This window comes from Hylobates moloch, unplaced genomic scaffold (genome assembly GCF_009828535.3).
Source record: "Hylobates moloch isolate HMO894 unplaced genomic scaffold, HMol_V3 SCAFFOLD_3, whole genome shotgun sequence".
NCBI classification, from domain to species: Eukaryota; Metazoa; Chordata; class Mammalia; order Primates; family Hylobatidae; genus Hylobates; species Hylobates moloch.
Window position 1 is genome coordinate 131,673,365 of NW_026652278.1, and position 144,179 is coordinate 131,817,543.

The 144,179-nt window shown below is 37.6% G+C and overlaps 3 protein-coding genes and 2 pseudogenes across 6 annotated transcripts in view; 1 reads left to right on the forward strand and 4 right to left on the reverse strand.

Moving 5' to 3' along the window:
• Positions 1-4,112: 4,112 nt before the first annotated feature.
• Positions 4,113-4,514, reverse strand: LOC116481170 (NADH dehydrogenase [ubiquinone] 1 beta subcomplex subunit 4-like; annotated as a pseudogene).
• A 46,976-nt stretch (positions 4,515-51,490) lies between these two features.
• LOC116481175 (large ribosomal subunit protein eL14-like) lies at positions 51,491-53,150 on the reverse strand (annotated as a pseudogene).
• An 18,673-nt stretch (positions 53,151-71,823) lies between these two features.
• On the forward strand, positions 71,824-80,824 carry SCOC (short coiled-coil protein). Of its 3 annotated transcripts, XM_058436772.1 has the most exons (5): positions 71,932-72,004; positions 72,224-72,602; positions 77,410-77,481; positions 77,859-77,942; positions 79,216-80,824. In XM_058436772.1, the coding sequence occupies exons 3-5, from the start codon at positions 77,460-77,462 to the stop codon at positions 79,356-79,358; spliced, it is 249 nt and encodes an 82-aa protein (XP_058292755.1). In that variant the 5' UTR covers positions 71,932-72,004; positions 72,224-72,602; positions 77,410-77,459; the 3' UTR covers positions 79,359-80,824. The 3 variants fall into 3 exon arrangements, with proteins under 3 accessions (XP_032003457.1, XP_058292754.1, XP_058292755.1); XM_032147566.2 differs by lacking the exon at positions 72,224-72,602 and having other exon boundaries at positions 71,824-72,004; XM_058436771.1 differs by lacking the exon at positions 72,224-72,602 and having other exon boundaries at positions 71,888-72,063.
• Positions 80,825-88,127: 7,303 nt separating this feature from the next.
• Positions 88,128-120,504, reverse strand: CLGN (calmegin). Of its 2 annotated transcripts, XM_058436770.1 has the most exons (16): positions 120,373-120,484; positions 119,545-119,628; positions 111,815-111,967; positions 109,460-109,533; positions 108,742-108,800; positions 104,878-105,019; positions 101,265-101,346; positions 99,639-99,831; positions 98,135-98,324; positions 95,468-95,581; positions 95,195-95,345; positions 93,201-93,416; positions 91,950-92,075; positions 91,579-91,738; positions 89,997-90,097; positions 88,128-88,675 (listed from the first exon to the last, which is right to left on the reverse strand). In XM_058436770.1, exons 3-16 carry the CDS (start codon positions 111,956-111,958, stop codon positions 88,595-88,597), a joined length of 1,833 nt encoding a protein of 610 aa, XP_058292753.1. In that variant the 5' UTR covers positions 111,959-111,967; positions 119,545-119,628; positions 120,373-120,484; the 3' UTR covers positions 88,128-88,594. The 2 variants fall into 2 exon arrangements, with proteins under 2 accessions (XP_058292753.1, XP_032003455.1); XM_032147564.2 differs by lacking the exon at positions 119,545-119,628 and having other exon boundaries at positions 120,373-120,504.
• Positions 120,505-130,558: 10,054 nt separating this feature from the next.
• Positions 130,559-144,179, reverse strand: part of MGAT4D (MGAT4 family member D) — a 34,542-nt gene continuing 20,921 nt past the window's right edge. Inside the window, 2 exon segments of the mRNA XM_058437037.1 lie at positions 130,559-130,605; positions 142,727-142,815. Coding sequence (XP_058293020.1) covers positions 130,559-130,605; positions 142,727-142,815 — 136 coding nt within the window.

Consider the following 144,179-nt stretch of genomic DNA (forward strand, 5'->3'; position numbering starts at 1 on the left):
CTTTCTCCCCATACTTTATCTTTTCTACCCATTTCTCTGACCAGCACACCAAAGGCATCCAAAGGCATAGGAACTGAGCCACTGAAACAATAATCTTCCCTAAAATATGGTGAAGGGGATGATTGTAAATTCTTATGCTTTATATTTAAAAAAAAATCTTTGTCACATGAAAATCCAAATCTGATTGATCTTCAACCAGTTGTACTTGGTTGGGTTGCTCCATTATTGAATTCCTACAGTGCTGGAAGTGATACAATATTAATTAAAGGCTCTTTAAAGATGATGCTTCCTTATTTCAAATAGGCTTCTGCTGCCTCTCAGCCAGGGGAAGTCACCAGCTTCTCCCCTGGATAGCACTCTTCTTAGGATGTTATGGGTGCATTACCAGCTGCCTGTTGCCAGTGAGACTGCTATATCTTTTTTACAAGGTTCCGGTCAAATCTTAAATAAATTCCGAAGAACAATAAACCCTTCAGGAACTTTCACTCTATGTGCAATGTGTATGTAAAGCAGCAACCAGTAGGCATAGAGCATTTGACATAATTTCTTGCATTGTAGGGAACCTTCCTTCTCCCTCATGCGTTCCTGCTTTGGACCATATGATAGGAGTTTTCATTATTTTGAAAGCACTGGGAAAAGTAGCTTCAGCCCCTCTCAGCCCTGTTCACTTTTCCCTGAGGGACTAGTCATGATTTAGCTGTCTGGTGAAGTGGGGAGTTTCTCCAGGCTCATGGGAAACTCTGCTCTTCCTGTCCCTTCTTCTTCGGATCTCCCCCCAAGGGTGGGTGTGTTTTGCCCACCTCCTGTCTTGTGGGTGGCAGTCATGATGGGGTTAGGACCCAGCTCTCCTTCCAGGGCCAGGTCTCAAATCCTAGCTCTCACTTTGTTCCAGTGTAGGGACATAGCAGATGCAGATGATGCAGCTGTTTTGCTCTGTGTGTGTGCTCTGAGGAGCCAAGCCTTCCTTGAGTGAGATGTACCAAGTGTTAGACCTAGGGAAAAACATTAGAGAGTCTGCCTGTGCCACAGTTAACTCCTACTCCTCAATCCAACTTATCCTTAATAAAACAGGTTTTTAGCCAGGCATGGTAGTGCACACCTATAGTCCTAACTACTAACTACTTGGGAGGCTGAAGTGAGAGGACCACTTGATCCCAGGAGCTCAAGGCTGCAGTGAGCTATGATTGTGCCACTGCACTCTAGCCTGGGCAACAGACCCCTATCTCTTAAAAAAAACAAAAAAAGGTTTTTTTAACCTTCACTTGTCTGATTTCTACAATTGTTTCTCAGTAGCACTTGTGAAACTGTAATATCTTCATTCAATCAACATAAACTAATATTCAACTACCAATGCTGTAAATACCCCTAGGGAGGGAGTACATTAACTCATAACCCCTTATGATGAGTGAATCTATGTCATGCAATTAGCATTATCCAGTCATCTACCATGAATGAGTTTAAAGCCAAGAAAAACAGAATTCATCCTAGATGAATTCTTAGGATGTTATCAAGGGTGGAGATGAGGACCCCACACCCCATGATCCAACTTACAGTGTATTTTTATCTCAGTGCTTGGCAGACCAGGAACATGCCCTCTTCCTCCTGGTGAGCCTGGATGTGTGTTGATATCAGCACAGTGGTGTGGGGAAGGCGGGTGCCTTGGGGTCAGACTGCTTGAGTTCATCTTTTCTTTACCCCAACCATAAGACTTTGGGCTACTTACTTAAACTCTTTTGGTCTTACATTTCTTACCTGGGAAATTGAGATAATACCTAGTAGGATCATTGTGAGGAATAAAATGAAAGAATTGTGTAAAGATCTTTGAACAATGCCTGGCAAGTAGTCAGCGCTCAGTAAATGTCAGTGATTATTATGAATAGTAAGAAAATATTTTTCTGCCACCTAAAAATTTTCCTTGAGGATGCATCTTTAGAATGTGTCAATGGGAAAGTATGCTGTACTTTAAAAATAATTTTGTTTTGCAAACATTTTAGAACAAACACTTTTAGTGAGAAATAGCTATATTGCTTTCTGGCAAATATGAATTGGGATTTACTTGTTAAAGAATAGAAATACGACTTCTATTGCTTTCTCCACTCATACCATCTCCAGAAACATTTCTTAGCTGCTTTTACCCAAAGACACATGTCAGACCTAAGATCTAGTGACAACTGCTTCTGGAAGGTCTTGACATGGGCCCCTCAGTGGAGGCATTTCTAATTTTGAAATGAGCTGTGTGGTTCAAAAGCTCTATGATTTCCAACAAGTAGATGATTGATAAGACTTTCTCGTTCACTGATCAAGCTTGGTAAAAAGGAAAAACAGGAACTAAAAATACCCTTTGAATTTGAACTGGGGGCACTGAAAGTACAAGGAGGCCAAGATTTACATATGTGATTACATAATTATATATTTATTTTATTTATTTATTTTTGAGACAGGTCTAGCTCTGCTGCCAAGACTGGAGTGCAGTGGTGCCACCATAGCTCATTGTAACCTCGAACTCCTGGGCTCAAGCGATTCTCCTACCTCAGTCGTGAGTAGATGGGACTATAGGTGTGCACCGCCATGCCTGGCTAATTAAAAAAATATATTTTTGTAGAGCTGGGGTCTTGGCATGTTGCACAAGCTGGTCTCAAACTCCTGACCTCAAGTGATCCTTCTGCCTCACTTGGCTGCTAAAGTCCTGGGATTACAGGCATGAGCCACAGTGCCTCGTCCACATAATTATATATTTAATTGGTAGTTTGAAGTAAAATTATCCTTAAATCAAGGTATTTTTGTTGTCATGTGTCACAAACTTGTAACTGTTGCTATAACAAGAATAGAATGCCTTTTTGCTGAATTTTTTTAAAAAACTCAACATTCTGGCCTTTATAACATCTAGGAATTTTACAACCTATAGACCTATCAAGACAGAAATTAATTTGAAGGTCACATCAGCCTTCAAATGAATTTTCTGTAAAATTGAGATGACATTTTACATGTCAACTAAGTAAAAGTGACATAATAAATGATGGTCATTTAGGTTCTGGAAAGCCCATGTGAGAGGTACTTTAGGGAAACTCTGGCTGAGTCAGTCCTCCACCTTTTCATGCCAGGGAATCCTGATGTTACTCAATGCATTTGTCATACATTGTACTTCCACCGAACAAATAAACTAAAAGTCACTAACCTGAAGTTTATCCTGTAAGCAAAAAGTTATCAGACTGGAAATACAGATTTTTTTTTTTTGAAACGGAGTTTTGCTCTTGTTGCCCAGGCTAGAGTGCAATGGCACGATCTCAGCTCACTGCAACCTCTGCTTCCCAGGTTCTAGCGATTCTCGATTCTCCTGTCCCAGCCTCCTGAGCAGCTGAGATCACAGGCCTGTGTCACCACATCCAGCTAATTTTTGTATTTTTAGTAGAGATAGGGTTTCATCATATTGGTCAGGCTGGTCTCGAACTCCTGACCTCAGGTGATATGCCCGCCTTAGCCTCCCAAAGTGCTGGGATTACAGGCATGAACCACTGTGTCCAGTGGACATATAGATTTTAAACTTAGCATATGAACAAGTGTGGAGAGTAATAATGGTAGAAAATTGATATCTTTTATTGCAAATCTTCCATCTGCACCTAAGAGATAGAGGTCTCAGACCTAAGAGCCTAAGCTAGTATCCTGGAGGAGGCAGCCACTAAATTCAAGACCCTCTTGCTAATACACAAAGTAAAGCCAAGAGTAAAAGCAACAAAGTCATCATTTCATGAAAGAATCCAGTCGTGTTTTTTTTTTAAATGATTAAGAGAATATTTATTTAAGCAAGAATACATACGGTCGGCTAGGCGCGGTGGCTCATGCCTGTAATCCCAGCACTTTGGGAGGCTGAGGCGGGTGGATCACTTGAGGTCAGGAGTTCCAGACCAGCCTGGCCAACATGGCAAAACCCTGTCTTTACTAAAAATACAAAAAATTAGCCGGGTGTGGTGGCACTCGCCTGTAGTCCTGGCTACCTTGGAGGCTGAGATGGGAGAATTTCTTGAACCAGGAGGCGCAGAGATTGCGCCACTGTACTCCAGCCTGGGTGACAGAGACCCTGTTTAAAAAAAAAAAAAAAAAAAGAATGCATATGGTCATCCTTGCCATTGCCATGCGTTGTTAAATGTTCAACCCAATTTTCCTTCCTGGATAAGTTTTTCTTTTCTATCCCTGTCAGTTTTGAAAACATAATACTAGAAGAAGAGGGGCCCAATTCCACAGAAAGCTCCCAAGAGAGGGTTTTTGGGAGTGGGTCTGAAATTGGGATAGACACTTGCTGATCTTGCATAGGTCCAACAAATCAAGGCAATATCTTGGATGAGCCCTTGGCGGTTAGGGTTGTTGTACTGAAGTAGGTATTCCTGTTTAGGCCAGGCCCTTATGGCCAATCGCTAAGCTTGTGCCCACTGGGTCTCCAGAGATATGTCGTATTCAGCCGGGTTGAGCGTTGAGGGCAGAGTGGCCAGGCGCGATGGAGTATACTTTGGGAGCTACATCTTGGCGACCCAGCCCAGATCTCATTCTTTGTGTTCTTTTGGGATTCCAGTGCTTTCATGAGTAAGAATTCTCATGAATTCTTATGGAAAATAGCAAAATATCCCAGGCAGACTCTCTCTTTTGCATATAAATCTTAAGGGGAGAGGGAAGCAAGAGTGGTAGATGTGGAAGTTGGCAGAGCAGCTAGCGAGGTGCTCAGTGGAGACACTAGTGTGGGGAGCAATGAGAAGCTGGCCTCAGAAGGCAATGAGATGTCCAGGGCCAGGGGGGCCACTGGGATCTGAGAGCCCGAACAGCTGTGAACGCCACCCCCCCCACCAAGTTCTCCACAAGGTGTGGCTGTGTGGCTGCTGAATGTTCCTTTCCATTTTCTCACTTTCCTGTTCATTCTTACGATAACCCCCAACCACCAAATTTGGGTCTGTGTCCCTTGAACCCAAAAGAATCTAACATTAGGTCACAGTTTCTATCAAGGATCTGAGGACTAGGGGCAATTTAGTGCCCCTATATGTTAGGACTCCTACTTAAAGAACTTGGTTTTTTGATCCCAACAAGTTCCCTGTAAAGAACTCTATATTCTCTCTCTTCAGTGAGTGAAATAATAAAAATGCAAATCTCCACTCTTCCCCTGTGTCAAAGACATTCCTTTTCAAGGAGGTTCATTCTGAAGTGACCTCTGAGTAACAGTACAAAGTAGTAGACAGTAGCTTAGGTATTTTCAAAGGAACGGTATGCCTAACGGTATCTAACATTTATTGTGTGGTTCTTTAGGCTCTGCACTGAATATACATTACCTAATCTAATTCTCACCACAACCCTTTCAGATGGGTATAATCCTATTCCCTGTTTATATTTTAGTAAGTGACTGGAGATCACCCAATTTAGTTAAGTGGTAGAATTGGGGTTCAAATTTTGTTTTAACTGTAGAGCTTGAATTCTTAACCAGTGTGCTATACTAAAAGCAAACTCTGAAAAACACATCTCATCCAATTTCTTGACAGGATATTTCTGTTCCCAGTGATTTATTCTATTAGCAGGTCCAAGTAGCTGAGCTTTTGGGCAACTCCCAGGACTTTCTGCAGTGGCCTCCTGTGACCCCTGCACTGTCTGGTGGAACCAGGGTATGTATTCTGTGTTCCACTGAAAAATCACAAGGGATAACCTGCCTCTCTCAGCTTGCTCTTTGAATGCTTTAACCCAGATTTTTCGAAGTCTCTACTTTTACCTGTTTCTTGCTTTTTACTGCAATTTCCAAGGGATCCCTGCCTTCAGGCCTTTTTTCCACCCAGGGGAGAGAAGATGTGCTATCATATGATTTTATTAGACAAGAGAAATAGGCCCAACGTGTACTGTAGCGTTAAGATAGCAGGTTGCAGTGGCTTTTTCGATGGTGAAACATTTCTAGAAATAAGAAAATAAGTCCCATCACCAGGTCTCTAGCCGTGTTTCTTCACACTGGCACCAGACAGAAGCTCTGGAAAATGGAACATATAATGTGTCATCCCCCAGTGAGGCCTCATTGGCAGAAATACCAACAAAAACCACACAACTCTGTTATGATAATGTCAAGCATCTCTCATCAGTATGCCAGCTCCAGGGCCTCAGTCAACAGATGTGAATGGGAGGATAGTGGTAATTCTTTCAATTGTTCACTCTGGGGACATTTTCATTCAGATGCTTATGTGTGTTTCACTTGATCCTTCTTACAACCTCAGTGGGAGGCTGGGTCAGATCGGGGACAGTTTCCCAAGTCAATAACGACTTCCTAGAAGGAAATCTAGGGATTTTTCTCTCTTAGCCACAGATTCACAAACATACCTATTCTTTAGTTGCCTGTAATGCCATTAACAGCAATTATTTCAATCTATGTATATAGCATTACATGTTTGCACATAGATATATTTGCTTTACGTGCACCTCTGTAAGAACACACCTCTTGCTTACAAGAGTCAAACTGTGTCTTTGTTTTAGCGTCCTAATTGAAAAACATGCACATAGACCAAAAGAGGTGAACACAGATTCTCAGAGAAGGGGTGGAAAAAGGGAGTGAGTGTGTGGAGGGAGTCCTTTTCAGAATCACCTGGGGATTTATTTAAAGTGCCTTTCCCTTGCTGCCCTGACCACCCCACTGCACCCCAGAAGGAATCATTGCAATTGAGGGCATGCTGAATCCCTCAGATGCATTGGAGTGGAAAAATTCTTCGGTTACTACAATATAAAATATTTTCAGTGAAACTATGATAACTAGGTGCCTGGGAATGGATTACTTTTGTAGCAGGTATGATTCTCAGTCTACAAATTAAGGTATGCAAGCAATACCAAATCTCTTTATTTTCTAGAAATCAATTAAATTTGACTAATTTCTCCAGGCTCATGAGAAAATATAATCTGAGTCATTCTCAGAGCCTCCCCTCCCTTCTCAAGGTCATGTCAGTGCCCAGCATATTCTGCAGTGTGAAGGTGTCTATGGAGACTTGGTGTTTTCATCTGTTCCACAGGTTGCCACTAAGACTTCCGTTGCCCATGATCTTAAGGGCTTTTCAGGACTGCTGACATTTTGATTCTTCCAAGCCACACCTAAGACAGGGGACTGTCTTGTAAGATGGCTTAGGGGTGTTGTTTGCCTAGATATTGCATGCAGCTCTTTCTCCATGGGTTCTTGTTAGGGAGGAGACCACTCCTCATATTGTCTTATGCCCAATTTCTGCCTCTAAAGAAAGAAGAAGTAAAAACTAAAAGGCAGAAATGGAATCCACAGGCAGATAGCACAGCACCGCATCCTGGGCCTGGTAGTTAAAAATCAACCCCTGACCTAACTGCTTGTGTTATCTATAGATTTCAGACATTGTATGGAAAAGCATTGTGAAAATCCCTGTCCTGTCCTGTTCCGTTCTGATTACTGGTGCATGCAGCCCCCAGTCACTTACCCTACTGCTTGCTCAATCGACCATGACCCTCTCATGCGGACCCCCTTAAAGCTGTAAACCCTTAAGAGAGACAGGAACTGCTCACTGGGGGAGCTCCGTTTTTGAGACGTGAGTCTTGCCTACGCTCCCGGCCGAATAAAGCCCTTCCTTCTTTAACTCGGTGTCTGAGGGGTTTTGTCTGCAGCTCGTCCTGCTACACTTGTGGCATCTTTTCTTGTCTATTCCAAGGCCTCCCTTCATTTCCACTTCTGGTGCAGGAACCTTTTTTCTACTCTAGGAAGCCTTCTATTCCTCCAGTTATCCTTTTTGTTTCTTCTAAAAAGTCTCCCATTTTTTTCTTCTTTATCGTAAACTCTGTAAGTTCTACTGTGAGCTCAGGCTTCTGGAAACAAAACCCAGAACTTCTCTTTTTTTGAGATGGAGTTTCACTCTTGTTGCCCAGGCTGGAGTGCAACAGCACAACCTTGGCTCACCGCAACCTCCACCTCCCAGGTTCAAGCGATTATCCTGCCTCAGCCTCTTGAGTAGCTGGGATTACAGCCATGTGCCACCAAGCCTGGCTAATTTTATATTTTTAGTAGAGATGGGGTTTCTCCATGTTGGTCAGGCTGGTCTCACACTCCCGACATCAGGTGATCCACCAACCTTGGCCTCTCAAAGTGCTGGGATTACAGGCATGAGCCACTGTGCCTGGCCCAAAACCCAAAACTTCGTGGAGATATGTCTGCTTTCTGTGCTACCACATAATTTCCTTGACCCCATATGAAATCCAAGTTTGAGTGAGAGAAACATACAGAAAAGAAAAAAAAACTTACAATTTAGTGACCCCAAATTTCATTTTTTTTCTCATTTTTATACCATCTTTACTAGTGATTCCCAGTTCTAATTTCCAAATATACACAGAAAGATAGTTTGGGGCTGTTGCAAAAATTCTCTAAAACTTTCAAAATCAAGTTAATGCTAGAGAAATTTAAAATTCCAAAATAAATAATGGTTCTTGTTAAAGCTCGGAGATTTAAGAGGTTAGAAAAGTACTTCTCCCATTCTAACAATGAGAAAAAAAAACTAGATAAACTACAAAATTAACAACTTTTATGAACCTATGAGAGAACTTATGTTATAGGCAAATAACTTTCTTAAAACCAAGAGAAACACAAGGGCCTGCAGGGAGAAACAGTATTCAAGCATACACTTACCTAGAACAGATGCTGCCAAATGCCATAAAAAACTGGTAATAAGATTATGCTAGAAATGTTTAAAGAATTGCTAAAGGCCAAGTGTGAGCTAGTATCAGAGGCATTTGAACCAGAGCAACTCCAAGGGGCTGGGCAAAATAAGGCTGAGACCTACTGGGCTGCGTTCCCAGATGGTTAGACATTCTAAGTCACAGGATGAGATAGAAGGTCTGCACAAGATACAGATCATAAAGACTTTGCTGATAAAACAGATTGCAGTAAAGAAGCAGGCTAAAACCCACCAAAACCAAGATGGCCACAAGAGTAACCTCTGGTCGTCCTCACTGACACACCTTCTCCAGCGCCATGACAGTTTACAAATGCCATGGCAACCTCAGAAAGTTACCCTGTATGGTCTAAAAAGGGGAGGCATGAATAACCCATCTCTTGTTTAGCATATCATCAAGAACCATAAAAATGGCCAACCAGTGGCCCTTGGGGCTGCTCTGTCTATGGGGTAGCCATTCTTTTATCCCTCTACTTTCTTAATAAACTGCTTTCACTTTACTGTATGGACTCACCCTAAATTCTTTCTTGCACAAGATCCAAGAACCCTTTCTTAGGGTGTGGATCAGGACCGGTTTCCGGTAACACTAGCATGACAGTGTGAAGTCCCAGGGGCTGCAGACACGGAGGGTTCACACTCTCTTACAGTTTTTCCCTCCAAGAACAACAGGAGCTCACAGGGGAGATCAAGGAGAAGCCTCAGAAAATGTCCTCCAAGATGCTGGCAGAGAAGGGGAACAGCAGCCACTGCCCAAACACCACCCTGATACATTCCCTTCATCTTCCCTACCCAACAAAGCTTTAATCTGCAAAGGCAAGTCGGTCAAAACTGTACCGCTAGAAACTGACTGCAGCTAGGAGAGGAGAACATGAGGGAAAAGAAGCTTCACTTTGGGGGTGGGGCAGGAATATTTGCTAGGCCAGCACTACAGCTGGAAAAGTTGCAGGAGCCACTGAGACCCAGGTTTTCAGTTTCTGCTAAGACTGATGCTTCAGAAGAACATAAGAGGTCACCCCCTCTCTCTCTTGGCCACCATACTAACAAGAGTTGCAGAAGAATATAGTTTGGAGAACTACATACAGACTCTTTCTGGAGGATAGCACAAAGGGGAGACTCAAAACCAAGAGAAGAGACAGAAACAATATATCACTAGGAGAGTTTAAAGCTTCTGGAGCCCTGAGAGTAACCATAGCAATAACAAACTTCCAGTCCAACTCTGGACTAAATTAACACTAATTCCCACATTAAAAGTCCAGCAGAAGGAAAGGCATGCTCAGTTCCAAGCATAAAAATATTTAAGTAGTATCTACTGCCCTATATAACATATTTACCTTTCATCAAAAAATCACATGGTACACAAAAAGGCAAGAAAAAACACAGTTTGGAAAGGCAAAGTAATCATCAGAACCAGCCTCATACACATGTTGGATTTATCAGACAGGGAATTTTAAATAACTATGACAAATATGTTAAAGACTAATGGAAAAGGTGGACAACATGAAAGATCAGATAGATAAGTTCAACAGAGAGATAGAAACAACAAGAAAGAACCAACTAAAAATGCTAGACATCAAAAACACAGTAGTAGATATGAAGACTATCTTTCATGGGCTTACCAGTAGACTTGATATAGTCAAGGAAATAATTAATGAAGTGCAATATAGGTCAATAAAATTTACTCAAACTGAAACACAAGGAGAACAGAGTAGAAAAAAATAGAACAAAGTCTCTAAGAGCTATGGGACAATATTAGACAGTCTAACATATACATAATTTGAAATCCCAGAATGAGAAGAAAGAATGGGTAGAAGAAATGTTTAAGAAATAATTGTTGACAATTTTCCAATTACTGACAGACATTCTTATGTTCTGAATGTATCCCCCTCAGATTCATGTGTTAAAAACTCAATCCCTAATGCAACAATGTTGGGAGATGGGTCTTAATGGGAGGTGTTTAGGTTATGAGGACTCTGCCCTTGTGAAAGGATAAATGCTGCTATAAAAAGGGCTTGCAGGAGTAGGTTTGCTCCCTTCCACCTCCTGCCATGTGAGGATGCAGCAAGGAGCTCTAGCTAGCATCTAGCTCACCAGATGCTAGCACCTTGATCTTGGACTTGCCAGCCTCTAGAACTGTAAGAAATAAATGTCTGTTTCTTTAAGATAAATTGTCTAGTCTGTGGTATTTTGTTATAGTAGTCTAAAACAGACTATGACAGAAATTGGTACAAGAGGAGTGAGGTGTTGCTGTAATAAATACCTGCAAATGTGGAAGCAACTTTGTAACTGGGTAATGGGTAGAGGCTGAAACAGTTTTGGAGCAAATGCTGGAAAAAGCCTATATTGCTGTGACAATACATTAAGAGCACTGAGGGCGATTCTGGTGAGGGCTCAGAAGAAGAGAGGTGTAGGAAAAGCCCCAGTCTTCTTAGAGATTACTCAAGTGGTCATGAACAGAATGCTGGTAGAAGTATGGACAGTAAAGGACATTCTGATGAGGTTGTAGATGAAAATGAGGAATAAATATTGGAAACTGGAGGAAAGGCCACCCATGTTACAAAGTGGCAAAGAACTTAGCTGAATTATGTTCATGTCCTAGGATTTTATGGAAAAGGCAGAACTTAAATGTGATGAACTAGGATATTTGGCAGAAGAAATCTCAAAGCTGAGAAGTGTTTTAGGATGCTAAGTGGCTTCTCTTAATTGCTTATAGTAAAATGTGAGAAGAGAGAAACAATTTAAAGATGGAATTTACAATTAAAGGAAAAGCAGAACATAAACATTCGGAAAGTCTCAGTCTGCCATGTAAAGAATAAGAAAGCATGTTTAGGAAAGAAAATCATGGGGGTGGCCAAGTGACCATTTGATAAGGAAATTAGTAGGGATAGAAGGAATCCAGGTGCTATTCATCAAGACAACAGGAGAATGGCCCTGAAGGCATTTTGGAGATCTTTAGAGGTTGCCATGCCCACCACAGGCCCAGAGTGCTAGGCCTAGGAATATCATCAGAGTGACCAGATGAAAGGAAATAATATAGAACATAAATAAATGAAATTGAAAATGGGAAAACAATACATAAAATCAATGAAACCAAAAGCTGATTGATACAGTTTGGATTTTTGTCCCCTCTAAATCTCATGTTAAAATGTGGTTCCCAGTGTTGGAGGTGGGGCTTGGTGGGAGGTGGTTGGGTCATAGGGGCAGATCCCTCATGAATAGCTTCGTGCTCTCCCCACAGTAATGAGTTCGCACGAGATCTGGTTGTTTAGAAAGGAGCCTGGCACTTCCTCCTCTCTCTCTTTTGCTCCTGCTCTAAGTGACATGCGTACTCCACCTTCACCTTCCACCATGAGTAAAATCTTCCTCACAGAAGCCAAGCAGATGCTGGTGCCATGCTTGTACAGCCTGCAGAATAGTGAGCCAAATAATCTCTTTTCTTTATAAATTACCCAGTCTCATGTATTCCTTTATAGCAATTCAAATGGACTAATACATTGATTCTTTGATAAAGTCATAAAATTGGTAAGTCACTGGTCAAGCTGGCCAAGAAAAAGAGAGTGAAGACACAATTTCTCAACATCAGGAATGCAACAAAGGACATCACTACTGATCTCACAGACATTAAAAATAATAATAAGAGGACAGTACAGACAACACTATGTCCATAAGTTCAACAATTTAGATAAAATGAACCAATTATTTTTAAAAAGCCAAACCATCACAACTCACTTAAGAAAGATACCTAACCTGAATACTCCAGTATTTATTAAAGAAATTGAAATTATAGTTTTGAAACTTCTAAAATGTAAACTCCTAGCCTAGATGGTTTCACTGATAAAATCTACAAAATACTTAAGCAAGAAATAATCCCAATTCTATATAATATCTTCCAGAATATAGAACATTTATGAATTCATCTGGTGAGGTCAGCATTACCCTAAGACTCAAACCAGCTTGCACATTGCAAGAAAAGAAAACTATAGCCCAAGATACCTCATGAAAATAAATGCAAAAAATGCTCAACAAAATATTAGCAAATCAAATATTGCAATATATTAAAAGAATAGTATAAAACCAGTTGGGGTTTATCTCAGATCCCAGGAAAGAAAATCTGGCTTACATTTAAAAAATCAATCAATGTAATTCATTATATTATATGCATTCATCTCAATAGAAACAAAAACAAAATCAATGAAATTCAACATCCATTCATGACAAAAGTCTCAGAAAACTAGGAATAGAAGAGAACTTCCTTAACTTTATATAAGAAATCTATGAAAAACCTACAACTAACATCATACTGAAGAGTAAAATACTGAATGTTTTACCCTCCAAAACTGGGAATAAAGCAAGGATGTCCTCTCTGACTATCCCTAATCAACATCAGACTGCAAGTCATAGCCAGTGAAATAAGCCAAGAAAAACAAACAGCATACAGCTTTGAAAGGAAAAAGATAAGACTGTCTTTAATCGAAGACGACATGGTTATCAATGTAGACAATTCCAAAAATATACAAAACACTCCGAGAACTCATAAGTACATTTAAAAAGGTCAATATACAAAAACCAATCATATTCCTATATTCCAGACATGAATAGTTGTCATTTGATATTAAGAAACAAGATCATTTACAATTGCACTGAAAAATTTAAGTACTTAGGTATAAGTCTATTAAAACATGTGCATGGTCTATATGTTGAAAATGACACTGATGAAAGGTATTAAAGAAAAATCTAAACACATTGACAGATACACTGTGTTCATGATTTGGAAGCATTAATATTATTAAGAGGCCAGTTCTCCCCAGTTTGATCTGTAGATTCCATGAAATCCCAATCAAAATCCAGTAAGCTTTTTATAGATGATGACAAGCTAATGTTTAAACTTATATAGAAAGGCAAAGGACCTAGAATAGCCAAAGCAATGCTGAAAAAGAAAAAAATAGTTGGAGGATTCATGCTCTAGGATTTCAAGACTTATTCAAAAGCTATACTAATCAAGACAGTATTGAATTAGCTAAAGGACAGACACATGGAGCAATGGAACAGAAAAGAGAATTCATAAATAGAGCCACAGAAATATTGTCAGCTGATTTTTAACAAAGGTGCCAAGACAATGCAATGGACGTAGGATAGTTTTTTAAAAAATGATGCCAGAATAGTCCATTTGCAAAAAATGAATCTCTCTGTACCTTAAACAAAAATTAACTAAAAAGGGATAATAGACCTAAACGCAAAACATAAAACTATAAAATGTCTAAAAGAAAACATAGAAAATTTGTGTGATCTTGGGTTTGGCAATGGGTTGTTAGATACAACAATAAAAGCACAATCCATAAAAGAAAAAACTGATAAATTTGACTTTATCAAAATTTAAATATTGGCTCTGCCAAAGATGCAGTTGAGAAAATAAAAAGACTGGCACAGTGACAAGGCACAGACTGGGAAAAAAATTGCAAATCACATATCTGACAAAGATTTGTTTCCAGAGTGTATATATAATATGTCTCTCTCTATATAATGACATCTTAAAACTCAGCAATAAGAAAAGAAACAACCCAATCTTACAAACGGGCAAAATATCTGAACAGATATTTCTTTAAGAAGATATCAATGGCAAATAAATATAAAAGAGGTGTTCAGCATCATTTATCAGAAAAATGTAAATGAAAACTATAATGTGATAGCACTACATACTTATCAGAATTGCTAGAATAGAGAAAAACCTGCAGTATGGTGAGATGCAAAGCAACAGGAACTCTCATTCATTGCTGTTGAGCATACTAAATAGCACAACCAGGTTGGAAGACAATTTGGAAATTTCTTTTTTTTTTTTTTTTTTTTTGAGAAGGAGTCTCGCTCTGTCGCCCAGGCTGGAGTGCAGTGGCGCAATCTCGGCTCACTGCAAGCTCCGCCTCCCGGGTTCACGCCATTCCCCCGCCTCAGCCTCCGAGTAGCTGGGACTACAGGCGCCCGCCACCACGACCGGCTAATTTTTTGTATTTTTAGTAGAGACGGGGTTTCACCGTGGTCTCAATCTCCTGACCTCGTGATCCGCCTGCCTCGGCCTCCCAAAGTGCTGGGATTACAAGCGTGAGCCAGGAAATTTCTTATAAAGTTAAACATATACTTCCCACATGATCCAGAAATCTCAATCCAAGGCATTTATCCAAATGAGTTGAAAACTTATGTTCATACAAAAACTCATATAAAAATATGTATAACAACTTTATTCACAGTCATTCCAAACCAGAAACAGCTGTGATGTCCTTTAGTAAGTAATGGAATAATGAACTGTGATATATCCATGCAGTGGGCTATTACTCAACAGTAAAAATGAACGCATTATTAATTTACACAACAACACGGATCTTAAATGCATTCTGTAAGTGAAACAAGCCAGACTCAAAAGGCTACATATTATATGATTACATTTTTATGACATCATGTAAAAGGCACAACTATAGGGATAGAAAACAGGTCAGTGGTTCAGTGGTTAGCAGGGTTGAGGGAAATGGGAGAGGTTTTCTACAAAGGGACTGGATGAAGAGTAATTTTTAGCGTGATGAAACTGTTCTATACATTACTTGGGCAGGTGGATACATGGCTCTATGCATTTTCAAACCCCACAGAACAGTAGTCTACAAAGAGTGAACTTTACTGTATGCAAATTAAAAAAGAAAAATCAATGAGGATGTTTAGGGGGAGAACCCAAAAGGGAACACAGAAAAAAAGTTATTTGCTGAGCAGCAACTTTTAAAGAGTGCCAGAGAGTTAAAACAAAACAAAACAAAAAAACAAAACAGCAATAAATATAGTGTCATGACTTCAAAAAAGGTCATGTATAATTTCTTCACTTGTGTCCACTGTGGTGAATTCTGTCAATGTGAGCTCCTGAAAAGCAAGGCCTGTGTTTGTCTCCCTCTGTAGGCCCACGCTTTACAGTACAGCATTTCTCAAATGAGTTATGTGCAGACCCCCCTACACTGTTAAGGAGAAAACAAACTTCCCGTGGACTTCTAATGCTAAAGTGTTTTTATTATCTTGCTTTAAGCATATGTTTAAACATACAAATATATAAATGCTTGTGTTTACAATTCTTATACACCTAGGAGACCATAACAAAATTATGAATTAGACACAAAGAACTGTAGCCCCAATAAAGCTCAATCCGATAACATTACATTGGTGAAACTCAATCACTGCTCACAATGTGACTCTGCTCCTGAGGCCTGTGGTCCAGTCTTGAAAGTGGGCAGCCGTGATAAATGTTGGAACTCAAATGTTTCCACCTTTATTCTCTCTTCTAATAATTACACAAACATCATTTTCACAGCATACCCTGCTGTTGTATAGAACGGCTTGAAGAAGTTGAAAATCACTTCCCACATCAGCACCATCAAAACTACTACTAGACCTAGTTATGATTTTCCTGTTCCCACCTGCATCTAACCTGTGATAAACAAAATTTAGTTTATGTTAAATTTGGCCCTTGTCCTCTAAGGAGTGTTAAGTGTGAAGCCATCACAGTGTTGCTGATGAACAGAATTTACCTCTGTTCAAAGAGCAAAGACTCTGTGATTATGTGGGAAGGCTCTGCTGTCTTTGTCCTCAGTCTTTGCCTGCTTTAGCAAATTCCGATAGGAGGAAGATGCAAACACCACTCTCAGGTGGGATTTCAAAATCCTGCACCATCACACTGATCTGTTTTGAACTATTTGGAGCTCTCTAAGGTTACAATAATTCTTTCTACTATGCTTTCAATCCTGAAAAAAAAATCACTTATTAGTGGACAATTCAACCAGCAATTTAAATAGAAATTATTTTTAAAAACATGCTTGACACATAGCCAGACATAGTGGCACACGCCTGTAGTCCTAGCTACTTGGGAGGCAGGGGCTTGATCCCAGGAGGTAAAGGGCAGCTTGGATAACATAGCAAGACCCTGTTTCAAACAAAACAAATGTTTTGTTTGAAATGCTTGACAACAAATTATGTTGATTACCTATGATTTGGAGAAATTCATGCTATAACAATGAATAGTCAAGTGTTCACTCTGGAGTAATCCAACACTTTGCTGTATTCCATATGAAAATAAAACATGCCTTTGAATTTTTACAAGGATGCAGCCAGCTTTTGTTTGAATCTGTGAAATGGCAGGTTTGGGGCTGGACTAGGGCTGTATCAGGGAAAGAAGCTGTTTGGCATGTTTTTTTTTCTGTAGTGCTGAGCATTGCTGCTTGTTGGGCAGCTCAAAGGGCAAGATATTCAAAGATCTCCTGCTGGCAGGTGCCTCCAACGCCACACTTGAGAAGTGGATATGCGTGAGCCAAGTCCTGGCAGCCACACTCACCAGCCACATAGTCCTTGGGGACATCACCAGACTCCTCGTGCTTCCACTTCCTCACCGGTAATGGAAGAGCAGCGGTGATGAGTTTTAAATGGGAAGACGCAGGGAACATGCTGAGAAGAAAGCTTAGCACACAGGACATGCTCTATCATGTTAGCTCTTCTTACTGACACTTAACACATTGGATTAGAGTCACCCATCTCCTACTTTTGCTTTAAACCTAACTGGTCTATTAGTTCTTGAGGAGCAGGGACCACAGCTTATTCCTCTCTCAATCCACAGTCCTGAGCATACAACACTCAACTGTTGTGTTTTGAACTGAAGAAAGGGAGTAGAATTGGAAAATTGTTCAAAAAAGAGCAAATTGATGAACACAACCAAGCAAGGGACAAAAATGAGTAATTTTCACTTCAGATTGTAGGATAGTAATATCTGTGTGCCGTCTTCGAGTCAACCTCTGTGCCCGACATTTTTTCACCTCAATGCATTTAACAAATTATTCCTCACAGTTCCTTTGGGCACGCTACTGGCAGCAATTCTGTAATTACAAGTTGTTTTTTCTGCTTCAAAATTGACCTGAATGCTAATAAGCAAAACCAACTAAAAAAATTCTTACCCTGAAGTTCTGGAAATGGTTTTGATCTGGGTGTTGGATACATATTATGTATCTGTACTCTTATAATTTGCACACTTTATTGTGTGTATGTTACACCTCAATTAAACATTTTTAAAAGCCCTTTGCCTGTGAAGAGTGGTTCCATCTGACACATGTCTAAGAGATTGTCACTGCCACCCTGGCTATCCCTTCCTTGGCACCTCCCAATCTACTGCTCCCAAAAATGTCCTGTATCTACTTAGCTTATAATCACAAGAAATCTCCTGTATGCACTTTGAACAGCAAAGCCCTCAAGGCTTCAAAAAGTTAAAGCTTTTATAGAACTAGAAAAAACAATCCTAAAATTCATATGGAACCAAAAAGAGCCCACATAGCCAAAGCAAGACTAAGCAAAAAGAACAAATCTGAAGGCATCACATTACCCAACTTCAAACTATATTATAAGGCCACAGTCACCAAAACAGCATGGTATTGGTATAAAGATACGCACATAGACCAGTGGAACAGAATAGAAAACCCAGAAATAAACCCAAATACTTACAGCCAACAGATCTTTGACAAAGCAAACAAAAACATAAATTGGGAAAAGGACACCCTATTCAACAAATCGTGCTGAGATAATTGGCAGGCCACATGTCAGAGAATGAAACTGGATCCTCCTCTCTCACCTTATACATGGCTCAAAGACTTAAATCTAACACCTGAAACCATAAAGATTCTAGAAGATAACATTGGAAAAACACTTTTAGACATTTGCTTAGGCAAAGACTTCATGACCGAGAACCCAAAAGCAAATACAACAAAAACAAAAACAAATAGATGGGACTTAATTAAACTAAAAAGCTTCTGCATAGCTAAAGAAGTAAGCAGAAGAGTTAACAGACAATCCATAGAGTCGGAGAAAATATTCGCAAAATATACATCTGACAAAAGACTAATATCCAGAATTGACAAAAACTCAAACAAATCAGCAAGAAAAAAACAAACAATCCCATCAAAAAGTGGGCTAACGACATGAATAGACTATTCTCAAAAGAAGATATACGAATGGCCAACAAGCATGTGGAAAAATGCTCAATATCACTAATTATCAGGGAAATGCAAATCAAAACCACAATGCGATACCACCTCACTCCTGCAAGTATGGCTGTAATCAAAAAATAAAAAAAAAAAAGATGTTGGGATGGATGTGGTGAAAAGGAAAACTTACACTGCTGGTGGGAATGTAAACTAGTACAGCCACTGTGGAAAACAGTGTGCAGTTTCCTTAAAGAGCTAAAAGTAGATCTACTATTTGATCCAGCAATCCCGCTACTACGTATCTACCCAGAGGAAAAGAAGTCATTATACAAAAACAATACTTGCACACGCATGTTTATAGCAGCACAATTTGCAATTGCAAAAATATGAAACCAGCCCAAATGTCCATCAATCAATGAGTGCATAAAGAAAGTGATATATATATATATATATAAAATTTACTCAGCCACAAAAAGAAATAATGGCATTTGCAGCAACCTGTATGGAATTGGAGAATATTATTCTAAGTGAAGTAACTCAGGAATGGAAAACCAAACATCCTATGCTCTCACTCATATGTGGGAGCTAAGCTATGAAGATACAAAGGCATAAGAATGATATGTTGGACTTTGCGGACTTGGGAGAAAGACTACACATCAGGTACAGTGTACACTGTGGGGTGCTGGGTGCACTAAAATCTCAGAAATCACCATTAAAGAACTTATTCATGTAACCAAACACCACTTGTTCCCCCAAAGACCTACTGAAATAACAAATTTAAAAATTAAAAAACAAAAACAAAATGCTGAAGCTTTTTGTTAAAGAGCACTTAAAATTAATGTTCCCATAATTTATCCACCAGAGGGAGCCAACAAAGCCACAATAATAGGAACATACTGACCTTAGTGAGCTACAAATCAAGATTTTCAGACAAGGGCTGCAGAGTTTAGACATAAGCAAGTATCAGTTGCTTGGTTCAAGGAAGGCATGTGAAATTTTATTGAAGTCAGATTTAATTCATGGCTTTGTTTTCTCAATAGTAGACATGTTTTAATAGTAAGAGTCAAATGACTTTGAAAGTTTTAACACTAATAAATGCCTTGTAAGGATATGGACCTGAAAGTAAGAATAGCTCACCTTTAATAAACACTTTACAGATTCTGAATAATTTTCAGTTAGAGAGTTGAGTGCTGGCAGTTCTCATTAATACAAGAATTTAATTGATAAATACAGTTCGTGCCCACTGGGATGAAAAAAACAGTTTTTATTGCATCAATGCAGCATATGGCTGGTATATATGCAAATTAGGAAAAGGCATACCTGGGAGGTTTAGGGCATGGTTTGGTGAGCAGAGCATGGGATGTATTTCAGACCCCACTTTCCCTTATTAGGCAGCTCTGTGCAAGGCTAACATCATTATGTGGCAGCCCTCAAGTCTGGGCAATGGTGGCTCCAAGGGGAGGCTTGGGAGAGTTTTTAATCTTTCCTCTCTCCAATTCTTTGATAAGGACAATAGCATTTTCTTAATCTAATATAAAATGCATTTCCAAGACTAGTTGCCCACCTGTCTTCTGCCAATCCGAATGTTGACCCAGGTTCTTCCTGCAGAAAAATTCTGAATTCACCACTGAACTATGAAAATAAACATTTTCCATCCTGTTCTCCTCTGCTTCCAATCCACCCTGCTGGAAAAGAGTTGCTCATAGTTCCCAAGTGGACTTTTTCTTTATAGTTTTCATTTCCTGATCACTCCCCACTTCCTTATTTTTGTAGCCACTATCTTCATCAGATCTTCTCGCTGGTTAGAAACTGAAACAAGACATCCATTTAAACATCTTACATGGGATCATCCCTCAGTGCCTACCTTATTTGATCTGACCACTTAACACTGTTGATCACTCTGTCCTTTGGAGATAATTTCCTCATTTGGCTTCCAGAACATGAGTCTTTTGCTTCTTCCCCTTCCATATTGGCTGCTGCTTCTCAGTCTCCTGATTTGATTCCTCCTCATCTTCCTGATTTCTAAGTGTGGACAGCTACAAGGCATCTGTCCTGTGGCTTTACACACCTTCACAGCTCTCAAGTTTATATCTCCCCTAGCTTCTATCCTAAACTCCAGACTCATCTTCACCTGCTCACTGAACATTTCCACTTGGATGTTTTATTACCTGTTCTCACGCTGCTTAAAGAAACATCTGAGACTGGGTAATTTCTAAAGAACAGAGGTTTAATTGGCTCACAGTTTCGCAGGCTGTACAGGAAGCATGGCAGCATCTACTCCTGGGGCGGCCTCAGGGAGCTTTTACTTATGGTGGAAGGCAAAGCTGGAGCAGGCATCTTACATGGCAGGAGCAGGAGGAAGAGAGAGATAGGGGAGGTGCCACACACTTTAAAATGACTAGATCTCATGAAAACTCTTATCATGTGAACAGTACTAGTGGGATGGTGCTAAACCATTAGAAACCACCCCTGTGATCCAACCGCCTCCTACCAGGCCCCATCTCCAGCACTGGGGATTACATTTCAACATGAGATTTGGGTGGTGACACAGATCCAAACCATATCAGATGTTTAAAGGCATCTCATACTAGACATGCCCAAAATCAAACTCTTAAGTTTCTCCTTCTATGTGTTTCTCTCATAGTCTTTCTCACCTGAGCTAATGATACCTCAGTTTTTAGTTGCTCATGCCAAAAACTCTGGAGTCATCTTTTTTTTTTTTTTTTTTGAGACGGAGTATTGCTCTGTCACCCAGGCTGGAGTGCAGAGTGCAATGGCATGATCTCAGCTCACTGCAACCTCTGCCTCCTAGGTTCAAGCTATTCTCCTGCCTCAGCCTCCCTAGTAGCTGAGACTACAGGCATGTGCCACCACGTCCAGCTAATTTTTGTATTTTTAGTAGAGATGGGTTTTCACCATGTTGGCCAGGATGCTCTCAATCTCTTGACCTCTTGAACTGCCTGCCTCAGCTTCCCAAAGTGCTGGGATTACAGGTGTAAGCCACCGCGCCTGGCCTGGAGTCATCTTTGACTGATCTTTCTCTTACTCTCCATATTGGCAAATGCCTTTGGATCCAGATTTGAAATCTGTCCAGAATTTGACTACTTTATACCACCTCAACAGTGACCACTCAAGTCCAGATCACGGCACCATCTCTTGCCTGGATTACTGCAATAGTCTTCTAAACTCACTTGCCTGACTCTGCCTTCCCCTACCCCTCACCCTTTAACCAGTGTCTGTTTTCTTCACTACAGTCAGAGTCATCCTGCTATAACCAGAAGCCAGATCATGCCTCTCCTCTGCATAACGTATCCCATCTCACAGAGTGAAACCCAAGGAACTTAAAAGTGCCTGTGAGGCTGTACATGGTCAGTCCCTGATATATTTCCAAACAGCACTCAAACCTCCCTGTTCTAACACCTTCTTTGGGCATGCCAAACCTGTTCATGCCACCTCAAGGTCTTTGCACTTGCCGATCTTTCTGCCAGTGTTCTTCCTTCAGATGCCCTCGGGCTGGCTCCTTCAACTCCTTTAGTCTCTGCTCCAATGTCATTGCATCAGCTAGGCCTTCCTGACCCTGTATATAAAATAACACCCACACTCCTATCACTCTCTGTGTGCCTTACCCTGCAATTTTTTCTTCATAGCACTTCTGTCCTCTCCACTGGATGTGTGTGTGTTTAGGTATACATACATGTGGTATATATATTTGTATATACATATAGCGTATATATTTGAATACACATGTAGTATATATATTTGTGTATGTATATGTCTATCTGTTTAATCATTGTCTGCCTTCTCCACCAAAATATAAACTCTGTGATTAAAAGTATTTTGTTTCATTTATGTTATAACCTCAGTGCCTGGAACAATGCCTAGCACATGGCAGGTATTTGATAAATATTTGTTGAATGAATGTTGACTGAATCTAGGTAACTTATATACTGACTAAAAGTTACATACAATGTGTAAAATATAATGTGTTAAACTTTGCCTTAAATTTTTCTGTGTTGCCCATGCAGAACTGGGCATCTTGGAAGGCATTTAAAGAAATAACAGTGTTTACCCTGGAAGAACAGTGGATGCCACATGAATATTTGATGAATGGTGGAATGAAATCTGACATCTTGTTGCTGGAGTAGATGGCTTAAAGATAATTGGACAAAACAGGAAGCTACAAATCCATATCATTTAACCCCTTCTTGTTATGTTGAATTACAAAACATTATATATACTGCATTTTGTTTTTACCAATTGCTGCCAAATTCTCTTACTATTATTATTAATATTTTTAAGAGAAAGCATTTTGCTCTGTCACTGATACTGTAGTGCAGTGGTGTGATCATAGCTCACTGCAGCCTTGAACTCCTGGGTTCAAGTGATCCTCCTACCTCAGCCTCCTGAGTAGCTGGGACTACAGGCATGCCACCACGCCCAGCTAATTAAAAAAATCTTTTTTGTAGAGATAGTGTCTCACTATGTTTCCCAGACTGGTCTCAAACTCCTAGGCTCAAGCAATCATCTTGCCTTGGTGTGTGCTACCATGCCCAGCCAAATTCTATTATTAAACAGAATTTGTATGCATTATCTGCCTACCTAAATAAGCATATTATGAATGTCTTGCTTCATTATTGCTGATGCTGAAGAATCCAGACTGATGTCTTATAAGAGAATATCCATCAATAAAGTCAAGAATTGTGTTTCTATTTATCACTCTATTGCCAGAGCTAATTGCTTATGTAAAGATTCCTGTCTTGATGTGAGCTGTTAGCATATTAAAGTATATTTACTGAAATTGAATCCATAATTTAAATGACATATAATTTAAATACACTTGTGAAAACAAAAAGATAAATTCATTTAAAACAGAATATAATTAATGGAAAATTTTAATTAAAAAACACTAATAGCGAAACTGTTTTTTTTTCCTAATTTTTATTTCATTGTGGTAAGAGTGCTTAATGTGAGATCTACCGTCTGAACAAATTTGTAAGTGTACAGTACCATATTGTTAACTACAGGCACAATTTTATGCAGCCGTTCTCTAGAACTTATTCATCTTGCATAACTATAACTTTATACCTATGGAATAGCAGTTCCCCACCATTTCTCTTCCCCTCAGCCCCAGTACCATTCTACTCTCTGATTCCATGAGTTTGACTATTTTAGACACCCATGGGCCAGACATGATGGCTCACACCTGTAATCCCAGCACTTTGTGAGGCCGAGGTGGGTGGATTGCTTGAGCCCAGTTCAAGACCAGCCTGGGCAACATGACAAAACCCTGTCTCAAAAATAAAACAAATAAAATAAAAAACAGGAAATCTTGCAATATGCAACAATATGGATGAATCTTGAAGACATTATACAAAGTGATTATTTCACTTGGTGTGTGTATGTTTAGGTATATATACATGTAAGAAATCTAGAATTTCCTAATATTTCCTTTTTACATCTTGATTACATCTTTGATTTTCATCTTTAAAATGAACATGTAGAGGTAAAAACACAATATGCATATTAATCAGATTGTGTATTTTAATGCCTATGTATTATAGAAGCCGCCACTGTGGTGAGAGTGTGGGCTTGGGACCTGGACTGCCTGGGCCTGGATCCCAGCTCTGCCACTTCCTGGCTGTGGGTCATGAGCAAGCCATTTTGTCCTCATGTTTCTGTTTCCTTATAGAGTTATTGTGAGGATAATGAGATGACAGAGGTAAAACACTGAGAATAGTCCTGAACGAAGAGTAGTCACTCAATAAATACTAGCTATTGCTATTAGTTATATGTAATGAAAATAAAGTTTTACCATCACATTCTCCTTTTGTAGCTAATGGGTTGAATTAATCCAATTTGCACTAATTTGTCAAAAATATCCAAATAGTTTCACATGAAATTACTCCTAAAGAAAGAGAACCTTTTATACCAAAGAGGAATGCTTGCACCTTCTTTAGAGATGCCAGTTTCTCTCCGGGAATCTCCTGATTGCATACACTCCAGATGTCATAATTGGTACTGAGAGCTCTTAGAGATATTTCCCTGGTTATTGTTCATAAAAAGCTCTGAGAAAGCCCATAGCAAACACTGGCTTCCAATGTTCTTCATTATTGATATTGATATTTTGAGATCATGACAAAGGGAGTGTGAGAATGATGATTAATTTAGTAATTTTCCTCATGTTATGCTTTCTTCAGCTCTGTAATCCCAATACCGATTAGCATGCACACACACAAACATACACACACATTTATATCTCACTGCCCACTTAAAAAATGAGATTTATTATATATTCATATTGACCTCAGTGTTTATGCTTTTGAGTCCTGTTTCAGGGAAGATTGTTTTAATAATAAAGATGTGCATTCTTACTTTGACCTCCTTTGATGCAGGTATATTCTGGCCCTCTTGATTCTGTGATACATGGTACACTAGTCTTCCGTTGAATTTGAATTGTAAAGTAGTTACAATTTAAGATACTTATAAATAATGTATTTATTCATACTATGTAGAGACAGGGACACCATGGATAATTTTTTTCTCTGAATTGTATTTTTTAATCTTATTTTAAAGTTGGTATAAAATTCACATAATATAAACTTAGCCATTATAAGGTACACAATTCAGGGGCATTTAGTAATATTCCCAAAGTGATGCAACCACCACCTTTCACTAATTTCAAAACTTTTTCATCACCCCAGAAACCCACCCCATAGCCATTAAGTAATCACTGCCCATTCTCCTCTTCTCTCATCCCCTGACAACCATCGACCTGCTTTCTGTCTCTACGGACTTGCCTTTTCTGGATATATCATGTTAAAGGGATCATACAATATGTGGCATTTTGTGCCTGGCTTCCTTTATTTAGCATACTGTTTTTGAGGTTTATCTAAGTTTTAGCATGTATCAGTACTTTGTTCTTATTTACGGCTGAATGACATTCCATTGAATGTATGTATCACAATCTATTTATCCATTTCTCCATTGATGGACATTTGGGTTTTTTCTACCTTTTGGCTACTGTAAATAATGCTGTTATAAATATTCATGCACAAGTTTCTGTGTGGACATATGTTCTCATTTCTCTTGGGCATATATGTATGAGTGCAATTGCTAGGTCATATGATACCTCCATGTTTAACTTTTTGAGGAACTGCCAAATTATTTTCCACAGTGGCCACATCATTTTACATTCCCACCAGCAATATACAAATGTTCCTATCTCTCCATATCTTCACCAATGCTTGTTTCCCATTTTGTTTTGTTTTTGTTGAAATTAAAGCCATCCTAGTGGGTATAAAGTGGTATCTTATTGTGGTTTTGATTTGCATTTTCTTCATTACCAAAGATGTTGAATATCCTTTCATGTGCTTATTGACCATTTGTATATCTTCTTTGGGGAAATGTCTATTTAAATTCCTTGTGCATTTTTAAAAATTGTGTTGTTTGTCTTTTTGTTATTGAGTTGTGAGAGTTGTTTATATATGCTGAATATTAAACCCTTAGCAGATATGTGATTTGCAAATATTTTTTCCCATTCTGTACATTGCCTTTTCACATTCTTGATAATGTCTTTTGATGCACAAAAGTTTTTAATTTTTATGAAGTCCAATTTATCTATTTTTTCTTTTGTTGCTTGTGCTTTTAGTGTCAATCTAAGAATCCTGTGGCAAATCCAAGTTGATCCTCAAATTCATAAGAACTGCAAGGGACTCTAAATACACTGAGCAATATTGAAAAAGAAAAATAAAGTTGGAGTACTCACACTTCCCTAAATTCAAAATTTACCACAAAGCTACAGTAATCAAAACAGTGTGGTACTGGCATAAAAGGAGATATATAGCCCAATCGACTAGAAATGAGATTCCAGAAATAAACCCAAACATCTATGGCCAATTGACTTACAAAAAGAATACTAAGACAATTAAATGTGGTGAAAATATAAATTTTCTTCAACAAATAGATTTGGGGCAACTGGATATCCAAATGTAAAAGAATGAAGCTGCATCCCTACCTCTCACTCCATATATAAAAATTAATGCAAAAGAAATCAATAGACTAAGTATAGGAGCTAAAACTATACAACTAGTAGAAGAAAACAAAAGGGAAAATATTCACCATGGATAATTTAAATCCACAGAGAATTCTCTACCTCAGTTAAGAGTAAGCCTCTTTTCCCTTATAACTTTTGCTCAGTGAATATGGGGATGATAGCAATGCTGACTAACTTTTTTTTTTTTTAGATGGATAGTCTCACTCTGTCGCCCAGGCTGGAGTGCAGTGGCTAGATCTCAGCTCACTGCAACCTCCGCCTCCTAGGTTCAAGTAATTCTCCTGCCTCAGCCTCCTGAGTAGCTGGGATTACAGGCGTGTGCTACTATGCCTGGCTAATTTTTTGTATTTTTTTTTTTTTTTTAGTAGAGACAGGGTTTCACCATGCTGGCTAGGCTGGTCTCGAACTCCTGACCTTGTGATCCACCCGCCTTGGCCTCCCAAAGTAATGGGATTACAGGCGTGAGCCCAGCCGAGATTTCTTTCTTTTCATTCCCCCATCCATTAGGATAGACATTTCATAAGAAATATCCTTGAAGAATATCAGAAAGAAGGCAAAGAATCAAGTGCTTAGTCAATCCTAACAAAACATAAAGTTGGTCATAAATAATAAAAATAAAACCAAGTATATGCATTAAACCAAATACACGCTTTGGTTTATAATTCTTTTATTAAGTCAATTAACTTTTCTCTTGCATCCCTTCCCTCACGTGATAATTTTATTATGAGTAGATAATACAATGGTTAAAAGCACAGACCCTATAGCCAGAGGGCATGAAGTCCAATCTTAGCTCCACCACTTGCTTAGCTGCATGACATTTCATTGCTTTTTAAACTCTTTACATGCCTCAGCTCCCTCATCTTTAAAATGGGAATAATATTAGTGCCTACCCATAGGACTGTTGCCTAGCACATAGTAGGCATTTAAAAAGTGTGTGCCATTATTTCTAGGACTGACAGGAAATGGATCAGCCAAGAGAGGAATTTTTATGCTTCCTAAAATACTGGTCCATGATTATATATAGAGTTGCTAGAAAAAGCAGCTCATGTGGTTGCCATGAGCCTGTGCCCTGTAGACCTCCAACTACAGGGAGTGTAACTGATCAAGGACCTCAGCTACTGTGCTCTGAAATCCATAACTACATTTGCACAGAAGTCCCACTTTCCGCCAGCTGCTCCCAGCCAGTAACTAAGTGCTGCATGAAAACTAAGAGAGGCCATTTCTGGGAGACATGAGACTCCTCTTATGGTCAAATTTGGCTCAAGTATTCTTTGACATCCTTGTCAAAATTTCTTTATTCTGAAGATCAAGCTGGACCTTCCATTCCACTTTGTCTTCACTTCACTTCACTTTGACAGACTTGCATCATTATAATGTCCCTCTGATATTTCTGCCTCCCTCCCTATTTTATCTCATCCTTTTAATCCCATCTTGGTTGGCCGGGCGCGGTGGCTCACGCCTGTAATCCCAGCACTTTGGGAGGCCGAGGCGGGCGGATCACGAGGTCAGGAGATCGAGACCATCCTGGCTAACACGGTGAAACCCCGTCTCTACTAAAAATACAAAAAATTAGCCGGGCGAGGTGGCGGGTGCCTGTAGTCCCAGCTACGTGGGAGGCTGAGGCAGGAGAATGGCGTGAACCCCGGGAGGCAGAGCCTGCAGTGAGCGGAGATTGCACCACTGCACTCCAGCCTGGGTGAAAGAGCGAGACTCCTTCTCAAAAAAAAAAAAAAAAAAATCCCATCTTGGTGTCTGATTCTTAGAGGACTTGAACTAACACAATCTAGCATTCAAACCTCTCTTAGATATGACATCCTATTTTCCACCATATCTCCCACCTATTATTTACCTGTATCTCATACTCCTGGTTTCTAGATGTGCCCAATGCCTTCCTGTGCCCATACTCCTTCACTGAGAAAGCACTCACTACCTGGCCAATTTTGCCTGTTGAATCCCACTTTTCATTGATCATGTATCTCAAATGTCCCCTTCTCTAAGCCTTTCAGGGTCCTTTCAGCTGCATATTTTTTTTTCCTTCTGTAAACCTCCAGGATTCAAATAAATAAACCTTTTATTTTGAACCTCCAAAGTGCTCAGCTTGTATAGAATAGGCACTCAATATTTGCAGAATATAATTAAAAAATTGGGGGAATTCTATTCTAGTGAATTTAATTTTTAACATTCAGGATTTCCAACAGCTCACATCCATTCTGCTTGATATAGTAACAATGAACTCACCTGAATAAAAAAAATTATATGTATCAAAGCACTTAGTGCAGAATGTAGCATGTAGTAACAATTTTAATATCTGCTTAAAATGCTTCATCAAATTTGGCTATTTTTTTCCCCAAAGGAGTGATTATTTGAAATTCGAAAATAGTTTTGCTTTGTGTCTGTATACAAATGTGAACTAGGGCACCTGGATAAACAGTTGTAAAGAAATACTTCCTCCTCAAACAAAGGGTCCCTGCCTAAGGGCTAGCCTACATCTCTCCTCTTGGGCTCAACTCCAGAAACAGAAAAGGGAGACCCTGTTGTTTCAATGAACTTTTACAGGATGAGGTGTCTGGACAGTAATATGAGAGAGTATTGATGAGCTCAATATATAGAGAATCCTATTTATTCATATATGCCATATAGAGAATCTTATTTCTTCATACATGTACCAGGCAGTTTCCATTTAATCCTCACAACAGACTTATCCCCATACTACAGATAGAACATTGAGGCTCTGAGGGGTTGTGACGTACCCCCAGGTCATGCTCTGGTCATTGATAAATCCTTGAGAAGTTTACCGTGGGTATCCAAAAGATATGTTAATCATATAAAGTCAATTTCTTCCCCCAACCTTATCCTTACGCTTTTTGGGCAATTTCCTTGCACAATTCAGCCTAAGGAAACTTGAAGGCACGGTTTGGCATCTAGCCAGGGTACAGCAGCCGTGCCAGCACAGCAGCCTCCGGTCAAGGGTTGTAAGTCTTTAACTTGGGTCTCCTGCCACTTCCGGTTAAGAATGCAACACTCAGATAAGAACTTCTCAGGTGGAAAGCAGGAAGAGGGTGGCTAGTGCAAGGATCAGATAGCACCTGCTTGGACGTTCACTGATTAATGATTTAACAAGGGCGGTCACATGGGACAACTGCTGCTTTTCTCTGCCTTCATTTTTCTTACTAACAGGTCTGAAAATTGAACAAGATGGACGGGTCCAGGAAACAGGAGGAGGAAGACAGCACATTCACCAACATTTCTCTTGCAGATGACATAGGTAAGGAAGAAATGGATAAATTCTCAAACACACAATTCAACAACAGCTCGGTTTTTTAAAAATATAACTTTTACTATTTTCAGTATAATGATAAAGCATACTCATTGTAGAAAACTTGAAAAAATATAGTTACAAAAACAGGTTTTAATTAAGAGCTGTTTTTCTTTTTCCTTTTAAATTAAGTGATAATTTTAAAGTTCCTGTCATTATATAACATGTACTTTTAAAAGTAAATAAAAACATAAAATATTTATTTCCTAAAAGTTCAGGAAACATCACCTCAAAGTTGCTACGAAAACAACCTATAATATCGCCATATTTTGTTCAATTATAGTCAGTTTCTTTTCTATCTTGTAAAATAATTGTATCATTACTGAAAAATGAAGTAGACTATGCTACAATTAGCTTTAAGGATTATTGCAGAAAATGTCTGATTTTTAAGGCTAAAGTTTGCTGAATTCAACATGAGAGAAGGAACCAAGTGGGAGAGCAGTTCTAAAATGCTGATGGAAAGGATAACCATGGTTCATTCAACATCTTGGAAAAAATAGACAGTGCTGAATTGCACAATGTTAACTGGAAACACTTCAAACCTATAAGCACCCAAGTCCTTGGGTGTGTGTGGTGTGTGTGTTTGTGTGTGTGTGTGGTGGTTGTTGTTTTCTATCCAAGTTCCTTTAGCACAATCATAGTATGAAGCCAGCAAGACTGCAGCTAAGCAATGGGGGTTACTAATTTTGATTAACAGAGAGCAAGAGCATGAATATTTAACATCAACTGCTCTTTCATACAGCCACGCTTCTCCACTTTCTCCCTAAATGCTTAGATTCAAAAAGTGTCTTTCTAAAGTGCAGCCAGACAATTAACAGAAACCACCGCCAGACCTAAGCTTCTCTCCTGGCACTGCATAAACATGCTGGGGTCTTTGGAAATCAAAGAGGAGTATTTTCAGTCTTTATAAGGGGAGGAAAGGTACGAGGTACTGGGCTGTTGAAGAAATGGGATACCGCTGTCCTTAACATGCTCCCACCAGGGTGTTTTAGAAAGCAGACAGAGCTGCAGAAGGCAGTGAAGGAAACAAAGACAGGGGAAACCCATGTTTCTTAGCTTCGGGAGGCGAGATGAGCATGCGCATGGGGAGCCCTATATGCTGTGGGAGGATGCAGTTCGTATAGAAAGCTTCCTTGCTTAGAATGTGACTCAGCCCAGAATTTTTTCTGCATGGGCTGAGCCTGAAAGTGGGGACTGTTGGTGGTGCCAGGCCTTTCTACAGCGACTCTCTGACGCACCTCATCACACCCCTTCAACTCTCCCCTCCATGTCTCATCTTCTGCCACTTTCACACTTCCAGTGGAGGAAAGAGCAAGGGGGCAGGGAATTTAAGTTCAGGTGTCCAGTCCACTGTTGGCACTGGTTTTGAGAAGGGCTGCATAGGAGCTGCTTGCTAATGGAGCCTGGGCGTGTGGGCATGGGCGCTGAAGAACTAGGAAAGAGTGAGCAACGCTCTCTGGTTGGTAGTGAGAGTGTCGGCAACCACACGAGAGGACCAACGTCTCCTTGCTCCCAGTTGCTGCCTCCTTCTCCTTTGTTAGACTGAGTCACAAAATCTCAGTGCACAAAAGGCCTTTGGAGCTGGTCCAGCATAATAACCAGTGGTGGACTCAGGAACTAGTATGTATTTCTGCTGTTTCCATATTTCAAAATGGTAAATGGAAATTGTCCATATATTTGTGATGAAAATGTGCCAGTTAACAAAAACACCATGTTTCTTTGGCTTTTGGAGACAATTTTATTCATTTGACATGGTAACACTGGTTCGTCCTTGTTAATAAAACGTTCTTGGGCTTTGATAACTAAAAATAGGAAAACAAATTATTATGAAAAAATGGAGCTTGTTTAGCAGACATCATTCACTCAAATTGTGGAATCCTTGCAAAAGTAAAGCTTTAAAAAGATATGCTTATATTAAAAGAAAGTTTAGTTCGATTTCTTACTTTTCTTTTTATAATATACATATGTGCATACATATGTGTACACATACATGTGTACATATATGTATATATATGTAAGGGAGGCCCAGAGAGTCTAAGTGCCTTGCCCGAGAGAACAGAGCCAATTAGAGGCAGAGCCAGACTACCTAGAAAGGAAGCATTTCTCAAACTCCTATGTTCAATACATTCAGAGTCAATATTAAATGCAATAGTTTCAATACATTTACTGGATTCCAGATACAATGTTACATCCTTTTAACATCTTATTTAATCTTTACAACATCATCATGATATTATGGTCCTATTTTATAGATGATAAAACTGTAGCTCATATTTTTTTAGTAACTTGCTTAAGGCCTCTCCAGGAAGTGATAGAGCCAAAGTCCCAATCCAAGTCTCCTATGGTTGCGGGCATTCCATCTGAGCACCCTTCTCATCTTACAGTTTCTGCATGGATATTGAGTGGTGGTGGCGGTGTTTGTTTATGCTGGGCTTTTTGGTGGATTGTTGGAGCTGGATACCAGAGAAAGCCTTGTACCTTTTAGTGAACTCTAAAAACTGTAAGGATTATAGGCCCTAATGGGTGGACTTTGGTGATTGTCCAGAAAGATATCGGCTACTGGATGCCAGCCGAGTGCGATATTGGAAGCTGCTGGATACGGAGGGTCTCACACAAGGACCGCTCGTTTCTAATTCTGAATGGAAAGGCCTCGAGTCCCCGGCACTGATCCCTGTATGACTGGTCAGATCCATCACTGTCTCCTTTTACCCCCATCGCCTCCCCCTTATACTGCTTCTTTTCTTATTCAGAGGAAGGTGAGAGAAAGGAGAAGGAAGTTTTTACTAACTCTTGAGAAGGTTTGTTTGAGGAAAGGATTGAAGGCATTAGTCAAACTTTCATTTACTTTGAATTTTATTTATTTAAGTAATTCTACTTCCTGGTAGTATGAAGCAGTGAGAACGGGCAATGCCAGTAGTTACTCAAGTCACAAACCAGTTGTGCTTCATAAATTTACTTGCACGTGAGTTGTATGGATTTCAGAACAAATGTCCCCAAAGAAACATTACAAATGATAGGATTCCAGACCTGTCCATGCTATCTAACCACATGGTTCCCAAACTGTGTGCCAAGATGCTCCAGGGCACCACAGCAAACTCACAGAGGTTCCATGAGGGCATCTCAACCTCTCTCAGACACTGAAAAGACTACTGGCTGGTGGTCATTAACTGTTTCACATTAGATTGAACTATGTATCTTTCAATGACATCATCTCTTTCAATTCTGGGTTTTCTGCAATTGCTGTGATAAAAAGCAAGTTCTGTACGAAAGTCAATTGTAGAACAGATAATGAGGGTGACAGTTTGAGAAGGCTGGAGAAGTTATGCAGTGCCCAACAGGTGCACACATCCCATAAGTAAGTGTGTTCCTTTAAGAATGAAATAAAAATATATCTTCTTTTAATTTAGGTACAGTAATTTTTTTAATGGCTACTAGGTTTTTTGGACATAACAATGTTAATAAGATGTTTGGATCTAAAGACTTAATATATGGAACTGTTTGGTGTTTCTTTTGGCTTTGGAGCACTGTGAAAAAATTACTGAGACACTAAGGGCACCATAAACCAAGATAGTTTAGGAATCTCTGGTCTCAACTGTACTGTAGCTGAACTGGCCCCACTTCCGGGACCTTAGAGGTGGGAGCCATACAGTGCAGGACAAAAGACATTAGACGGCATTGATCTCTCCTTCCTTCCTATGCTTCCGCTCCCCTGGCTTTGATGCCACCGCACGGCTCAGGTTCCTCTTCAGCCGCTTTCATCTTTCATCTCAGGCTCTTTTGGGAATGCGTGTCCTCCAGCGTTTCCCCAAGACTCTGTCCTTGGCTACTGTTCTCTCTCTGGACACACTCTCTGGATGATCCTATCTACTCCTAGTTCCATTCTCACTGCCCGTTGCTATATCCCAGCGACTCTAAAACAGAAATCGCAAATTCAAACACCTTCAGGGCCAGGCAATGTGTATGTGGGAAAGAGGCAATAGTATATCATAATTTTTTTCATTACTTTTCTAAAACAAGCTATTGACATTTCAATTCTGTTTTTCGTTTATCAGGTTTTTCATCATGCATCTTTTACATATACCAGACATTGCTCTTACTATGGTTTATTTCACAACGGCATCTCAAGGTTAATTCTTTCAAGGACATGCTTTGTTTGCATGTTAAATTTATGGGAAGATTCTTCATTTCTCACCATTTTCCTTAGGAGACACAGTCCTCTTGGACTAGATTTCATTTTCTACTTTTTAAATTATTTACTAAATACAAATAAAAATTGTATATGTTTATGATTTATGGTGTACATTATATATATAATGTAGTGGAATGGCTACATATACATATACATACATACATACATACATGTAGTGGAATGGCTAAATCAAGCTAATGAACATATAATTTACCTCACATAGTTATTTTTTTAGTGGTGAGAACACTTAAAATCTACTCTCTTTGAAATATTTAAGTATACAATATATTGTTTTTAACTATAGTTGCCGTGATGTACAAAAGATCTTTTAAATTTATTCATCTTGTCGAATTGAAATTTTGTATCCTTTGGCCAACATTTCCGCAATATCCTCACCCTCCAACCTCTGATAATCATCATTGTACTCTCTGCTTCCATGAGTTCCACTTTTTTAGATTCCACATAGAAGTGAGATCACATAGTATTTGTCTTTCTGTGCCTGGCTAACATAATATCTTCCAGGTTCATCCATGTTGTTACGAATGGCAAGATTTCCTTCCTTTTTTAAGGCTAAATACTTCCACTATATGTATGTGTGTGTATATATATATCACATCACATTTTCTTTATTCATCTGTCGACAGGCATTTAGGTTGTTTCCATATCTTGGCTATTGTGAATTATGATGCAATAAATACGAGCATGCAGATATATTTTCAATATTCTGATTTCAAGTCCTTTGGATATATACCAGTAGTGGGAGTGCTGGATCATATGGTAGTTCTACTGTTTTGAGGAACCTCCACACTTTTCTATAGTAGCTGTACTAATGTACATTCCCACTAACAGTGTGCAAAGATTCCCTTTTCTCCACATCCTGGCCAACTCTTGTTATCTTTCATCTTTTTGATAATAGCCATCCTAACAGTTGGGAGATGTTATCTCATGGTGGTTTTAATTTGCATTTCTCTGATGATTAGTGGTATTGAGCTCATTTTCATATACCCATTGGCCATTTGTATGTCTTCTTTTGAGAAACATCTATTTAGGCTCATTACCCATTTTTAAATTGGGATATTTGTTTTCTTGCATTTTCCACTTTTGACTGAAGTAAGGGAACACTATAGTTTACTTTCCTCTTAACTCTGCAGTAAGAAAACAACAGAGCAATTGTGATGATAGAATGACAACCAACACTGAGCCTTGGGTCCAGCCAGGAGGGTTGAGGGTTGAGGCTCCCTGGAAAGCATGCACCCAGCTCAAAAGGCAGAGCTACTTTCTGCTTCTGGTTCACTATTGTCTTGGAGGGACAGAAATGCAAATAAGTGGAAACTTTAAGAGACACTGGATATTTCAATTTTTTGTACAATTTCCTGGTTTTTCCATGTTTTTCACCTAATCCTAATTTTAAAAACAATAGCACAGAGATCCAAACAAAGCACATCTGCAGGACAGATGTGACTGCAGAGGAAACTATTTTCAGACTTCTGTTCTCGAATCTTATCACTTGTCTTCATCTCTCTTCTGAGTTTCTGATTCATAATCCAATTGCTTGCCTAGCTATCACCCAGGTGTCAAATAAACTTATCTTCTCCCCCCAGTCTATTCCCACTCCTATATTCATAATTTTAATTAATGGCCCCACCATCCACCCAGTTACAAAAGCTAGAAATCCATATGTCATTCCTTCTTTCTCACAATCTGATCAATCACCGATTCTTATTGAATTGACCTTGGAAATGTTTCTCAAATAAATCTGGTCTTCTCCATCCCTGCCACCACCTCTCTCACCAGGTCCTTATTATCCCCAACACAAACCACAGCACCCGCCTCCCAATGGTTTATCTTATTTCAAATTTTATCCCTCAAATCTACTCTCCACAGTGGCCACATCACTACCTCTGCCTGTAGAGAACAATCAATGCCTCGCAGCCCCTGAAGGGTGAAGTCCGATTCACTTAGCATAGCATTGAAGGTCTCCTTTTTCCTGGCTCTCCCTATCTTTTCAGTGTCATTTCCTGCCACACCATTTGAGCTCAGTAGGGGACGCTTAATGTTCCCTCCACACAGTGCCTAGTTCATGCCTCTGGATGCTGTGCTGCTTCTCACTTTGTCTGGAATAACACTACCCACCTTTCTTTTTGTCTGGTCAATTCTACTCACCCTTTCAGGCCCCATTCAGGCAATGCCACCTCCAGGAAGCTTTCCCTGATCTTCCCAGGCTGTGTTAGATTTCCTTTCTCCTTTCTCAGAAAGTTTCTCCCCTAACTTATCTCTATCTGAATTTTTTTCATAGTATATGAACAGACTATTCAACAGACTGCGAGCTTCTAAAACACAGCCTGGGTTTTCAAATATCTGTATTCCCAGCACCCAGCACAAGTCGAATGGCTTAACATCTTTTGATTAAAGAATTCTGATGGAATTTGTGTGTGTTGGGATAAGTGCCAGTTTAGGCAGGCCAGCCCCTAGCTAAGAGTTGACTCCTAGGGTTGGCTTTCCTAAATTGTCTCTACTTTTTAGACACTTCTTTTCTATTGTCTCTTCTTTCTATCCACACTTCTGGGTAAGTTTAGTTCTGTTTTCAGAACACATTTATTGAGCACCTACTGTCATATGCCAGGTAGTAGGCAGGACCTGGTTATTTGAAGAATTGGCACAGGGGAGTGTGGCAGGAAGGGCTTGAACTTTGAAGTCAGAAATGCCTGGATTTGAATCTGTTAGACTTTGTGCAAGCTATCTGCCATCCCTGAGCCTCCATTCCCTCAGCTGCAAAATGATCATAAGAATAAGTCTCAGAATTGTTTTGAAGATTAAATGAAACAATAAAGGTGGTGTCTTGAACTAGCCTGGCATAAAGTGAGGACTCGGTACACTTTCCTTTCTCTGCTGCCCACTTCAAGGAGCTCACATAAAAGTTTCTTAAAAGGCTCTGAGATCTGGGCCAGGCACAGTGGCTCACACCTGTAATCCCAGCACTTTGGGAGGCTGAGGCTGGCAGATCACCTGAGGTCAGGAGTTCGAGACCAGCCTGGCCAACATGGAGAAACCCCATCTCTACTTAAAAAAAAAAAAAAAAAAAAATTAGCTGAGCATGGTGCCAGGTGCCTGTAATCCTAGCTACTCGGGAGGCTGAGGCAGGGGAATCGCTTAAACCCGAGAGGTGGAGGTTGCAGTGAGCCGAGATCACGCCATTGCACTCCGGCCTGGGCGACAAGAGAGAGACTTTGTCTAAAAAGAAAAAAAAAAAAAAAGAAGAAGGCTCTGAGATTTGGCCACATCAGTTCCCATGGTAACAACAGTGTCCTGTGGACATGGCGCTGTAAGCTGGGATTGCCTGTTGACGTCCTCCTGATAAGGAAGGGGAGATGGATATGAAGGAACTCTTTATACAAGAGCACGATTTTTTTCTGATGAATATAATGAAGCCACTCTTTTCCCTCTTCATGCCGGCCCTCGCCGCCTCCCCGTCGATGTCCTTCCCGTCGCTCCTCTCCTTTATGCCTCAGCCTCCATCCTGACTCTGCTCTCTAAAACCTCTCCTGAATAATATTCAAAGCTGTGTCTGCGTCTGCTTTTGGTGTCAGCCAATTAGCCCTCATTGTAAGGTTGTAATATGCTTCCCAGAGAAGTGGCACAATTGTTGTGTGCTTTTATTCAGTGATGCTTCCTACCACTATATGGAAAATGTAACAATACCCCCTCACGCCCTGCTGAAAGCAGCCCGGGTTTGAAAAGCTTTCAGAAGGCCATCTGCCATCCCCTCAGCCAAGCAGAAGATCAGACACGAGGCCCTGCATTAGTTAGCACTCTAAGTAAAAGGTATCAAGGGTCTGTATTCCTTTTCATCTCATCCTCCATTATAATATGGGCTAAAGAAGGAAATAGACTTGTGGCTCCCCAGCTGAGAGAACACTGAGCCATAGCAGGAGTCTTGTCGGTGAAAAGGGAGCAGGCCTTTCTTTTCTGATATGAATGGGCCAGTGTTTGCAGCCAGCGCCACGCTCCCAAGTGTCTGCCAAGCAGCCATTGCCAGCTTTGCTGGGTTACACTGGACATCTTGGGAGACAACTGTGCATATGAGAGTCCCAGAGTGGGGGCATGGTTAAATAAGTACACAAGGATGTGGCGAGTGCTGGCTGAGCATGTTCTGGTCAGGACTAGAGAACCCCTTGCCACCAGTGTCATTTCTCTTTACACCCTCCAGTGAATTTGGCTATGAATACTAATTTAAAAGATTATTCCCATATCCTTAAGGTTATCGAAAAAGATAATCTCTAGTATGTTGGAAATGTTGTTTTTAGTGAAATCAAACAAGTATGTCAATTGCACCAGCAATGGCAAAAAGTTTCAGCAAATCTTAATTGGCATTTGGGATCCATATAAGTATGGATAATGCCATGGGCAGAGTAAAATATCTGTTCCTGTAAGCTAAAGAAAATATGGACAGTGGCATTAGGAATACCTCCCTGGCCCAGCAAAATGCCTTAGAGACTTAGCATAAGAGATTCAATAAGAAAAAGGAGATTAACTCTGCTTCTCAGCAGCTTCTGGGAGTGATATGGCTCTAGGGTCACTAATGTATTGCTAGAAATTGTAAGTGCTCTTTCTGCAGAGAAATCTTCAATCAGAAGAAATCCACTTAACTGAAACAAATGATCTAGCATAAAGCAAAAACTAGTTTCAGTAAACAAGCTTAAGAAATGACATGTTAGCGCAGTATTTAATGTTTTCAGTAATCGAGAGTGTTCTCTAATTTTCTCAGCAAAGGATAAGTAGTAATATTTTGACTCTTCCTTTCAAAGACAAAAAACATCCATTGGTTGCCTATATGTTTTTTCTACGTCATTAGAATAACCACAAAAGAGGGAGGGGGGCATTAGAATTTTCTCATGTTAAATTTGTACAAAATCCTTCATAGTTATGGTGAGTTTTTTTCCAGGGAGAAATCCAGAGGAGATCCTGAAAATCAGGGGTGAATTTTATTTACCTGAGCTCATGAGCTAATAAGATGCTGACCTGTCTCAAGTCTGAATTCCTGAAGAGGGGGCTGACACAGGGCCCTTCATTTCACAAAGGCCCCAGTTGGATGGGATCAGCTTTGGACACACTTTCCCTCACAGGCTTCCTGCCTGCTTGACTTGTTCAGAATTTCAGGGTCAAAGCCTGGTTTCCTTAGAGAATTTAAAGGTTGCTTTGGCCTTCAAAGATAGTCTGGGTGCAGAGAGAAGGAGGACACGGGCCCCAAAAGAACAGGACAAACCAGATGAATCAGCTTCTATTGGGCTCCACGAGCCTAGAAATAAACATTTGAAATGATCCAAAAGCTTTATAAGTGACACTGCTGAAACAATATATCCACCAATCACAGAATCAAAGTTATTGTAAAAGCTGTTCCAGAAAGAGGTGTTTTGCTTTCTTAGATAGGCGTTAGTATTCATTTTCTGTTTTTCTTTTTCTTTCTTTTTTTTTTTTTTTGATACGGAGTCTCGCTCTGTCGCCAGGCTGGAGTGCAGTGGCATGATCTTGATTCACTGCAACCTCTGCCTTCCACGTTCAGGCGATTCTCCTGCCTCATCCTCCTGAGCAGCTGAGATTATGGGCGCCTGCCACCACGCCTGGCTAATTTTTTTGTATTTTTAGTAGAGACAGGGTTTCACCATGTTGGCTAGGATGGTCTCGATCTCTTGACCTCATGATCCGCCCGCCTCGGCCTCCCAAAGTGCTGGGATTACAGGCGTGAGCCACCGTGCCGGCCTAGTATTCATTTTCAGTCCTCAACATTGGGAACATAAAAGACTCAGTGGTAGCTCACATGAATGGTCTGGAAGAACAGTGAGCCTCTCTTGCCGCCTTTCTGTTGCAGTGACCTGGGTCTTCCCTCCACCAGCCTTCTTGGGATGCACACAGTCAACAGCAGGCTCTTTTCAGCCCTTACTCACTTTCTTCCCCATTTAATCATTGTTCCCTTCTTTCTCCATACACGTTTCATTGTCAGCTTAATGACTTTGGCTCAGAGCACTTGACTGCGCACATGCGTGGTTTTCATTGCTGGTAGTGTGACGTTAGTAAAAGTTGTTTGAAAAGCTTGTATTTTAAAACACATTCTTCTTTTCTTATTCCTCTTGAAAATCTATACTACCTTTTCTTAGCAGACAAAGGCTCTACTATTGTTTGTTCCTCCATGTGAATATTTTGCTTTCATCTTCATTTGTGGTTAGGAGGTTAGCTTCCTTTATAAAAATGTTTAGAAGATTTTTTTTTAACAATGTTTCTTATCATTCTTTTTTACTTTGGAATTTTAAATGACTTGAGCTTTGTGCTGTTACAGTGTTTCTCATCTGACACAGTGGATTCCTGTCCCTTCTGCTTTGAGCCCTCTGCCATACTGTAAAAATGGAATTTCTGTAATAAAATGTTATAATTTGAGAGACTCTTCAGTTTACAGTGACTGTTGACCCCTAACCACTACATTTCTCAGCCAGTGTCTCTCTGTGAAATATTTAGTGATCATCAAGCATACAATTGCCCTGGGAGAGCCTGTATTTCAAGGAATTTCTCAAATAACTTTTTTTTTTTTTTGCAGGATATTTTTTACCAACACAAACAGTAACCCCTCTATTTGTCCATTTTGTAGGTTGGGATATTTATGCTTTTTCTGTAACATGTAATCATTTGACTGTGAAAGGAATTAGACAAATTCATAACTAATTGATTATTTTTAAAAAGCAAACTGCATGTTCTAATGATTACATCCTCAAGGTTTTTTTTTTTTTTAAACCTTTTTGAGGGAGGAAGATTAATGCAGGAGTTGGAAAAAATGATTAATCAAATGTCATTTTAGTTTTCCTGTAGATTCTCAATTCTGGTGACAATTAGAAAATCAGTTGTTTCTTTGGAAATCCTAGTTAACTATTTGGATACTTATTTCTATCTAAAAAGCAACCTGTCATCACTCATCACAAATAAAACTAAGAGTCTCAAATGTTTGGAGTAACCCCACACTTTACTAACTAGTCATGTGTCTCTGTGATGGTTAATACTGAGCGTCAAGTTGGTTGGATTGAAGGATGCTAAATATTGATCCTGGGTGTGTCTGTGAAGATGTTGCCAAAGGAGATTAACATTTGAGTCAGTGGGCTGGGAAAGCAGATCCACCCTTAATCTGGTGGTCACAATCTAATCAGCTGCCAGCGAATATAAAGCAGGCAGAAAAATGTAAGAAGGTGAGACTGGCCCAGCTTCTCAGCCTATACATCATATATATATATATATATATATATATGTATACATATGTATAACAATGTTATAGAGCAATGATACCCTGACTAATACAGTCTCTTAGGTGAATAATGATAATAAGCATTCATTAAAAACTTATTATATGCCAGGCACCGTGCTAAGAAATTTATATGCATTATCTCAATCCACACAAATATCAAGCTATTGATATTATCCCTGTTTTTCAGATTGAAAACTGGGCTCAGAAAGGTTTAGTACCTTGAACAATGCAGAGCTGGGATTCAAGCCCAGGTCTAGGTGACTTCAAAGCCTCTATCAAATGACAATGCATCAGAATTGAAATTACTAGATAGATAGCATTTCTGCATTGTACTGACTAGGTAGAAGCAATAAGGTGCCTGCATTGCAGGTATTGAATAATGAAATATGGTCCTCCAGTTACGTTATGAGGTCATTGTTTCAAAAATGTAATCATAGAATCAGAGGGCAAGAAGAGCCCAGAGGCTCTCTACCAATATTGGAATATGCTCAGACATGAAAGATAGAATATAAAATTGTATCTATGTTGCAATTACAACCATGCAAAAGTAATTTATATATATGGACTAGAATGGGGAGGGAACTTGGAAAAATGTATATATTAGTGTGAAGGGATTATAGGTTATTAATTTTCATGTTATATTTATGCAATTTTTTTCATAAAAATGAGATTAATACTAGAGTTTTTCTAATATATAGAACTAAGGTATTAATCCTAACATGGGTGATAATTTTCAGAAGCATGTGAAAATATCAGTGGTTGGATTATGGACATCTATCACAACACCACTATGGTGATGCATGCGAAAAGTTGTTTGGGAAAAATAAAATGTAGAAAGTGGCAAATTTAGCTACAGGATATTCAAGGCATGGAGGGTGGAGAGTAAAGGAGAGATCGCACAAATTGTAAATGCCACCCTTCAGCACAGTCATGTCTTTTGCATTTTATCCCTTATTTTGAAATAATCTCAAACTATAGAAAATTTTCAAGTAACCTAAAGAAGATTCTGTTTTGTTCCTAAGTTATTTGAAAGTTGCCTATGCTCTATCACTCCTGGATACATTAGTGTGTATTTCTTACAAACAAAGACTTTCTCCTTCGTAACCACAATACAACCAATAACATCAGGAAAATGGCATCCCTACATCACTCTCACCTAATCTTCAAAGCCCACTGAAGCTTCACCAGTTGTCTTGATAATATCCTTTCCAAAAAGTATCATTTTAAAATCATATGTTGCATGTAGCTGTCATGTCACTTTCATCTCCTTCAATCTGGAACACTTCCTCCATCTTTACTTGACTTTCATAACTTTAAAAGATTATAGAGCAGTCATTGTGTAAAATGGTTCTCAGTTTGTGTTTTCTGATGTTTCCTCATGATCAATAAGTTTGGCAAGAATATAGCAGAATGATACTGTGTTCTTCTCATTGCATACTGTCAGGTGGTGTATAATTTCTATTTTCCCTTTACCAGTGAGGTTAACTTTGAGCTCTTGATTACGGGTGGTGTCTGACTCATTTTTCCTTCAGTAATTAGCAAGTATTTTAGAGGGAGATATTTTGAGACTATATAAATATTTAATTTCATTTCAAACTATTTATTTATTTATATCAGAATAGATTTGCTTTTTCCCAATTTATTAAGTGAGTTATAATCCTCAGTATACCCTTAGAGAAGGATAAAAGGAAGAGATACATAGTGCCTTAAAATCTTTTATTTATTTATTTATTTATTTATTTATTTAGAGACAGGGTCTCGCTCTGTTGCCCAAGCTGGAGTGCAGTGGTGCAATCTCGGCTCACTGCAACCTTCATTTCCCAGGTTCAAGTGATTTTCCTGCCTCAGCCTCCAGAGTAGCTGAGACTACAGGAGCCTGCCTCCAAACCTGGCTAATTTTTGTATTTTTTTTAGTAGAGACAGGGTTTCACCATGTTGGCCAGACTGGTCTCGAACTCCTGACCTCAAGTGGTCTGCCTACCTCAGCCTCCCAAAGTGCTGGGATTACGGGTGTGAGCCACTGCATCCAGCCTTAAAATCTTTTATATATAGTAATCAGTTGTACAGAGATTCTATTCCTACTGCCTTGAATTATTCAAATTTACACTTATATTCACTTCATTTCTTCTCCAGTAAATTTGTCTTCAAATTTTTCACCAGTAGAGATAGGGAAGAGCAGTCAACGAGGAAAAGTGGAATATTCCTTTATCCATTCACCCATTACATATCCAGCTGTCAGTTCAGTGTATCTGATTTGACTTTCAGCCTGGCACCTCCTGCAGTGAATGCCACTGAATGGAAGTGGGTGTAGACAATGCATGTTCCTATTGCCATGTGGCTGGGCTCCTGAAGTTGTTAACCTTAATTTCCCTAAGGAGATAAGGTGTTTATAAACCAAACATTGGTATTTTCACTTGGATCTCAAAGCCAGGACTCACATTAGGATTATGACCTTAAATTCTACATATCAGATATGCCACTTTGACAAAATAGTGAGACAGATCAGAGCTGCCTTTGCCATCTCACTACACTACTTCTCCTAACCCATTGTAGTTGGTATTATTTTCATTATTCTAATAAAGAATGACGAATAGTAGCATCTTTAATTCATTATACTCCACACCTTCTCTTTTTCTCCCCTTTTCCTCTTTCCCTCAACAAATGTTTTATCCACTGTGTCCTTTGTTGTAATCTTGCCTCTGATCCTCTCTTGAGTGCTTTCTGTGGTGTGTGTCTTCTTTCCATTGCTGTGTTCTGTCTTCCTTCCCTTCCTTTCTCTCTCTCTCACGCCTATGCACTCCTAATCCCTTTGCTTTCTCGCCCTGGTCTCAGGGCCTGACCTTTGCACTCTGCTCCTCTGTCCTTCCCCTGATTCACACTCCCTATTGTATTGACGGCTTACGGGTTTGGAGATAAAGCAACACCTGAGTTGAATACTTTTTAAAAAAGTTTTACCTTTATTACTTTAAGTAAAAGGAAAAAGTTTTTGGCTCAGATAACTTTGAGTTTACGCACTTGTAATTTGCATTACAAGACAGTTACAATCATTGCTGCTAAGTCCATTACCTGTTCACATACAAACATTGCTGCTAAGAGCTAACATTTCCCTTGTTTATTACCCATTTATGGAGTATTTTTCTTAGGAACACTGAGTAATGACTAAGTTTCCAAGCTCTAGAGTTGAAGTCCCTGCAATCAAACCCTCGCTCAGCTAGCTGTGGTAACATTGGGCAAATTATTTAACCTCTCTAAACTTCAGTTTCCAGTTGACAACGCTACTGCATGGTTGAGTTAGCCTATAGTGCCTCCCAACCTTCTCAGCCTGGGTTCTGAAAGGGAACTAAGCCTTCCTAAGGTGTTCATTGTATGCAATGAATTAAATTCTTTCCTTGCATCTAGAAAGGTACTAGTTATAAAACACTCTTGGGAGAATTCAGAAAGTAGTCACTCAAATCCTTTTTTGTGTTCTGTGGTTCATTTGGGGAAACCTGGTTGAGAAAGGCTAGGATTCTGAAATAGAAAATTCCCTTTGGAAAACTGCATACAGTTTACTTAGCCTTCTTAAAATAGAATCACCATTCCATTTTAATCACCATTCTATTAAATGGAATCACCATTTCATTAAATGGAATCACCATTTCAAGAAAGAGGAAGAACTTATATTTCTGTCACCTAGAATACCTATTCATTTGGACCAAGAACTCTTTGATTTATGAAAGTTGAAGAGATTAACTGCAATTCCACCAGGATTTAACATGTGTATGTTATTTTGCATTTTCATTCAGTGTTTGTTACAGAATGAAATGTCTTTAAGAAACTATTTGTTCCGTATATTATTGCTGTGTAACAATTTACCCACAAGTTAGTGTTGTAGAGCGACAGCATTTCATTTTGCTCACTATTTTGTGGCTGAGTGATTCAGGAAGGGCTTAGCCGAGCGGTTCTCCCTTAGGGGTCTCTCCTGCAGCTGCAGTCAGATGCGGGTGGGGGCTGCCGTCATCTGAAGTTAGACAGGCTGTGTATCCAAGGTGGCTCACTCACACAGCCACGGTGGAAGCTGGCTGCTAGTTGGGAGCTGAGCTGGAGCTGTCATTTCGAGCACCTACATATGGTCTCTTTAGTACAGTGGTTTGGGGGAATTGTATTTCTTCTTGGTGGCTAGTTTTCCCTAGAGTAAGTGTTCTAAGACCAACAAGGAAGGTTGTGTGTCCTTTTTATGACTGATCCTTAGAAGTCACACAGCGTCACTTCCATTACACTCTCTGGGTGGAAGCAGTCCCAAGCCTGTTCAGCTTCAAGGGGAAGGAACGTAGGAGAGCTTGTTTGTGAGGGCATGTCAAGGGATTTGTGACCATTTAAAAAATCACCACAGCTGGTCCTCTGGACATATATTATTTATATCCTTCTAAATTTACATCCTTCCAAATGCAAAATACATTTACTCTCTCAAGACGTCCCAGAAGTCTCATCCAATATGATGTCAGACTCAGGCTGGAGACATGGGATCTAAAGATGCCCATGCAGATATGGGTGAGGCTCTTCAGGGATGGTCCTTCAGATGCTTTGTACTCTCTCTGAAGACCTGTGAATTAAAGGCTCCTTACACACCCAGGATACAATAGTGAGGGATAGGACAGCGTCCTTGCTCTTCCTCCGCATGGAACTCTAAACAAGATCCCATTTGCTCTTTAGTCGCTCGGGTTCTACTATCCGGCAGGCAGTGTGCTAGAGTCAGAAGACTTTTTGTCGCCCCCCTGTGGTGAGGCTTCGGGCAAGCCGCTTGACTCCCCTGGGTCTCATTTTCCACGTATAATGAAATAAGACTGATAGATCCCTTGAGAACACTTTCAGCTCAAAAGTTCTGTGATTTTGTGAAATGCCACAATTGTACTACTTGGATATGAACAGACACAAATCATTGTGCATAATTAAGAATATTCCACAAGTAGAGAATGTTACTAAATAAAGGATAAAATTAAAGTATGAATTAATAAAGAAGTAAATTTTGTGGGAAATAGAAGGTGATTTTGAACCAATTTTGCCACTAGAGGTCACCAGCATACCATCTCAAAGAGAATAAATAGGTTTTTGTCACTAATAGTTCCCCGTGTAGAACCCCTAAGGGGCATTCACGGTGTCTTTTAGTTTACTTGGAATATCTCCTGACAGTTGTCAGAGACGTATGTTATGATGAGGTGACGTCAGTGTCCCTCTAGGTGATGTTCCAGGTGTGCCTAATGTTCTGTAAGCGTGAAGAGCCACCACCGGAACAGTAAGGAAAATGACTTTCTAGGATTTTCTGCTTTCTCACTAGGATGTGATGAGGGGCAGGGAGATAACTTGATAGAAAGTAATATAAGCTCTGAGGCGAAAAGGCACTGTGGAAATCCAGTGTCATCCTCAAATGCAGCACAGACATGTCAGCTTTTTTATGACACAGAGAAAGTACGGACTGGGAACAAAGCACTCGTTTATTCAGCCAATGTCTGTGGACCTGCCTTCAGGCACTGTGCTTGGCAAGGGCTACATCAATGGAGAAGATGCAGTTACTACCCTCAAGGGATTTAAGAAATGAAGTACAGGAGGTTTCTATTCAGATTCAATATTTTAATAAAAAATGGTCTTATTAATGGCCATTGACTGCTACTGATGCTTCTTGAATCTCCAGCTTGTGTGGTTCTCTTCCTTTTTGAACTTTAGATACCCAACCAGCACCTTCTGCAACATTTTGTAATATTTCCCTTAAGATACTGTATAAAGAAGGAGGAAGAAAATAGGAATTTGGCACAGAACTAAAGATTATTCCATTTAGAGGTTTTTGGGAGAAGCAGGCTGGGATGGGTCCTGAGTTTCGATACATATTTTTGCTGATATGCCAAGAGTACTGACACCATGCCAGGCAACTTCTCTCAAATTTTCTTATTTTATCTTGCTGGCAGACCTGTAGGATAAGCACTGTAATCATCATTTCTGTCAATGATCCCTTGCAGCACTGCAGTGGGTTTTTTTTTTTCTGGAAAGTGATGCTAAGAGTACACTTTAGGACTTTTACATCAAAGCTAGAACTGACCGTCACATGAAAATGTTAAAATACTGACATCAGTTGTGGCCAATGATGCTTGTTAGGAAAAACTCTATTAAAATGTATTTTAGGCCAGCACAGTGGCTTACCCTTGTGATCTCAACATTTTGGAAGGCTAGGGTGGGAGGATCACTTGAGCTCAGGAGTTTGAGACCAGCCTGGGCAATATAGTGAGACCTCATCTCTGCAAGAAATAAGATTAGCCAGGCATGGTTCTGTGCCTGTAGTCCCAGCTACTTGAGAGGCTGAGGCAAGAGAATCACTTGAGCCCAGGAGGTTGAGGCTGCAGTGAGCCATGATTGTGCCACTGCACTCCAGCCTTGGTGACAAAGCGAGATCCTGTCTCTAAAGAAATAAATAAAATAATGTATTTTAACATAAAACTCTTTGGGTGGGAGAAACAATGCTCCAAGTGAAATTAATACCTTGAAACATAAAGAGTCATGGAGATCTCCTGTGAAGAAACTTCTGTGAGTGACAAATGGATTCAGAATACCTCTGAGGACTATATCTATTTTCTCCCAAAATGAAAGCTACAGGATACTTTCTTGTAATGTGCTTCATGTAGTACAAAAAGAAAATCTACCAACTCCAGAACTCATAATTCTATAATAAAGAATGAGTTGCAAGGAATTCTGGGCTCTTTCAATAACCAAAGGAGCTATTTCTTCTAAGGCTGAAGGGGACTTGAACTTGATTTAAATTGGTTGTCATCAGCCTTTAGAGCAGACACTGAGAGTGATTCTGAGCAGGACACAGACACAGCCCTTATCCCTTAGTAGCAAGGCTTTCTTTAGTTTTCTGCCTTCACTGAAGAAGGAAAAAGAGAGCCTGGCCATATCTTTGCTTCACACTGGGCATGATTTGCTTCATTGTGATGAGTGTTACTAACTATCCTGGCAATTACTAATTTTAAGCAATTGTTTTAAAACAAACTAAAGACAGTCTAAAGACAGGCATGTCCTTACTTCTTCTTCTTCTTTTTTTTTTTGTGACAGAGTCTCACTCTGTTGCCCAGGCTGGAGTGCAGTAGTGTGATTGTGGCTCAATGTAACCTCCACCTCCTGGGTTCAAGCGATTCTCCTGCCTCAGCCTCCCAAGTAACTGGGACTACAGGCCAAGCCACCATGCCCCGCTAATTTTTGTATTTTTAGTAGAGACAGGGTTTTGCTATATTGGCCAAGTTGGTCTGGAACTCCTGACCTCAGGTGATCTGCTCACCTCAGCCACCGAAAGTGCTGGGATTACAGGCGTGAGCCACTGTGCCTGGCTGTTACTTCTTACTGTTGTAGGGTTTGGTCAAATAGTGAGAAAGAAAGGTTAGGGAGGGAGCTACAAAAATACTACTCCATTTATTTTAAAAATATTTCTATTAATGGCCACTGAGTTCTACTGATGCTTCTTTAATCTCCAGCTGTTGTGATTCTCTTCCTTTTTAAACTTTAGATATCCAACCAACACTTTCTGAGACATTTTGTAGTATTTCCCTTAGGATACTGTATAAGGAAGGAGGAAGAAAAACAGGAGTTTGACACAGAACTAAACATCATTCAATTTAGAGGTTTTTGGGAGAAGCAAACTGGGATGGGCCCTGAGTGTCACTGCATATTCTTCCTGGTATGCCAAGAATACAGGCCCCAACCCAGGCTTTACTCAGGTATGTTTGCAGAGAGCAACTTTAAGGGATGAGGTAATGCCTCTCTGGTTAAAGAGCAAGCTTGCTTCCACTTGCCATAAAAGCCAAAGATCCCCCAAACTCAATGTTCCTCTCCTATATCATAACCCACTGCATGTATAGGCATCTACAGGGGCCCTCTGCCTCATCCCTGTGGGACTTGGGGGGACATAGGTAACAGCAACAAATCAGCACGAAGCTCATGATGAGCTGGGAGTAAGAGAGCCTTAGACTCTGATCCAGACATCTCATGTCTTCCGCCAGTATTCATGAAACAGGCAATCGTTAGCTTGTAAGTGCAGCTGACCTTTGAATACCACGGGTTTGAAATACATGAGTCCACTTGTATGCATTTTTTTCAGTAAATATAATGGAAAATTTTTTGGAGATTTTGACAATTTGGAAAAATTCACAAACTTCATAGCCTAGAAATATATTAAAAAATTAGGTGTGTCACAAATGCATAAACATATGTAGATACTAGTCTGTGTTATTATTTATTACCATAAAATATCACAAATCTATTATAAAAAGTTACAATTTATCAAAACTTACACACATGCTTACAGACCACACATGGCACCATTTGCAGTTGAGAGAAGTGTAAACAAATATACAGATGCTGTATTAAATCATAAGTGCATAAAATTAACTATAGTACATACTGTACTACTGTAATAGTTTCACAGCCACTTCCTGTTGCTATTGCTGTGAGATTAAGTGCTGTGAGTATCCACTTAAAATGCCATGGGACGCTAATCATCTCTGTGTGAGCAGTTCATCTCTCAGTAAATTGCCTATTGCAGTAAAAAGTAATCTCTTGTGGTTCTCTAGTGTTTTTCATTGTGTTTAGTGCAATACTGTAAACCTTGAATAACACCATGGCACCCATACAAAGTGCCACTAGTGATGCTGGAAGTGCTCCCAAGAAGCAGAGAAAATTCATGACATTACAAGAAAAAGTTGAATTGCTTGATATGTATTGTAGATTGAAGTCTGCAGCTGTGGTTGCCCATCGTTTCAAGATAAATCAATTCAGCTTAAGAACAATTGTGAAAAAAGAAAAGGAAATTCATGAAGCTATCACTGCAGCTACATCAGCAAGCATGAAAAACTTACGCTTTTTGCAAAATACCTTTTTATCTAGTATTGAAAATGCAGTTTTTCTGTGGGAATGCAGGATTGCCATAAGAAAAGCATACCTACTGTGATGTGATTTGAGAAAAAGCAAAGTCATTATATGACAACTTGGAGCAAAAGGAAGGCAAAGGATGTAAACCTGAAGAATTTAATGCTGACAAAGGATGGTCTAATAATTTTAGGAAGAGATTTGGCTTTAAAAATGTCAAGATAATTAAAGAAGAAGCTTCTGCCAACCAAGAGACAGCAGACAAGTTCCCAGATGCCATTAAGAAAATCATTGAGGAGACAGAGTATCTGCCTTAACAAGTTTCTAATGCAGATCAAAGTGCCCTATTCTGGAAAAAAAAAAAAAAAAGCCGCAAAGGACATTTATTAATAAGGAAGAGAAGTGAGCACCAGGATTTAAGGCAGGAAGGGATAGGCTACCTATACTGTTTTGTGCAAATGCAGGGGGGGTTATGATCAGGGCTGCCCTTATCTATAAAGCTGCTCATCCCTGAGCCTTGAAGGGAAAAGAAAAACATCAGCTGCCAGTCTTTTAGTTGTACAACAAGAAGGCCCAGGCAATGAGAACCCTTTTTCTGGATTGTTTCCATCAATGCTTTGTCTCTGAAGTCAGGAATTACCTTGCCCATAGGGACCACCTTTAAATTTTTTCTGATATTGGACAGTGCCTCTGGCCACCCAGAACCCCATGAGTTCAACACTGAAGCTGTCAGTGTGGTCTACTTGCCCCGAAACACAAGGTCTTTAATTCAGCTTCTAGATCCTTGGCTCCTAAGAACCCTTAAGCCTTATTACACAGGGTACTCAATGGAAAGGATTGTCAATGCCATGGAAGAGAACTCTGATAGAGACAGCATCATGACAGTCTGGAAGGATTACACCATTGAAGATGTCATCGTTGTTATAAAAAAAAAGTTGTGAAGGTCATCAAGATTGAAATAATAAATTCCTGCTGGAGAAAACTATCCAGATATTGTGCATGACTTCACAGGATTTACCACAGAGCCAATCAAAGAAATCATGAAAGATATTATGGATATGGCCAAAAAAAAAAAAAAAAGTGAAAAGTGAAGGGTTTCAAGATCTGGATCTTGGAGAAATGTAAGAGCTAACAGATACCACACCAGAGGAATTAACAGAAGAAGACGTGGTGGAGATTGGTGCTTCCAAACCAGTGCCACATGATGAGAAAGAAGACATAGAAGAGGCAGTGCCAGAAAACGAATTGACATTAGACAATCTGGCAGAAGGGTTCCAATTATTCAAGACTGCTTTTGACTTCTTGGACAAAAAGAATGACATGGATCCTTCTATGATACAGGCACTGAAACTTCTTTGATACAGGCACTGAAACCAAAGCAGTGGAAGAAAGGTGTACCATATAGAAACATTCTAAGAGAAATGAAAAGAAGCAAAAAGTCAAACAGAAATTACAATGTATTTTCATAAAGTTTCACTGAGTGTCCTGACTCTCCTTCCTCCCTTTCCCTCCTCCATCTCTTCTGCCTCTGTTGCCCCTGGGACAGGAAGACCAACCCCTTCTCTTCCTCTTTCTTCTCAGCCTGTTCAATGTGAAGATGAAGAAGATGAAGACTTTCATGATGACCCACTTCCATGTAATGAAAAGTAAATATATTTTCTCTTCCTTATTACTTTCTTAATAACATTTTCTTTTCTCTAGCTTACTTTATTGTAAGAATACAACATATATACAAAATATGTGTTAATTGACTGTTTATGTTATTGGTAATGCTTCCAGCCAACGTAGGTTATTAGCAATTATACTTTGGGGGAGTCAAAAGTTATACATAGATTTTCCATTGCACAGGGTATTGGCGCCTCCTAAGCCCCATATTATTCAAGGGTCAACTGTAGGGTAACATTCCAGATCCTGACAAAAGCTGACAGAGGAAATCAAATAAGTTGATTATTTTTATCATAAATGGTTACCAGGGAAACGGAAAACTGTAAAGATCATGTTTGTATAATGCAATTTTAAAAATCCATGAGCAGCCTAGCATTTTAGAGCCTTGCTTTCAACTTGAGTGCCTCCTTTTCTTTCTTTCTTTTTTTTTTTTTCCAAATAGAACTTTTATTACTTTTCTAATCGCCTCTTTCTTGCCAAATGCTTTTGGAGCAGGTGCTTTCTGGGCTGGAGCTTTTTGACCCTTCTGAGTATTGGAGGAGGAGCTGCCTTCTGGCCTGTGGCTTTCTGGGCAGGAAGCTTCTGAGCTGGAGACTTCTTGCCCACAGCGGTCATTTTTTGCTAGAACTTTAGCAGCAGCTGCAGCAGCAGTAGCACCCTTCGCAGAAGGTGCTTTTTTGGGAGAAGCTTTCGGAGAGCTGCCTTTTGAAGCTTCTTAACTTCATTCTTGATTATTCTGCTCCTCATTGCCTTCATAACTTTAAAATGATCAAAATCTGTCATCTTGGCTTTCCTTTCTCTGGCTTCAATCTTCTTGGCCCATCGTGTGGCTGCCCATTTTGTATTGATGTTTGCCTTCTGCCAGGCTTGTCAGACATACTTCTGGTGGGCACTGTGTGGAAACTTGAGGTTGAAATCAGTGAGCTGCATTCACTTGAAAGGCATGGTCTGTCTCCTCACTTGAGTGCAAGGTCCATTAACCAAAGCCCTGTTTTGATCAATAACATCTACAGTTGCAACCAGTTTTCTGGCACGAGGTCCAGAGGAGATGTAGCCCACACGGGCAACCTCCACGAAGCGCCTGAACACCATGTTGGTGGCGTTTGGCAAGAAGAAGGTCAGGTGCGTATTAGTTATCGACCAGGCGTGGTGGCTCACGCATGTAATCCCAGCACTTTGGGAGGCCCAGGTGGGTGGATTGCTTGAGGTAAGGAGTTTGAGACCAGCCTGACCAACATAGTGAAACCTCATCTCTACTAAAAATACAAAAATTAGCCGGGTGTCGTGGCAGACACCTGTAATTCCAGTTGCTCGGGCGGCTGAGGAGGAGAATCACTTGAACCTGGGAGGTGCAGGTTGCAGTGAGCCAAGATCGCACCACTGCACTCCAGCCTGGGCGACAGAGCAAGAACCTGCACACCAGCCTGGGTGACAGAGTAAGACCATTTCTCATAAATAAATAAAAATACTAGTTATTACTGTAACCCTGACTTCTATGCTCTTCAGAGAATTACTTTATGCTTGTTAAAAACAGAATCTCCCTTATGGTCCCAGACACATATGATTAATCTTGATTTTAAAGCCAGATTATTTTTTTTGAGACGGACTCTTGCTATGTTGCCCAGGCTGGATGGAGTGCAGTGGCGTGATCTCGGCTAACTGCAGCCTCCACCTCCCAGGTTCAAGCAGTTCTCCTGCCTCAGCCTCCCGAGTAGCTGGGACTACAGGTGTGTGCTGCCATGCCTGGCTAATTTTTGTATTTTTAGTAGAGATGGGGTTTCACCATGTTGGCCAGAATGGTCTTGGTCTCCTGACCTTGTGATCCACCTGCCTCAGCCTCCCAAAGTGCTGGGATTACAGACGTGAGCCACCGCACCCAGTCTAAAGCCAGATTATTTTTATAAAATTTTAGTGAGCATATACCCAGCTGACATGATTGAAAATGTAGATTCATGTTTAGAGAATCACAGAATCACAAAATCACAAAAGCTGGAATGAGGTGGCTCAATGACGACTTACTCGGGAAATATGCTTTGAGAACCTGTGGCAGGCAGGGTGCCAAAAGCTGGATGGTCAGACACAATCTTACCAGCAAAGATTGACTTTTAAATATGGGGAACGACTCACTTATCTCACTGGTAGTGTTGTTTGATAAAGTTCTTAACGTTATTTTATACCATGTTAAGAAGCTAAATGAACTCTCTTCCAAGCCCTCACTTGAGGAAACAGGGGTGGACAGGAAAGTGACTAACTCCCTGCAGTCTTATGGTTAATTTCAAATATTTGAATGCTGCACAATATCTAGCTCATGATATAGTCACAAAACTAAACTTTTAAATCAGTAAAGAATGGAATGAATTGAATCTAGGCTGAGCCAGAACAAGAACCCAGGTTTCTTCTTCTTCAAACCAATGCTTGTCACGTTGTTGGTAGATCAGTTTTCTGAACCAGTCATATACCAACATCATAAATTTTGCCACATTAAATTAACCACTTAATTAAAATCAGTTTTGAACCTAGCTTTATTCTAAGCAACATGTTAACATCTGTGAATTGAGAATTAGTTGTATTATTCATATTTATTATAATAAAATAAACATGTAACTATTTTTAAAAATTCATCTTGTACAACAAGAGGTATAAATACCAATTCTGGGGGAAATGCTAATTTGAAAATATTATCTAGAGAAAAATAAGGACTGTAAACCAAAAAGTATCTGAGACAGGTCTCAATCAATTTAGAAGTTGATTTTGCCAAGGTTAAGGACATACCTGGAAGAAAAGAACACAGAATCACAGAAACAGTCTGTGATCTGTTCCTTTATCCAAGGATGACTTTGAGAGCTTCAGTATTTAAAGGGGAAAAGTGGGCTGGAGAGGGAAGAGCGAGGGTATAGTAATCTACATGTTGCAGGAGAAAAGGCGCAGGTAGGGGAATGGTGAATGATGTATTCATCTTGCGCGCAGCAAATTGGCACTTTACGTGAAATAGGATGAACATAGAGTAGCTACCTATGGAGATATTTAACCTTTTATCTGTAGCTATCTGCTTAGGAACAGAAGGAAAGGCAGCTTCTTGCATGACTCAGCTTTCGGCTTATTTTTTTCCTTCTGGCAGAGTGAATTGGAGTCTCGAGTTTTTATTCTCCTTTCACAGCACCGAAACTGCACAGAATCATTCATAATTATTTCCATTTTTATGATAAAGTCAAAGCTTGATTCCATAAAGACCTTGAAATACTTTGGAATTCTTGCTTGAGAAACTCTAAAAGTACATTGGTAATTTCTTACATTTCCCCTACCTATTGAACAAATAAATGAAAATGACTGATCAAATTTATTTACTCTTGGTTATTATCAGAAATTAGAATCTTGAGAAAAGTATACATGAACACCTTAATTTACCAAATAGCTATATGGTATACTGTTGAGTATAGTATACTAGTCTGTAGTATACAATTACGTCTAGTTTTGAAATCAAGTTTTAACAAATAGGTTATATTCTTTACTCACCAAATTCAGAACAGCATTCATTCTCCAATGAATTCAATAACCTTTCAAGTGAAAAAAACGAGTAAAAAGGAAAATGTGAGTTCTTATTTAGGAATGAGATGAAACATGTTTTGCAAGTTAATGAGCTTAAAGCATCAGACAACACACCTGGTTATACTTGAAAGTTATCAAAAATGCTTCCATTTAGCATATTTCACCTTAAAATATCCACAGTATGTTTAGAACCCTCTAATTAAGACAAAATAGCAGCTTGTATGTGCACAATGAGAGTGTGCCAGATTGGAACATCAAAAAGATCTTGGAAGTTCTCTATTTCATTATTTATCATTTCTTCCCCCACATAATACATTGCCTTGTACAATTTTCAATTAGGACTTCCCCCATTCTCTATGAAAAAAAATTTAATTTTGTGCCTTTATTTAGATGAACTATATTATAAATATTCACATAGTCCAGATTGCATGAATGTTCACCTTATAATCAAATATTTCTATGCAATCTCAGTGGTTTCTATTTGTACTTATAGCCATTCCTTATTCAGAAGGGGGATTTTTTTTTTTTTTTTTTTTTTTTTTTTTGAGACAGAGTTTCGCTCTTGTTGCCCAGGCTGGAGTGCAATGGCACCATCTCGGCTCACTGCAACCTCCACCTCCTGGGTTCAAGCAGTTCTCCTGCTTCAACCTCCCAAGTCTGAAAGCTGAAAATAAGCTGAAAGCTGAGTCTTGCAAGAGCTGCCTTTCTTTCTGTTCCTAAGCAGATAGCTACAGATTAAAGGTTAAATATGTCCATAGGTAACTACTCTATGTTCACCCTATCTTATGTAAAGTGCTGATTTGCTGAGCACAAGATGAATACATAATTCACTGTTCCCCTACCTGTGCCTTTTCTCCTGTGATCCCTCCCAAGGGATTACAGGCATGTGCCACCACACCCAGATAATTTTGTATTTTTAGTAGAGATTGAGTTTCACCATGTTGGTCAGGCTGGTCTTGAACTCCTGACCTCAGGAGATCTGCCCACCTCGGCCTCCCAAAGTTCTGGGATTAAAGGCGTGAGCCACCACGCCCGGCCCAGAAGAGGGAAATTTTTTATGGCCAAGTAATTTTTAAAACCATGTTTACTGAAAAATATAATACAAATATAGAACCTCTATAAAATAAATATGTAGTTTAATAAAATAAATATGTAGTTTAATGAATGTTTATTTCATGATCAGTTTGTCAAAATTTCAACTCTCCTTTTTATACTCACTTAGATGTACTATTCTTTTAGGCATCTTTTGGTCATTTCAAGGTGGGTTTTTTTCTCCCTAATCATTTAGGGTACATCTTAATGATCAGCAACACTGTTTTATCAAATTTGAACATCTTGTGAAAGATATATTACTCTCTAATCTTATAGTTATCTTTTTGTATGTTATCTTTTTTAGAGTTTCTAAAGACTTATTTTAAAGTTTAAATTTTCTAGCAAACATAATTTGGTTCTGGAATTTGAAAAAGGTAAACCCTCTAAAATAACTATATCCTATCTTATGGCAATCATTTTCTTGCATTTTAAAAATAACTTTATTATCCAAAGGTGCATCCAAAATAAACCATAGGTTTTTCTGTCTATTTTTAAAACATGTATATGTGAACCCAAAACTATCTGAGACAGGTCTCAATCAATTTAGAAAGTTTATTTCACCAAGGTTAAGGATGTGCCCATAACACAGCCTTAGGAGGTCCTGACAATATGTTCCCAAGGTGACTGGGATACAGCTTGCTTCTACACTTTTGAAGGAGACATAATATGTCAATCAATGCACGTTAGATGTACATTGGTTCGATCTGGAAAGGAAGGACAATGTGAAATGGGGACTGCCAGCTTATAAGTAGATTTAAAAATTTTCTGATTGGCTATTGGTTGAAAGAGTTGTTATTATCTAAAGACCCGGAATCAATAGAAAGGAATGTATTGGCTAAAATGATAAGGGATTATGAAGACCAAACTTTTTTTTTTTTTGGAGAAAGTGTAATACAGATTTGATTTTATTTTCTTTTTATTTTTATTATTATATTTTAAGTTCTAGGGTACATGTGCACAACGTGCAGGTTTGTTACATATGTATATATGTGCCATGTTGGTGTGCTGCACCCTTTAACTCGTCATTTAACATTAGTTATATCTCCTAATGCTATCCCTCCCCCATCCCCCGACCCACGACAGGGTCTGGTGTGTGATGTTCCCCATCCTGTGTCCATGTGTTCTCAGTGTTCAATTTCCACCTGTGAGTGAGAACATGTGGTGTTTGGTTTTCTGTCCTTGTGATAGTTTGCTCAGAATGATGGTTTCCAGCTTCATCCATTTCCCTACAAAGGACATGAACTCATCCTTTTTTAGGGCTGCATAGTATTGCATGGTGTATATGTGCCACTTTTTTTTTTTTTTTTTTTTGAGACGGAGTCTCGCTGTTGCCCAGGCTGGAGTACAGTGGCACGATCTCTGCTCACTGCAGGCTCCGCCCCCCGGGTTCACACCATTCTCCTGCCTCAGCCTCCCGAGCAGCTGGGACTACAGGCGCCCGCCACCTCGCCTGGCTAATTTTTTGTATTTTTAGTAGAGACGGGGTTTCACTGTGTTAGCTAGGATGGTCTCGATCTCCTGACCTCGTGATCCACCTGCCTCGGCCTCCCAAAGTGCTGGGATTATAGGCGTGAGCCACCATGTCCAGCCTATGTGCCACATTTTCTTAATCTAGTCTATCATTGATGGGCATTTGGGTTGGTTCCAAGTCTTTTTTTGTGAATAGTGCCACAATAAACATATGTGTGCATGTGTCTTTATAGCAGCATGATTTATAATCCTTTGGGTATATACCCAGTAATGGGATGGCTGGGTCAAATGGTATTTCTAGTTCTAGGTCCTTGAGGAATCGCCACATTGTCTTCCACAATGGTCAAACTAGTTTACAGTCCCACCAATGGCGTAAAAGTGTTCCCATTTCTCCACATCCTCTCCAGCACCTGTTGTTTCCTGACTTTTTAATGATCACCATTCTAACTGGTGTGAGATGGTATTTCATTATGGTTTTGATTTGCATTTCTCTGACGGCCAGTGATGATGAGCATTTTTTCATGTGTCTTTTGGCTGCATAAATATCTTCTTTTGAGAAGTGTCTGTTCATATCCTTCGCCCACATTTTGATGGGGTTGTTTGATTTTTTCTTGTAAATTTGTTGAAGTTCTTTGTAGATTCTGGATATCAGCCCTTTGTCAGATGGGTAGATTGTAAAAATTTTCTCCCATTCTGTAGGTTGCCTGTTCACTCTGATGGTAGTTTCTTTTGCTGTGCAGAAGCTCTTTAGTTTAATTAGATCCCATTTGTCAATTTTGGCTTTTGTTGCCATTGCTTTTGGTGTTTTAGTCATGAAGTCCTTGCCCATGCCTATGTCCTGAGTGGTAGTTTTCTTCTAGGGTTTTTATGGTTTTAGGTCTAACATTTAAGTCTTTAATCCATCTTGAATTAATTTTTGTATAAGGTGTAAGGAAGGGATCCAGTTTTGGCTTTCTACACATGGCTAGCCAGTTTTCCCTGCACCATTTATTAAATAGGGAATCCTTTCCCCATTTCTTGTTTTTGTCAGGTTTGTCAAAGATCAGATGGTTGTAGATGTGTGGTATTATTTCCAAGGGCTCTATTGTGTTCCATTGGTCTATATCTCTGTTTTGGTACCAGTACCAAGCTGTTTTGGTTACTGTAGCCTTGTAGTATAGTTTGAAGTCAGGTAGCGTGATGCCTCCAGCTTTGTTCTTTTGGCTTAGGATTGTCTTGGCAATGCGGGCTCTTTTTTGGTTCCATATGAATTTTAAAGTAGTTTTTTCCCAATTCTGTGAAGAATGTCATTGGTAGCTTGATGGGGATGGCATTGAATCTATAAATTACCTTGGGCAGCATTGCCATTTTCATGATATTGATTCTTCCTATCCATGAGCATGGAATGTTCTTCCATTTGTTTGTGTCCTCTTTTATTTCGTTGAGCAGTGGTTTGTAGTTCTCCTTGTAGAGGTCCTTCTCATCCCTCGTAAGTTGGATTCCTAGGTATTTTATTCGCTTTGAAGCAATTGTGAATGGTAGTTCACTCATGATTTGGCTCTCTGTCTGTTATTGGTGTATAGGAATGCTTGTGATTTTTGCACATTGATTTTGTATCCTGAGACTTTGCTGAAGTTGCTTATCAGCTTAAGGAGATTTTGGGCTGAGACGATGGGGTTTTCTAAATATACAATCACGTCATCTGCAAACAGGGACAATTTGATTTCCTCTTTTGCTAATTGAATACCCTTTATTTCTTTCTCTTACCTGATTGCCCTGGCCAGTACTTCCAACACTATGTTGAATAGGAGTGGTGAGAGAGAGCATCTCTGTCTTGTGCCAGTTTTCAAAGGGAATGCTTTCAGTTTTTGCCCATTCAGTATGATATCGGCTGTGGGTTTGTCATAAATAGCTCTTGTTATTTTGAGATACGTCCCATCAATACCTAATTTATTGAGAGTTTTTAGCATGAAGGGCTGTTGAATTTTGTCAAAGGCCTTTTCTGCATTTATTGAGATAATCATGTCGTTTTTGTCTTTGGTTCTATTTATATGCTGGATTACGTTTATTGATTTGCGTATGTTGAACCAGCCTTGCATCCCAGGGATGAAGCCCACTTGATCATGGTGGATAAGCTTTTTGATGTGCTGCTGGATTCGGTTTGCCAGTATTTTATTGAGGATTTTCACATCGACGTTCATCAGGGATATTAGTCTAAAATTCTCTTTTTTTGTTGTGTCTCTGCCAGGCTTTCGTATCAGGATGATGTTGTCCTCATAAAATGAATTAGGGAGGATTCCCTCTTTTTCTATTGATTAGAAGAGTTTCAGAAGGAGTGGTACCAGCTCCTCTTTGTACCTCTGTTAGAATTCGGTTGTGAATCCATCTGGTCATGGACTTTTTTTGGTTGGTAGGCTGTTAATTATTGCCTCAATTTCAGAGCCTGTTGTTCTATTCAGGGATTCAACTTCTTCCTGGTTTAGTCTTGGGAGGGTGTATGTGTCCAGGAATTTATCCATTTCTTCTAGATTTTCTAGTTCATTTGTGTAGAGGTGTTTATAGTATTCTCTGATGGTAGTTTGTATTTCTGTGGAATCGGTGGTGATATCCCCTTTATTATTTTTTTATTGTGTCTATTTGATTCTTCTCTGTTTTCTTCTTTATTAGTCTTGCTAGCAGTCTATCAATTTTGTTGATCTTTTCAAAAAACCAGCTCCTGGATTCATTGATTTTTTGAAGGGTTTTTTGTGTCTCTATCTCCTTCAGTTCTGCTCTGATCTTTGTTATTTTTTGCCTTCTGCTAGCTTTTGAATGTGTTTGCTTCTGCTTCTCTAGTTCTTTTAATTGTGATGTTAGGGTGTCAATTTTAGATCTTTCCCGCTTTCTCTTGTGGGCATTTAGTGCTATAAATTTCCCTCTACACACTGCTTTAAATGTGTCCCAAAGATTCTGGTATGTTGTGTCTTTGTTCTCGTTGGTTTCAAAGAACATCTTTATTTCTGCCTTCATTTTGTTACGTACCCAGTAGTCGTTCAGGAGCAAGTTGTTCAGTTTCCATGTAGTTGAGCAGTTTTGAGTGAGTTTCTTAATCCTGAGTTCTAGTTTGATTGCACTGTGGTCTGAGAGACAGTTTGTTATAATTTCTGTTCTTTTACATTTGCTGAGGAGTGCTTTACTTCCAATTATGTGGCCAATTTTTTGAATAAGTGCGATGTGGTGCTGAAAAGAATGTATATTCTGTTGATTTGGGGCGGAGAGTTCTGTAGATGTCTGTTAGGTCTGCTTGGTGCAGAGCTGAGTTCAATTCCTGGATATCCTTGTTAGCTTTCTGTCTCCTTGATGTGTCTAATGTCGACAGTGGGGTGTTAAAGTCTCCCATTATTATTGTGTGGGAGTCGAAGTCTCTTTGTAGGTCTCTAAGGACTTGCTTTATGAATCTGGGTGCTCCTGCATTGGGTGCATATATATTTAGGATAGTTAGCTCTTCTTGTTGAATTGATCCTTTTACCATTATGTAATGGTCTTCTTTGTCTCTTTTGATCTTTGTTGGTTTAAAGTCTGTTTTACCAGAGACTAGGATTGCAACCCCAGCTTTTTGTTTTGTTTTGTTTTCCATTTGCTTGTTAGAGCTTCCTCCATCCCTTTATTTTGAGTGTATGTGTGTCTCTGCACATGAGATGGGTCTCCTGAATACAGCACACTGATGGGTCTAGACTTTTTATCCAGTTTGCCAGTCTATGTCTTTCAATTGGAGCATTTAGCCCATTTACATTTAAAGTTAATATTGTTATGTGTGAATTTGATCCTGTCATTATGATGTTAGCTGGTTATTTTGCTCGTTAGTTGATGCAGTTTCTTCCTAGCATTGATGGTCTTTACAATTTGGCACGTTTTTGCAGTGGCTGGTACCAGTTGTTCCTTTCCATGTTTAGTGCTTCCTTCGGGAGCCGTGTAAGGCAGGCCTGATGGTGACAAAATCTCTCAGCATTTGTTTGTCTGTACAGGATTTTATTTCTCCTTCACTTGTGAAGCTTAGTTTGGCTGGATATGAAATTCTGGGTTGAAAATTCTTTTCCTTAAGAATGTTGAATATTGGCCCCCACTCTCTTCCGGCTTGTAGAGTTTCTGCCAACAGATCCGCTGTTAGTCTGATGGGCTTCACTTTGTGGATAACCTGATCTTTCTCTCTGGCTGCCCTTAACATTTTTTCCTTCATTTCAACTTTGGCGAATCTGACAATTATGTGTCTTGGGGTTGCTCTCCTTGAGGGGTATCTTTGTGGGGTTCTCTGTATTTTCTGAATCTGAATGCTGGCCTGCCTCACTAGGTTGGGGAAGTTCTCCTGGATAATACCCTGAAGAGTGTTTTCCAACTTGATTCCATTCTCCCCGTCACTTTCAGGTACACCAATCAGAGGTAGATTTGGTCTTTTCACATAGTCCCATATTTCTTGGAGGCTTTGTTCATTTCTTTTTACTCTTTTTTCTCTAAACTTCTCTTCTCACTTCATTTCATTCATTTGATCTTCAATCACTGATACCCTTTCTTCCACTTGATCAAATCAGCTACTGAAGCTTGTGAATGCATCACGTAGTTCTTGTGCCATGGTTTTGAGCTCCATCAGGTCATTTAAGGACTTCTCTACACTGTTTATTCTAGTTAGCCATTTGTCTAATCTTTTTTGAAGGTTTTTAGCTTCTTTGCGATGGGTTTGAACATTCTTCTTTAGTTTGGAGAAGCTTGTTATTACTGATTGTCTGAAGCCTTCTTCTCTCAACTAGTCAAAGTCATTCTGCGTCCAGCTTTGTTCCATTGCTGGCGAGGAGCTGCGTTCCTTTGGAGGAGAAGAGGTGTTCTGATTTTTAGAATTTTCAGCTTTTCTGCTCTGGTTTCTCCCCATCTTTCTGGTTTTATCTACCTTTGGTCTTTGATGACGGTGACGTATATATGGGGTTTTGTTGTGGTTGTCCTTTCTGTTTCTTAGTTTTCCTTCTAATAGTCAGGACCCTCAGCTGCAGGTCTGTTGGAGTTTGCTGGAGGTCCACTCCCGACCCTGTTTGCCTGGGTATCACCAGTGGAGGCTGCAGAACAGCAAATATTGCAGAACGGCAGATGTTGCTGCCTGATCCTTCCTCTGGAAGCTTCATTTCAGAGGGGCACCTGGCTGTATGAGGTGTGAGTTGGCCCCTACTGGGAGGTGTCTCCCAGGTAGGCTACTTGGGGGTCAGGGACCCACTTGAGGAGGCAGTCTGTCCATTCTCAGATCTCAAACTCCATTCTGGGAGAACCACTACTCTCTTCAAAGCTGTCAGACAGGGACATTTCAGTCTGCAGAAGTTTCTACTGCCTTTTGTCCAGCTATGCCCTGCCCCCAGAGGTAGAGTCCACAGAGGCAGGCAGGCCTCCTTTAGCTGCTGTGGCCTCCACTGAGTTTGAGCTTCCAGGCTGCTTTGTTTACCTACTCAAGCCTCAGCAATGGTGGATGCCCCTCCCCCAGGCTCGCTTCTGCCTAGCAGTTCGATCTCAGACTGCTGTGCTAGCAGTAAGCGAGGCTCTGTGGGCGTGGGACCCTCTGAGCCAGGCGCAGGATATAAACTTCTGGTGTGCTATTTGCTAAGGCTGTTGGAAAAGCGCAGATTTAGGGTAGGAGTGACCCGATTTCCCAGGTACTGTCTGTCACGGCTTCCCTTTGCTAGGAAAGGGAATTCCCCAACCCCTTGCACTTCCTGGGTGAGGCGATGCCCCACCCTGCTCCATGGGCTGCACCCACTGTCTGACAAGCCCCAGTGAGATGAACCTGGTACCTCAGTTGGAAATGTAGAAATCACCCATCTTGTGCATTGCTCACACTGGGAGCTGCAGACTGGAGCTATTCCTATTTGGCCATCTTGGAACCTCCCTCCGAAGACCAAAGTTTTATTATGCAGATGAAGTCTCCAGGTAGTAGGCTTCAGAGAGAATAGATTGTAAATGCTTTTTCTTTTTTTTTTTTTTTGCTCTGTCACCCAAGCTGGTCTTGGCTCACTGGAAGCTCCACCTCCAGGGTTCATGCCATTCTCGTGCCTCAGCCTCCAGAGTAGCTGGGACTACAGGCACCAGCCACCACGCCCAGATAATTTTTTGTATTTTTAGTAGAGACACGGTTTCACCATGTTAGCCGGGATGGTCTCGATCTCCTGACATCGTGATCTGCCTGCCTTGGCCTCCCACAGTGCTGAGATTACAGGCTTGAGCCACCGCACCTGGCTGATTGCAAATGTTTCTTATCAGGCTTCAGTTCTCTGTTGATGTTAATGCTGGTCGGCTTTTCCTGAATTCTAAAAGGGAGGAGGGTATAATGAGGCATGTCTGAACCCCTTCACATCATGGCCTTAACTAGTTTTTGAGGTTAACTTTGGAATGCCCTTGGCTGAGAGGAGGAGTCCATTCAGATATTTGGGGGGGCCTTATAATTTTATTTTTGGTTTACATATTTTAAATGTCTTTAATCTACAAGTTTTCTTTCCACTCCTTTTCCCCCAGTGCAATTTATTTTATTTTTCATTTTTAAAAAAATTTGTGTGGGTACATAGTAGGTATAGTATATGTTTATAGGGAAGTGCAATTTATTTGGTAAAGAAAAGGGCTTTGTTTGTTTTGTTTTTAAAATCTGTGTCCTGTAGTGTTTTTCATAGCTGGATTTTTTTTTTTTTTTTTTTTTTTTTTTTTTTTTTAGATGGAGTCTCGCTCTGTCACTAGGCTGGAGTGCAGTGGCATGATTTTGGCTCACTACACCCTCCACCTCCTGGGTTCAAGTGATTCTCCTGCATCAGCCTCCCAAGTAGCTGGGATTACAGGTGCCCACCACAACACCCAGCTAATTTTTGTAATTTTAGAAGAGATGGGTTTTTGCCATGTTGGCCAGGCTGGTCACCTGACGTGAGGTGATCCACCTGCCTTGGCCTCTCAAAGTGTTGAGATTACAAGCATGAGCCACTGCACCCAGCCTCACAGCTGGATTTTCATAATTTTATGCAGGTAGTAGATTTGACATATTTCTCAGTTCGCTGTATTTCCTGTTAAATTGATAATTTATGGGCTTGATCAAATCAGGCTTCAATTTTTTTTTAATCAGGCTTTCACAGGTGATGGTATATTCATTTTCCATTAGAAAGTAAATGACATCTGTCTCTCTTTGTGATGTTAGTAACATTGATGCTCAGTGTCTAGTTAACTATTTCTCAGTAATCTTTTTAACTATACCCCTCCCCCAGGACCTTTTAATACATTTTCTTAATGAAACTCTTCCTCTGTGAGATTGTCTTTTGCCATACTTGGAAAACATTTATTTCTTCAAACATTTTTCAGTACAGTACTATTTTTCCTTTCCTTCTGGGACTCTGATGACTCATATGTTAGATCTTTTTTGGCCCGCAGGTTCCTGAGGTTTTGTTCATTTTTTGGTTCAATAATTTTTCTCTCTGTTGTTCAGACTGGATAATTTCTACTGAAATTATCAAATTCACTAACTCCTCTTTCATCTCCATCCTGCCACTGATTCTTTGTAGTGAGTTTTAAATTTCATTAAAATTTAAAAATGTAATTAAATAATTTTATTATTTTCAGTTCTAAAAATTTCCATTTGGTTTTTATTTATATCTTATATTTATGTTATTCATACTTCCAATTATCATTTCTATCTTGGGATTTTTCATGATTACTTAGACAGGTATTTTTGTAATAGCTGCTTAAAATCATTTTCAGAAAATTTCAACATTTGTGTCATCTCACTGTTGGTATTTGTGGTTACTCTCATGGGAATTGAGATTTGCATGGTTTTTCATAAGCAGAATAATTGTGAATTAGATCCTGAATATTTTGACTATTATGTTATAAGCCCCTGGGTCCTGTTTAAATCCTATGGAGAATGTCAATATTTTTAATTTAGTAGAAACATGAGTTGGTTAGTTTGAGGCTCCAAGTTCCAACCCACCTTCTTTGGGTGGTGGTTCTAAAGTAATTTCAATTTGGAGTCTTTACAGTTATTTATATTTTTATTTAATTCTAGCAATCCTAATAACAGTTCAGTAAAGCAGGTATTATGATACTCATTTTACAAATAAAAAGATAGGTTTGAATTCAGACTATATCACTAGCTTTATGATATTGGACAAGACAGCCTTTGATCCTTTATTTCTGACCTGTAAAATGGAACTGATAATACATAGCTGACTGGATGGTTTGAGGACTAAGTAAAACAACACATGTAGCATACCTAGGACATTGTAGACTCTAAAAAAATCATGGCTAGTTGTTGATGGTTAATACCGAGTGTCAACTTGATTAGATTGAAGAATGCAAAGTATTGATCCTGGGTGTGTCTGTGAGGGTGTTGCCAAAGGAGATTAACATTTGAGTCAGTGGACTGGGAAATGCAGATCCACTCTTAATTTTGGTGGGCACCATCAAATCAGCTGCCAGTGTGGCCAGGATATAAAGCAGGCAGAAAAACGTGAAAAGGCTAGATTGGCTTAGCCTCCAAGGCTATATCTTTCTCCCATGTCAGATGCTTCCTGTCCTAGAACATTGGACTCCAAGTTCTTCAGCTTTGGGACTTGGACTGGCTGCCTTTTGCCTCAGCTTGCAGACAGCCTATTGTGGGACTTGTGATCGTGTGAGTTAAAACTACTTAATAAATTCCCCTTTACATATGTATATATAAAATATATTATATATATGACTAATAGGATATATATATCCTACATATATATCCTAATATATATTATTATATTATATATAATAATATATTATAATTATATATTGTAATCATATATATATTATTAGGACATATATATATCCTATTAGTTCTGTCTCTCTAGAGAACCCTAATACACTAGTCTTCTCATTTTTTTAAAAAATCAATTTTATTGAGGAAAAATTACTATCAAATGCACACATTTTAAGTTACAGAAGATGACTTTTGACATTCACATACACTGTGTAACCACCACACCAATCAGTCAAGTTATTATAGGACATTTCCATTACCCCAAACAGTCCCATCATGTTCCTTTGAGTAAGCCCTCCTCTCAGCTTCCACTCCAGGCAATCACTGATCTGATTTCTGTCACAATTGATAAGTTTTATCTGCTCTAGAACTTTACATTAAGAAAACAATAAAGTCTGTACTTTTTGTATCTGGCTATTTTCATTCCACATATTTTAGATTCATCTATTACCAACAGTTTGTTCTTATGTATATCTCAGAAATTTATTCCTTTCTAATTGCTGGCTAGTATTTCAGTATTTTTGGAATGTTTTTCCATTATTGACTGAAATAGCTCTTAGATATTCTGAATTCAAGTCATTTGTTAATATATTGTGACTATTGTCTTTTTCAAGCCTGTGAATTATCTTTTCATTTTCATTATGATGTCTTATAGAGAGCAGAAAACCTCAACTTTTATGAAGTTCAATTATTTAAAATTTTTTATATTGTTTTTTGTGACCCATCTCAAAAAATTTTGCCAACACCAAGGGGATGAAGGTTTTCTTCTCTGTCTTCTTCCAGAAGATTTATAATTTTGGCTTTTATGTTTTGGACTGTGGTCCATTTTGAATTAACATTTCTATGTATGCTGTGAGGTAGAGCTTGAGATTCATTTTTCCTGCATATTGATATCAACTTGTTCCAGCAACATTTGTTGAAAATAATAATCTATCCATTCCCATGGAATTACTTTGGTACCACTGTGAAAACATAAATTATCAAATTTATTGCCATAAGATTTTTCATAATATTCCTTCAGTATCTATAGTCTGCGCCTGCTTTCATTCTTGATATTGGTAATTTGTGGTGTCTTCTCTCTTTTTTTTTTTCCTGGATAAGTCTGCCTACAGTTGTAAAATGTATTATTCCTTTAAAAGAGCCGCCTTTTTGTTTTACTATTTTTTCTATTGCTTTATGATTTTTCAATAGGATTGATTTTTTTGCTCTATATTATTTCCTCCCATGTGCTTACTTTGAGTTTAATTTATTCTTCTTTTCCTAATATCTTAAAATGAATGCTTACATTCTGGATTTGAAACCTTCCTTGTTTTTCCACATAAGCATTTAACGGTTAAAAAAAAAAAAAAAAAAATCCCTCTAAGCGCTACTTTAGCTGCATCCCACAACTTTTGATATGTTTACATTTTAGTTTAAAATTACTTTCTAATTTTTTTGTGTGTGACTTCCCCTGTGACCCATGGTTTGTTTGGAAGTACATAGTTTGATTTCCAACTATTTGGAGATTTACAAATATCTTTCTGCTACTGATTTCTAGTTTAATTCCTTTGTGGGTAGAGACAATAATTTTTATTTCAATTATTTTAAATTTGCTGAGATTTGTTTGATGATACACAGTGGAATCTATTTTGATGAATGTTCCAAGTGCATTGGAAAAGAAAGTGTGCTCTTCAGTTATTGGGTGCAATGTTTTACGAATGTCCATTAGGTCAAGTTGCCTGATAGGATTGTTCAGGTCTTCTGTATCAATAGTTCAGAAATTTGCCAGCCTTTTTTCAAAATCACCTTCATAGCTTTCAAAAATACTAATGCCTGTATCTCACTCCTGAAGATTGTAATTTATTCTGAGGTGTGGTCTGTTCACCAGAATAATTAAAAGATTCCCAGGTGATTCTAATATACCCAAAAGTTTGGGAGCTGAGTTCTGCATACTTAAATTATCTCTATACTTGTATTACAAATTGCAGAGTAGGGAGTAATGAACTGTTTGAATTCAATTAATTTTTTATTCATTGCTATTTTGTAGCACTGTGGTTAGGATTTTGCGTCTTTTTGATGAATATGCCCCTTTATCTAATTGTTTAAATGTTATTTTACCTAATTATTAGTGAAGATAAACATTTTTAAAAAACCTTTCTGGCCGTTCAGTTTTCCTCTTCCGTAAGTGGCCTACTTTTGTTATTTGCATATATTTATCTTGAGTTGTCTTTTTCTTACTGATTTGTCTGAATTGATTTGTCTGAATGCTTTTTTTTTTTTTTGAGACGAAGTCTCGCCTTGTCACCCAGGCTGGAGTGCAGTGGCGCGATCTCGGCTCACTGCAAGCTCTGTCTCCTAGGTTCACGCCACTCTCCTGCCTCAGCCTCCCGAGTAGCTGGGACTACAGGTGCCCGCCACCACGCCCGGCTGATTTTTTGTATTTTTAGTAGAGATGGGGTTTCACCGTATTAGTCAGGATGGTCTCCATCTCCTGACCTCCTGATCCACCCGCCTCGGCCTCTCAAAGTGCTGGGATTACAGGCGTAAGTGACCGCGCCTGGCCTGAATTCTTTATATTTTCAGAGTTTTACCATATTCTGCCAACCCGTGGCTTGTTTTTAACTTGATTAGAGATGGCTTCTCTTCTGTTTGTAAAACTTCCAAATTTTAAAATAATCAATATTTTACATCTTTCCTTAACGTATCATGCTGTTTCTTCCCTATGGTGATATCATAAAGACATATGCTTTTCTTCTAAAAGTTTAGAGTTTTGTTTCTCACATTTTGGGTCATTATTTCATCTGGAATTTAGTTTTATTTCTCTTGTGGTATCGGGATTAAATTTCTTATTTTTATATAAATAGCCAATTTAACTAGAACCACCATAATTTGTGTTTTCTATATCCCACAAACAGTTACTGTACTAACTTACACTCCCAACAGTAATGAATAATAGTTTTTTTCCCCGCGACCTTAGAAACAGTTATTCCTCACCAGATATCTTTATTGTATACCAACTTCCAGGTACCCTTTTTTTTTCTAATTTTCTTTTTGTCTATTCCTTTGTCAATACTACTTTTTAAAAAGTTGCTTTAAAATAGAATTACCATATGATTCAGCACAAATTAATACACACTTCTGGGTGTATATCCAAAAGAACTGAAAAGAGGGTCTCAAAGAGACATTTGCACACCCATGTCCATAGCAGTATTATTCACAATAGCCAAAAGGAGGAAGCAACCTAAGTGTCCACTGATAGATGAATAAACAAAATGTGGTATAATACACATAGTAAACGATATATAGAACTATTTAGCCTTAAAAAGGAAGTTCTGCAATACGCTATAACATGGATGAACGCTGAGGCATTATGCTAAATGAAATAAGCTGGTCACAAAAGGGCAAATTCTGTATCATTCCACTTACGTGAGGTACCTAGAGTAGTCAAACTGATAAACAGAAAGTAAGATGATTACTGCCAGGGGATGAGGGGAGTAGGAAATGGAGAGCTGCTGTTTAATAGGTATAGAGTTTTAGTTTGGCAAGACGAAAAGAGAGATTCGTTCTGGAGATTGGTTGAACAACAATGTGGAATGTATCTGATACTATTGAAGTTAAAAATGGTTAAGATGGTAAATTTTATTCTATGTATATTTCACTACAATTAAAAATATTTTAAAATACTGCTCTAGCAAAAACAAAAAGTTGCTTTTAATAGTTTCTCTTGATCTTTGGTGTCCTGCAATTGCACCATTGCATAGAATTCTTTATATTAATCCTGCTCAAGAATAAGTACTTCTTGAATCTGAAAATTCAAATATTCCACAATCTTGGAAAATTCTTAGTTATTACTCTTTGAATACTGCCTGCATCCATTCTCTCTAGTCTCTTTTTTTTTTTTTTTTGGCACTCCTATTAGATTTATGTTGGATATTTTTCATTTATTTAGCTCCTACATTGTATTCTAGTAAATTTCCTCAAACTGAATATTGTAGTCTCAGCCAAATGCACAGTTCTCAAAATACTGAATGGAAGATCTTTTTATATAGCTCTTAAAATGATTAAGGCGATGTGTCAGCAAACTGTGCCAGAAGTAAAAAGTCAAGAAACAGGGAGACATAAGGCATGCCTCTACAGCTCAGGAGGCTGTGCCAAAGCCAAAATAATAATGTATTGCTGTGGATGTCTACCTTGTACTCAACGAATATTAAAGCAGGATGCCGCTTTGTGTCAAGTGCTAGATTACGATGAGCGGTGTCACGAAGAACACTCTACACTTGATACCGTATGTGTGACCTTGAGCAAGAAATGTATTCACGCTCAGGCTTCAGTTCCTTTCTGTGGATTGCTGTGAGGCTCCACCAGGGTAAGGTGAGCACAAGTGCTATGCCTCAGTACCACTAGGGTATTTTCTCAACTCTAAAATATTAAATGGCCACGCACTACAGATTTAATAATAGTTTGGGAGGAGGGGCGTGAGGAGAGGGACATTCCACTAGCTCAACTATAAGCTTTCCGATTTCGGAAATAAGAAAAATATGAAAAAGTCTGCTTTTAGAATTGAGGAACCACGGTGTCGCGTTGACTTTCTCTGCTCGGTTCGCAAACGCTCTTTTCTTGAACTTGAATGACTTCTCTGTCGCTCATATCAACCTCTTTCCTGAATGACTTCTCTGTCGCTCATACTAACCTCTTTCCTGATTTTCCACACTGGGATTCTCACTCCAATCTTCAGGTTTCCTAAAAAACCTGATGAGCCGCTTCAGCAGGGCCGCATAGCTTCGCTTCGCTTCTTTACTGTAATTGGCTGTCGCTCTTCCAGGTCCCGCCCACAGCAACCTCAATCCTGATTGGATGTCAGTGTCCTTTTGTTACGGCAAAGGTGGATTCCGGTGCTTTGAGATTGGACGACTAGGGGGCGGCGGGCAGCTAATGCGCAGGCGTGTATTCTCGAGTCAGGATTGGCGGGCGAGGAGCCGGGACGGGGCGGGATTCTTTTCACGGCGCACGTTCTGTGGGCGGAGTGGGCGGAGCTGCCGGCGTCAGTTGGTCCAGGTGTCCCAGGCTGAGGTGTCGGCTGGATCCCTCCCTCTCCTGGCGCCTCAAGCGGAAGGTGAGGGCCGTCCTGGGCAGCAGAGGGCCTGTCCACAGGCGACTAGAGCTGCAGTCTAGGTACCTCCGAGGGCCTGGAGGGCGGAGCGGGCTGGACGCGGCCCTGCGCACCGGGGGCCCGGGAGGAGCGGTCTCGGGCCTGGGCATTCGGTGGGCGGCGGAGGCCTGGCTACCTGCAGAACCCTTGCGCAACCTCTTTTTCTCCTGTTTTCGTTGTCAGGCCCAGGCGTTCTTTGGGAGAGGGGCCTCTCGCGGTCGCTGACGCAGACATCGTGCAGCTTTCTCCCCGCAGCTCCTGGGTCGGGAGCCGCTTTGCAGCCCCCGGCTCTGGAATTGGACTGCGGGAGGGGCGTTTGGGTGGATTGGGACCTGGCACGCCTGCACCTTCCCGTGGCTGCTCTGCGAGAGCCTGAGAGATGGGAGGGGAGGCCGAGGTGTGGAGGGAGACTAGTGAGCCGCAGAATAAGGATTGGAACATCTTTCCAGGCGGCGAAAGCGGCACCTGGGTTTGTTTCGGAATCGTCTTCTCCCCAGAGTCCTGCTGAACAAGTTTTGGGAAGTAAGGTTTGGAAAGGAGAAAGAGGATACATTCTTGAAAGGCAAGGCTTCTGTTATACAGTGTGTCAACCTCAGACTATTACGCAACAATAAGGACAGATGCCATTCCCGGTGTTCCCAACACGCTGTTCATGCCCGAGGACCCAAAGCTATGCCCATGTATTCTGGTACCTGTATCCCTGATTAAAATCAGTGTAGCTAGCCATTCTCTGAGAGTATAGCTTCCGTTTAAATCCTCCTTTGGCCAAAACAATTCCTTGATCTTGTGGAATTTGAAACTGGATTTATTTAACCAGAACAAGTCAAAGCAGAACTTGAACAGATCTGAACAGACAAATTACATTGAAGTTGACGTAGCCTGAAGGGAATGGAGTTTATTTTCAGTTGCTTAGTAAAGATTCCAGAGGAGTTTGACATCAGTGGTAGCAAAATGTTTGGCAAACTTAAGATTAGGGCCATATTAAAGTTTCTTCCACTGCATAATGGAAAAAGCATGGACTGTGAAGTTAGACCTGGGTTCAAATTCTTGGTAGAGACATTGGCTGTGAAACCTCTGAAACAGCTTTTCTGAAGGATATATAGACTTTCTGAAATTTAGTGTCCATATCTGTAAATTGCAGTTTCTTTCTGTTGATTTGATGAAATAACATATGCAAAGCATTTAGCACATTAATGCACGAAGACATTATTTTAGCAGTCTTACTAGTCCTCTAGTATGACAGATGGTGAAATCAATTTTAGATGCAGAAAAGTTGAGTGGCTGAAGATGGACGGATATTAGGAAAAAGTCTCAAAATCTGCAGGCTTAGATGTGACAATAATTGTCTTGGAATGGTGGAAAAAACACTGGGCATTTGTTGTAGTCTTGGCCCTGTTGTTAACTACTTCTGTGGTCTTCAGTAAGCCATTGTCATCTTTGGCCTTGATTTATTTGTAAAATGAAGCAGCTGGACCCGATGGTTTTCTTTAAATTCTTTTTGTTGCCCAAATTAGAGCTAAAAGGTAGAGAAGACAATAGCAGACATTTATTGAATACCTACTGTGTACTAGGTACTGTTGCAAACACATTGTATTTGTCCACTCATTCTCACAACAAACCCATGAGATATGTACGGTTATTATCCACATTTTGCAAATGAGGAAACTAAGGCCGAGGTGTTAACCTTGCCCAGGGTTCCAGAGCTTATAAATTGCAGAGCTAAGATTTGAATCCTTGTAATCTGAGTCCATGTTGTTAATCATTGTGCCAGGCTGCCTCTTGAGGAGAGTAATATTGTGGATATTGTACACTATTAGAGATACTGTAAAAGAAGATGGGGCATATTTGGTAAGATGATCGTCTTTGGTCACAGGTGTGTGTGCATGGCAAAAATTATTTAATTAAATGGATCTTGTCCTAATGTTTGCCACATTTCCTGGTTTGTATTCTCTCTATGCGTTCTGCCTCCTGGACTTAAATAATCAAAAAATAATTCTAGATTCCCTTCCACTAACCAAGGCTAGATACCCAAATTTACTGTGTTTTTTGAGAAACCTTTAAAAGGTCTGACCTAGCTATACATCAGAGCTGAAGAATCTGAGCGAACCATGTCCATTTCTGGGGTAAGGTGGTTTAGGATAGGCACAGCAGCCTCAGCACCCCAAATTCATTTCAGTGTTCCTACGCTTGAGCAGACTTGGTCTTAATTTTCTCGTGTTTCATCAGATTTGCTTTTATATGTGGGAGCAGAAGAAGTTGAAAGTGAACTCTTAAGAGCATATTTGACATGGAATTAGATTGATGTTATAGCAACTATAGGTAAAAAAAGGATTTTATAGTTGAAAAAGCTGAAAAGCTCAGTATTAAGTACCTATTATGATGTAGTACTGTGTTAATGTAGACTTTGGGCAGTTTGAGGATCAATACTATTTTGAAAGAAAAAATCCATGGCTAAAATACTTTGACGTAAAGAACTCAGCAAGTCTTTTGATCCCTTTTGTCAAAAAAATCAGTTTATTGCCCTAAATCTACTGAAAGACTTTGAATATATATTAATACAATAGTAGCATTTTGAGGTGGGTCTGTTTGATCACATCACAATAAAATACAATTGCTTCTTGTTCTTTTTTTGTGGAGAGGCAGCAGGTATTGCTGTGGTCCACTGTACTAAGGAGTAATGCCCTCATGTGTAGGGCTGCCAGATACAGTGGGTGGGTTTTGCACTGTACAACACTTGGGGTGCAATCTTACATAGACTGTGGTGTGAATTATACTCTCTCGCGTTGTATATCCAATAGCACTGTTCTTGTGGCACTACTTTTGTGCTCCTGCCTCCACCTGAATCTTGAGTGTAAGAGTAATTTTTCCTTTAATAAGCCCTCTCCGTTTTTTTGCTTTTTATTTTCTTTCACTTTTTCAGACGAAGTCACACTGTTGCTAAACCATGCATAGGTTTTCTATTGTTTGGATTATATGTGGTCAGAATTTCAGAAACTGGCTTCTTTTTCTTTACCTCTTATATTGGTGAGTTTGGAATACTTGTGTTTTTGCAGACTTTATGGTTTAATTTAAATATTAGTCTGAAACATAAGCAAAAGAAGACTACCCTATCACTGTATTATATCTGACTTCAAAATCAGCTGTGTCGATTTTCTGATTGTTGCTTTGGCTTGTATATCTTGTAACTCTTATTAGCTATCATGAAAATTCTTTCTAGCTGTAGCCTTAAAATCATTGGATATGAGAAATTTGAAGCACTTTTATTACTTAGCAAAGACAGTTGCCAAATTGCAGCTTACTCTTGCTGAGCACTCCCACGATCACTTTTGCTTTTGGCTGTTGCCTCTCTCATCTCACTCAGACCTCTTTTAGCCAGATCAGTGGTTGAAATGGTATGAAAACAGTGACTTAGCACCTGATTACAGGTGTGCTTCTCTGTCAGGGAAATGTCAAATCAAGTTTTCACTAACACTCTTCCTCTTCAATTATAGTTAAAGAGACATGTTGATTCAATGGAGAGGAATAGTTTTTGGAGTGTGGTCATTAAATACTACAGTAGGCCGAATAACTTTTAAAAAAAGAATTGTTGGAAAAATTTTGGTAATCTGAAATGCAGAGAACCTGAGAATTAAATCATGTGAAAAAGAGGTCAGGCAGAGCAACTTTAAGTGCCGTTTAGATAAGGGGAAAGATGCTAGAAGACTTGGAGTAGGTTTATTCAGCATTATAAGTTAATTGTATACCATTCGTAGTTAATTATTTAATAATGTTATACAAGGGATATTTCATACTTCTTTCTAGACTAGTGAGTGCTATCTTACTTGAACTATAAACTTGAAGTTTATATATATGTACACTGGGCATTTTAATTTGAAGTTCATGTAAGTATCTAAAGTGTAACAGGATTTATGTAGATGTACACTGGACATTTTCAAATTTCATGTGAGTATCTGAAGTACAACAAGATTTGTATTAACAGAAGCTGTGAGAGAATGTGTAATATACTGATATCTGTTTATTGTGATTATAGTTCTAGTATGTAGATATCCTTATTTAATAGGTCTGCTTTTTACTGTTTAAGATACAGAGGCATAACAATGCCTTGGGCATAGAAGATATTCAATAAATACTTGTTGAAAGAATAACACTGACAAGTCTAGGTTGCTTCAATGTAGTAGATTAGATTGGTTAACAAATCTGTTTTCAGTAATAATCTGGTAGCATTATTTAATATATTTTGAACACATTGAAATGATAGTTAGCAATGGAGCAGAACATGTTTTATAGAAATTTTTTGTTCTAATATTTAGAAGTCTTTATTGTAATAATAAAATGTTAGTATTTATTTACTTATTTACATCCTGATTAGTCTGCTTTGATGTAACCCTGACTAGGAGCTGATGAATGGACATTTTTTCATTTATTCCATATTAATATTTTAGATGGTCTAGTATTTTTCTATTGAATTTTATTTGTAAAAAATTAAACAGTATATGTAAAGCAGTACTTTAATGAAGAAGAATATTTGAAAAAATTTTATCTTCATCCATACTGTCATCCTTAATATCAGAGCATTTTTTCATTTTCATGTTTTTTATGCATATTTATGTATATTTCACATAATTTACATCAGTGAATATACAATTTTATACACATTCTTTCATGTATTATAATCATAATTATTTTCAGTAGCCACTCCATTAGAAATTATAACTGTACTCAGGAGGCTAAGGAGAGAGGATTGCTTGGGTCCAGGAGTTTAATACAGACTGGTCAACATAGCGAGACCCTCATTTCTAAATAAATAAATAAAAATATATCTTCTTAAAAAGAAAATCACAACTGTAATTTACCAGACTCTTTGAGTGGGCAGTTATGTTGTTTCTGATTGACTTGGTTGTAAATAATATTGAAGTGATTTTTATGTATATAACTTTCTTTGCATTATTGTCCTTAGCCTAAGTTTCCAAGAGTAAAATACTCAGTTAAAAAAGATTTAAATGTTTTTATGAATCTTATTATCATACTGCTTTCCAAAAAGATTACATATTTAAAAGTTGTGTCCAGTGTTTGTGTATTTGTTTTTCCATAACTCTTTGCTAGTATTAATCATTATCTCCTTTAAAAATAATAATCGTACAGTGGTATTTATGTATTTTTTGATTATCAAGAAGCTCAACATTTTCTCTCACTCAAACTATTTATATCCTTTGTTTATTTACCCATTAGGCATTTATTTTATTCTTAGAAATAGTAAAGCATATGAAAAGTCCTTCTATGTCATAGTTAACAAAATCATCCTCCTTTGAAAAGCAGGCTTATATTTTATTGCTGTATGTGTCTATATTTCTGAATTTTTCTTATTGTAGACCATTCATCAAGGATTTTGTATCCAAGGCCCAAAAGTTTGTTACCCAAGATGATGAATGCTGACATGGATGGTATGTTCTTCATTTTCTTTTTTGTATACTCCTGGTTTTGTGGATGCTTTTGCTTTATTAAGCAATGGAAAGGGCAGAGAAACAATGTTTAGAAGACTTTGATCTTGGCTAATTACTTATTTATATCTCATCTAGTGTTAGAAAGGACCAACCAAAGCAGCTTGCATTCCTTAGCTGTGAGAGGTTGGCAAGTTATTTTTATCTTCTTTACCTTGGTGTCGTTATCTGCAATTTGGGGATACAAAATTTTATTTCACAGGGCTCTTGTGTAAGTCAAGTAAGAATGAATATAAAACATTTTGCAGATTTTTAAGTGCTACCCTACACAAATAGTACCTAATGCTAATTAATAGTAAATTTGAACCTTTATATTACAGCAGTTGATGCTGAAAATCAGGTGGAACTGGAGGAAAAAACGAGACTTATTAATCAAGTGTTGGAACTCCAACACACACTTGAAGGTTAGCTTGCATTTTGTAGTTTATTTGAATGACAGCCAATTAATTGAACTTGTAAACATTTATATTGCTAAATTTTGTTTGTTAGGATGTATAATTTTTAAAAGAATGAACTTCAAAGTACACACATATATATATATCTTCCTGCTTTGGTAGTTTAAAGAACAGATACACTTCAGTCAAGTCAAATGTTGTTATTGTGCTTCCCTCTTTAAAGCTTAACATAATGCTGGCTAGTATGAGACTCCCTTTTAAGTCCCCATAATGTGTTACTAAGTCCGCTTTAATAAAGCTTATTTTAAAGTAAAAACAATGTATTAGCCTTGGAGATTAAAAAGGAATTCATCTAAATTTTTTCATTTTCTAAGTCTTGCATAAAATTAATACACTGAAACATCTTTTGAGTTTTAATGAAATTAAGAGGTTGTGTTTTTGGTGCCACAGTGAGCAGCTCATGTCACTCAGAATCTCCCACTGACTTACATTTTACAGAGTTAATAAAAGTCATCTATGACTTCCCTATTAGCTTTCTTTTTTTTTTGTTTTGAGATGGAGTTCACTCTTGTTGCCCAGGTTGGAGTGCAATGGCGCAATCTCGGCTCCCTGCAACCTCCGCCTCCCGGGTTCAAGCAATTCTCCTGTCTCAGCCTCCCGAGTAGCTGGGATTACAGGCACCTGCTACCATGCCTGGCTAATTTTTTGTATTTTTAGTAGAGACAGGGTTTCACTATGTTGGCCAGGCTGGTCTCAAACTCCTGACCTCATGATCCACCCACCTCGGCCTCCCAGAGTGCTGGGATTACAGGCGTGAGCCACCAGCTGGAATTAACTTCTTATATGATCATCAGGAACTGCATGTATTGAATGTCTTGATAATGTTACAATACAAGATGATCAGTTGCTTGGAAACTGACTGCCTGTATTCAGTATATGAATTCAGTTGTGTTAAACTGATGTATATTTTAAACGTTTCTAGTAAAGATGTTATGGTTTTATGTTGATAAGACATGAACCAAAATTCACATTTTAAAAACAAAGTCTTTTTAAAAAATTACTCAACATTAATGCTATTTATGAAGAATAAGAGTCTAATGTGAAATATCTTTTTAGGAATTTGTCTACTAATTTGCACTCAGTTTACCTTGCTGTCTCTAAAATCCGTATTCTTAAAATTTAAGGATGTGTTATCTCTTTTAAGAATGAATCCTAAGAATTTTGTAATATGGAATCATTGTCATTGTTTTATTGATAATGGGCATTTTTATTTTTTATATAGATCTCTCTGCAAGAGTAGATGCAGTTAAGGAAGAAAATCTGAAGCTAAAATCAGAAAACCAAGTTCTTGGACAATATATAGAAAATCTCATGTCAGCTTCTAGTGTTTTTCAAACAACTGACACAAAAAGCAAAAGAAAGTGAGGGATTGACACCCTTCTGTTTTATGGAATTGCTGCTGATCATTTTTTCTTTAAAACTTGGATAGATTCCAAAAGTTACAGTACCTTTGTTTGTGGCTTTATTGAATATTTATGAAGATAATGTCAGATGTAGACAAAAATAACACAATAACAGGAGACTTCCATAAGTCTGTGTATTATGTTAGTCTATGAAAACGTGCAAATGTATTGTAGAGACTTTATAATTAGAATTGCACATATTTATGAAACTTAAAGATGAATGTTTTATCGAATTTGTAGGTTTAGCACTGTCTTTTATTATAGGATTAGTAAGATATACAAGAAAATAACCACCATGTTGTGAAAAAGTGACCAAAATCATGTACTAAATGCACAGCTTTATGTACCCTGTCCACCATCTTGTGCCTCTTCTCCATTTGCCTCTTCCTTCCTATTTCCCTTCCCCTAAGGAAAAAAATTGGTGTCACATTTGTAAACGTAATTTTAATAGTTAATCATCTCTGAGAGTAACCTGTATTTTAATTGTTGAAACTTAACCAAAATAAGATACTGTCTCAGCTAGGGCTTGTCATTTGTGTATTTAGTGTTAAGATAGCAATGCTAGTGTCTCTTTAATTAATTGGAAATAGATGGAGACTAAAAATGAAGGTTTTTCTTTGAAACTGAATTAACTTGGGAATATTTGTTGTTAAAAACTTCTTTTTGCACAAAATAACTCATTTTGTATTATCTGAAAATATATAATTTCTGGTCATGTGTATGTTTAAAATAGAAAATTTTGAGGAAAAATGGAAACAGGGTGGAAAAGTACTTGATAAACAGTAGTAACCAACTCCAAATATTTTCACTCCAGATTTGTGTTTTCTCTGGCACAGAGTAGATCTTTTGGGAAATATATGTGAAAGTGGATTAAGTTTGACTACCCTTATGTAAGCCACATCTGGATGAGAACAGTTACAAAGAGTTTGGTCTCTAAGGTGATTCGTACCCAGTGGGTCAACTTCTGCAAAATTCCATAACAGTGTGTTAGTATTAGAATAGTGAATAAAATGGGAAAGTTTTACATATATAATTATTATCTTGCTCAGTATTTTATCTCACTTGTTCTAGAATTTTCTGTAAACCCTGCTACTGGGTTTGAAGAGTTTTAGTCATTCTTTAACAATTTTTAAAAATTTAGCTTGTAGATTCCATTTGGTAAGGAAATCAATATTGGAAGTAATGCTAAAATCTTATAATATGAAAAGAGATCCACTAATATAGCTTATGGTTATTAGATTTGGGCTACTTTTAATCATGGAATAATCTTATGTATTGGTGTAAGAGTTGATGAATGACTTTAGCTGTATGAATATATAATAGTCAAACTGCAAACATTTTGCATCCCTTTTGTGACCTAATTTACAGACATTTAAATTGTGTTGCAGTTCTGCTTTGCCGTTTAATAAAAAGCTATTTCAGAGGTTGTGTGTGTTTTTGTTATAGTTGCCTAAGTAAATGGGGTATTTAGGTATACTGGTGTATCCAGGGTTATTCAATGCCACAGAATAGTGTATCTTATTTAAGTACCCAGTTACTGATTATTTAGGGGAATAATATTTTTATTAAGACAACTATAACTGGTTATCAATGTAAATATCATAGGCTATTATACATTAATTTAGAAAACAAAAGCAAAGCACTCAAAGGATCCAGTATCTCCAGGGAAAAAGGAAGTTACATTTTTTAGGGTAGGCTAAGCTACTTTAGCAAGAGACCCAGTGATAAGGAATATAAATACAGAAGTTTCTCTCCCAACCAGTGGTTCCAAGGTCAGCATTGCAGGCTAGCAGCCCTTGTTCACATAGTTATTCAGGGACTTTGGCTGAGGATGGTGCTGCCATTTTAAATCATGGCTTTCAAGTCACTCTGGTTACTCTTCTAATTTGCAGAAAAAGAACATGGAAGTGTACATATGCAAGGTTTTATGGGCTGTGCCTGGAAATGGCTCATATATCTTCTCATATTCCCGTGGTGTGGAGACTTAGTTACATCTAGATACAAGAGGGGCTGAGAAATGTAGTCCCTGGCTGGGAAGCCATATTCCAGCTATAAATACAAGATTTTGGTGGCCGCTAGCAGCCTCAGCCACAGCTCTTCTTGTGCTACCAAGTATCTTCCCTTACATAGAAACTAATCCCTCTTCATCCAGCTAGTGATTCAGCTCACAATCTAGGATTTCTATTAAAGGTCCATCCCTTTAGATGTGGCTTCTAATAGTCTGACAATCTCTAAACTGATAGGCAAATTATTTGCTTTCACCCTTGCTGCTGCCCATTTATAATGTAGTTGGGACAGGATGGCCAAATAAAAAGTGTCAATTTGGAAAATGGAATAGAGGGAAACATGTAAAAATTGTGGAATGCTCCTGGGAGATGTATGAAGATTTTGTCCCTAGTAGTGGAGAAGTTCCTTGATTCGACTATGATTCTGATCTCTGGCAGGGGACCCCCTTGTTCATTGATCTCCATGGTTTCCCCTCTGGAAAGTTACCCTTATCCATTTTCTTCCATGGCTACCTCGGAAGTAGAGGTTTGACTGTTCACTCCATGGGAATTGTGAAGACAGTCCACTTCCTGCTGGTGTGAACTTGGTGCCCATCATTTTAAGGCCAAGCTCATATTTCTTTGGAATACGATTCTCTTAAAAACTCAAGCCTTTTTATCAATATGCTTCTGATTGCATATGCCGAGGAACCACAACCAAGCTTTTGACCAAATTCTCAAAGTATGTATTACCTTTGCCTTTCTTTAATGGAGGCTATCTTGAGATCAACTAAAAATAAGATTACATTGGGAATGTTACATGCAGATCATCACTGCAAAGCTGGGTTCCTTTGGCTTAACAATTGGTAGAGAAGTCTTCATGGGCTTCCCCCCAATCTCCCCCACCTCAAAAATAATTTTGAACCTTTGCTGCTATTCAGACTTCAGAAACAATTGGCTTAATTTCGTGACGTTCCTTGTATCAGAACTTTGTGTATTCCCTTCCATCTCTGCTGGAAAATGTCAATTTTTTTTGATACCTTGCTGAAAACAAGGAATAGCCAATTCATTTAACATTCTGGCTTTTTCCAACTAGACTTATCAGATTAGTAGGTGTCAAAATATATCCCCACTGCTTGTCATGTTAATGGTAAGCTAATGCTATATACTTAGTTTTTGCTATGCAATACTTAAGGATAATTTCTTCATTAGAAATATAGATGGTACACAGTGTGCACAGGGACTGTGTCCAGCTTCTGGGAAAGACTCGACCAAATTTTAGACAGGCACCTCTGAGCCCTCTTTTTGACTAGTCCAGTTTTAGCAAAAATCCTGCTAAATCGGTTTAGAGATAATCCCATCCTCAATAACTGATGATCATCAACCTGGCCTGTCTTTGGCAAGAATCACCCTACTCTTGATGTCTCCACTTAGTAATTTTCCATCCACTGACCTCATCACTGCTCACTGACTGTAAATTCTCAGCTGTATTTGCTGTGTTAGTTGAGCCCAGTTTCTTTCCCTTGTTGGGTGATGGTCTTAACATATACAGTCCTGAGTAAAGTCTTCTTTACTGCTTTAACAAGTGTCAGAATGGTTTTTTCTTTAATACTTCCTAGTTTACATGCTGGTAGAATAATGTTTGGTAGGGAAAAATCAGCATACTCCTTGTTATGGACTGAATGTGTCCTCCCAAAATTCTTAGGTTGAAATCCTAACCCCAATGTGATGCTTTTAGGAGGTGGGCCGTTTGGGAGATAATTAGGTAATGAGGGTGAAGCCCTCATGAATGGGATTGTGTCCTTATTAAAAGAAACCCCAGAGAGCTCTCTTTGCCACACAGAAGACAGCAGTCTGCATCCTGGAAGAGGGCCCTCAACACTGATCTCAGACTTCCAGCCTCCAAAACTGAGAAATAAATTTGTTGTTTATAAGCCACCCAGTCTATATTTTGTTATAGCATCCCAAATAGTTCAAGGCACCCATTTTCCCCACTGTTTTCCCAATAGGAATTTCCCCAATATTGACACTGCCATCATATGCAAAATGTGTCCTCTTTATATTCCTTTTGGACTCACAGCAGGTTACTACACATCACAGATCCTCCTCTGAAACTTGTAGGGCCAGATGTCTTAGAATTTAGAGTTTTTCAGATTTTATAAAATATTATGACTCAGATACCAATATGGTTTGGGGCAACACCTATAATCAAGCATATTAACATTTCTGCAGCAAAATGAGTATTAAAAGTAGGATAAAGAAAGACTATATATATATATATAAAACCTTGCCAGGGAGGTCAGGCTCAGCTACCCAGGTGAGTTTTGTTGCCAAAATGCTAGGAAAATCTTTAACTTTTCAGAGATTTTTGGTTATGGAATTGTAGCAGCAAAACCTTTTGTGGAAAAGTAACCAAAATCATGTATGCATTTAGTTCCAACCAGTTAATGTCACATCTCTATTCCTGTCACTCTTCCCTGTGATCTAGTCCCTTTTGTAAGAGAAAAATGATAGTTGAATTATAAAATCTAAAATTAATTTTGTGGTCCAAAGAAAAGCAAAATTGATCTTAACTTTAGAATGTAAAGCCATTCTTTACTTCGCCCAATAAAAATTTTGCTTTTCCCTGAACACGTTGTGGTGATTGTCATCAGATTCTTCTTCAATGTGCATGTATCCAAAATTATTGCCAGTGGACAACAGAGATGAGTTGTTAAGACCATTTGTAAATCATGAAAGAACAGATAATGTGAAGACACGAAAGGTTAAGAATTGGAAGAAACTTAATTCCCTCTTACTCTTATCAGAAAACTAGCTGTAGTTTATTTCACTGAAATCAGAGATGAATGGTATTTAAAAGACAAATTTACAAGGCTAGGTGTGGTGGCTCACACCTGTATTCCCAGCTCTTTGGGACACCAAAGCAAGAGCATTCCTTGAGCCTAGGATCTTGAGACCAGCCTGAACAACATAGTGAGACCAAGTCTCTACAAAAAAAATTTTTTTAATTAGCCAGGCATGGTGGTACTTGCCTGTAGTCCCAGCTACTTGGGAGACTGAGGTGAGAAGTTTGAGCCCAGGGTTCAAAGCTGCATGGTGCCACTGCACTCTAGCCTGAGCAACAGAGTGAGACTCTGTCTCCTCAAAAAACAAAAACCAAACCAAACAAAAAAGGCACATTTAATATAACAGGGACTTTATGTTGGCCATTGGCCTTTGGACCTATGAAAGGGTGGGTTGAGAGACAACAGAAGTTGAAGTTGTACATTAATTGTAATCAATTTTATAATGTATTTATCTTGTTTTAAAATGTATATATTATAGATGGCTTATCAAGTGCTATTAAAACTCAGAAATATCCCCAAATTTTACCAAAAAAGTATTCATTTAACAAACATAAAATATGTGATAACTATGTTAGGTGGTAAAAGCCCATTTTTCCAGTTATCCTGTTACCCATCTTCTCTAAAACTACCTACTTTTTCTATGCATTCTCTCTCCCATCAACTTGCCCCGTATCTGACCTTTCAGATTAGGGATAATTTTATTTCCCAAACTCAGCTCTCACACTATGGAAATACATGGGAGTTATATACTTTTGGGGGAAGAAATTGTTGAAATTTATGCAGAAATTCTTTTATGTTTTAATAAATCGCATATAAAATGTTTAGTTATCTTACTTTAGCCATCTTATAGTTAATCTTTAAATCCTGCTAAAGTTAAAACATATAGCCACAATTAAGAGAACAAAAAACTGTTCACAGATCCCTAGAGTGTAATGTATTTATATTTTAACTATTCTGAATAGTTTCTACTGAATACAGAACCATTTTTGGACTAGAATTCTGAAATTTTAAGATACATTAAATTCATTTCTAGTGGTTCATTTTAACATGTAAGCAGTTCCATCATATTTCTCCTCCAAATGTGGACTGATACCTCAAAAAGACTAATTCTAGAAACATGAAGTTTTCCTGGAGAAATGATTAATGGAAGCAAGACTATCAGTAAAAAAATATTCAAGAAAAGGGACGTTACTTTACACCGATCAAGTTTAAAAGCCTCTGAAAAGGCAAACTAAAGTAAAGAAAAGCAAAATACACTATTTCTCTCCTTTATGGATAAAATATAGGTCATTTTGAACAATAAAGTCAGATTAGGGAGTAAAAGGAAATAGCCATTTGATTATTAAGAAAGACTGTCTACTGCATGGATATAGTACAGGTTATACATTAGAGTTTTAGTTTTGGTTAAACCCGTCAGTTATGGTACATCCACAAAGGAGTACGTGCACAGGAATTAGCAGTGACTTGGCAAATTTAGTTGCTCAAATTTTACCACTGCGAGCTCATGAAGTTTAACCAAACAATGAATCTGCAACCAAGAAAGTAAAAAAACATAGGCATGGGCAAGGACTTCATGTCTACAACACCAAAAGCAATGGCAACAAAAGCCAAAATTGACAAATGGAATCTAATTAAACTAAAGCGCTTCTGCACAGCAAAAGAAACTACCATCAGAGTGAACAGACAACCTACAGAATGGGAGAAAATTTTTGCAATCTACTCATCTGACAAAGGGCTAATATCCAGAATCTACAAAGAACTCAAACAAATTTACAAGAAAAAAAAACCCCATCAAAAAATGGGTGAAGGCTATGAACAGACACTTCTCAAAAGAAGACATTTATGCAGCCAACAGACACATGAAAAAATGCTCATTATCATTGGCCATCAGAGAAATGCAAATCAAAACCACAATGAGATACCATCTCACACCAGTTAGAATGGTGATCATTAAAAAGTCAGGAAACAACAGGTGCTGGGGAGGATGTGGAGAAATAGGAACACTTTTACACTGTTGGTGGGAGTGTAAACTAGTTCAACTGTTGTGGAAGACAATGTGGCGATTCCTCAGGGATCTAGAACTAGAAATACCATTTGACCCAGCCATCCCATTACTGGGTATATACCCAGAGGATTATAAATCATGCTGCTATAAAGACACATGCACACGTATGTTTATTGCGGCACTATTCACAATAGCAAAGACTTGGAACCAACCCAAATGCCCATCAATGATAGACTGGATTAAGAAAATGTGGCACATATACACCATGGAATACTATGCAGTATTCCATAAAAAATGATGAGTTCATGTCCTTTGTAGGGGCATGGATGAGGCTGGAAACCATCATTCTCAGCAAACTATCGCAAGGACAAAAAACCAAGCACCACAAGTTCTCACTCGTAGGTAGGAATTGAACAATGAGAACACTTGGACACAGGAGGGGGAACATCACACACCAGGGCCTGTTGTGGGGTCGGGGGAGTGGGGAGAGATAGCATTAGGAGATATACCTAATGTAAATGATGAGTTAATGGGTGCAGCACACCAACATGGCACATGTATACATATGTAACAAACCTGCACGTTGTGCACATGTACCCTAGAACTTAAAGTATAATTATATATATATATATATATATAAACAAGCTTTAAACAATCTTTAGAAAAAATGTTCACATGCAAGAGACTTCCCAGGCAAGAAGGTTTTGAGTAAAAAAAATTTATCTCCCGAAGTAGTGGTTTACCTTCAGAAATATTCTCATCTAGGATTATTACACTGCAAATGCAAAGTGAGCTAGAGAGAGAGAATGCTTGCAAGATGTGTTCAGTTCATATTAAATAAATACAAAGTACGGCTAAATACTATGTATTAAGATTTTCTACCACCAATTTATAGAAGTTCAGAGTACAGCAATGGAGTAAATAACTTACTTTCTTTTTCAATTCACCCTTTGAAATAAGGAGTGAATAGTATTAGTGGCTGTGTTTGACTTCCTTCAGTAAAAGCAGAAGCTAGAGACTTATTTTCCTTATTCATAAGTTCTAAATTTACCTACTGGGGAAGGAGTTGTATGGGAACCTGTAATAGTTTAGGGCTTGCCCAAAGATGGGGTATGTGTACATCTATGAAGGAATCCAAAATCTTACCTAACATGCAGAAAGTTCTCTAGGTAGTTAGTATTCAAGTAGTTCTGTGGTCTCAAAGATTTAGATCCTCTTCCAAAGAGTCTAAACCTGTTTCCCAGACATAAGAATTTCATAAATAAAATATTTTAAATGGAACAACACAGTTCCAATTTAATGTAGTCTAGTGACATGGTAACTGCTTTAAAAAGAAGAGCAATAATAATAGTTGCTCCTATTCATCTCAGTGGCAGCTTTGAAGCTATTCATAGATGAGATGACAGACTTAAAATAGATTGAAACTTGTCAGGAAAAAAAAAAAAGATACAAATACAAAAGCATTCCAACCCCACTGGAAACAAGAAAAAAATATATACATATAAAAGCATGATGAATTGAAATCAGCCATTAGAATCTCTTAGTAATAAGGAAAATAATATAAAGCTTCCCCAATAATAACCTGTTAAATAGGGTATTCAGGATGAAAAGATATTTAAATTTTATTTTCAATAGCAATGTATGCATAAGAAATTTTGTGAATGGGGTAAACCACTCTGGCATAAAGCAACTACAAAAACTTGAAAAAAAATCTGTACATCATTTTGTTTTGATAAAACCCATTATCTTTGTATTCAAATGTAAAATATGCTGCAATAGAATCCAGCAATGAACAAAGCACGTCTTTAAAGGAATCTATAATTTAAGCGAACAACTCACTGTAACTATAATTTGACACAAACTAGGTAAATGTGGGTCATATACAACACTTTCAATTGTTGATGGAATCAAACAACCATACAGAAACTTTATTGCATTTAGCTCTGTACAACACAACACATGCTCATTTTTATTATAGAACTACCAGTTATATTGTTGTATAGCCATTTAAGTGGAAATTCCAATAACTGATTTTTCCAATAGCAATGAAGCTGCTACATATTATTTTGTTCTGTACAAACCAAAACTATCTCCAAACAACTAAAACTGTGTAACTCTAATGATATTAATCTCTTAGATCCGATATGTAATGTGCCACTTTTATTCTAAATTCAAAGACAAGGTAACTTCAAAGTTGCTTTTTTTTCCCTCTGAAATGAAGGACTAAAATAAATGTCTGAAAGAATATAATATTGCTAGATATAGAAACAGGATGTGCAGACTGATTAAAGTTCAGGTCTGGCATGCTGATTTTTACAATGCCAAACATCCCTCTCAAGAATTAAAAATATTTCAATCTAGTTTAGTCCTTTCGTACTCTTCTTTTGCGTACTGACTTTATGGGCCCATCTCCAGATCCTGTGCTCTCATCTGCTTCTTTCATCTAGAAAAAATAATTATGAAAAGGTTTCTTTTAGTATAACACATAACTAGTAGATAGTAGTAAACAGTATATTTATTATTCTCTAAAATATATGTGCTATCAAGTGCTATTATGAAGGTATTATATGAAATAAAGTTATAATTATTTCTCAAGGCTATACAAAAATCGACGTATTCTACCTCACTGACACATACACATAAGAAGACAGAAAGACTGACAGATGGAATTAAGATAGTTTTGAAGGTACACAAAGTGTTTTATAAAGTAAATGTAAATAGAATACATATTCAAGTAAATGACTGCAGGTATTATTTTAAGAAAGTCACAGCAGAAACAATGATTATTTAAAACTTGGCTCTGGAAGAAATTCTCTTCACCTAGCTCTCCCTAAATATGGATATTCATACTAAATAATGGTCTCCAAAGTCCCTATAAAAACTCAGAGGGCAGGAAGACCAGCAACCAGTATGTGTACTGATTAAACATGAGGAAAGACTGAACAATAATTGCAAATTTATTTGGAGAATTTCTTAAAATAGATAAAATACAAAATTTACTTCATCATATGCAAGAGCAGGTAGAACTGTACTTTTATCCTACCTACATAGTTGGAATGTAATACGTTAGGATGGTGACTCTGTGGGGTAAGGCTATGCATCTCTTTAAGGGCCAGAGAAAACTGGTTTTTGGTTTATGCTGGGTTAAAAAAAAAGAAAAGGAAAAAAGAAAGCTCTGGCTCTAATTATACTCTGGATTTCTCATTCCATAATAACTTACAAAAAAAAGCATTGTGCAAAGTTCCATTTTATTTAAGGACACAAAAAGAGGTAGACTAATAAGGGGGGAAAAGTTCATTAAAGATTTGAGAAAAATACCCTATCAGGCAGATAGTACTCAACTACCCAATGAATAAAATATTTCAAAACATGAGAGTAAAATGTTGAGACAATAAGGATGTTTTATAACAGCTATAAAAATTATAATAATGATAGTTATCTTTTAAATATTCAAACAATGTGTTTATTATGCTTTTCAATAGAATTCCAATGAGAAAGTCATAATTTTGGATACATGTATTCTATCTTTATATTTTGTAAGTCACAGGCTTGCTCTATACTGTTTTACTAGGCATTGAGACAATATAAATTATAGTATTTTTCTTTCCTTCCTTATGGATATGTTTTAAAAACAATATAGAGGCTCTTATAAAAGCTGAGAGAAATATGGCAAAAATTCTTTCATAAACCAGATTGGTGCTTTTATTGAAATAACTTTTTATGGATAACAACTATACATAGAAACCAGTTTAATTTTCTGTTACCTCATCCTCTGACCCAGACTTATTTGATTTATTACGTTCTTCTTGCCCTTCTATGATTTCGATTTCTTCTTCACTCTTTTCCTCAGGTTCACTTTCCTCTTCTAGAATACAGATTTTATTAAAAGCAAAGACTCAATAAATTAGAATTTTGCTACTGAAAAGTATTAAATACAATAAAGGGGATTTATTTAAATTCCAAGATTTATTCCAAGATTTAGAAGCAACTTCTTCCATTCAAAATTTTAAAAATTATAAATACTCATATTATCATATTTTATAAATGAATCCTATTTGAGTTGGGGGACAAGTTTAAAAAAATTCTTAAGCATTCAGTCTGTATGTAATATGAAAACCAAAAAATAATCATCTTTCCTGTGTTCCTGTCTTGGAAAATACTTCCTTTAATTTTTGGTGATCTTTTAATCTTCAATACGTTATTTACTTATGTTTGTTCTCTGTGGACATTATCATGCATTTTTTCAGTTATTGACCCTCCTTAGGATTCCGTTTAGCAGAACCTCCAATTTTTGTCATCACTATTAACCAAAAGATATTAAGTGCGTCCTAGGAGCTATATAAAGTAAAAACTCCTACCCCACCAAGAATGGGCTTTGGGGAAACGGAAGCTGAAAAATCAACTCTACTTCTTCCATGTAGTTCCAATGTGGTATTACATGTATAGGTGAAAGTGGTGAAAGTATCTTTATACAAACAGACCCTTCTGATACTTGAATGCCCTCTTAATAAGGTTGATCCAGACATCAATATACTAAGCACTAAGAAGTTACAAAAATAAGGCTGAAAACTTACAGCCTGAAGTATTTGTCGTTTTAGATACCTATCCTAATACACACATGTACATGTGCATGTATATGTGTGTATGTATATATATATATACTCTCTTAAAAATAGACACACATGTGTTTTTAAGTCAACTGTTTCATCAAGTGAGTTAAACATTGTGCTTCAAGACATTTGGCTTAGGACACTAGGCAAATCAGTAATTTTATTTCTACCTCATGTAAGGAGGTCTCAGTGGAGAGCCACCAAAGGGTGACTTCAGTTCTAACATCTTCAAGAGTTTAATATAGGGTGGGAAGGGGATATAGGTTCAGCAATCCTTTCAGAAAATTAATTATTTCTTCTATATGATAAGCATCTGATTAACAATAGCCGTTGGAAGACTTGGTGTTAATTTTGTTGCTGCAATCACCTGTTTTATATGTATTCCTTTTTTACAGAGGCCATGATATATACCCTCTATCACCCTCCATCTCATCTTCTACACTCCCAGAGCCAAGAAACACTCTTGCAAAAAGCAATGGCCTAGGGATTCATAACTGCTAGGCTCTCCAGCAACTGAACACTATTTAAATCTCCTTCTTCCTAGAATACAAAAACTATAAACAGGGTGGCTGCTCAGAGGACTATTACTCCTTCTTGCCACAGTCACATATTCTTGGGAGATTCAGATGTATAAACTTGATAATAAACAAATGTAACACCTAGTTATTTTAAGGCATTATACTGTTTTATGAGTTTTACCCAGAGTCTCCATTATAAATCACTCTCATTGTCTTACCTTTTTCAAGCATTTCACCATCATTTTGCTTTTTTTCCTCTTCCAGGTCTATTGATTTTTCCAGGGCTGCTTTCTCTTCCTTTCCTTCTTGCTCTAGTACTCCTTTTGTTTGTGGTATACATATGTCGGTTTTTTTATACACTGTATCTTTATATTTTTTCTGTAGTAGTTAACATAAGTTATTTTTACTAAAGGCAGAGTGCTATTTTGAAAGTTTTTTTGCAATAATTGATAACATACATAATGAACTATCAGTAAAACTTATGAGACATTTAGTTTGTTACTTTTAAGAATCACTTGGTTAATTTATAGAACTCCTAAACAATAAGAAATTTAGGGGAGAAAAGTTGACGGAAATCCATTTTCTTTACCTTTACTTTTCTTGGCCAACAAAATGAAGTAATTAATGCTATTGGCACTCCTGCTGTCACAAGATAAATCAACCAAAGCCATGGATGCCCTTCAGCAGCTGCCATTAACTGTTTTAATACACCAGGCTATAGATGAGATAAGCATAAAAATGCAATTAGGATTTTACAAACCTTTACTGGGTAACACAAGATACAAAAAAACTTATTTACTCAGGCATTTTACATTAAGGAGTGATGAACTTGTAAGTAAAAGAAGTTTCATTTTCCCACCTTATACTTTGTAAAGTCTAATTTAATTATTAGCATGCATCACTGAGTGAGACTTGACAGCAGAAGGTATGTTATGACAAAAGTGGAAACTTCTAACATACTGGCAAGAAAAATGGTAATTTCCCTTTTTGGTAAATTTCAGAATAGAATTACCTTTTATGGATGTATTACCTGGTTTATTTGAAGTGATCATTCATTCTGTATTCTGATCATTCATTCTGTACTTTTAAAGAACTTATTAAAAATCATACCTCAGAATTGTTTTCCTTTTTATATAAACACATTTCACACACAAGACCCTCAGTAAGGATATTATTTCTCTTATTAAAATAAAATTTAAAAAATCAAATGTTGTAGTTACAAGAGGTTCAAAACAAGAATCCCTCTTTACCTACCCTTTTGATGATTTTTCGCTAGTGACCCAAGTAACCAAATGTAAGGTAAGAATTTTTCTTTATAGCAACCGAATTTAATGATACATTTTCTAAGATGCATTGTGTTGAAATATTTAGCCCAACCTTTTCTAAACAGTGTTAAGGTTTCGGGAAAAAACTGGAATAGAATTTAATAATGTTAAAATATGAATTCTTTGTACATTCCTCTAAGTAAAAAATAGTTAAAATAAATAAACAGTAATATTTAGATTATCATTATCACTTAGGCCTTGAACTGGCAAGATGACAAAGATATTAAGTAGTCTTCTTCTACGAACAGTAAATAAGCATTAAATCCCATTAGTGATATTATAATTTAATGAATAAAATCAGGACTTACATATGCATATATAGCTCATAATGAAGTAACATAAAAAGCAAAATATTCTGTCTACATAAACTTATTCAAACACATTTCCTTGGCATTTAGTAATTACTGCACATTTATTTGCATTTAAAAGAGCCATTTGAATAACCTACAACCAAGACCAAATCTTATTATTATTATTCATAGTTATATCACTACTGCTATTGGTCAACACCATACCTCATTAGCATTTGCTATCATTATTTTCCATCTCCAACCATCTGCAGCCCAGTGATCTGCTACTTCCTTTTCTGAACAGATAATAAAATTATCAAAGTAGATATCAGAGGTCATAGACCAAAGCTCTAAACCAAGAGCACTGAAAGAAGTCAGAAGAAATGGATGATCATCTTCAAAATAATCTGGATTAGGAATTTTTCGAGGACTCCAGATTCCCTGGAAGAAAAGTAATTGAAGACATTTTCAAATAAAATAACTTCGTTATAAATGCTGCTTAATAAGTGGCTGCTGTTGAATGAAATTTGCAATCCTAACTGGAAAAAAGAGAATTTTAACTGATATTAATTCATTAGTAATATACTGGATATAAAATCTTGTTTCTTTATCCTGTGTACACAATGTTCCCTATGAGTGATACTAACTTTAAATTCTGCAAAACAAGGAAAAGGGAAAATCCAATATAAACAGAAACGTGAATAAATTTCACAATTTGTCTACTTTGGACAAATTTTTAGATTTAGTACATTTATTCATTGCAAAATGTTATTCAAGTTGTCCAAATCAGAAAGATCATTGTATAGCAAAAATGGAGTTGCTCCATCTAACATGTACCCATGACAGATATCATTAATCAGGTATGGTTGAATCTCAGCACAACTACTCAACATAAAACTTCCATTAGATCTCAAATGATTAAACTGTCAATTAAATCAAATACATTCAACAATATCATTGTTCACTGACTCACTCCACCATCGCATATATGTATTCTGGGCCAGGCACTATGCCAGATGATGGAGACATACATCGTTCCTGTATTATGGAGTTTAAAGTCGAATAAAAGAGACAGACATTAAACAAAAAAATTTACCGAAAGAAACATTTTGTGTTAAATGCTTTTAATAAAAACTACAGTGAGTAATTAGAATATGAAACTGCATATATATAATGTTAGAACGTATCCATAAATAATTACAAAGATAAAACTAGAAGGTTAAGGGAATACCACAGAAACTTTTAATATAAAAAGCTAGATACACTCAAAAGATGTCGATTGATATCAGAAAAAAATCAGGGCTGGGCTTGGTGGCTTACTTCTGTAACCCGAGCACTTTGGGAGGCCGAGGTGGGCAGATCATGAGGTCAGGAGTTCCAGACCAGCCTGGCCAACATGTGAAACCCCGTCTCCACTAAAAATACAAAAATTAGCCGGGCGTGCTGGGGTGTGCCTGTAATCCCAGCTACTTAGGAGGGTGAAGCAGGAGAATCGCCTGAGCCCAGGAGGCAGAGGCTGCAGTGAGCCAAGATCGCGCCAGGTGTTTTTTTGTTTGTTTGTTTGTTTGTTTTTTGAGTCTTGCTCTTGCCAGGCTGGAGTGCAGTGGTGTGATCTCAGCTCACTGCAATCTCCACCTCCAGGGTCCAGGAGATTCCCCTGCCTCAGCCTCCTGAGTAGCTGGGACTACAGGCACGCGCCACCATGTCTGGCTAATTTTTTGTATTTTTAGTGGAGACAGGGTTTCACTATGTTGGCCAGGGTGGTCTCCATCTCCTGACCTCGTGATCCGCCCACCTCAGGCTCCCAAAGTGCTGGGATTACAGGCGTGAGCCACCGTGCCCGGCCAAAAATCAGAATTTTAATAATACTAAATAATAAGTACATTAATTAAGCACAGGCATTAATTACTAAAATGTACAATGTGAGTCTATTTGATCAAAATTCACTTCTTATATTTACTTCTAAAATAGAACTTTATTTCAAAGTGAGCATCAACTGATAATTAGGGAAGAATATAGTATGAAGTGATTTATTTCCCCAGAAAATTAAATAATTGATGCTCTACTTTTAAAATATAAATTAGTTGGGGTCTATTTTCTTTGACATCTTAAAATTAAAAATGGAACTTCCAAAAGTTAACATAGGTAATTAGATATTTAAACAGAAAAGATCACAACATTTTTAACTTCACTAAATAATTGGAACAAGCAGTTGTTACCTGGTAGTTAGGATTATCTACCAGAGGAGGTCTCCATACTCCTTTGTATTTTGGGTTATCTATCATGGGAGGTTTCCACTCACCACACCCAATCTGACATGCTGGATTAAGAATCTGAGGTGCCTCCCATTCTCCTTCCATGTCTTCATTCCTTAGGATATTAAAACAAAGCAAATATAGTAACCTCAAGTCACAGATCAGTCATATAAACTAGTAACAAAAATGCATGTAAGAAACATTTGAAATCGACATCTGAAGATGAAGAGTGCTTACCAGTCATCAGGTTTTTCAGCATTAGGATCAGGGATAAATTTCGGTTCATCATCAAGCCAGCCAGCAGGTTTAACAACACTTGAATCTTCTATTTGGGCAGGTTCACTTTCATCCCTGTAAATACAACATTTTATATTACTAATTATTCAAAAAGTTTAAAAATGCATATTACAACACTCAGAAGATACCATAAAATTATTTCCCTCCCTTTTGTTTGTGCCTGTTATTTGTCCCCATCTACCACCCACCTAAATCTTCTGCTAACTTGCCAATTTTTAGTACATATTCCCTGTTGTGCTCTGTGCATACATGCACACACGTATACATTCTTTTTTTAATACAAATGATGGCATTCTATACATAATGTATTAGACCTTGCTTTTGTTACTTAAAAACTCAGTCATTCATCAACAAATATATATTGCATGCTTACTATGTGTCAAGACTGTTCTAGGAGCTCCATTATTATTATTTTTTTCTTGAGATGGTCTTGCTCTGGAGTGCAATAGTGCGACCTCGGCTCACTGCAACCTCTGCCTTCCGGGTGCAAGCAATTCTCCTGCCTCAGCCTCCAGAGTAGCTGGGATTACAGGCAGCTGCCACCACGCCTGGCTAAGTTTTTGTATTTTTAGTAGAGATGGGGTTTCACCATGTTGGCCAGGTTGGTCTTGAACTCCTGATGTCAGGTGATCCACCCACCTCAGCCTCCCAAAGTGCTGAATGCTGGGATTACAGGCACGAGCTACCATGCCCGGCTGGAGCATATATATATATATGGCTTCATTCTTAGCAGTTGCATAGTTTTCTACTTGAGGATATACCATAATTTATTTAGCTTATCTCCTCTTGGAGGACATTTAGTGTTTCCAAAATTTTACTATTATTAATACAAACAACGCTATAGTGAATGTCCTAGAATATATGCCATTTCTCATCTGTGAAAATATAATTGTTAAGAGTATGGACATTTTAAATTTTGGTAGTAGCGTCCAAATTACTCTCTATAATGGTTACACTCCATTTCCGGTTCTACCAGCAGCATGCAAAAGTACCTATTTTCTCCTGTCCTTGCGAAGAGTGTTACCAAACTTTTTGATTTTTGCCCATGTGGTAGGTGAAAAATGGTATCTCACTGAACTTTGAATGTACATTTAGTAGCATAAGTGATATACAAAAACTATTTTTTCTTAGATCATTACCTTTATATTAAGAAATTAGCTCTCCATTAGCTATGTGATTGAAAATAATTTTTCCTGGTTCTTGCGTGTTTTTTGAAATAGTTTAGGGAGGGTTTTTTTTTTTTTTTGCAATATACATATCATTTATTTTCATGTAGTTGAACTTATTTTTAAAGGATTCTTGGATTTTATGCCATATTTGGAAAGTTCTTCCCTATTCCAGTATAATTTTTAAAACTCTCCTTATTTAATTCTAGTATTCTTATTTTAAAAAGAACACTTAGGCTGGCATGGTGGCTCACGCCTGTAGTCCCAGCACTTTGGGAGGCTGAGGTGGGCAGATCATGAGATCGGGAGTTCGAGACCAGCCTGACCAACATGGTGAAACCCCATCTCTACTAAAAATACAAAAATTAGCCGGGCGTGGTGACGCACGCCTGTAATCCCAGCTACTCAAGAGGCTAAGGCAGGAGAATCGCTTGAACCCAGGAGGCGGAGGCTGCAGTGAATTGAGATCGCGCCACTGCACTCCAGCCTGGGTGACAGAGCGAGACTCCGTCTCAAACAAAAACAAAAACAAAAACACTTAGTAAATTCTAAAGTATATAAAGTACTGAACTACTAATATAATTTTCATCATTACAGAAAGATAGAAATTTTAAACAAGAGGCCACTTCATGATTTTCCAAATGAGTTACAAAATAAACAGAAATAATCAACTCTACAAATGTACAGATGTGTGCTTGCCTGATACCAATGTCATCTTGAGTTTCTGAGTGCTCAGAGTAACCAAAAGTTAAAATTTAATGGAGCGTTTCTTTTAGTACTTTGTAAAACAAATTCTAACACATTTCAATAATCAGAATGAAGTGGTTATATGTGGTTTCTCTCATTTAAGGGCAAACATACTCTTTTTTTTTTTTTTTTTGAGACAGAGTCTCGCTCTGTCACCAGTCTGGAGTGCAGTGGCATGACCTTGGCTCACTGCAGCCTCTGCCTCCTGGGTTCAAGCAATTCTCCTGCCTCAGCCTCCCGAGTAGCTGGGATTACAGGTATCCGCCACCATGTCCAGCTAATTTTTGTGTTTTTAGTAGAGATGGGGTTTGGCCATGTTGGCCAAGCTGGTTTCGAACTCCTGACCTCAGGTGATCTGCCCACCTTGGCCTCTCACCCACATACAATAAAGATCAAACTAGGAATGAAAATTAAAGCACTGGTATTTTGGATTTGTGAAATTTTTTATCCACAGCATTGAAAACATAAAAAATAAACATATATTGAAAAATGCAACATAATTATCAATAGAAATAAAAAAATTAACAGGGAGGAAAGTGTAAAATCTATTTTAGAAAATATCTCACCCAAAATACTAAAAATAAGTAGTTCTGATGTTTAAAAAAACAGCTTCATTGGTTGTAAACTTCGCTTATATGTTGTTTCATTACCTAGTTATGCCAAACAATGCTTTGCTACCGAATTATTTGCTTACCAGTCTTCTGGTTTGATGGCAGAAGGATCAGGAATTTTTGCTCTTTCATCCCATTCCTCAGGTTTTTTATCATTGGGATCTTCAATTTCTTTGGGAGGGTTGATAGGAGGAACCACATCCTCTAGGAGGCTTCCTTTGTTTACAACTGTTTGATCAACTAACACCTCAAATGTGTCATCTGGTTTCATCACTAAGGACCAATTTAAATATATTATAGTTATCATTTTGATAGACACTTTAAAGATAATCTTCTAAATAATGTAACTACCCTTAACTCCATGGGTAAAACTTTTTTCCCAACCAGAAATAGAGGAATAACCAATGTATTGAACCAATACACTAAATCACTAGATATATTTCCTAAAGATAAAATTTTGTTTTAAACTCCATTTTTTATAATAAAATGCTCCATTACTTCTCAAATAAAAAATAATACCAAATAGCTCTGTTTTGGGGCTCAGAACAAGTCAGCTTCACTCTTTTATAGTTACAAAATACAAGCTAATCTTTATCAGCATTTAATTTTTTTGATACAATCTTAAAGTGCTGTAAGTACAACACAAAAAATTAATTTATTCTGTTCTAGTAATATTTTCTCATTATTTCTACAGTTTACTTGGTGTTTCCCAAAATGCCTAGTTTTATTTTTCAATTATTTCATAAAGATGTTTATTCTATCACATCTGATATTGAAGATGAAACGGGCATTGCCCTAGCAGACAAAATGAATGTTTCTACAACTGCAGCATTTGGGGAAAAAGATTGAAATACTTTAATCTTGGGTGGAGTTGAGACATGAGAAAGGAAGCCGATAGGGCCATTTCAAAATGTCCTATTAGGTTCCAATATGCTCTGATTTTGATAGTGGGCTGACCAGAGCTCTACAGCCATTATACTTGAGAATGGGAGAAACAACTCCTTATAATGTCCCTCACCCCCGTATCTATACAAATTCCTATTTACTTAAGTATATTAATATATGGCTGCTCAATGGTTTTCCTTTCGAAACATGCCACAACCAACGCAAGGTAGGACATACCAATAATCACAACTCGCTACAGAATAAAATCTAAATTTTTAGTCTGGCATTAAAGGCCTATTCCTTTTTATTTTCTAGTTTTCTGTTCTGGCCTCTTCCTTTTTATTTTCTAGTTTTCTGTTCTTACAGCACCACTGTCACAACGTCTAAAATGTCCTTTCACCCTATTGTCTTCCACATTCTATCTGTACTTCAAGATGAGTTCAAATATAATCTTTCCTAGTTTTGTTCCAAGTTTCTAAGCTGGAAGTAATATTGCTTGTGAACTCTTAGCCGTGCCTCGTCTCTCTTTCTTACATGGCACTTTATTTTCTACCTGTGCTGTCATTATATCTGTCCTATTTTCGAAAAAGATAAGCGCCTTCAGGATGGGGTGTATGTTTGTTTTCTTGTAAAGCACTTGCCATGAATATATCAATAGTCAGCAAATATTTTTGAATACATGAATGAATTAAAAGGGTATACCAAGGGTATAAAGATGAGTCTTCCTGTCTGTAAAGAACTTTTTAAGGTCTACATCTGGAGGTTTGGCATGTTTCTCTTCGAAAACTCCAGTTTTGGGATGTTTATGTCTGAAGATAAAATGAAGTTTATAATCTTCTCCACATTTATCTGGTCCAAACATAATGATATAGGATGTTTTATCATAAAAGTTTTCCTTCAAAGAGAGAGGAGTGTTGACATTAATCCAGAATCACAGAGTATTTCATGAATTTCTGTATTTTATCCAATGGGTAGAGTTTATAAAAATATATTAAATGGTAATTCACCAAGAGCTAGCTATTTAATACAAGTGAAAATAAAGGACATGGAAAAATGACAAATTTTACTTCAATATAGATTTTCTTAAGTATACACTACTTCCTGAAGATGTAGGACAGAAGCTGAAAATACTCTAGCAACATCATAATATGCTTTAATTCTCTATGTAAATCTATATTACTAATATTTTATTGAGAGAATTAGGCATTAGAGGAAAGCATATTTATGGCCTTAAGACTAAAATGATTACCCATTACTATTATTTAGGAAGATACCAGAAAATGACCCTCTGAGCACAAGATGAAGAGAGATTCATTCAGACATAAAAACAGACACGAGGACATGCATTTCTCTTTATTTGGCATGGCATAGTGGTTAACAGCATGAGGTATGGAGTCAGATACTGGGGTTCAAATCCTACCACTGCCTCTTAAACTAGCTGTATGTCACCCTGAGTCAAATTTTTTAATGCTCTCTGCACCTCCATTTCATCACCTCTGAAGTATGGAGATGATAACAGTACCTACCTTATAAGAGTTCTTTAAGGATTAAATGAATTAATCAGATAAAGTGCTTATAGAAATACTTGGCATTAGATTTTTTTGTCATCCTACCTTCAAGTGTTCATCTAAAACAAGAGCTTCAACATATACTACAATGGCCTCTCCTTCACTTGATCCTAATAATAATGAGTAGTACGTGAAAAAGTCTTCCATCCACATTTCATAGCTTATGTACAGCCATGTGTTCTGAAAAATATACCTCTGATGTCTCATGTGTCATATTTCTGTTACATGCAGAAAGTCTGAAATAATCTTTTACAGGAGAAGGCTATAAGAAATATCCCCAACCTTCCAATGGTCCTAATACAACCTCTTAGAAGTATAAAGCTACTTCATCATGAAAAGTTTTTAAAATTAGTTACTTTCTGTGAGTTGCTAACCCCTTTTAATTTGGTTCTTTGGCCATTTTGTTTCACTGCTTCGCTTTGTTATACTTCTCTAAACAAACTTAAAATCTTATTCTGTAAAGAAAATAACTCTAAGCTATATTTCAAAAGAACTTATAAGTACCATGTAGTTTTTGTCCTACAGACATGGTAAACTTTTTCATGTTGTTAAAGATTATAAAATTGATGCCTTAAAGTAACACCGCTTTATATAAAACTTGAAGGCAAATTGTAAGAGCTGTATAAAAATTCACGTTGAAAAAAGATATCTACAATTCTTTTCAATTTCAGTTGAAGATAAAATTTTCAGTTTTATCAATTGTTCCTTAAAAATACTTATTAACTTTAATAAAGTTTTCTTAAATATTAAAATATCATACCAGAATCAAATCATCAGTGTCTGCTAGGAGTTTAATGTATGCACCTCCACAATCAATACCATCTTGAAAATTTACTTCATATCTGAATAAAGGGAAAAAGAACCGTACTACTGATAAATAAAAATTACTAATTGCTCTTTAAAATCTAATGTTATTATTCTCAATTCGTGTAAGTATAAATTTTTTTACATTATCAGAAAGCTCATATAAAGCATGTCTACAACCTATAGGAAATAAGCAGAAATGCTTTTCTACTACTCTAATACAAGATACATCATCAAAATATTAAAAATAGAATGATTACAATCAACTGCAGACGAACCAATCAATTTGTTTAAATTTTTTTCCATCAAAACTGATAAATTAAGAATAAGATACTGTGACTAAAACTACAACAGGAAATTTCAAATTCTGATAAGGTAGGCACTATACTTATACTTTATAAACTAAAAAAAAAAAGGCAGTAAGAACGACAGCTACAGCAAGATTTCCAAGAAATTGCTAATGATCTTAGAAACCTAGAGTTCATTACATCTTACCATGTTAAATAAGTTGTACATTTAATTAAATAGCTCCAGCAAAGAGATTCATGATCTCAATCAATAAGCTGGATTTCAGACCTAAACAGCCAGGAGATATGGGAAATTTTCTCTGTGTAGTATAACAGCTAAAAGAATGAACACAAGAGTCTCTTATGAATTTACAACACAGTGTAATTCTCAGCAAAGTTTTTTTTCTTTATTGGTAATTTTTAAAAGCAAATAGCCTTGCTACAGCAATGAGGCACAGACTTACTGACGAGATTTTTTTGTTAAATTAATGAATTATATGTGACAAAAATCAACGAGGAAATGGCTGTCAAACAGTAAAAACAAAAAAGGTTATGATTTCATTAAATGAATTAAAACAAAAAGACATGAAAACTAGAGAAACAACCAGAAATAATGATCATTTTAATAAAGGACTATAGTTGTAAATGTTTCTGAAAAAATTTAGTGACAAGAAGGTAAAACATGATAGCATACAAAATTTTAACTGTTTGAACTCAATTGGTGTACATATTTTGTATTAAAAAACAGAGGAAACAAAATTTTAAGTATCTCTGATTTGAAAGGGATGATTTTTCCCTATACTTTTTACCATGCTTTATTTCTTAAGCTATCTACAACAGTGGCTACAAGCATGTACTTTAAAGTCAAAATGACCTGAGAGTTATTCTTGATTCTGCCACTTACTCTAGTGACTCCTTGGGTAAGGGCAAGTCATTTAAGCTCTAAGTCTCTATTTGCTCATCTATAATATGCAGACATGGCCCATACTTACACCTCAAAGAATTGTTATGATGATTAAAGGATATCATGCCCAATGAGGGGCAAATACATGCTCAAAATTCTTCTATGATAATCAGAAGGAAGGTATTCTTTTGTTCTTTTTCGTTTTTTAAATAGAGGACAGTTTGTTTTCCTCAAAGTCTTTATTTTAATGAATAGCTGACAAAATTTTCTTTTTCATGGAATTTAAGTATTTGAAGACTATAAGTAGAAGACATGGTACATGATATGACTTAAAAGTCACTGTTTTTAGAAAAAAAAATTAAAAAGATTTTGCTTTATAATACGTTATCTGAGGACAGAGCGTTCTGTAAAAAGGTAAGAACTGGAAAAAACAATTTTGTACAGTGGCTGCATAAATGTGAACATAGTTTCATTGTTCCATTATGCCTAGATTCAATCACTTTGTCCATTTCTTATACTGCAAACATTCAGAGTTTTCAAATAATTAACTTTTACCTAGTATAAATGATTCACAATGGATTAGAGGATCAACAAAACGTTTATCATACAGCTGGACTGCTGCTAAACTTCTAGTCATAGGAAAACCAAGGACATATGCAGAGTATATGGTAACCTTAATTTTTTCAGAGTATCATTTCTCAAATTGTTCCATGAAATAGCAATTATTGTTAGGTGGGAAAATAAACTTATGTGATCAAATGAGTTTGGGAAACACAGTAGTAATGCCGAAAACAGGTTTTCATATGTAGAACTTCTCAGTCTTTAATGAGCTAACATACTTCCTTTTTTAAATTTTATTTTTGTTTATTTATTTATTTATTTTTGAGACAGCCTCACTCTGTCGCCCAGTCGTCCAGGCTGGAGTGCAGTGGCATGATCTCGGTTCACTGCAAGCCCTGCCTCCCTGGTTCACGCCATTCTCCTGCCTCAGCCTCCCGAGTAGCTGGGACTACAGGCGCCTGCCACCACACCTGGCTAATTTTTTGTATTTTTAGTAGAGACAGGGTTTCACCATGTTAAATAGGATGGTCTTGATCTCCTGACCTCGTGATCCACCCGCCTTGGCCTCCCAAAGTGCTGGGATTACAGGTGTGAACCACTGCGCCAGGGCTTTACTTCCTATTTTTTAAGTTAGGATATTCTTCATCTTCAATTATATGCATTTATATTAACATGTACACAATTTGGGAAAAGTAGCTTTATAGTAAAGTTATGTTGTAAATCAGCATTTATAGCATTTAATATAAATATCTTCATTTTATTTACCCCATTTCATTTTATCAATATTAAGAGGAGACAAACATTCACTCTCCTTTGAATTGTTTTTAAACATATGAAAGACTGCTATTCAATTCTTGGTCCTCTTTTTTTTCTTTTTTTTTTGAGGCAAGATCTCATTCTGCCACCCAGGCTGCAATGCACTGGTATGACCTTGGCTCACTGCAGCCTCGACTTCCTGGGCTTAGGTGATCCTCCCACCTCAGCCTCCAGAGTAGCTGGGACTACAGTCAGGCACCACCATGACTGGCTAATTTTAAAAATTTTTTTGTAGAGTCGGGGTTTCGCCATGTTGCCCAGGTTGATCTTGAACTCCTGGGATCAAGCTGTCTGCCCACCTAGGCCTCCCAAAGTTCTGGGATTACACACATGAGGCACCATGCCAGGCATGGTGGGGAGGTAGAGAGGTTGAAGGAAAGGATTATTTATGAGAATGTGACCTTTAAAAGGGGTCCATGCTTGAAAGACACTGGTATTCATAAACATTTATTTTTGAAATAAATTTTCTGCCTTTGAATCTTATCACTGGTTTAATAGCAATATTTATGATTCTATTCTGAATATATTAAGTTTAATATTTGGATAACAAGTAATTTTAAGAGTAAAACAAAAGTGGTGATTTTTATTATGCATTATATAGTTTATGGCAGCAGAATTGTATATATTACAGTATATATCACATAATTCTTAAATTTTTTTAAGAGAGCCAAACTATTTATTCCTCATTTAGTCAAAACAAGCACTCAGACCAAAGGAAATATACTGCTTAATAGCCCACATACAACTCCTTGAAATAAACAAATATAAATATTAGTACTAGGCCATAAGAATGGTTGATCTTTGTATAATTTTATCATTTACCTGCTTTTCATTGAAAGCATGGGTATGTTTGTGTGTATATGCACATTTGTGTTTTAACTAAGTGAAACAGAAAAGGAAGATCTAGATTTTTACATCCATTTTCAAAATACAAGCTATATTCAGAAGCCAAAGCTAATACAAAATTCAGAAAAAGTATCCAAAAACATAGCAACACTTACTGAACTATCAAGGGTTTATCAGCAAAAATGAAGGGTTTTGCTAATACAGCAGCTATTGCATGATGCTTTGCTCTAGATTTTAATACCAGTCCTCTGTCACCAGGTACCTGGTTTTCTTTCAACTCTTCAATTTCCCATCTTCCTAAAAAATAAAGCAAAGCAAATTAAACTAAAACAGAAAACACTGACCTAAGAGTTATTTATCAGCAGTTGTGAACAATAATTTTTTCCCAGGAAGGCTGACTTGGGAAAAATAAAAATTTAAATCAGGAAATATCTTCAACTATATATGTATGCCTGCTCATTTATCTTTTTTTCTATCAAAGAATGATTTCATCTTAACTAAAATTGTCAAAACTAATAGCAAACACTATAGTGTCTAATTAAGTCACTCTTAAAGCTGAATTAGTTTGGTTTTTCTATGAAAGAGTTTTTAATCAATGAAATTATAAAGTGTGGTTTGTCTCAATAGGGTATGTCAATATTGTATTTTTAAAATGACATACTTAAAAGTGCATATGACACAAAGAGCATCCTTAACACAAAATGAGTAGTCCATTTATTTTGAAATGCACAATACTCATCAGCTACTTTTCTTACTTGCAGCAGTTATTGTAAAGACTTAAAGTTCATTTTGAAAACTGCATGCTTAATTCACACAAACCCTTCTCAGGCTACACTAATCAGCTCTCAGAACTTTTGGCCAGGAAGGCAGCATAAGCGCTAAGCTATAACAAGGCAAACTGAGTTAGGCCTTCTCTGGGTTACAATTTTCCATGTTAAGATCAGGACGTTCCTGAAATTAGATTATGGGCCACATACAATGCAAAGCTAGGTGGGCTACCTATAGCCCAAAAGTTATGTGTTAGACTTTACTCTTTCACTGGTTTTAGAATAGAAAATCAACTTATATTAATTTGTGTAAAATCTTCTGTTTTGAAAATGATAGGTATTGCCTATTCCAAGAAAATTCGATTTGGCAAAAACTAGCTATTTTCCAGTATTGTGTCAACTCAAAATATTCATTAATGGGCACTTTTGAATCACAAATGCTCTTATATCATTTTGTTTTCTTTCTAAGAAAAATAATGCAAGAACCAGACACAGTCTTAGAACAAAGAGGGGTAATTTTTGGTCTATAATTGTACGTACATTTTTAGACTTTTAAAAATGTGTGGGTTCTTATTAAGTTTCCAAGTTTCTTTTCTTTCTCCCCCAATTTCGTCATATTATGTTTTTTTTGAAAAAGATTAATGTACTTGGTTTTCTTTCTCTCACATTGATGGTGAATTGTATTAGCACTAACTTGTAGTTTGCCCCTCGCCCCCTATAGAGGTCTTATTTTAAGAAGTAACAAATTTATCTGCAAGTCCTAGCCAGAGCAATTTGGCAGGAGAAAGAAATAAAGGACATATACATTGGAAATCAGGAAGTCAAGCTATCACTGTTTGCTAATGATATGATCGCATAACTAGAAAACCCTAAAGACTCGTCCAATGGACTACTAGACTTGAAAAATGAATTCAATAAAAGTCTCAGGTTACAAAATCAATGTACACAAATCAGTAGTACTGCTACATAGCAACAACGACCAAACTGAAAATCAAATCAGGAACTCAATGACTTTTACAATAGCTGCAAAAAAAAAAAAAAATCCCTAGGAATATTCTTAATGGACATGAAAGATCTATACAAGGAGAACTACAAAACACTGCTGAAAAAAATCATAGATGACCCAAAAAAATGGAAACACATCCCATGCTCATGGATTGGAAGAATCAATATCATGAAAATGATCATACTGCCCAAAGCCATCTACAGATTCAATGCGATTCCTGTCAAAATACCAACAACATTTTTCACAGAATTAGTAAAAAAATCCAAAAGTTCATATGGAACCAAAAAAGAGCCTGAATAGCCAAAGTAATCCCAAGCAAAAAGAACAAATCTGGAGGCATCACATTACCTGACTTCAAATTATACAAGGCCATATTATCAAAACAGTATGGTAGTGGTCTCAAGTAGACACACAGACCACTGGAACAGAATAGAGAACCAGAAATAAGGCAAAATACTTACAACTAACTGATCTTTGACTAAGCATACAAAAATATAAATTAGGGAAAGGACACTCTATTTAATAAATGGTACTGAGAAAACTGGCAAGCCATATGTAGAAGAATGAAACTGGATCCTTACCTGTCACCTTATACAAAAATCAACTCAAGATGGATTAAAGACTTAAACCTAAGATCTGAAACCATAAAAATTCTAGCAGATAACACCAGAAAAACTCTTCTAGACATTGGCTTAGGCAAAGAATTCATGACCAAGAACCCAAAAGCAAATGCAACAAAACCAAAAATAAACAAATGGGACCTAATTAAACTAAAAAGCTTCTGCACAGCAAAAGAAATAATCATCAGAGTAAACAGACAACCCACAGTGTGGGAGAAAATATTAATAACTTATGAATCTGACAAAGGACTAGTATCCAGAATGAAGAGACTCAAACAAATCAGCAAGAAAAAAATTAATCCCATCAGAAAGTAGGCAAATGACATAAATAGACATTTCTCAAAAGAAGATATAGAAATGGCCAACGAACATGTTTAGAAAATGCTCAACATCACTAATCATCAAGGAAATGCAAATTAAAACCACAATGAGATACTACGTTACCCCTGTAAGAATGGCCATTATTAAAAAGTCAAAATAATTGGCATGGATGTGGTGAAAAGGGAACATTTATACACTGCTGGTGCAATGTAAATTAATACAGCCTCTATGGAAAACAGCAGGGAGGTTTATTAAAAAACTGAAAGTAGATCTACTATTTGATCCAGAAATCCCACTACTGCTTTTTCTGGGCATATGGTGGTGTCCTTTTTGGAGTAGATAAGCATATATATACATATGTATATACACACACACATATATACACACACATATGTGTATATGTATATATATATTTGTGTATACATGTATATATATGTGTATATATATGCACAGGGGATTTGCTGGGATGGCAAACACCACGCAAAGGAAGACATGCAGGTATGATCTTTATCTTACACTAAACAGAAACTATGAAAAGGAAACGGACAGCTGACATCCAACATGCTATCTGTTTTGCTGTTGTGATGTAACTGCTTATCACAGTCTGATTGCAAGGCCACATGTTTATGAGTATGAGGTCCTCTGAGAAAGAAGAAATTATCACTATCAGTCACTGTGAGAAGAGGCTGATCTTGCTTCAGCATATAACAATCAAGGAGGCTGGTTTTTAGACCACAAAGAAGAAAATATTTGGTCATACTCCAGGGTTGTCCTATTAGGGAAGACAATATGACCCCTGCCTATGGGACATTTCTTTCTAGAGCTAAGGTTGAAGATAATCCTATTAGACACCCTATGATAATGGGTATAGACCTGGAGATGAGGATTCCAGAAGTAGCCACATATCTTGTAGCTCTCATTAGTTATCCTCTGCTTTTTACTTGCTAGGAGAATCTTACCATAAATTATAATTTGATCTAGGTATGTCTATGCTTGAGATGAAACCATAGAGACAGCAGTAGCCTGGAAAATACTGCTTCAGGAAATGCAAAAGTCTAACAGCAGTAGAGTGAAAATTCAACTGTTCAGTTAGAAAACTAGATTAACTGGCTTAAGAGTGAGATTTTCAGAAATAGTAAAGGGTTTTTCAGAAATATTGAAGAGGGACAAGATAAAAGACTGAACATTTTATTGTGAGGCAGGGTGGGGGCCTCCAGCCAACACAATTTAACAAAAATATAATCTCAAAGGTTAGTGAACTCCAGGTCATACTGGTTATATCTAATACTTAAATAAATATTTTACCATCGTATATCGAAATTTCCTCATCCATGTCATCTTTCTTTGCTTTTGATAAGACCCATCTGTAAATAAAGTCGAACATACATATATGTCATTAACAATAAAATCAGCAATTTATAGATACAATGCATACAGAAACACAACAAAAGATCACCCAATACAGTCACTTTTCATTCAACAATAAATTCATACTTAGATGCTAAATAAGGATGCCTACACATAATCCTGAAGGGCTAGAGTTAAACCAAATTTGGAATCTATAATTTACTAGCTGTATGATCACAGGTAAGGTACAAGAAACCGAGGTTTCTTCACCTGTAAAATGTGGATTAAATATGGTAATTATCTACTTTTTTAAAGGACATCTGACACATAATAATCATTTTAATATTAACTTTTGTTTTCTCCATTATTTAGAGTAGAACAGTACTCATATTTGTGTCTGAACTTAAGAGTGTTAATATCTGTCCTAGAGAATAAAGAAATGTTATAAATTTCATCTTTACATTCAGAATTAGTATATTTTCTTTGAATAAATAACTATTCAAATTAAACATTCTATCAATTACAAAAATATACTAAGTACTGATTTGCATTGTCAATTAAACTACTTTAAAATTTTTTATAGATCTGTAGTAGAGGTAATTTTCATAGGCCAAAACCTAATAACTTCGAAAGAGCTAATAAATCAAAGAAAACATTCTCTTGAATGAATACTTACCCAGCCAACCTTCCACTATCAAAAGTTTCTGCAAAATATACTTCTCCTATAGGTTGAGGTGTCTTATATTTAATCTGGAAAAGAGATTTTCCAAGTCTAAAGTTATTCATTTTCACAAATATTTCAATTAAATAATCTTCCTAGTGAAGAACATAGTATGCAATGCACATGCAGGTAATACAGATATGAGGTGACAAACTCAAATAGGATACAAAACTTTGTATCCTAGTAATGATAAGGTACAAGAAAATATAAGAAATACCATGATGATAAAAATACTATACGTACAAACAGTGGATACACTGACCCCTTCTAACACAGAAGGAACAAAGGGACTCTGACAAGTGACAATATTTATGGATAAAACTCTTTGGGAGCAAAGGAAATAGCATAACGAAAAGCATGTAAGATGTAGAGCTTAGTAAGCACATAGGCTTTTAAAATTAACTCTTAAGTTTTACTGTTAAGTACCCTAAAAGATAATAATATAATTTTCCAAGATTAGGAACCCAGAGAATGAAAAGATTCTATGGAGATAGCATTGCAAAGCAATTATCAACAAAGCACTGTTTCAAGTGCCTTTGAAGTGTTAGCTGTTAGAGTGGCAATAATGATGATGGTGGCAGTGGTATTGCTGATGATATAGTGGTTCCTTTAATTCTCATAATATTTCTACGGGGGAAGTATCATCAGTAACCACTTTATATATGATGAAACTGGGACAGACAAAGTAACTTGCTTACCGCTGTCCAGTTAGATAATTGTAGAACTTACACATAAAGCCAAGACTGTCAGGCTCCAAAGCTCATACATTTTTACTACATGATACAGAATTTACCAACAAAATAATTTAAAAGAGTAAAGACTGATAAACTATCAAAAGATAATTTAAACTGAGGACGAATAAATAAAAATTTGCCTAAAGTAATAGGTTAGTCTGGATCCTCTCAGAATCACCTTGTTGTGATTGTATCTGTATGATTAGTGAGATTTCTTCCATTAGGCTTTAGGGGAAAGGGTGCAGAAATACTTTTTCTATTTTCACTGTCCCTATCGCACCCTGATAGTAAAACACTTCCTGTCTGTTTAAGGGAGGAAAATCAGTAATTACACAAAATTCCACATAATTACTGACAGGGTCAAGATTCAGCTACCAAAGCTGCCAATCTTCTATGAAGTTTACTGAATTACAACTTTACTGTTCTCTATATTTTTATAGATTGACAAAATGGGCAATGGTGTCACAAGAGGCTTCCTTCTGATAGGCCACCCCTAAAATCAGTTTATTTTGCCCTTTATTTATACTTCACCCTATGTAGATTACTCATGCTATAAAATTAGAAGCATCAAAAATCATTCTTTCCCACTTCTTATCATATTCTCAAAGTATCACCAAATAAGTCGAGTGGTAGTTACCTGTCAATTTCTTTGAAGTATTAATATTAACCTTCAAAGACCCTGTAGTAACTGTATCCAAGTCAGTAATTATTAGTACTTGGAGTACTTACTTTCTGCAGATTATAGAACTAGGCTTTAAAAAAATTGTCCTCACAGAGCTTAAATTTAACAGGCGAAACATACTATTCATTTTAAACAGTGAAACAACACATTTCCAAATGAAAAATTCTTAATAAGAGGAAATGAAGTAAAGAAATCTGTAACAACTACGTATTATTCCCTTTGACCCTTCAAACAGTAGCTGGCAGAATACAATTAATGCTTTCTTACCATCAAAAATATTTCTGATTATCACAAGGTTAGATATGAATATTCCTCAATATAAAAGCTCTTATGTATCATCAAGGTATACGAAAATCCCTGCAATTTCTCAGATTCCTGTTAATCACTACTTCAAAATACACGTTTTAACAATGCTGAGACAGAAACACGAGTCAGGTTTACTAAATGCCCATCCTTCACCCTCACTTCCTTTTCTAATTCATCCTCCTTCTTAGCATTTTCTTTTCTCCGAGAAATAAAGACAAATACTTTACTTCTCGAAGAATTGCAAATTATATGGCCTTTTATTTGAAAAGATCTAGCAATGTCAGAAATATGAATAAAAACCTTACTATTAGCTTAGTTCTCTTTAATCAGTGACAAACTCCTGTTTTGATAGTAAAAACCTCCCCAATATTTATTTGTTTAAGAAACTGTGCTAGGTGCCATGAACAAATTTCTGAATTACATGGGCACTCTAAAAAATAAAGTAATAAGATATTTAGAAAAAAAACAATGTTTTTCTATCTATCTCTGAAATGAAGATTATTTGAACTGAAATGAATCACCAGAGGTCAATCACTTCATTGTACTACATAAAGGAATAGTTTATAATTCATTTCTTAATAACCATACCTCTGAGGAAAGTTCACCTTCATTAACATCAATTTCTTCTGAATTTTCTTCAAAGTCTTCCATCTCAACATCATCATCCATAAATTCTGCATTAACTGAGATGAACAGAAGACCCAAACATAGCCAAAAGGCTTGGAAATGCATATTGATTATCTGTGAAATTAAAAGTAATTAGTGAAAATAAAACAAAGTTGTGAAAATAAGTGTTAACTATATGTAGAAATAAATAATTTCTCCATAATAGCTCCTTTATTCTAGGATGGCTTTTAAAACAAATCACTGACAAAATTATTTAAATTATGCTTTGAGCAAGTGAAAATACAAACTTCAAATCTTGTAGGAAACAGATTCTATAGATGCAGGCCTTTGTCCAAAAACAAAGAGCCAATGGCACAAAATCTAAAGATAAAGATGATAGTAATTATCAAACACAAATAATATGTAGACCTCTTTAAAAGAAAAAGTATCATGATTCCTAAATGTTCACTGAAATTGTTTTTATTAAAATGTTGCTTAAGTGTATATAAACATACAAATGGAAATTTTATAATTATAAAACCAAAATACATTTATATATAAATGCTGAGAAAAGATACAAAAAATTTTTTATCACAAATTTAATGTGGTAGTGTTTTACTAAAATCAAAGCACAGTCAAAAGATCAAACAAATATAGGGCTTATTGTAATCAGGTAGACTGCTATGGAGAAAGTTCTTTTGCATATATAATTCCTATAATTCTATGATTACATAATTACTTATATATTTATGGACAAAGACAACACAAAAATGATGGGTGCTGTCATTCATTAGAATTTGATCTCTCTAAATCACAAAAGAGGTATAACTGGGATAGGAAGTAAAGGTAAAGGGATCAATTTGACACAATGAAATAGGCTTATTTCCTTAATTTCCTAGTTATTGGCACAGAAATTTGTATATCTGCAAATTGCTTATTAATTATGAACTCTAAAAGTTTCATTATTCTAAAAGTCTAAGAGCCTTCCATGTTACGTAGTAAAAGGCACTTTGCTTGACTTGCTATTAATCATTTTTGAGCAAAATAAAAACACATAAAATACTACTAGTAATAATGAGCATTAATATAACTTTAGACCCATATCCTCTCTTTCAAATGAATGTACACTTTAGGTTCCAAATAATTAATTTGTTGAAAAAAATACATTCTAAGTGCTTTGTTTGAGCTCTGGTGTACTGGGCTGCCAAGGAAGAGTTAAGAGGAAGCCAAGCAGGCAGTGCTCTATCTGGAACTCTACCCTTAACTCAACCAGAGCACACCAGTTTTATTTGTATTCTATATTATAGTTTTTCCTGACTTTTCCTTAGAAATAGTTGCCAATGCTTCAGAAAAAAGTTCAGAAAACACTTTGTCTTGAAAGTTTGTTTCTTCTTTAAAATTCTATGATCTTATATTTACATAAAAGAACTAGCTAATTTAATCTTTGCAGCCCAGGACATGAATAGCGTAGGTACTATTCCCAATCGACAAAACAAAAACAGATATTTTTAAAGAACTGCAATTGGTTACAAGGCATTCTGTAGACAATGCAGTTGTATTGTTTTTATTTGTTCCTTTTTTAAAAAAAAATCAGAAATACAGACTTAATACTTTCTGTGTAATGCTGCAGTATCCTATCATTCTTCAATGCTGCACCAGCTGACAACTGAGAATTAGATCATGAAGTTCACAGTATTGAAATCTGTCTCACAATGGTGCCAACATGTTATCAAGTTCCAAACAAAACTATGAGGTTTGTCACATCTCATTTCTTAGAGAGAGGTATGCTATTGACAAGTCTGTACTGACACTCTGAGAGGCCAGATGCTGGTGTAATACTACAAGAAAATCAAGTAGTTAGTTTATGCATTTAAAATTGTTTTAAATCACATGGTAAAACATATTCTCATTGTTGTACAACTAATTTCCAAAACTTTCTTCATGCTCTAAAACTAAAACGCTACACACATTTAACAACTCCCCACTACCCTTCCCTCCAGCCCCTGGAAACCACCTTTCTAATATCTATCTGTATGATTTTGACTACTCTAGGTACTGCATATAAGTGGAATCATACAGTATTGGCCTTTCTGTAACTGGCTTATTTTACTTAGCATAATGCCCTCAAGCTTCATCCATGTTGTAGCATGTATCAAATTTCCTTCCTTTTTAAAGCTGGACAGTATTCCATTGTGTGTATATACCACATTTTATTTATACGTTCATCTGTCAGTGGACACTTGGGTTGCTTCCACCTATTGGCTGTTGTGAATAATCCTACAATGAATATGGGTATACAAATAACTCTGAGACCTTGTTTTCAATTCTTTTGAGTATATACCAATAAGTTGAATTGCTGGGTCATATAATAATTTTATTTTTTTTGAATCCTCATACTGTTTTCCATTGTGGCTTTACCATTTTACATTCCCACCAACAAGGCACAAGGGTTCCAATTTCTACACATCCTTGCCAACATTTGTTCAAAATTATGTTTAATAGTAGCCACTCTAATAGGTCCTAATATGGGGTAGTATCATACTGTGGTTTGATTTGCATTTCCCCGATGATTAGTGATACTGAGTATCTTTTCATGTGCTTGTTGGCTATTTATATATCTTCAAGGGAAACATGTCTATTCAGGTCCTTTGCCTATTTAAAAAATCAGGTTTTGTTTTTGTTTTGAGTTGTAGGAATTCCTACAAATTCTGGATACTGACCCCTTATCAAATATATGATTGGCAAATATTTTCTCCCATTGCATAGGTTTTTCATTGTGTTGTGTTCTTTGATGCACAGAACTTTTTAATTTTGAGTTTTCCAATTTATACATATTTTCTTTTGTTGTCTGTGCTTTAGGTGTCAAATAAAAATTACTGGCAAATTCAATGTCATGAAGCTTTCCATGTTTTCTTTTAACAGTTTTATAGTTTTCTTATGTTTAAGTCTTCAATCCATTTCGAGTTAATTTTTGTCCCTGATTTAAGGTAAGGTTACAACCTCATTCTTTTGCATGTGGATAGCCAGTTTCCCCAATATTATCTCATGAGAAGACTGTCCTTTCTCACAAAATGGTCTTGGCACTTTTATGAAAAAAATTTGAACATATATGTGGGAATTTATTTCTAGGTTCTTTATTGTATCGCATTGATATATATGTCTGTCTTTATGCCAGTCTCACACTGATTTGATTACTTTGTAATAAGTTTTGAAACAGAGATGTGAGATTTCCAAACTTATTCTTTCCCAATATTGTTCTGGCTATTTGGGGGTCCCTTGAGATTCTATATGAATTTTACTATTCTTGCAAAAAGTGCTATTAGGATTATGATAGGGATTGCACTGAATCTATAGATTACTTTGGGTTGTGTTTCCATCTTATTAAGTCTTCCAATCCCAATGAACACAATGTCTTTCCATTGATTAATATTTGTTTCTTAATTTCTTTCAGCAGCATTTCATAGTTTTTCATGTACAAGTATTTTACTTCCTTGATTAAATTTATTCCTAAGTATTTTATTCTTTTTGATGTTGTTATAAATGGAGTTGTTTTCTTAATTTCCTGTTCATTGTTAGTATACAGAAGTGTAACTAATTTTTGTGTGCTAATTTTTTTACCCTGCAACTTTAGTGAATTCATTTGTTTGTTTTTTGAGATGGGGTCTCACTCTGTTACCCAGGCTGGAGTGCAGCGGCACCATCATGGCTCATTGCAGCCTTGAACTCCTGGACTCAGGTGATCCTCCACTTCAGCCTCTCCAGTAGCTGGGACTACAGGCAAGCATCACCATGCCCAGCTAATGTTCTGTATTTTTCTGTAGAGATGGTTTTTGCCATGTTGTGCAGGCTGGTCTTAAACTCCTAGATTCAAGTGATCTGGCTACCTTAGCCTCCAGAATTGCTGGGACTATAGGCGTGAGCCACCATGCCTGGCCTTCATTTATTATTTCTAACAGATTTTTGTATTGTGTTTGTGAAATCTTTACAGTTTTGTACATACATATAAGATCATGTTATCTGCTGAGATAATTTTACTTCTTCCTTTTCAATTTGAATGTCTTTTTTCTTTCTTTTTCTTCCCTAATTTCTCTGGCTCGGGAGAAGTGGAAAAAGCAGGCATCTTTGTCTTATTCTAGATCTTAAAGGAAAAGCTTTCAGTCTTTCACCATTTAGTCTGATGTTAACTGTGGGCTTTTCATATATGGCCTTTACTATGTTGAGGTGGTTGCCTTCTATTCCTAGTGTACTGAGTGTTTTTTATTATGAAAGAGTGTTGAATCATGTCAAATGTTTTTTCTGCATGAATAAAGATGATCATGTGTTCTCCCCTCCCTACATCGTTAATGTGGCATATTACACTGATTTTCTTATGTTGAATAGTCCTTGAATTTTAGGAATAAATCCAACATGGTCATAGTATATAACTCTTTTAATATGCTGTTGAATTTTGTTGTCAAGTATTTTGTTTAGAATTTCTGCATCAATAATCATCTGGAATATTGCTCTGTAGTTTTCTTATAGTGTCTTTGGCTTTGATAACAGGGTTATGCTGGCTTCATAGAATGAATCTGGAAGTGTTTACTCCTCTTCAATATTTCGGAAAAATTTGAGGAGGACTGGTATTAATTCTTCTTTCAATGTTTGGTAGAACTCACCAGTGAAGCCACCTAGTCCTAGGCTTTTATCTGCTGGGAAGTTTTTGTTTACTGATTCAATCCCCTTACCAGTTATAGGTCTGTTCAGATTTTCTACTTCTTCATGATTAATCTTGATAGGGTGTGTGTTTCTAAGAATGTATCCATTTAATCTAGATTATCCAATTTGTTGCCATACAATCCTTCAGTGTATTCTCTTATAATCCCTCTTATTTCTGTAGAATCAGATGTAATGTCCTTTCATTACCAGTTTTAGTTATTTGAGTCTTCTCTCATTTTTCTTAATCTAACTAAAAGTTTGTTAATTTTTTTGTGGACCTTTTCGAAGAATTAACTCTTGATTTCACTTGTTTTCTCTCGTTTTTCTGTTTTCTATTTTGTTTCTCTCTGCTCTAATCTTTATTATTTCCCTCTTTCTTCTAACTTTTGGGTTTCATTTGCTCTTTTTCTAGTTCCTCAAGGTGTAAGATAGGTTGTTAACTTGAGATCTTTTGTTTTTCATGTAAGTGTTTAAAGCTATAAATTTCCCTTTTAACACTGCTTTCACTGTATCCCATAAGTTTTGGTATCTTTTGTTCTCATTTTCATTTGTCTCAAGATGTTTTTCTAACTTCCCTTGAGACTTCTTTGGCTCATTGTTCAAGAGTGTGCTGTTTAATTTCCACGTATTTGTGAATTTTTCTTGTTTTCCTTCTACTATTGATTTCTAGTTTTTTTCCTTTGTGTTCAGAAAACTTACTTTGTATTATTTCAATCTTTTAAAATTCATTAAGACTTGTTTTGTGATCTAATATGGTCTATCCTGGAGAATGTTCTATGTGCAGTTAAGAAAAATGTGTGTTCTGCTATTGTTGGGTACAGTGTTGTCCATATGTTTATTATGTTTGGTTGGCTTGTGGTGTTATCTATTTCTTCATTGATCTGCATGGCTGTTTTAAGTTATGCAGTTTTAGTACAGCAAGAATTTGTTTACATGGTATAGGGTAGAACATTAAGTGCTAATATCACCCTCTTCCGTCCTTATGAAATAAAAGTTAGCATGCCCAAAGTTCCAAGCTTCTTATGTATTCCTCACTCCATGAGGCTTGCTGAGATCACTAAGTATCAGTTGTGCCTTCATAAGAAGGGAGGCACTAAAGAACTGCATCCTTCTGCACCAACACATATCTTTGATCTCATGTATGTTCTCTGCACTGCTTCTGTGCTAGCTCAATAACGAATTGAAGCACAAGTAACTTTATCCATGAATGAGATACCATTCTTCCCAGTCTTTGAAATCTAGATCAAGTAGTCTGGTCTACTTTAAATAATTACACCAATATCTCCTAAAAACCCTACTGGATCTCCACTACCACCCCCAAATTACAAAGTGCAGCTCATGTGCTGGTATTGAAGTAATGCTCACTGTCACATCAAAGATAAGTACGGCACACAAAGAAAAGACAATCACAGGATATGCAATATCTGTTGTAAGGTGTGGGAGAAATTGCTGGCTGATCACAAGGGTAATTTCCTTGGCACTAGATGTGACCATTACCTGGTTCCAGCCAATAGAATGTAAATAGAAGACCTGTATGCCATTGTCAGCCCTTGCCCATAAAAACTTCCCATAATTATGAATTATAATTCTTTATGATCTTTCCCCTTCTGGTTTGATGCAAGCAATTTTGAAAGTCATGGTTGAAAATGGCAGAATTACAAGGTAGAAAGTTGCAGAATCCCTGAATCATTACTTGGAGGAGAGCCATTTTATTAGTCAGAGTTCATCAGAGAAGCAGAATCAATAGGGTATGTGTGTGTGTGTGTGTGTGTGTGTGCGCATGTGTGTGTGTGTACATAGAGGCATACCTCATTTTACTGCACATTGATTTATTGCATTTTTCACAAATTGAAGGTTTCTGGCAACACTACATTGAACAAGTCTACAGTTGCCATTTTTCCACCACTATGGTCACTTTATGTTTCTGTGACACATTTTTGTAATTTTTTTTTTTTTTTTTTGAGATGGAGTCTTGCTCTGTCACCCAGGCTGGAGTGCAGTGGCACAATCTTGGCTCACTGCAACCTCTGCCTCCCGGGTTCAAGCGATTCTCCTGTCTCAGCCTCCCGAATAGCTGGGATTACAGGCACGCGCCACTATGCCTGGCTAATTTTTGTATTTTTAGTACAGACGGGGTTTCACCATATTGGTCAGGCTGGTCTCCAACTCCTAACCTCAGGTGATCCGCCCGCCTTGGCCTCCCAAAGTGCTGGGATTACAAGCGTGAGCCACCACGCCTGGCCTTCTTTCACTCTCAACACATCTATTTAACACACTTTTGTACATGCTGTTTCTTATAACTGCGATGCCTTTCTGCTGTTATTCAGTTTTAATGGCTGACTGAGGATGGGACCAACACTGGTATATCCCAGAAGTGGTGTTTGACAATCACCTATTACTTAAAGTTTTAGTTGTTATGTGGCTTCAGGAATGCAATGTAGAATGATATAATAAAAAGTACAATGAACATGGCACCATCGCACCAAGTTTCTAGTTTTATTATTAAAAAGACAAGTGATTAAAACTGCTCTGGGCCTGTTTTCTCATTTGCGACGTGAACTAGACAATCCAAAGATTCTTTAAAGTTCATCATTCTAGTTTTCTATTTAAAAACACCAATATTTATTAGGTACTTAAAAAGTACTACAGCTAACTTACAACACTGTTCAATTTCTAGACAGATGTATCAACATACTTCCATCATTTACACACAATAATTAACCTTATCAACTAGCTAAGACAGAGTACAGAATATCTTGTTCTGAGGATTTGGGGATGAGATCTAAATGTGACTGGAAGATCAACCAGTTAAGACGTGAAGGCAAAACTCCAAACTGAAAAGAGGTCAAACTTACAATGACCCAAAGGAGGGCTACCTCGAGTGATGTCGACATTTGTAAAGCAAGCAAAATCATCAGATGAGATCGGGATTTTGCCTGCTTTTAAGCAACAAAAAGTTTCTACGTTAATGAACCCTTTTCTAATTTGAGATTTCTTCCCGTGGCCACGTTATTTACCTTTTCTCTCCCAGTCCTGAGCTTTGGTTGCCATTCGCTTTTAACTCCCAAGCAAACACCTCCTCCTTGTTGCTTGGGCAGATGCTATAAATAAAATCAGCGAAAGTGTCTGATTGATGGTAAACAGGCCTGGGGCGATAATGAGTCTAGTAATTAGGGCCTCTCTGGATTCAACCAGCCCTTTCGCCCACCCCCCGGCGGCGCACACTGGGCTCCGCGCGGGTATCCAGGGAGCGGCCGACAGTCCCTGGTCCCACCGCCGTAAGGTGGGGTTCCTTCGCTTCCACACATGGAGACTGAGACAGCCGAGCCTATTTGATCTCGTTTGGGTTTCTGTAACGAGCAGTCAGCAGAGTGAGCAGCGTCCGGACGCCCCCCGGGCCCCCTCCGCAACCCTTGGGAGAGCGCCCCGGGGCTCGAGCGTGGAACGGGGCTGCAATGGCAACCGCTGGAATAACGGCCTCGGCTCCCGGTGGCTCAAGCCCGCAGGGGAGGCCGGCCGGGCTAGGCACCTAGCTGTCCCCTCGCCCGTCCGCCCCTGCCCGGGCGCAGCAGGTGGATGCGGCGGTGCTGGAGACACGAAGGGACCCAGGTGGCACCGACCCCCTGCGTCCACCCACGGGGCCGCCAGAGCCCAGTCAAGACCCTGGCTCGCTGCAGCCCCATCGCCAGACTCAACATCCACTATCACCTGGCCACGACTGGTTCAGCCCTCTGGTGGCAAAATAACGGGGTGCCTGCGGGAAGCGGCAACGACTCCGCTTCCTCACCCCAATCTGCGCTCAAAGGGCAGCGGGACAGCGGGAACGCGGCCTGCTGCTCACGCACCTCTCTTGCGGTCTGTTTTCGGCAGTGGCAGCTCAGATGTCCGAGTCGCTGCCACTTGCTCCCCGCGTCTCTTCAGACCAATCCGGCCGGCGGCCGCACAGCAGCGACTACTAACCGCGCATGCGCGTGCGGCGGTGGGCGGGAGGCGGAGGCTGCCAGAGGCGAGTGCTGCGCGCTCCTGCTCTGAGGGGCTCAACCGCCTCCAGGGGGAGCCGCACATGGAGCCTGTGCCGCTGCCGGCCGGTTGTGGCTTGGACCCCGCTGCCGGGTTAGCCCAGGAGGAATTCCCCCTGCAAGTCCGAAGACTTTTTCTCCTCTGAGCGCCCGCCCTCTCTGCAGACCGTGCTACCTCCTGTTGCGCAATGATTGGGTCCTGAATTTTATGTAAATCATATTTATGAACAACGTCCAGTAATAAGTGCAGCAAGATTAGGGCTCTAGGCTTTCTCTAGAGTTCTAGATGTTAACAGATCTGAGGTCATGGTGATTAATAAGGAGCTTTCCTGTCTGGTGTGTGTATATGACAAATACAGATATGTTGAGTGTTAATAAATACATTGTATATAAAACAATATGTTCTTTTTCTCTCGAACAACACTATTAATAAGAGCTGCTAACATTTATTGTGTTCATTGTGCTCTAAGGGGCTTACCTTCATTGTTTAACCTTCATGGAAACCCAGGCGATGAAACTGATGACAACTTGCTCGAAGTTACACAACCCGTAAATAGTGGAAACAGGATGTAAATCAGGCCTGTCTCTCCCAGAGCCTGTAGTTTCAAACACATTGAAATAAAACTACAGCATAAACGTAGTGTTCAATCACAAGCTCCTTTGCCTTTTATATACTGGATCATTCCGCTTTTACTACTTAATATTTTATAGTAAATCTTGACTTTGAATTTGGTATAATAATTTAATTTTATTGGAAGATTAATTAACAACATTTAATTGACTTGTGAGTCTAACACCCTTGTTGAAGAGTTTCAATCTTAAGGGTTTGGTGGCATTCCATGCACAACGTATCATTATTGGCTAGGGGTCAAGATCACTGAGTTTTTTCCACATTGCTTCACTAATTAAGACCAGCATTTCTAAACTTTTGACTTTGTCACCTCTGGGAGAGTGTTTGGATAGTGTTAAAATTTACTGGTTAAAAAGACATTTTATTTGAGATACTTTGTAACAATATTATCCCCTTTCTTTCTTCCATCCTTCTGACTTCTATTATTCAACATACTTCTGTGGCCCGTAACAAATACACTTGAACTGCTAGAGAGGGATTTTTTAAAGGATCCATTCAAAGTTTGCAATGAAGAAGCTGAAAACTAAAAATGTAAGAATGGTGAATTTTTGCAAGATTTAGTAGTATCTTCTTGGTCACATAGTACTCAAAACCTTGAGAATATTTTTTTACTCTTTGGCTGCTACATTCACTGCCTCCATAAATTAAACTCTATCTCCATAAAATCATCTAAAAGAGGTCCTCACCCTCTTCGGTCCCTGTGCCATTTCTCTAGTTTAGATTCTCACTCCTTTAGAAACTGTTGCTTAGAGTTGCCTAACTAGTTGCTCCCCTTCAGAGCCTCCCACCTACACTTCATAGTTTAATCCTCAGCTCATTCAATAGTTTCCAATGACCCTACATTACCCACAGAATGAACTCTAATCTCTAACCTTGAAATTTAAGGCCTTAACATATCTCTAAAATTATATGCCACTTATTGAAAGGATGATTGAATATAATATTTATAATTTTGTTTAATAGGCAACTTTTCATCAGAATAATACAGTGTGATAATGTCAGAGGAGAAAGAATAATCTGAAAATGAGACCAGGGGTATGGCTTTTTGAGAGTGATATAGTATTTAATAATACAAGGGGAGGAGTTCCAGAAGGTAATGCTGAATGGTAGAGTTGTGAAGTGTTCTGACACATCAAAGTTGAAGAGAGATTTGGGAAGAGACCAAGGCGATGTAATCAAGATTGGAGGGACTACAGTAATCAGAAATCTAGAAAAACATAAAAAGCAGGAAAGGTGACGTGGCATGGTGGCTCATGCATGTAATCCCAGCTCTTTGAGAGGCTGAGGCAGGTAGATCGCTTGTGCCGAGCGGCCTGAGACCAACCTGGGCAACGTGATGAAACCCCATCTCTACAAAAAATACAAAAAAAATTAACTGGGCATGGTGGTGCATGCCTGTAGTCCTAGCTACTTGGGAAGCTGAGGTGGGAGGAAGCTGAGGTGGGATGAGCCCAGGAGGCAGAGGTTGCAGGGAGCCCATATAGTGCCACTGCACTCCAGCTTGGATGGCAGAGTGAGACATTGCGTCAAAAAAAAAAAAAGCAGAAAGGTTCGTGCTACTTGATGGCTTCCTGTTGGAAGCCTGTTTTGTAATCAAAATCAGAGCTGTGTTTTATTAATGGTCTACTATGTGCAAGTTGCTATATGCAATTGACCCACAGGTATCATCCTCATTTTACTTATGAGGAAACAGACCCAGATCAGTTACATAACTTATTCACACAGATCTTAAGATGCAGAGTGAGGATTCAAAGCCTGTGCTCTTTCCACAACACCTTGCCACTTGAAAAATGCAGAATATAGGAAATGCCTCGATTATCAGGATTAAAGAGCTATGCAGAATGAAGTTTTAACTCAAATACAATGAGTGGACTCAGAGCCTAGATAATTCAAATAATACTTTAAAAAGTTTGTATATTTTCATATATTTAGAAATGTGCTTTTTAATGGTGCAGAAAATAGAGAAAAGGAAACAAGTATTCCACAAGTATTTCCAGTGGGTTGATTTTTATTTCCAAGATGTATAATTATGTCTATGGCAGAAAAGGATCTTTTCTTTCTTATATTTATACTTATTTTCTGAGGTTTTCTCCTTATTACTTTAACAAAAATACCAAACAATAGTAAATAATAGTAATGACAATAGTCATCATTGTTTTCCCCAGAATTCGTCTGGTTAAACTATATGGTTGGCAGAATGAGCCCATGCTGATTTTTTATCTTGTGTCTCAAGATAAACCCCCCCAGAAACACTACCTGACTTTAGGATTTATAGAATGATATACAGCTATAGTTATCAAAGAGTTATCAAAGAGTATTAGTATCAAGGCAGACAAATCAATGGAACAGAATAGATTCTATATAGACTTACATGTGTGTGTATTATGGCCTGGATATGGTTGGTTTGTCCCAACCAAAACTCATGTTGAAATTTGGTCCCCAGTGTGGCAGTGCTGGAAAGTGGGGCCTAATGGGAGGTGTTTGGGTCATGAAGGTCCTGTCCTTGTAGGTGGCTTGATGCCATTGCAGTAGTGAGTTCTTACTCTGATGAGACTGGATTCATTCCCATGAGAATGGGTTGTTATAAAGCTAGGTGCCCCTCAGGTTTTCCCTCTTTGCATGTGTCTGCTTCCCCTTTGACCTTCTCTGCCATCTTTTGGCCTAGTACAAAAGCCTCACCACAAGCCAGAGCCATGTCCTTGAACTTCCCAGCCAGCCAAACTGTGAGTTAAATAAATCTCTTTTCTTTATAAATTACCCAGTCCCAGGTGTTCTGTTATAGCAACACAAAACAGAATAAGACAGCGTGGGGAACTGGTTTTTAACATAGGTACACATGCAGTTGGTAGAGAAAGCCTATCTTTTCATCAAATTGTGGTGGTACAATTGAATATTCACATGTAATAAGTATATTTTTCAATCCATACCACACAGCATATATAAAAAAAGAGACTGGCAGCATTTTGCCCCTGTCTTAGATATTTGTGGAACTTTGAACTTGAGGGAGATGACTTAGGATATATGGTGTAAAAAATTTCTAAACAGCAAAGCACTCAAGAGGTGACTTGGGTGCTGTTAGAGGCATTCATTTTTAAAAGGGAAATGGAAGATAAAAGTTTTGAAAATTCGCAGCCTGACAATGTGATAGAAATGAAAATCTCCACTGCAGAAATTTGCATAAGTAACAAGAAGCCAAATGTTAATCCACAAGACAATGGGAAAATGTCTCCATGGCATGTCAGAGGTCTTCATGTCAGGCCCTCCCATCACAGGTCCAGAGACCTAGGAGGAAAAGACAGTTTTGTGGGCTGGGCCCAGGGCTCCCCTGCTCTGTGCAGCCTAGGGACTTGGTACTCTGTGTTCCAGCTGCTCCAGCCATGGCTAAAAGGGGTCAAGGTATAGCTCAGGCTGCTGCTTCAGAGGGTGGAAGCCCCAAGCCTTGGCAGCTTCCAGGTGGTGAGCCTGTGGGTACATGGAAGTCTAGAATTAAGGTTTAGGAACCTCTACCTAGATTTCATAGGATGTATGGAAACGCCTGGATGCCCAGGCGGAAGTTTGCTGCAGGGGCCGGGGCCTCATGGAGAAGCTCTGCTAGGGCAGTGCCGAAGGGAAATGTGGGGTCGGAGCTCCCCACAGAGAGTCCTTGTGGGGCACCACCTAGTGGAACTGTCAGAAGAGGGCCACCATCCTCCAGACCCCAGAATGGTAGATCCATTGACAGCTTGCACCGTGCACCAGGAAAAGCTGCAGACACTCAACATGAGCCTGTGAAAGCAACCGGGAGAGAGGCTATACTCTGCATAGCCACAGGGATGCAGCTGCCCAAGACCATGGGGAACCCATCTCTTGCATCAGCGTGACCTGGATGTGAGACATGGAGTCAAAGGAGAGCTTTAAGATTTGACTGTCCTGCTGGATTTCAGACTTGCATGGGGCTTGTAGCCCCTTTGTTTTGGCCAATGTCTCCCATTTGGAGTGGCTGTATTTACCCAATGCCTGTACTCCCATTGTATCTAGGAAGTAACTAACTTGCTTTTGATTTTATAGGCTCATAGGTGGAAGGGACTTGCCTTGTCTCAGATGAGACTTTGGATTGCAGGCTTTTCAGTTAATGCTGAAATCAGTTAAGACTTTCAGGGACTATTGGAAAGGCATGATTGGTTTTGAAATGTGAGGACATGAGATTTTGGAGGGGACAGGGCAGAGTGATATGGTTTGGCTGTGTCGTCACCTAAATCTCGTCTTGAATTGTAACTCCCACAATTCCCAAGTCTCATGGGAGGAACCTGGTGGGAGATAATTGAATCATGGGGGTGGGTCTTTCCCATGCTGCTCTTGTGATAGTGAATAACTCTCATGAGATCTGATGGTTTAAAAAAAACAAGAGTTTTTCTGCACAAGCTCTCTTCTCTTGTCTGCCGCCATGTGAGATGTGACTTTAACCTTCTGCCATGATTATGAAGTCTCTCCAGCCATGTGGAACTGTAAGCCCATTAAACCTCTTTCAATTGTAAATTGCCCAGTCTTGGGTATGTCTTTATCAACAGCATGAAAATGGACTAATAAATATATAAATCAGTGGGGCCATCTGGCTCTACATTTGGGGTGGAAAGATTTAGAGTTGGATTTTCTACCATTACACACACACACACACACACACACACACACACACACACTATTTTAATGGAAATAGAGATCTAAACTGTAAAAATTACAGAAGTTTTATAATATAATATATGAATATATGGGACCATATGCTTGATGTGGGTAGGTAGGTTGTTTTAAACAATATGAAAAGTGCAAAAGTCATAAAAGAAATTATTAATATATTTGACTATCTCAAAGTTGAAAACTTTTGTATGTCAAAAGACAATACAAAATAAGTTTAAGACAAAAGACTGTCTGAGAAAAGTAGTTTTAACATATATGACAAATATATATTTAGTTTAGGAGTTTAATTAGGTTCCTGTATGTGTTTTAAGAACTTCATATTTAAATGAAGAAGAAGAAGACAAATAGCTCATTAAAAAAATTAGGATTGGGAGGCTGAAGCAGGTGGATCACGAGGTCAGGAGATCGAGATCATCTTGGCTAACATGGTGAAACTCCATCTCTACTAAAAACACACACACACACACAAAATTAGCCGGGTGTGGTGGCGGGCGCCTGTAGTCCCAGCTACTTGGGAGGCTGAGGCAGGAGAATGGCGTGAACCCGGGATGTGGAGCTTGCAGTGAGCCCAGATTACGCCACTGCACTCCAGCCTGGGTGACACAGTGAGACTCCATCTTAAAATAAAAAAAAAATCAGGAAAGATATAAATATGTGAGAAAATTTAAACCTTACTTGTAATTTGAGAAAGGCAAACTAAGACTATAACAAAATACTGCTTTCACTAGACTGGCAAAAATTTCAAAGCTCACTAATAGCAAAGGGCAAGACTTGGGAAAACTGCTGCTTTCAAACACTACTCTTGGGGATATATGTTGATATGGCTATTTCTGGTGGCAATTTGGCAGTATCTGTTAAAATTAAAAATATTCATACCTTTTGAGTCAGCAATACCACTTCTGATTATTTAAACTAGGAAAAAGACTCTATGCTCAAGTAGGCACCCAGAATAATGTTCATTGAAACACTGTTGTAACACTGAAAAAAATATTTAAATAGTAATGGATCAATTTCTGCATTACAGGAGGAAATGCTAAATAAATTATGCTCCATTCATATTTAGAATATTGTGTTGATGTTAAAAAGAAAGAATTAGATCCATGTTGGTGACACAGAAAAAATTAAGTAACAAATATTGAGTGAAAAATCAACTGGCATTTTAACCAAAGGCTTTTACAAACCCAAAACAATATCATATATTCTAATAAGTACATATGTATGTAAATGCATAGCAAAATATACGGTAGTATTCATGCCAAATTGAAATCAGAAATAATTTCTGGGAAAAGGACTGGGATTTTGGTTGGTTGTCAGGTAGAACTTTTGCCTGGTTGGTAATAGTTTTTTTTTAATAACAAGTATGTATTTATGCATTAATTGTACAATTAAATAACATTAAAATTATCATAGTATAATATTGTTCTTTGTGTGAAATGAATTTCCTGTTTTTATTTTTCAGTAGTTTTTAATAGTTAGAAATGAGTTTTAAATTCCAGTACATGCTTTTTCAACCCGTGTTGAGATTATTAATATATAAATTTCCTGAATATGAAACAATCTTGCATTTGGGGAATAAAGACAACTTCAATGGTCTGAATGTTTATGTTGCTTCAAAATTCATATGTTGAAATCCTAACCCTCACAGTCTGGTAATAGGAGGCCGGGACTTTAGGGGGTGATAAGGTCATGAGGGTAAGGCCCCAGGAACTCTCTGCCCCTGCTATAATGTGAAGACACAGTGAGAAGGTGCCATCTTTGAGGAGGCAATCCCTCACCGGACATCAAATCTACCAGCACCTTGATCTTGAACATCCCAGCCTCCAGAACTGTGAGAAATAAATTTCTGTGGCTTAGAAGCCACCTAGTCTATGGCATTTTGTTATAGCAGCCAAACGGAATAAGACACTAACCTTTTCATAACTGATTATTCCACTATTTTGTTTCCCAGTTTTATTTATGAAGAGTTTCTTTAGCCTTTTTACATATGTATCCATAATTCAGATAGTCTATAATTTTTCTTGCCTGAATCTGGTAACAGAATTAAATTTATTTTATACAATGAATTAGGAGGTTTTAAGAATTCTCTCATGCCCTGGAATCATTTATATAGGATGAAATTTTATATTGCTTTTTGAAATTTTGAGAAGTTTAACTAGTATAACTTTATGGGCATTAATCTTTTGGTGGATTGGTTCATTGAATTTTCCTGAGTTATTACTTATTTACTCAGATTTTCCACTTTCTGCTATATAATTTTAAATATTTTTTCCAGAAAACCATTCATTCAATGAGATATTCAAAGTTACTGGATGCATGTTTGTACTAAGGGAAGGCTATTTTCTTGAGGAAGGAGCCTACAACATCAGTAGTCATGTATATTATGATTCTTTCCTCAAATTTTTCCCAGGGCAACCAGGGTGACTATGCACTAGCTGAAAGGAAATATTCAGACCTTTTAGAGTTTTTAAAGTACTGTTTCTGAATGACACTAATTCCTAAAGACTCCAAGCACCGTCATGTACTTCTGTTCAGATTGCAAATTTATGGAGGTCACATGCTAGATGGAGTCTTGGCCTAAGTCCCTATGCCAAAGGAGTCCCGTGAAGTCACAGCCCCCTACCTGCAGTATTTCTCTAGTTCCAGAATATGTATTAGGGCTAAATATATGCAGTAACTAACAGAATCCCTCGTGTTTGTTCCCTGCTCCATGGAGTGAGGGCTATGACAAGATATCACCTCATAAGAAACAAGTTGCTGTACCCTGGGCCACCCTCCAAAAAGAAAGAGACACAACACTTGGCAGGCCTACTCAGATTTGGGATATAACATACACCAATGCTAGGACACATTTCCTGGGTATCTATAAAACTTCCAGATTTGAGTGGGGCCTGTAACTTGCCACAGGTTCAGACTACAGAAGGAATGTCCGTACCACTTGGGCCTTATGACTCAGGAGATTCAGTGGCATTAGAAGTGTCAATGGCCGATAAAGCCATGGTGAGGAATTTCTGGTTAAGTTCTAATGGGAGGATCACAGAACATACCACTAGGATTTTGCAGTAAGAGATGCTCTCTTCTGCTGACAACAATTCTCCATTTGAAAAGCAACTCCTGGTGTACTACTGGATCTTGATAAATACTGAATGCCTGCCCATAAGACATAAAGTGGCCTGAATTGAGGTAATCTGATTCACCAAGTCACAAAATTGGACAGATGTGATCATGTCTAGGAAGCATAACAAAACTGCATATACTGGTGGCTCAGATTCACACGGTTCCTTATTATTTCTCTCTCACTCTGCATCCATGGCCTGATGAAGAGGCCTCTATGACCAGTTAACAATGAAGGAAAAAGTACCACCTGGTTTGTGGATGGAACTGTCTTGCTATATTTGTAGCAGTGAGAAGTGGACAGTTGCTACATTACAGTCCCACTCAGGGAAGTCCTGGAAAAGCAGGGGTGAGCCGAAATCATTCCAGTGGGCAGAATTCCTGGTTGTCCACTCATGTGTAAAGAAAGATAGCCTTAATATAGATCTTCACTAATATGTGGACTAGCAGATAGGCTGGCTGGCCCGGGATGTAGAAAGAACAAGAATGACACGCTGATGGCAAGGCAGGTTGTAAGAGAGGTTTGTGGATGGGTTTCTTGGAGTGGGCACAGAGTGTGAAGATATGTATGTTCCACATAAAGCCCCCCTACAGGTATCCACTGCAGAGCAGGTTCTCAAAATCCAGATGGATAAGAATATCCACGTCAGCCTCTTTTTCTGGCCAAGAATGCAAGCTCAAAGTCCCCATATACAAAGTGGTCATGGAGGCAGGGGTTGAGGCCATGCATGGATTTAATAAAATGGGCTTTAATTCATGAGGGTGATCTAGCTACCAGTGGAACTGAATCCTCAACCTGTCAACAGCAGAGGCCAATGTGGAACTCTTGCTGGAATTATCTTTTATGGGGATCAGGCAGATGTCTAGCAGTATTTTGATGATCTGGAATGCTTTCATGATGGAAAAAGCAGCTATTTGTCCTCACAAGGAGAAATACACATTCTGGTTGTGGATTTGTCTATTCCCTTTCTGCCAGAGCTACCATTTATGAACTTACAGAATATCTCATCCATTGCCACGGTAGCCCACACAATATGGCTTCCAACAAGAAATACATATTATGAGAAGGAAGTGCAATAATGATCTCACCCCCATGGATTCACTAGACTGACTATGTGCCACATCACCCAAAAGAAGTTGCCTTGTTAGAATGATGGAATGGCTTTTGGAAGACTCAGTTGTAGCTTCTCGTGAAAATAACATCTGGGAGATTGGGGTGCTGATCTACTGGATTTGCTATGTCTTAATCTGGTAACCAATGTGGGAAACAAGGGTGAGGGGGAAGTGGCCACTCTCATTACAAAAAATCCTCTCCTGAACACAATTTTTGTTCTTATCCTCAAGACTTTCAGTTCAATGGGTTTGAACGTCCTAGTGCCCCAGCGAGGAATGCTTTAAGGAGGGAACAATCATAGTTCGATTAAATTAGAATCTGAGGCTCTTTCTTAACAGTCTGTACTGCTTAACCAGTAGGCAGGAAAGAAGGTTAGTATACAGTGTGATTGATCTTGATTACCAAGGAGAAAATAGGTTTCTATTACAAAATGGGGGCAATAGAGAACTATATCTAAAACCTAGCACTTCTTAGTAAGTCGTTACTCAACTGTATTGATCAATGGAAGATACATCCACTAAGGACCCAAATTCTACAGGAAGAAAAGTTGAGTCACACCAATTTTCATACAACTCCTTCCATTCAAGTATCAGGAGAAGGTAAGAGGATCATAAAAGAATTATCAAAGAAGGAAGTTTGAAAATCAACCCAGGGCTCATCACAAACCTCAGAATGGGTCTCATGATCTGTTTCCTTTGGCTTCCTTTTTTTCCTTTGCTACTTATGTGGAAGCATAGGTGGTAGCTAAGATTTTAGGTTTCAGGTAAGAGTATAACTGACTTGGCATCACCTCATAATGATATGTTACTGGGGATTTTGTGTGAATACATTTTTTACCAAGGCAAGATATATGAACAAGAATATATGCTAACAAAGAGGGTGAAATATGCTAAATATTTTCTGTTTGCCCCACTAGATGTAGTCTCTAGCCTCTTCCACTTTGCTCTGTGACCCATGCAGGTGGCCTTTATGGATGGTATTAATGGTTTCTGTGGGGTCAGCCAATGAAAGGCATTGACAAGAAACTGGAGGAAGGAAAGATGAAGCTTTCCACTAGACTTCCTCTCTAGTGGTAAGTACAACAATGCCGTCACATATGGTTCTTCTCATTGAAGACGAGTTACAAGGCTTTTTAAAATACCACTAGATCTAATGTAATTGGCACACAGAGGTGAAAGCAAGCATCAAGAAAAAGCTTTTCCCTAAGAAGCTTTCATGAGGACATTTTTGCCTTTTACATTGAGACCCTGCTTTACTTTCTGCTTGCCTCTGCTCTTCACCTTCCTTGTTTGCAGCTATCATTAAATCAGCCAAGTCCTACTCTTGCTTCTAGTCTTGGCGTTTTAGCTCAGAAAGTGAATTAACAGGTCGTTAACCTGACCCATTGATGTGAAAATATGTAAAACTCCAAGTTTCTGATATATGTTTAATTCTTATTCTCAATTTGGAATGTTGTTTTGGAGGTACCTAGTTATCTATTTTAATGAATATATTAATAAGAATTCAGAGTGGAAGGCTCATGTGCTTTTATTTACTTCTTACTAGAAGTCTTAACAAACATTTATTGAGCATCTTCTGTGTCCTAGGCAGTGTGCAAAAATTTTGACCGACAAACACGTGGCTCCTGCTTTCAAATAGCTAATAATGTAGTTAGGGAAATGGACATATAACCAAATATCTATAATATATGAGAAATTATATAATAGCAGCATAGACAAAATGCTATGGGAGCATAAAGTATGTTGTTACTCATTCTTCCTAAATGAAAGCTTCATCAAAGAAGTGACATTAGAACTGTGTGACAAAGGCACAAGGAATAGACATTCTGGCTATCATGGTTATAGCATGAGGTATCCGGAGAATGGAAACTAGTCCATTTTAGTTAGATATAGAGTGCATGAAAGTAAATGTCAGAAAATGATTCTGGAATAGTACATTGGGGCCAGTTTATTAAGGAGCTTGAATGTCATGGCAGATAATTAAACTTTATTCTTCAGAGAGAACCATCAGATTATTTTAAACAGCAGAGTGACAGGATTAACCCTAAGTTTCGGGAAAATATTTAGTTGCAATGTGAAATATTGAGTGACATGCAATTTGATGACTTTTGACATATATACACCCAAGAAACACCACAAAAATAATGAACATATTAATCACCCCCAAATTTTCCTTGCCCCCGTCCCTAAGCAATCACAGATTTGTTTGCTGTCATTACTGATTAGATTGCCATTTGTAGAATTATGTATAGATGAAACTATATAGCATGTACTCTTTTTTTGTTTGGCTTCTTTCAGTCAGCATAATGATTCTGAGATCTATACATGTGTTTGCGTGCATCGACCGTTTGCTCCTTTTTATTGTTCAGTAGTATTCCACCACACAGATACGAAACTGTTTATACATCCATCCCTTAATAGACATTTGGATTGTTTTTAGTTTTTGGCTGTTATAAATAAAGATGCTGATATGGTTGTGTGTACCCTCCATATCTCATGTTGAAATGTGATTCCAGTGTGGAGGTGGGGCCTAGTGGGTGGTGACTGGATCATGGTGGCAGATCCCCGATGAATGGTTTAGCACTATCCCCTTTGTGATAAGTGAGTTCTCAGTTCATGTGAGTTATGGTTGTTTAAGAGTCTGGGACCTCCCCATTCTCACTTTCTTGCTCTTGCTCTCACCATGTGACATGCTGGCTCCCCTTCACCTTCTGCCATGATTGTGAACTTTCTGAGGCCCTCATCAGGAACTAAGCAGATGTTGGTGCCACGTTTATACAGCCTGCTGAACCATGAGCCAATTAAACCTCTTTTCTTTATAAATCACCCAGGCTCAGATATTCCCTTATAGTAATGCAAAAAAGGCCTAATACAGAGTTATTCAAGTCTCTTAAATAACTAGGAGTGGAATGGCTGGGATGTCTTCTAGGTACATGGAATTGTGTCATTTTTTATTCCCACAAGCAGTGTATGAGAGTGTTTATTTCCACATGTTAAGAACCAATTCATTGCAATTTTCTTTTTTTTAATAGGACATAAGTTGAATTTTTTCAAAGGCTTTTTAAGCATCTGTGGAGGTAACTGTGTGATTTTTCTTCTTAGTCCTATTAGTATTGTGCACTCTAGTAGTAGGTTTCCTAACAATGCTAACAGGTTCTTGCATTCTTCGTATAAATATCAAGTCATAGTGTGGTGTTTTTTTTGAATGTTGCTTGGGAATCTATTTCTAAATTGTATTTCAGATTTTTGCATCAATTGTCATAAATGATATTGCTCTATAATTTTATTTTTGTGCTACCATTACCAGGATTAGGTGCTGATGTTATATTTATATCATTAAAATAATTTAAAAATTTTCTTTATTTGCCATGCTTTGAAACAATTTAAAAATATTGGGACTATTTGGTCTCTAAAAGTTGGGTTGAATTTCCCTGTGCAGTCATCTGGGTCTGTTGTCTCTTTGTGATCATTTGTTTTTTCTTGATAACTTTCTCTATTTCTTCTATGAAAATTGGTTAGTTTAAGCTTTCTGTCTCTACTGGCATTAATTTTGGTAAACTGTTTTCTAAGAAATTATACATTTTATCTGGGTTTATATAAAGAAGACTAATATCAGCACAACAAAAATCTGTCAGCTTATATAAATTTTCTCATAATTCATTACCTGAGTTACCATTAAAATGAACACAGTGTCTAAAAATGTAAGCCAAGGCTATTTTTTAAAAAAGGAAACACAGGAGATGTGTTCCCATGGGAATGCCTGCCCAGATTTATCTTGGTAAATTTGTTCACAATTGTCACAAACCTACTACAGGGTGAAAGGTCTATGCAAGAGTACACAATTAACCCTGAGACATTTTTACACACCTATTTTAGTAGAGAGTATCTCTTTCTCCTCTATCCAAGAGTGGAGCCACATTGACTATTTCTATTAATTACTAATTATTAGTAGTAATATTTCTACATTGCTATTTACTTCATATAGTCAATAATAAATAATGCAGGTGTTCGTGGCTTTCTTATCTCAACACTTGAGAGATAAATTTTGGCAATAGAGATAATTTTACTTATGTCTCTAATGTTTGCAAAGCTTCTATTCGCATAAAAAGTAGTTTTATGAAAAAAGATTTCAGGAGAATCTGGTTTCTACAAACTTATCTATTTTACATCATCATTTGTCTTCATGTAGGTTTGAAGAAGAGTGATTTTAATAAAGCAAAATCAGCATAAATGCTATAAAACAAATGTCCAAACCAACCAATGAAGCACTATTTGCTCTGCTCTACTCCAGGTTATGTGTCTGGGGTTCTCCAAATCTCCCCTTCCTCATGTATCTCAGACCAAAGGTCATGGATGGTAAATGGGATCCTCCAAACATCCACATTTGCAAGCAGCAGGGGTGAGGACAGAAGTTAGGGGCATCTCTTTTGGCTACATTAGAAATATTTTCTAGAAATACTTTGTGCTGGCCACCCACTCTTAATCAAGAATCATTTCTTTAAGGACCATGGTAATTGGGTTAGACTTTGAAGGCTGTCTTTAACTCTCTTCCTCCTTTTTTCTTCTAGCATATTTCACTCTCACTGTATCTCAGTCAGGGTTCAAATGTCTCTTTCTGAACACCGCAGCAGCATTCCCTTGGAATCATCTCAGCTTTCTCTTGACATTCAGCAGAATGTTGGATAGGCTCTTTTAGTATTTATCCTAGCTTATGGTCCCAATCATTTAGGTATTTTGTTCTAGTCTTCAATGGTAGGATAAGAAGTCCAAGTAAGCACCTTTTCAAGGAATGTTGCTATCTTTTCAAGAAATACTGTTCCTGGACTTAGTTGTAATTCTTCATATTATCCGGGACTATGCTTTGGCAGATTTAATTTCCAAAGTTCAAAATTTAAGTCAAATTTAAAATCTTTGTAACATACATACAATATCTTATTTTATTCTCAAAGGTGAGAATGAAATGGACACACAGAAATAGTTCATCTTTCATATTCTCTTTATAAATTTGTATTTGATACAGTTCATACTGAGGTGAATGTGTGAGATCTTGGCACTCAAGAATAAGGCAACAGTGTGAAATGAAGAATTTCACAATATTTGATTAAAGGATAACAAATAAATATCACTTATTATTGCTCAAAATAAGTAATACCTTACAGAATAACATCAAGAAGAAAAATAGATTTTAATGGGCCCCTGTAAGAAGCTGATGGATCAAGCATATAGAAATTAGTAAGGAGTGAAAAGATTTCAACAACCAAATTAAAAAGCCTGATATAAGAGAATCTTGCACTCAATAGATAGGAATACTTTTAAAAGATATTTTTAAAGCACAAAACCAACACTTTTAAAAACAAATGAATATAACATATTTAAAAGGGAGTGTACAGAAACTATACGTTCTTTCCAAAGTCATATGGAACACAAGGATTCACAACAATTCTCAAAATTTTATCACACGGGTAAAGTTCTATAACCACTATGCAAGTAATTTAGAAATTAATAATAAAAGATGGAGAAAACCAATATATTTGGGGAAAAAAAAACTCCCAAATAATCTGTGTGTTAAGAAGGCAATTATGAGAGAAACTATGAAATCTTTAGAACTAAATGACTATAAGAATACATATATATCAAGATGTTTAATAATCAGTTCAAATGGCACATAGGGATAAGTTTATAGTTTTAAATGCATTTATTAAAAGACAAGAAGACATTGTGGCACTGTCAGATCCAGGCTTGTTTAAATTTGTGTTTTCTATTTCTTTAGGTGTCTTAATAAAATGGATAACAGCATATACCAATTCACCCCAAACTTCTCCATGACAATAGCAAGCTTTCGAACTTTTAAATGTTTGTTGAGATTATGTGATGTTCTCACTATTGAAGTCAATAAAGTATGGTTCTTAAATTTAAAAATAAAGCTTCCTTGCCTTTAGTATTTTTAAATTAAATTGTAATAGGGTAAAAGCAATATAAATCAATGCTCTATCTTGTCTTGATGTAAGAAGTCATTTAGTACTTTCAAGTCTACTAGTTTATTCATTGTTTACTTATCTGCTAGATAATTATGCATTTTCATTACTACAATTTCTGAAACATGCCATTAGATATCAAGGTTATCTGAGGTTCCAGGTATTATGGAGTTTCTTCTTACACTTAATTATCTTCTTATTTTCTGAAATGAAAATAAAAAATGTAACATCTAGAAATAATATATTAATTCATAAAGATGAAATTATTTTCATAGCAATTTCTTAATCATATTATTTCCTTACTGTATTCTCTTTGACACCACCCACCCTTTTTATGTAGAGAAGGTAACTTTATATTGGGAGAAGATAAGATTCTTAAGATGTATTAGACAATGCCAATTTTAATACTCTTATGTTATTAAAATTATTGAAAGCAGATTTCCATCTGTGGGATTCCAGGGACATCTTTATAGTCAGATTATCATTACAGCCAACAAAACATTGTAGATAATATACAAATAGTTTAAAACATTTATTTTATTTGATTTTTATAACAAAACTATAGTAAAGGTTTAGGGTAATTTAAAGTGAAAACACAATAATCCTTTAATAATAATATATGAGAGAAAGTCAGAGATTAAATATAAAATGAGGACTGAAGAAATTCTGCTTTTAATATAAGATTATATGGATACTATATATCATATGAAATGAGTTTTGAATTTCTTGTTAGTCAAAGGGGAAAAAACCCCACACAAAACCAAATAAATCATGATAGTTTTTTGAGAAATATCTTTTCCCAGCATCAAATTCTAAAAGAGAATTGTTGCATGTATTTTCACATAAAAGAGAATCATAAAACTTTAAATAACAGTTTTGAAGAAAATGCAAAATGTTATACAGTACTAATATATCATCCTTTAATAAAAGTCAAGGGCATGACCTTAAGTAATAATTCAGTTAAAGTATTTTTTTTTTTAAACTTTTATTTTAGGCTCAGGGGTACATGTGTAGGTTTGTTATACAGGTAAATTTGTGTCACAGGGGTTTGGTGTACAGCTTATTTTGCTACCCAGGTACTAAGTATAGTACCAGATAGTTATTTTTCCTGATCCTTTCCTTCCTCCTACCATCCTCCCTCAAGTAAGCCCCAGTATCTGTGGTTCACCCCTATGTGTCCACGCGTTCCCATCATTTAGCTCCTACTTATAGGTGAGAACATGCAGTGTTTGGATTTCTGTTCCTGTGTTAGTTTACTAACAATCATGGCCTCCAGCTGCATCCATGTGCCTGCAAAGGACATGATCTCGTTCTTTTTTAAGGCTGTGTAGTATTCCATGGTGTATGTGTACCACATTTTCCTTATCCAGTCTATCGCTGATGGGCATTTAGGTTGATTCTGTGTCTTTGCTATTGTGAATAGAGGAACACATGTGTGTATGTGTCTTTATGGTAGAACGATTTGTATTCCTTTGGGTATATACCCAGTAATGGCATTGTTGAGTCAAATGATAGTTCTGTTTTTAGTTGTTTGAGGAATTGCCACACTGCTTTCCATGATGGTTGAACTAATTTACACTCTGCCAGCACTGTATAAGTGTTCTGTTTTCTCTGCAACCTCACCAGCAACTTTTATTTTTTGCCTTTTTTTTTTTTTTTTTTTTTTGATATGGAGTTCTGCTCTTGTTGCCCAGGCTGGAGTGCAATGGTGCGATCTTGGCCCACTGCAACCTCTGCCTCCTAGGTTCAAGCAATTCTAGGGCCTTGGCCTCCCAAGTAGCTGGAATTACAGGCACGCGCCACCACATCCAGCTAATGTCTGTATTTTTTTTAGTAGAGATGGTGTTTCACTATGTGGGCCAGGCTGGTCTCGAACTCCTGACCTCGGGTGATCCGCCCACCTCAGCCTCCCAAAGTGCTGGGATTACAGGCATGAGCCACCATGCCCAACCCTATTTTTTGACTTTTTAATGATAGCCATTCTGACTGGTGTGAGATGGTATCTCACTGTGGTTTGGGTTTAGTTTGCATTTTTCTAATGCTTAGTGATACTGAGCATTTTTTTTCATATGCTTCTTGGCTGCATGTATGTCTTCTTTTAAAAAGCGTCTGTTTGTGTCCTTTATCCACTTTTTAATGGGGTTGTTTGTTTTTTGCTTGTAACTTTGAGTTCTTTACAGATCCTGGATATTAGACTTTTATTAAATACTGGTTTTTTAAAAATATTTTCTCCCATTTTGTAGGTTGTCTGTTTACTCTGTTGATAGTTTCTTTTGCTATATAGAAGCTCTTTAGTTTAATTAGATCTATTTGTCAACTTTTGTTTTTATTGCAATTCCTTTTGGAATCTTCATCATATGATCTTTATCAGTTCCTGTGTCCAGAATGGTATTTCCTAGGTTATCTTCCAGGGTTTTTATAGTTTCAGGTTTTACATTTAAGGCTTTAATCCAACTTGAGTTGATTTTTGTATATGGTGTAAGGAAGGTGTCCAGTTTCAATCTTCTGCATGCGGCCAGCCAGTTACCCCAGCACCATTTATTGAATAGGAGGTCTTTTCCCCCATTGCTTGTTAGTCAGCTTTGTTGAAGGTCAGATCGCTGTAGATGTGTGGCATTATTTCTGAGCTCTATTTTGTTCCATTGGTTTATGTGTCTGTTTTTGTACCAGTACCACTGAAAGCCTATCATGTGGTTTTTGTCTTTAGTTTTGTTTATGTGATGAATCACATTTATTGATTTGTGTATATTGAACCAATCTTGCATACCAGGGATAAAGCTTACTTGACTGTGGTGAATTAGCTTTTCGATATGCTGCTGGATTTGATTTGCTGGCTTTTTATCGAGGATTTTTGCATTGATGTTCATTGAGGATATTGGCCTGAAGTTTTTGTTGTTGTTGTTGTGTCTCTGCCAGGTTTTGGTATCAGGATGATGCTAGCCTCACAGAATGACTTAGGAAGGAGTCCCTCCTTTTCAATTTTTTGGAATAGTTTCTTTAGGAATGGTACCAGGTCTTCTTTGCACATCTAATAGAATTTGGCTGTGAATCTGTCTGGTCCTGGGCCTTTTTGATTCAGTAGGCTATTTGTTACTGATTCAATTTTGGAATTTGTTGTTGGTCTATTCAGGGATTCACTTTCTTCCTGGTTCAGTCTTGGGAGGGTGTATGTGTCCAGGAATTTATCCACTTCTTCTAGATTTTCTAGTTCGTGTGCATAGAGGTGTTCATAGCAGCCTCTTATGGTTATTTGTATTTCTGTAGAGTCAATGGTAATGTCTCCTTTGTCATTTCTAATTGTGTTTATTTGAATCTTTTCTCTTTTCTTCATTATTACAATTAAGCTAGTGGTCCATATGTCTTATTAATTTCTTTGAAGAACCAACTCCTGGATTCATTGATCTTTTGAATGGTTTTTTGTGTCTCAGTCTCCTTCAGTTCAGCTCTGATTTTGGTTACTTCTTGTATTATGCTAGCTTGGGAGCTGGTTTGCTCTTGCTTCTCTAGTTTTTTTTTTTTTTTAGCTGTGATGTTAGATTGTTAACTTGAGATCTTTCTAGCTTTTCGATGTGGGTATATAATGTTATAAATTTCCCTCTTAACACTGCCTTAGCTGTGTCCCAGAAATTCTGGTGTTTTACCTTTGTCCTCATTAGTTTCAAAGAATTTCTTAATTTCTGCCTTAATTTCATTATTTACCCAAAAGTCATTCAGGAGCAGGTTGTTTAATTTCCATGTAATTGTATGGTTTTGAGCAATTTTCTGTCTTCATTTCTATTTTTATTATACTGTGGTCTGAAAGCATGGTTGGTATGATTTTGAGGTTTTGTTTTGCATTTGCTGAGGATTGTTTTATGTCCAATTTTGTGGTCAATTTTAGAGTATGTGCCATGTGGTTATGAGAAGAATGTATATCCTGTTGTTTTGGGGTAGAGAGTTCAGTAGGTGTATATTAGGTTCATTTGGTTGAGTGTTGAGTTTAGGTCCTAAATATCTTTTGTTAATTTTCTACCTTGATGATCTGTGTAATACTGTCAGTGGGGTATTAAAGTCTCCCACTATTATGTGTGGCAATCTATGTCTCTTTGTAGGTCTCTGAGAGCTTGCTTTATGAATCTGGGTGCTCCTGAGTTGGGTGCATATATATTTAGGATAGTTAGCTCTTCTTGTTGAATTGAACCCCTTACCATTATGTAATCCCTTCTTTGTCTTTTTTGATGTTGGTTTACAGTCTGTTTGGTCTGAAATTAGGATTGCAATCCCTGCCTTTTTTCTGATTTCCATTTGTTGGTAGATTTTTCTCCATCCCTTTATTTTGAGCTTATAAGAGTCACTGCATGTGAGATGGATCTCTTGAAGACAGCATACCAATCTCTTGAAGACTTGCTTTTTTATCCAGCTTGCCACTCTGCCTTTTAAGTGAGGGATTTAGCCTATTTACATTCAAGATTAGTATTAGTATGTGTGCATTTGATCCTGTCATTGTGTTGTTAGCTGGTTATTATGCAAACCTGTTTGTGTGGTTGCTTTCTAATGTCACTGGTCTGTGTACTTAAATGTGTTTTTGCATTGGCTGGTAACAGCCCTTCCTTTCCATAGTTAGTGCTCCTTTCAGGAAGTTTTGTAAGACAGGTTTGGTGGTAATGAATTCTCTCAGCATTTGCTTGTCCGAAAACGATCTTATTTCTCCTTTGCTTAGGAAGCTTAGTTTGGTTGGATATGAAATTCTTGGTTGAAGATTTTTTTTCTTTTAGAATGTTGAATATAGGCCTCCAATCTCTTCTGGCTTGCAGGATTTCAACTGAGAGGTCTACTGTTAGCCTGATGGGGTTCCCTTTACAGGTTACCTGCCCTTTCTCTCTGGCTGCCTTTAACATTTTCTTTCATTTTGACTTCCGTAAATCTGATAATTATGTGTCTTGCGGATGATCTTCTAATATCTTGCAGGGGTTCTCTGCATTTCCTGAGTTTGAATGTTGTCCTCTCTAGCGAGGGTGGAGAACCTTTCATGGACAAAATACTGAAATTAATTTTCCAAGTTGTTGGCTTTCTCCTTGTCTTATTTGGTGATGCTAGCGATTCATAGATTTGGCCTGTTTACATAATCTCATATTTCTTGGAGGTTTTGTTTATTCTTTTTTCACTCTTCTTGTTTATTTTTGACTATCTTATTTCAGGAAGCCAGTCTTCAAGCTCTGAGATTCTTTCCTCAGCTTTGTCTATTCTACTGTTAATACTTACAAGTGCATTAGGATATTCTTGTAGTGTATTTTTCAGCTCTATCAGGTCAGTTAGATTATTTTTTATACTGGCTATTTTATCTGTCAGCTCCTGTATTGTTATATTTTGATTCTTAGATTCATTGGATTAAGTATTAACATTCTCCTGAATCTTGAAGATCTTCATTTCTATCCATATCCTGAATTTTATTTCTGTCATTTCAGCCTGATTAAGAGCCTTTGCTAGAGAACTAGTGTGGTCATTTGCAGGACAGAAGACACTCTGGTCATTTGAGTTGCTGGAGTTCTTGTGCTGATCCTTTCTTCTCTGTGTGTGGGTATTCTTTTCAGTTAAAGCATTTTCATGGGAAGTATCTTTCTACTCCCTGCCCTTTCATCACCTCCAACTAGGCTTGGTAGATTTAGTAACAACTACTACAACAACAAAACAAATGAGACATACATGAAAAAACAGTCATTGTTTAACTGAAATTCAAAGTTAATTAGGTGTCCTGTATTTTATCTGGCAACCCTACTTGCAGTACATTTAAATAATTGGCCCTATGCCCAGTGCACTGTAATAAATGGAAAATGATTTTTTGTATAAATGGAGAGGTAGAAAATCATAGAAATACACATTATTATCTTATCACAGTCCTCAGGCACACTATGAGGACACAGAATAGAACTGTGGTGTTTCAAATTGGGAAGAGCACATTGGCTGGATCTTGTGTTTTCATGATACTGCCACTAACTAGGAATCAAAAGGGACCTTTTTTTTCTTCCAATAAAAGAGAAGACCTTGCTTTAGGCCTTTCTCTAACTTTCTCTCTAGTCTACAACTCTCTTTTGCAAATTCTTCTAATAAGTGCACATTGTCTATGTAGTGAGGTCCATACTTACTATTTACAAACACAACATTATTATTTAACAATGTAGAGGGATTTATAGGGTACAAACTATATATAATTTATTCACTTTTACAAATACAGTAAGGCACTAAGAACTGTGTTACTCATAAAGTATTATGAGTAAATTTAGGGTAGCAATGATAAGTGTATGTAATGTCTGACAAATGCTCAAAATGCATTTGCTTAATCTAAAAAAATTGTAAGCCAAGAAATAAATATAGGCACTACAATTTCTTTTTTTTTGAGATTTTCTTTTCAGTTTGCTTCAGGTAACTATAATTTTCTCTGTAACAGTGAACCTAGTAAGAATATTGATACATAATCAATTTTAAACTTCCTTTGGCATTTTAATACAGTGAGTATTTTCTATTTTCTGAGTATAAATTAAGGTGGAGGAACACAATGAGGAAGAATAAATTACAGGAAGGAGGGAGAAACTAACACATTCAATTTAAATTATATCTATCTACAGATATAATTGGTATATATTTATATATATGTGTGTGTGTGTGTGTGTCTATACATACACACACACATACACACACACACCCCAATTTCTGACCTGTAAATAATACTTGGCCTTGGGTTGGGCATACAGCATCAAAATGCAAAAATCCAATACTTATTTGATTCGCCAACTAAAGGTAATCAATAAGATCTGTTAATATTTGTCATTATTAATTTTTATTTATAAGCATACTTTAGTAATTAAAAAACTCTTTGGCAGTTTACTAACAGAGTACTAGCTACAATTAAGTAACTAATTTTACTTAATTTCAATTAAGTTGAATATGCTTATACTAAAAAGTTTTCCATCTTTATTCAATGAACAGTGTCTACCATTGCTAAACCAGGATAAGCACAACCCATTTGTTTTACATTTTTATCTAGATAAGTTTTGATCTAGATAATAATGTTAATATTCTTTCTGATTTTAGGTATTGTTCAAATGAAAGTATAAAGAAAGTTTATTCTTTTTTCAATGTCTCTCCTAACAGCTTTCTTTATTGATTCTATCATCCAAGAGTTTTCTCCCCAATTCTTAGGGTTAACCATCTGCTACAGAATATTAATATTTCTTTTTATGGGTCTTTAAACCATTTCCCCTGAGTCTTATCCCTTGGTTTACTTGGAAGGGAAAGGTTGCTTTTTTTGTTTTTATTTTGAAAGTAGTCTCCACAAGCCTCTGGAACTCTTCATGGTCCTCTTGAAGAAACCCAATGTTAACTCCCTTCACAAGCTGACTTTATGTTTGGCCTCTGATGAAATATGTGAGCACACATTGCCCCAGCTCTCCCAATCCTAGGGAATGGAGTAATTGTATGAATTAATACTCTCCAGCTGATTGATTGTGGCCAATTTGGGGCAATTTGAACTCTAGGGAGTCAAAAATTTTGAATGATAACTGAAAAGAATTAAGGAGAGAATTATAGAAAAAAAATGGTGGATAGGAGACAGGACTAATGTGCAGCTCCCGCCTGGCCAGGCAGAACAGTGCCTGGAGACTCACATTGTGAACGTTTGCTTCAAGAAACACTGCAGCAACATACCAGGAAAACCTAAAGAATTCACAAACCCTTTGAAAGAACTGGCTTGCCACTGCAAACTCTGTGAGATGGCTGAAAAACTGTGAGTTCCCAAAGTGTAAGGGGGGAAAAGTTGGCCTCCATACACACATCCCCACTGAGCAACCTGAAAATCCAGATCACAAGAGAAGGATTTAACCTTACCTAGAGCTGAAATGGATTTAGGGAGCCAAGAGAAATATAAAAGTAGAAGAAGCAGTGGGAAGAGCCCTGTAGGCACTCCTGGTCCCCAGCTCCAGCCCAGGGACCTCATTCCTGGCCTTATCTCACAGAGTTCCTTGGGGAACGGAAGGCGGCCAGTGGAACTGGGGAGGGGTCACAGGGTGAAGGAAACTCCTAGCCGAACTTTGTAATAATTTTGACTGAGCACAAATTTTCTTGAGCATAATCTGGGGGCAGGGTGAATGGGAAATGCA

Excerpts from the sequence above, each read along its gene's own strand:
- SCOC (XM_032147566.2), top strand. The coding sequence starts at position 71,824 with ATGCGCAGGCGTGTATTCTCGAGTCAGGATTGGCGGGCGAGGAGCCGG. Across the intron at positions 77,482-77,858 it reads GATGAATGCTGACATGGATG|CAGTTGATGCTGAAAATCAG; the intron begins GTATGTTCTTCA and ends TTTATATTACAG. Across the intron at positions 77,943-79,215 it reads ACTCCAACACACACTTGAAG|ATCTCTCTGCAAGAGTAGAT; the intron begins GTTAGCTTGCAT and ends TTTTTTATATAG.
- CLGN (XM_032147564.2), bottom strand. The coding sequence starts at position 111,958 with ATGCATTTCCAAGCCTTTTGGCTATGTTTGGGTCTTCTGTTCATCTCA. Across the intron at positions 101,347-104,877 it reads GATAAACCCTTGATAGTTCA|ATATGAAGTAAATTTTCAAG; the intron begins GTAAGTGTTGCT and ends CCCTTTATTCAG. Across the intron at positions 93,417-95,194 it reads TAGATAATCCTAACTACCAG|GGAATCTGGAGTCCTCGAAA; the intron begins GTAACAACTGCT and ends CTTTTCTTCCAG.